The sequence below is a fragment of the Xiphophorus maculatus genome, chromosome 4 (assembly GCF_002775205.1).
Source record: "Xiphophorus maculatus strain JP 163 A chromosome 4, X_maculatus-5.0-male, whole genome shotgun sequence".
NCBI classification, from domain to species: domain Eukaryota; kingdom Metazoa; phylum Chordata; class Actinopteri; order Cyprinodontiformes; family Poeciliidae; genus Xiphophorus; species Xiphophorus maculatus.
The window spans coordinates 2,413,937-2,546,034 of NC_036446.1; the positions used below are offsets into that span (position 1 = coordinate 2,413,937).

At 37.8% G+C, this 132,098-nt stretch overlaps 4 protein-coding genes across 28 annotated transcripts; 1 reads left to right on the forward strand and 3 right to left on the reverse strand.

Annotated features, from left to right (window-relative positions):
* Nucleotides 1–3,991: 3,991 nt before the first annotated feature.
* On the reverse strand, nt 3,992–10,113 carry LOC102226842 (alpha-2Db adrenergic receptor-like). Its single transcript, XM_005808124.2, has 2 exons — nt 9,810–10,113; nt 3,992–5,203 (listed from the first exon to the last, which is right to left on the reverse strand). The coding sequence occupies exons 1-2, from the start codon at nt 10,089–10,091 to the stop codon at nt 4,076–4,078; spliced, it is 1,410 nt and encodes a 469-aa protein (XP_005808181.1). The 5' UTR covers nt 10,092–10,113; the 3' UTR covers nt 3,992–4,075.
* Nucleotides 10,114–13,576: 3,463 nt separating this feature from the next.
* LOC106699890 (zinc finger protein 3-like) lies at nt 13,577–44,322 on the reverse strand. 3 transcript variants are annotated; one of them, XR_002752654.1, is made up of 11 exons: nt 44,202–44,322; nt 41,812–42,061; nt 38,787–38,845; nt 37,556–37,725; nt 31,596–32,170; nt 30,645–30,854; nt 29,981–30,104; nt 28,051–28,284; nt 24,052–24,598; nt 14,526–14,650; nt 13,577–14,454 (listed from the first exon to the last, which is right to left on the reverse strand). XR_002752654.1 is itself a non-coding variant. In XM_023332652.1 (10 exons), the coding sequence occupies exons 2-9, from the start codon at nt 42,055–42,057 to the stop codon at nt 24,084–24,086; spliced, it is 2,133 nt and encodes a 710-aa protein (XP_023188420.1). In that variant the 5' UTR covers nt 42,058–42,061; nt 44,202–44,322; the 3' UTR covers nt 13,577–14,650; nt 24,052–24,083. The 3 variants fall into 3 exon arrangements, 2 of the variants coding, with proteins under 2 accessions (XP_023188420.1, XP_014327642.1); XM_023332652.1 differs by having other exon boundaries at nt 13,577–14,650; XM_014472156.2 differs by lacking the exons at nt 13,577–14,454; nt 14,526–14,650 and having other exon boundaries at nt 23,906–24,598.
* A 2,018-nt stretch (nt 44,323–46,340) lies between these two features.
* Nucleotides 46,341–63,956, reverse strand: LOC102226581 (aggrecan core protein-like). Of its 2 annotated transcripts, XM_023331762.1 has the most exons (20): nt 63,830–63,956; nt 61,379–61,473; nt 61,180–61,271; nt 60,158–60,449; nt 59,589–59,763; nt 59,194–59,321; nt 58,821–59,114; nt 56,452–56,751; nt 55,141–55,315; nt 54,941–55,068; nt 54,573–54,866; nt 54,395–54,448; nt 52,863–54,314; nt 52,319–52,393; nt 51,557–51,670; nt 50,126–50,284; nt 49,967–50,049; nt 48,422–48,566; nt 47,080–47,262; nt 46,341–46,984 (listed from the first exon to the last, which is right to left on the reverse strand). In XM_023331762.1, the coding sequence occupies exons 2-20, from the start codon at nt 61,464–61,466 to the stop codon at nt 46,917–46,919; spliced, it is 4,299 nt and encodes a 1,432-aa protein (XP_023187530.1). In that variant the 5' UTR covers nt 61,467–61,473; nt 63,830–63,956; the 3' UTR covers nt 46,341–46,916. The 2 variants fall into 2 exon arrangements, with proteins under 2 accessions (XP_023187530.1, XP_023187531.1); XM_023331763.1 differs by lacking the exon at nt 52,319–52,393.
* Nucleotides 63,957–68,598: 4,642 nt separating this feature from the next.
* ppip5k1 (diphosphoinositol pentakisphosphate kinase 1) lies at nt 68,599–131,491 on the forward strand. 22 transcript variants are annotated; one of them, XM_023331840.1, is made up of 74 exons: nt 68,599–68,679; nt 74,459–74,917; nt 76,013–76,208; nt 77,731–77,821; nt 77,925–78,010; nt 79,063–79,217; nt 80,013–80,114; nt 81,125–81,286; nt 81,783–81,904; nt 81,987–82,088; nt 83,112–83,198; nt 83,273–83,348; nt 83,433–83,542; nt 84,801–84,886; nt 85,244–85,369; nt 86,586–86,707; nt 87,806–87,988; nt 90,080–90,221; nt 90,306–90,529; nt 91,452–91,579; nt 91,664–91,778; nt 91,872–91,979; nt 92,560–92,688; nt 92,758–92,898; nt 93,104–93,194; nt 95,516–95,641; nt 99,319–99,375; nt 100,751–100,813; nt 101,058–101,120; nt 101,361–101,447; nt 101,712–101,777; nt 102,012–102,068; nt 102,591–102,683; nt 102,761–102,835; nt 103,045–103,095; nt 103,350–103,427; nt 104,624–104,674; nt 104,886–104,936; nt 105,186–105,263; nt 105,474–105,524; nt 105,779–105,856; nt 106,543–106,611; nt 106,861–106,938; nt 107,149–107,214; nt 107,462–107,539; nt 107,744–107,797; nt 108,010–108,087; nt 108,290–108,343; nt 108,599–108,676; nt 109,365–109,433; nt 109,678–109,755; nt 109,966–110,040; nt 110,253–110,330; nt 110,583–110,660; nt 110,863–110,916; nt 111,172–111,249; nt 111,460–111,510; nt 111,767–111,844; nt 112,051–112,104; nt 112,317–112,394; nt 112,647–112,724; nt 112,927–112,980; nt 113,236–113,313; nt 114,002–114,070; nt 114,277–114,345; nt 114,601–114,678; nt 114,925–114,984; nt 115,155–115,220; nt 118,763–118,825; nt 122,391–122,450; nt 124,288–124,470; nt 128,598–128,735; nt 128,820–128,921; nt 129,811–131,491. In XM_023331840.1, exons 2-74 carry the CDS (start codon nt 74,780–74,782, stop codon nt 130,365–130,367), a joined length of 7,128 nt encoding a protein of 2,375 aa, XP_023187608.1. In that variant the 5' UTR covers nt 68,599–68,679; nt 74,459–74,779; the 3' UTR covers nt 130,368–131,491. The 22 variants fall into 22 exon arrangements, with proteins under 22 accessions (XP_023187608.1, XP_023187609.1, XP_023187610.1 ...); XM_023331841.1 differs by lacking the exons at nt 122,391–122,450; nt 124,288–124,470 and having other exon boundaries at nt 111,457–111,510; XM_023331842.1 differs by lacking the exons at nt 118,763–118,825; nt 122,391–122,450; nt 124,288–124,470 and having other exon boundaries at nt 111,457–111,510.
* Nucleotides 131,492–132,098: the final 607 nt, after the last annotated feature.

Genomic DNA, 132,098 nt, shown 5'->3' on the forward strand with positions numbered 1-132,098 from the left:
TGCAGGCGGCGAGGCGTTCAGGTTGCATCCAGTGCTTTTATCTCAGTTCAGTTTAATATCATTTTTAATTTCTTCTGTTTAGTCAATTTTTTAAAACCATACACTTTCACAAAATCTACTGAATAATTAATATTCAAGCTTTCTCTGTGCAGACAGTAGGAAGGTTCTCTCCTCCAGTAATTATTTTAGTTTCACTCACAGCAGAAAGTAATTAAAGGTTTTTCCTACAATCTTTATCAGATTACATGAAGTCTGTGATAAATTCAACTCTTTGTCCTCCAGTTTAACTCAACTTTATATCAGATTGCTCAGAGCAAGTCCAAAGACAGCTGATCAGGACTGTCCAGACTTATTTAGGTCCAAACCAAATATTTAGTTAGGTTGTTAACTAAATATTTAATTTGAAGCTAAATATTTAGCTTCAAACTAACTAAATAAGTCAACTGGTGAAAATACACTAAATAAAGTAAACTAAATATGTAGCTTCAGACTAAATATTTAGTTAGGCTGAAGTTTAATTAGTTAGCTTGCTAACTAAATTTTTAGTTTTAAACTGTAACATTTATAATTGAATGAAGAACATGGTGAAAAATGAACCCTATTTTGTTCAGTTTAAATTACCCAAATTATTACTGTTAAATTTTGACTGCGTGACTTTTCCAGCATAAGTTTGTGTTGTGAAATTTTTTTTGAATGGAGAGGAAAATGCAGAAGGAACAACTGAATTATCTTGGCTAACAGATGAGCGATTCTTTGATGGATGGATGGATGGATGGATGGATGGATGGATGGATGTGGGGCGGGTCACATTGTTTTTCTGCTGCCTGATGGAAGCTAAACACACGTCTGACCTCAGCGCTGCATCATAAAGTCTGAGCTGCCATTTTGAAGAGGATATACGACCAAACAGGCTGATTGGAGTCACTAATGCACTGATGGGTCGCGACCTTTTAACGCTGCATGGGGCGTCAGACTCGTTTTCATTTAGACCCACACTGAGATCATCAGTGTTCTTAAAGGGCCGGTTATTTCAGAATGTATCCATAAAACACATTCATTAATTCACTGTAAACACAACTGGAGTTTATAATGAATTATTAGGGCCTTACAAAGAAAAAACAATACAATTAAGAGAATGAACACATATGAGAATAAAGTTATAATAATCAGAATAAAATTATAACAATGCAAGAATAAAGCTACGACTTTATTCTCATAATTTTATTTTTCAAAAATTTCAGAGTTCGAGAAGTCAAAAATTTGCAAGAAAAAACTTTTGGAAAAGATTTTGAGATTAATCCCAGAAATTTGCTACAAAAAATGCAGAACTGTCTGAATATTATATGTTGAAAATTTTTGACATTTGAAACTCAGAAATTTCTTCATCTTTCAGTAAATTTGTGAGATTAACCAAAAAATTTCAGGGTTTTTTCTCACATATTTTTGACTTCTTTAACTCAGGAGTTTCTTTATAGAAAATTTCTTGTTTTTTTTTGCAAATTTATGATTGTTGAAGCTTAGAATTTATCTTGTTTTTCCTAGTAAATTTCTGAGGTTAATCTAAAAAGGTGTCTGTAAGGATATTTTCACTCTAGAAGATCAGAATTTTCTTTGATTCTACTAGTAAAATTGGGGAATTAATGTAAGACTTTAGATTTATTTATTTTTTCCTCTGAAGAGTTTTTGCGGTTTGAGATTAATCTAAAAATGCATCCGTTTTTTTTTTTTGGTGGAAATATACTCTTTGTTTCTCTCAGTCTTACTCTTCTTATACTTTCTGTGTTTTTTTTCTAAACTGTACATCTGATATTTATGCCTCATGATTTAAACCTGAATAACTTCTGGCGTTCCCTCATATTCCAGCTCGTACTCCAACATCTGAGCGGTAAATTATTCGGTTTGCAGCGGCTGCCTGGCGCTGGTCCAGCCGCCGCTGTGAAGAATTGCATCAGTGGGAGGACAGAGCCCCGGGCCGGGCTGCCTGGTTCCACCTGGCAGCAGAAGAGTCGTGGTTCTCCTCGTTGTGGTCTTTCAACCTGATGAGCTGCCAGCTTTGGAAAACATTTGCCCTCCTGCTGAGACACCAGAGCCTCCATGGCTGAAAACGTCTCCATTTAAAACTCACTGTTAGAAAATAAAAGACCAGAAATGATTTTCCTGTTTATTTAATGGGTTAATTGGTTAAAACAGTCAGAAAATATCAAAGAGGAAAGAATTAAAATATTAAAAAACTTTATATTTATTATTTTATTAACTGGCTGCACAGTGGCACAGTTGGTAGCACTGTTGCCTTGCAGCAAGAAGGTCCTGGGTTCGATTCCTGGCCAGGGTCTTTCTGCATGGAGTTTGCATGTTCTCCCTGTGCATGCGTGGGTTCTCTCCGGGTACTCCGGCTTCCTCCCACAGTCCAAAAACATGACTGTTAGGTTTATTGGTTTCTCTAAATTCTCCCTAGGTGTGAGTGTGTGTGTGCATGGTTGTTTGTCCTGTATGTCTCTGTGTTGCCCTGCGACAGACTGGCAACCTGTCCAGGGTGTACCCCGCCTCTCGCCCGGAACGTAGCTGGAGAGGCACCAGCAACCCTCCCGACCCCATTAGGGACAAGGGTGAACAGAAATGGATGGATTTTATTAACTGTTCTGACGATAAGGTAATGAAAGAGAAATTTTAGAAGTCGTTTTAAATGTTTGTGAGCTGAACTAGAAGGAAAACCTCCAACAGAAAATGCTTCTAATCAGATTTATATTCCGCTGATGCGCTAATAGCAGAGCTAATATCCTGTTTAATGCTTTTGTTTTGAAAGATTTGATGTTTTTGCAGTGTAAAATAGTCTTGATCATATATTGTCCCAGTTCCTTCTGAGTAATAACATGCAATCTTAAAAAATATGGAAAGTTTCAATTAAATAACACTTTAAAAATGAAGTAGAATCCAAAGTAAAGAGGGAGGCACAGTTATTTGTTAAACTTGGCGGTGCTTAGCAACTAGTATATATTTATATTTATCGCTGTCTGTGCAGCTGCAGACTCTTAAAATCTGTTTTAAAAGATCCAAACTCTGGGATCTGTGAACTACCTGATGTGTTTGTGTGTGAACCGATGAACCAATCCGCCGTTTGCTCCCACCTACGTTTCTCTCCAGTGATGCAAACTTTGAGTCATGCGGCTCGGCTTGTTTCATCCTTCAGAAGATAATTATCTCCTGCTTCATTGTATTCACCCAGACCCTCTTTGGGTTTTTTTGTCTTTTCTCGCTGTAACTTTCCATTTTTTTACAGCAGCTGAGCCCGTCTGTTCGCTGCGCATGAATTTTTAATGTTTTTGCCCTCCAGCTGGCAGTGTCCACAGAACATTGTTTCAGCGCGAAAAACCAGAAACTTTCATTGTGGCAGCTCCTCTGGATGAAAGTTTGAGCTGCTGCTCGTGTGTAATCACTTTCAGAAAGTGTTGGTGATTTTATTCACAGAGCCGTATATTTGATCTCCTTGTGTTTTCTCCCTGGATTGAGTCAATATATGGATTACAGATCAGGCTGCAGACATCCAGATAATCTGCTGGGATGGAGTTTACGCCCTGCAGCCGACTCCGTCTGATTACTATTCAGCTTCACAATTCACCAAAAAACACAGGAATGATGCTACATCAGGAAAACAAGAGCTGAAACACCTTTGACTCCGTTACCTTCCTCTGGTAGATTAGATTAGATTAGATTAATAGGTAGATGAATGATGGAGTTACTATAGGTAGATGGATGAATCAGATGAATCGGATGGATGGATGGATGACAGACGGATGGATGGATGGACGATGGATGAATGGAGGGAGGGATGGATGGATAGTTGGATGGATGGATGGAAAACAGATGATGGATGGAGCGATGGATGAAGGACATTAGGATTAAACTTTCGACGGATTCAGGCCTAAAAACTCTGAAATCCCAAACTTTGCCAAACATTTCAAGGAACCCTGGAATAAGGAAGCAGCAGCCAGCCGTGTGACAAGCCCTTTAATGTCGCTTTGATAGCACAGTGCAGAACAGGAACCGAAGCTGTGCACGGATGCACGCGCTCAGACGCTCATGTCCTTTTATGGGTGTGGAACAGGATCTTCTTGAAGGCCCTGCGGAAGTCCCGGTTGAAGATGGTGTAGATGATGGGGTTCAGGCAGCTGTTGCAGTATCCGATCCAGAAGAACAGGTCGAAGAGCGTTTCCGGGATGGTGCAGTTCTCTCGGCAGATCGCGTGCAGACTGTAGGTGAAGAAGAACGGGAACCAGCACAGCACAAAGACGCCCATCACCACCGCCAGGACAAAGGTGAACCGCTTCTCCCTCATCTGCGCCACCTTGTTCTTGGACAGCGACATCTGCCTGCTGCGGATGGGCAGCGGCGACGGCAGCAGGAAGTTCTGGGAGCACTGGTCGGACGAGGCCCAGGAGATGGAGGCGCAGGACGGTAGCGGCGGGGGCAGTTTGAGTCTGTTTGGCGTACCGTCTACATCGTCTGTTTTCACTCTTCCACCGACTCTCCGGGGGAACCTCAGGGATGATGAAAAGGACTCCTTTACTTCTGGGTCCGGGTTCCTCTCCTCCAAGTCGATATCGTCCAGCTCTTGTCTTCTGTGGCTGCTGCTGTTGCTGTCGATGTTGAAAGAGCTGCGTCGGTGTCCAGGTTGGGGACTCTCCAGTTCATACTGGGCCTTGCCCTTCCTTTGGCAGGTACCGCCACCGCCCACGAAGCAGGTCTCGGACTGCGACGGCTGCCTCTCCATCACGTTCTTTGCCACAAACACGGTGGAGGCCCTCTGCTTGGCCACACGGTAGATCTTACAGTAGACGAGGATCATGATGACACCGGGGGCGAAGAAGGACACCATGCAGGAGGAGAGGATGTACCACGTCTGGTTGTTGATGAGGCACTCCTGCCGGCTCACCTCGCTCCTGTCTTCCCCCTCTAAATCGCTGTCTTTCTGCGACATTAGGAGCGGCGGCGAGGAGATCACGATGGATATGAGCCACACGATGCTGATCATCACTTTGATCCGCTTGGGGGTCCGCTTGCGGTTGTAGCTGACGGCTTTGGTGACAGACCAGTAGCGGTCGAGGCTGATGGCGCAAAGGTGGACGATGGAAGAGGTGCAGAAGAGGACGTCCAGAGCCAGGTAAAAGGAGCACCAGGTGGAGCCAAAGTACCAGTACCCCATGACCTAAAAAAGGACAAGAAAGCAGTCAGAGTGGAACTTGTGTGGATTTTTAATGAAATTTAGAGAAACGTTGCAGTGATCTGATTGCATAAGTGTTCACACACTTCAGTTTCAGGATCATCTTTGGTAGATCTTGACATCTTGACTTTGTAATATTCCTCTGCCTTGCTGGCCTAGTCATTGCCTTCCAATGCAATTTCGCTCGATGTTAATCTCTATTCAGTGATCTATCTGGGATTTCTCCCACTTATCGGGTCAGTCAGCGAACATAAGGAGAAGTTGTGAACAATGATGCAAATTTTCTGCAATGCTCTGCTGGTGCCACAGTAAATGCACAGCCATTGTCAATGAAAGCATTTACACAGAAGCGATTCTGTTTTCACCGAACGCGTGTGGAGTCACACCGGTCCAACAGGAAACCGCAACAACATTCATATCCTCAAAGTATTCCAACAAGACACACTATATTTGTTCGAAGTACGACCGATATTAATGAAAATATGGGCGTATTTATGCTTTCAGCACATATTTGTTATGGATTTAATTCTGAAACCTATTAAATCAGGTTTCTGTTAGAGTCACAGCGGGAGCGCCAGTCATGGCAGATGAAGTGGGAGAGCAACAGAGGGAAAATATTAATATCTTCAAAACGTCAGTTAAACCGGAACATTTGGTCGGTTAAAACTGTAATACAGGTGATGATCAGTTCCCAGAACCTGACATTAATGTTTTCAGTTAAATTAGCATAACAGGCTAAATATCATGTGATTGATTTACACCAGCAAACCGCTCCTCTGATCCATCAGCTGCACAACCGACTCACTATGTGAAATCAATCTGGAGATAAACTAAAGATGATTCTATTAATCATTTCATAAATAATTTAGCTACAAAGTGACCCAGGCATTACTGCAGTGAAACCAATTATAGGTCCTCTTAATGTTTAAGATGCAAGCTGTAACTAAATGCTATTCTAAAACATTTTCCTGGGTGTTTTGTTGAAATATTTCATTCAAATATTTTTTTTTCTATAAAATTGGACTCAGTTTAGCTCTAAATGTTACACATGTTGTTGTTTTTGGTTTCAGTATCTTTGCAATCTGTGTTTTTTTCTTCCATTTCCGCTCTCGCTCTTTAAACAATGAGTCGCCTCATTATAATTCCGTCAGTCCATCAACTGGAAAACACTTAATTATAAGATGATTAACAAAGAAGACAAAAAAACCCCAAGAATAATCCAGACAACGAAGCCGACTGTTTTATGAAAAAACCTCAACAATAAAGCTGTTAGCTGCTCCCTGCAGAGACGCTGAAACACAACCGAGGCGTGTGGGAATAAGGGTCAGGCTCCGATTGATCGCAATTATTACGGGCCGGTGAAAAGCAGCCGGCTGACACTGATGGGATGGAGTGGGGGATAAGCAACACCAGCTTCACATAGAGAGAAAAAGGCTCACAAACAGATTCAAATATAATAAAAATATGAATATTTTCAACATGTTTGAGCCCAGTAGGTGAAAAAACTGACCAGAATTTACTCAGATTCCTAGGTTGGCCTAATGTATTTGGGCACATTTCCACTAATGCGCTAATAGCTTAGCGTTTTATCGCTTCAGCTAACTTTGAAAACGTTCAGCGAACTTAGCGTCCCCCTAAAATAATGCCTCAAAATAAATTCCAAAACTCTAATTTACTTTGCTGATTTGTAAACTTTCATCTGTGTTGAAGTTTCATTTATCAACTGTGAAGAATTCTTCAATAGTTAAGATGTTTATATTTCTGCTCTTATTTTGAAAGGGTGCTGTGTTTACGTTCCGTTTCCTCTCCTCACATTCTCTTTATTCTCCCAGAAAATGTTATTTAAATCTAGAAACATACAGGAATGGTTTAAGGATTTAAAGTTAATTTGAATGGTTCTATATATATATATAACTGAAAATAATAAAAAAGTAATTTTAAATTCTTTTGATGAAACTTGGTAGAAGTTAGCAACATGGTGTTTAGCATATTTAGCTTTCACTAAATGCTGCATTAGCAGAACTAACATTTATAATTAATGCTTTAGGATTACCTCAACTAACCTTTTAGTTAGCTGTGCCCATCTCTGCCAACTAAATATTTCCTTTATAATTTATATTAATGATTTATAATATTATTGATATTAATGAATTATAAATAGACTTTTCTAGATCAAAACAGTTATTTATTTTAGCTGGTAGCACAGAAGCTTCCTTGTCCTGTGATAACAGTCATGATTAAGGTTGCAGAGAGTCTCAAAGGGGTCAAAGGTCATCAGGTTGCCAGTCCAATACGACCAGTGAGACGATCATGAGTTGGACCTAAGGGTAATTTGTGGTTGCGAATGAACTAACAAGTTTGCTTTTGAGCTTTGGGAGGAAGTCAAAGTTACTGGAGAAAACCAAGTTTTAGTGTTTTTATGATTTATCATTAAATATGGGCTTATCTGTCTAAAATGTTGTGCCTCAACAAATACTGGTGAGTATTCAGAGGAAGGTTAGGAAACAGGACAGAACAGGCTATTTCTGTCTTCATAGCGGTATTTCCATGTATTTCTTTATCTCTCCAAAACTCCAGGGAGACTCTTAAGCTTCATACATATGCCATCATGTTTTATTCATCAAAATGTGCTTCTTCTGCCCCCTCCCTCATCGATGCACAACCCCATCCACATTCCCCCGGAGCGTCTCCGGCAGCAGAAACTCATGCATGATGAAAACATCCTCCACCTGCTTCCAGGAGAGGCAATGAATACGTACTGCTTCTACTTAACTTATTTTATTCTCGCTGTTTCATGTTCAATTGTTGTCGGATTTTTGTGATTCTCCGTTTTCAGTCGTTTATATTTTCAATTTGGAATCAATTCTTCAAGCAAACGCAGGATAAATTCATGTAAAATAGAACTGCAAAAGATTACAGAGTTGAGTTTACAAACAATATACTCAGCTAGCTAACGGCTAAATATTGAGTTTGGGAGCAAAATGTTTAGTTCTAAGCTAAATATTTAGTTAGCTCTGCTAGCTAAATATTAAGAGTAAGTATTTATTTGACGAGCAAATATGTATAACTCCAAACTAAATATTTTCTTAAGAAGCTAAACATTTAGAGTAGCTCTAAGTATTTAGTTAGCTCTGAGCTAATTAAATACTTAAAATAAACATTTATTTAGGAAGTAAAGTATTTAGCTCCAAATTAAATAGTAAATATTTAGCTAGCCCAGAGCTAACTAAATATAAAGTTTACAAACAAAATATTTAACTAACAAGAGCGTAATATTTAGTTTGGAAGCTAAACTTTTAGCTTGCTGACAAAATATTTACTCTGAAACTGTGGCATTTATAAATGAATAACATGGTGGAAATATGACTTTAAAAAATTAACCCCCTTTTCTTTCTCCCAGCTTTACAAAAGGCATCAAACATAAATAATCATTGTCATCATCAGAGGCATCATGGAAAATAAATTCCCTTTCCTCTTTTTTTCATCCCTTTTCTTTCTTGATGCTTTGTGGTGAAAATTGCAGCTACCACAAACTGCAGCCACTAAATGTTTATATATTTAATGCTTCAATAATCGATCGTGTAGGTCTGATGCTCATAACTGATGGAACCACTACTGCCCTCTGTTGGTCGGTCTGAGCACTGCAGCTCCTTCCAGAATGAGAACCTTCACACGCCCGTCGCTGATCTGCATGAAGCCGCCAAACTGCGTTCAAATCAGGTCGATCCCTCCGGGCACCAGACTGTTTCTGGCAGGGAGCGTGTTTCTTCCCCCACAGGGAAATCCAGAGTTCTCCAAACAGCTTCTGAACCTGTTACTTTTGCTGCTTCTGTTGTGCAGATTTCATGTTTTGAAAGCAGCAGAGATGTCTGTTTCTGAATTACCAGGTCAAAAAGAAATGAAAAAGAATTTTATGCAGAAATCAGAAATCTACCCGATAGTCCAGTAGACTCTGTTCAAACTGGGATCAAAACTGAAACATCTGCTCCATCTCCAGCTGCTCTGGTTCTTTCTCACCTCACTGAGTCAAACCAACCAAACCCTTTGAGCAACCTGTTCCCCTCCTCGCCTGTGGGGGCGCTGCACCAAGATCCACTGAAGGAAACAACACTAAAACCTCTGAAGAAGACACTGAACGCAACTTCCTTCATGAAATGCAGACAAAAGTGGAGTAGGATCGGATTTTAGGATTTCTCTTTTGCCTTTGACTAAAGACCACAAATCATTTCTCTCGCTAGCACTAAGCCAGGACGTTTGTTCTGGTTGTATTTACCCAGAATGCCCTGTGCTGTAGTTCACTTCCTTCTTTTGAATCGGTCTCTGGTCTGCTTGGCGTTTACATGTGAATCCGCACCGAGCCAGAGTTCACTTCAGCCGAACCCAGACAGGTTCGTACAGTTTGATTACACATTGACACAAGCGAAGCTATGTTTTACTTTCTTCTACTGAAAGTTTCCTGGAAGAAAACAAGCTCTGAAACGGAAACGTTCGCATTTTTAAATGTAAAAAAATGAAAACCATCCTTCCCCATAAAACACATTCATAGGTTTATTGTTATATTTTCAATTTAAAGCCTTAGTAAGCCCGTCACCTCATTGGCCAGCGAGAAGGGGATGACCAGCGTGGCCACCAAGATGTCCGCCGACGCCAGCGACACCAGGAAGAGGTTCTGCGGGGCCCTCAGGGCTCGACTGGTGAACACGGCCACCACCACCAGAACGTTCCCCACCACCGTCCCCAGGATGATGACCGCCACCACCAGCACGATGCACACCGACGCCGCCTGCGAGTGAGGAGGAAGAGGAGGCGACTTCGCCAGGGAGGAGGACGACGTCTGGTTGACGGACGAGTTCGAGTCGTCTGCGAAGTCCATCCTTCAGCCTCCAGTTCATTTGACAGAGAAAAAAATTAAAGATTCTGACAGAAAAGGAAATAAAAACCAAAATCCTGCAGGTTTTGGTGGCGCCTCATCGGTGGCGGTCGAAATGCGGCTGCTTGATGCCAATCTTCAGGTCGAGCATCATCAAACTCTTTTTAAAAACTGTCACATCCATGGAAGCTGACAGAAACGGTGGCCCAGTTATTTCCAACGAGAAGCAAAAAGAAGCAGAGCATGCGTCCGCAAGCTGGAGCCGCAAGGACAGGAACCGTCATGCTGCTGCAGCTGCTGAGGAAAATCAACACAACTGGAGAAAAGTGGATCAGAAATGACTGAAAATGTGATTTAAAAAGAAGAAGAAGAAGAAGAAGAGGTCCCCACTTTGGTTGTTGCAGAGCGAAGTGACTCTGCTGCTGCTGCACTGATTCTGTTCTGCCGGAGGAAGAGGAGGAGGAGGAGGAGGAGAGACTAACAGGAGAGATGAAAGGAAAGAGCGAGGGATCCGTGAAGAGGAGCTCGAGAGAGCAGCAGATCTTTGAAGGAGAAAACGAGAGGGATTTGAGAGAGGAGGAAGAGGAGGAAGAGGAGTGGGAGGACGGAAATGATGAGAGGATTGGAATTTGGGGAAAGAGAAAGGATGAGATGGACGGATGAATGAAAACAAAAGAATGAAATTCAGAGAACAGGAGGATGAGAGAAATAAATCACTTTGACTTTCGATTTGATCCTCAATCAATTTATCTAACCGAGGTGAGTGCACTGCAAAAACACAAAATCTTACAAAGTTTCTACCTCAAATATCTTATTATGCTTTAAATAGGACAAAACTAACTTACAGTTATAAATACAGATCAAAATTAACTGCAGGCTTTAGCAGTTTTTCAGTGTTTTAATGGCATAATTGTGTTTAATTCACTGGTAATATATTTCCATTAGGTTGAAAAGATGCTTTGCAACAAATTTCCTGTAGTAGACATTTTTCAAAATGTTATGTAATGTTTGTGACTCAAAGTTTTAGATTTTAGCTGGACTGAAGGCAAAATCGGGTCCTGATTGTCAGGATTGTTGTTCCACACTGCAAAAACACAAAACCATACCAAGTATTTTTATCTAGTTCCTACTACAAACATCATAGTGCACTTGAAATGAGAAAACAACTTACAAGTAACTTTTCAGCAACATATAGGAGCTTCTTTTAAGTAAATAATTTCTTAGTATCAATGATTGTTCAGATTATTTTACTTATAACAAGGGAAAAATGTTTTAAGTGAAATAATCTGCCCATCTAACTGGCACCTTTTCATCAATATTAAGGATTTATTTACTTTAACTTCCATATCTTCCTGAAACGTTACATGTAAGTTATGTTTTCTCATTTCAGGTGTACTAAGAGATTTCCACTAGAAACTGGACCAAACGTACTTTATTTGGTTTTGTGTTTTTTCAGTGTGTATTTGTATTTAATCTCTCTCTGCTGCTCTTAATTCAGCCAGCAGGCGGCCAGCGCTCACACGTCCTCAGATCGGTTTCTCCTGGATCTGAAGGCCAACCGCCACCGTTGCAACCGGGCTTCGGGTTCCAGGTGGACGACTCCACGAATCGGCACCAAAGAGCCGCAGGTCTCTGGGAATTACGGCTCCCGCTGCTGGAAGGTTAATCTGGTATTCCCAAAGGAAATGGAGGAATTTAAATGAATGAACACGAAGTGGCATCAATGTGTACTAATGAGTTTGGGGAAAATTTTCCATCCATGCAGGCAATTTATGCTGGGATTTCTTTGTTCCAACAGGACTTCTCGTCGGAGCGGACAGATACGGAGTACCACAAGGTTCAACACCAGGACCGCTCCTATTTAGCATCTATATACTCCTGATAGCTCAGATTACCAGAAAAGAAGGATTAATTACAATAACAACGCAGGTGATACGCAGCTCTACATTACAGGGTCACCCATAAATAGATGAATGTGTGGAGTTAGAAAAAAAAAAGTTAGACTAAAAGTGTAAATACGGTAACGTGAGACGGACAGATGTGGAAACAATAAACTCCCCTGGAGGCCGTCTGCTCCAGTTTCCATCAAAACTCAGTAAAATCCTTAGAAAGAGGCGTATTTTTAGCTCCAGCATGCTGTTCAGTACTGACCCGCCTCTCGTCTCTGTGTAAAACAGAAGAGGCTGTTTTTCCAGCTGCAGACTTTTTTCAGATCTGTGTGTTTTGGAGAGGCGTGTCTCACTCATCTGCTCCTAATCGCCTCTGGACGACGCGCAGGAATATGATCGATCTCGCTTCAAAACACACACTCGCCGTCATGAATAATTTATCCCAGGTTTTTGATGTTCTAATGAGATTTGTTTAGCATTTTCAGTTTTTTTCTTTTGTGCAGTGTGTTTACTGTTGCTGAATGACACGACGCTCTGATTTATTACCCATAATTGCCTCGTTAAGGTGAACCTGTGAGCAAGTTATTGCCTACTTACGACTGAGGCATTGGTTTGGAGGTGTTTATTTAGACGGTTGATCAATTCTAATCAAATTCATGTTCCTATTTTTGCTCTTTTTTCTTCCTTTTGTTGCTGAAAAACTGTCATCATCGGAGCTTGAATGTCCTAAAATACACCTAATAGCAATCTGGATCATTTTTAGAGCAAAACGTTGGGAATTGAGAAGGTTTTTGTTTGTGTCAAACGGCAAACAAACCTGAGTCTGGATTTTCAGTTTTTCTTCATGCTTGTATTATTAACTGTGCAGAAAAGTGGATATTCTCAGAGAATCTGATATTGGAGGATGGGGCCCCGGGGTGCCGATGAATCAGACCGTCTAAGGAGAAAGAAAAGAAGTGATGCAACTTTTTCTGCAGCCTGTGAAGCCCAAAGGACTCAGGAAACGTAGAAAGTTCCCTGCGAACATTTGGAGTTGCTGGACTTTTTATATGCAGTGGTAAATAATAAAAACGCCTCGCTATACAGTGTAGTGGCACAATGTTGTTAAAAAGCCTTGGCGCAGCATGCAGTCAAGATTCAGTACATTTACATTCCAATCAGTCAAAATTACTTTTCAAAATGATCTTCATGGATCTTAATGCAGAGAACTGGAAGGTTTTTCAACGTTTTTTTCACCCATTTTTAGTCGAGTTCCTGAACATTTCAGATGTTTTAAATCAAACTGTGGCCCCAACAATCGGAACCAAACCAAATTTTGAGATTCCTAACCTCACTGTTATAAACAGTAAACAGAAACACAAATGACGAGATTTTTAAAACAGAACAGAAATGAAACAAAGGTCCAAACGGATCTAATCTACTGAGGTGGTGGACAAACAAAATATTGTTAAAATGAGTTCAGCTTCTGTTTAACAACCTAAACTAGTGATATCCAAACTTTTCTGTTACAGGTTCTGTCATGTTCTGTGTTTTTCTGTGTATTTATTTAGAGTTTTCTGTGTCCCTGAGTCTCCGTGTTGTCCTGTCCTCCCTTTGATAACTCCCAGGTGTTTCTCATTCCCTGATTACCTCCTGTGTATTTAGTGTCACCTGTGTGTCTGTGTCTTTGTCGGGCCCTAGTCTAACGTGCTCTTAGTCCTTCGTGTGTCCATTAGTTAAACCAGCTGCTGCCGGCGTTGAGCCCTGGCTTCCGCTCAGTCGTGCTGCCTGTGTTTTTGGACTGTTTTTGACGTTTATTTATTATTAAAACAACTATCTATCGTCTCCCCTGGTTCATCTGCGTCTACCTCACCACCTACACCGTACATGACAGGGCCAAAATCTTTGAATAAAAAATATTTGTGTGCCAAAGTAAATTATTTTTAAGCATCCACAGAAAGTGAAGGTTTTAAAAGTCTCATATCTGAGTTAGCAAAACCTGCAGAAATCCCACGTATTTTGCAATATTCCTTTGTACAATTTTGTTGTGACACAGGTCTTAAATTCCATAAATAATTGTCTTAAAAAGTCTTAAAGTTGAGTTGGTGGAACCTGGTCTTAAAACATTAAAATTCTGCAATAATTTGAAGTTTATTTTGCAGAAAATGCTAAATTTATTACGACTTAATGCAAAAGAAAATTAGAATATCACCCATATTCCCTATGAATATGTAACTTCCACTACTGTCGGGCCAGATTTGTGTTTTTCCTAAATTGCACTTGGGACCACACAAAATCAGTCCAGGGGCCACAAATGGCCCCTCAGCCGCACTCTGAACACCCCTGGTGGCCTCCGGTCAGAAAGTGAAGGCATTGATGTTTACGTGTATTTCCAGCAGTGAGACTCTGAACCCAGGATGTCCTGTTGGACATATTTTCTGAAGTTGCAGTAATTCGGAGGCATGAATGAATTATTGTGTGGCGCCAGGCTGTTCCTCCTGATCGGGAGAAGAGCGGATTAGGAGCAGAAACTGCTGAGGTGAGAATTAAAGAGGCCATTTGGCTTCACCTCTGCAGGGAAGTGTTCAGCAGCGGTAATGAAACCCTCCGTCTGCGGCGAAGCATCGTGGATCGTCTGCGTCTAAATCCCCCCGAAGCTGCAGGCTGAATCCTGGTCGACCTGAAAAAGAGAACCTGCAAAACAGATGTTTATTTTATCCAGTTAACAAGCTGGAAAGATGCAGTTCGGATCCATGGTTGAGTCATTTCTCCAACTCTGATGGAGGAGGAGGGGAAGCAGGGTAACAAGTTGACAGAAGAGAGGAAGTATTAAGGAGAGAGAAACAGAAAAACAGCCATGAACGTTTCTCTGCAGCTGTCAGTTCAGAAAATGAGCGCTGAAAACGCACATATACATACGCATGTGCTCAGTATGTGCCCAGTATGTGTCCAGTATGTGCCCAGTAGGTGCGTCTGCACCTGAGGCCACATACTGGGCAGAGACTGAAACAAAAAGCAACATGTTGCTGATGTAAACGTGTGAGAATATTAAGTTTTAGCAGAGCGCAAAGACTTTTGGCTTCCAGTCATAAATGATAAATTAGACTAATTATGTTGGGAAGTTATGCTGCTGTTCAAAGCAGCATCAGGATCCAGGCTAATGCCAAACATTCAAAGCTTTTCTATGTTTTTAACAACATTTCAGGGTCGTTAACCACGAACTGTTACAGCTTTAAATGTCTGAAAATGATTAAACAGAATTGTGACTATAATGTAACCCACATTTAGTCAAGGACTTTTATTTTTGCGGGCCCACTTCCTGTGTTGCCCCAAACTCTGCTAGCTTATTTAAAGCCCCGCCTACAGTTTGAACATCCTCACCTGTTTCCACTATGACTTGCTGCTGGCGTCTTCCAAACAAACTGATCCAAATCTTTGAACCTACTGGTTTGATTGCCTGAACTGTTGGTGGTGTTACCTGGAAGGTCGGTTTGTTCCCTACTGGATCAGATCCTCATCTGGATCTGAAGATGGCGAGCTAGAAAAAGGACTATGAACTTTATGATTTTGGAATTCATTTATTCTGAGTCAATTATTTTGTCTCTCATCGTGCTGCTGTAATTGTCTGTTTTTAATTCAAATCACTTATACATATATATATATATATATATATATATATATATATATATATATATATATATATATATATATATATATATATATATTTTACTATGGTCCTCTCAAAGAGAGGACCATAATAACCTCCCTGAGCAACCCTTGGTAACCATCACTGTGACAGATGTCCAAGAAAGAGTCTCAGGTATGAAAAACTGGACAGCACCAGGGCCTGACATGATCCATGCCTACTGGCTAAAGAAACTCACTGCCCTCCATGAGCGACTGGCAGGCCAAATGAACCAGCTGCTACAAAGTGGGACTCACCCTGAATGGTTAACTGAAGGGCGGACAATCCTAATCCAGAAGGATCCATCAAAGGGTCCAGTCCCACCCAACTACCGACCAATAACCTGCCTCTCCACAACATGGAAGCGCATGTCAGGCATCATAGCGGCCAAGATAAGCAAACACATGGATAAACACATGAGCACGGCACAGAAAGGTATCGGTGTAAATAGCAGAGGAGCTAAACACCAACTCCTCATAGACCGCACAGTTGCCCGAGACTGCAAAACCCGACACACCAACCTGTGCATGGCTTGGATTGATTACAAGAAAGCCTATGACTCAATGCCGCATACTTGGATCATTGAATGCTTAGAGATGTATAACATCAACAGGACTCTGAGAGCCTTCATTGCAAACTCGATGAGGCTGTGGAAAACCACCCTTGAAGCCAACTGCAAACCACTTGCACAAGTGTCCATCAAATGTGGCATATACCAAGGAGATGCTCTGTCCCCGCTACTGTTCTGCATAGGCCTGAACCCCCTCAGCCAAATTATCAACAAGACTGGCTACGGATACCGACTCAAAAATGGGGCCAACATCAGTCACCTTCTCTACATGGATGACATCAAGCTGTATGCCAAGAGTGAGCGAGACATCGACTCACTGATCCACACCACCAGGATCTACAGCACGGACATTGGGATGTCATTCGGACTAGAGAAGTGTGGTCGGCTGATCACCAAGAGGGGGAAGGTCATCCGCACAGAAGGGGTCTCACTCCCAGAAGGAACAATAGCAGACATAGAGGACAGTTACAAGTACCTAGGTATACCACAAGCCTCGATGAGGTCGCAAGGAGAGGAGCCACAGCTAAATACCTCCAACGAATAAGGCAAGTCCTGAGAAGCCAGCTCAATGGCAAGAACAAAATCCGTGCGATAAACAGCTATGCCCTGCCAGTAATCAGATACCCTGCTGGAATAATTAGCTGGCCAAAGGAGGAGATAAAAGCCACGGATATTAAGACTAGAAAACTACTAACAATGCATGGAGGATTCCATCCCAAATCCAGTACCCTGAGACTGTACACGAGCCGCAAGGAAGGAGGCAGAGGACTAGTGAGTGTGAGAACCACAGTCCAGGACGAAACAACAAAGATCCATAAATACATCAGGGACAAAGCCTCAACAGACAATGTGCTCAGTGAATATCTCAGACAACAGGGAACAGAGGTTGAGGTGCCAGAGATACCATCATGGCAGGACAAGCCCCTACATGGGATGTACCACCAGCAAATAACCCAAGTGGCTGATATCAGTAAATCCTACCAATGGCTGGAAAAAGCTGGACTCAAGGACAGCACAGAGGCCCTCATCCTGGCCGCCCAGGAACAGGCCCTAAGCACCAGAGCAATAGAGGCCCAGATCTACCACACCAGACAAGACCCAAGGTGTAGGTTGTGCAAGGAGGCCCCTGAGACAGTCCAGCACATAACAGCAGGGTGCAAGATACTGGCAGGGAAAGCGTACATGGAACGACATAACCAAGTTGCAGGCATAGTGTACAGAAACATCTGTGCAGAATATGGACTGGAAACCCCGAGATCAAAGTGGGAAACACCCCCAAAGGTGGCGGAGAACGCCAGAGCTAAGATCCTGTGGGACTTCCAGATCCAGACAGACAAAATGGTAATGGCGAACCAACCAGACATTGTCGTAGTGGATAAACAACAGAGGAAAGCCGTTGTGGTAGATGTAGCAATACCAAGCGACTGCAACATCAGGAAAAAGGAGCACGAGAAACTAGAGAAATACCAGGGCCTCAGGGAGGAACTGGAGAGGGCCTGGAAGGTGAAGACCACAGTGGTGCCTGTGGTCATCGGGGCCCTCGGGGCAGTCACCCCCAAACTGGACCAATGGCTACAACAGATCCCAGGAACAACATCAGACATCTCAGTCCAGAAATGTGCAGTCCTTGGCACAGCCAAGATACTGCGCAGAACCCTCAAGCTCCCAGGCCTCTGGTAGAGGACCCGAGCTCAGAGGATAAGAACCACCCGCGGTGGGTGAGAAGGGAATTTTTTTTAAATATATACGTATATATATATACGTCTGTATATGCATATATGTCTGTATATATATATATATATATATATATATATATATATATATATATATATATATATATATATATATATATATATACGTATATATATATATACGTATATATATACACTCAGTTGGGTTTTTCTGATAGTAATCAACAGAAAACATGATAAATACACTCAAAGAATAGAAAAATGTTCAAAAACCTGCAGTATAAATGTGTTTAAAAGTGAAGGTAAAACCTTTAATTTTCTGAAACGTAACAGTGTTACGAACTGTGGTGCCCCTTTATGAACCCTGAATCAAATTTCCTCTGAGAAAAGGAGGATTCATCCCATTCTGACGATGTTTCTGCTGGGAAACTGAGTACGAGGCGTAAATCCTGTCATCTCTTGACTCTTTTGCACTTTTGTTCCATAAAGCTGTTACAGGTGGTTACAAATGCATAAAGTGACGGCCGCAGCCTTGTCTCTCTCACCTGCACAAACTGACCCTGCGCTTTGTGAAGAGGACGTGATTGTGTGGTTATTGGAGGAAAATAACCGAAACTCTCCAACTATTTGAGGCTCTGCAGCTTTTAGTTTGCAGCTTTAACAGCCTCCACTCCCACACAAGGCTTTCAGCTGCAGGAGGTTTTTACAGTGCAACTCTGGAGGTAAAACTTCGCTTTCTGTGCAAAGGTTCATTTTATTTAAATAAGATGTTAGATAAATATGTTAAAAACTTTGGAAGTCAAAGAAAATGTAATCAATTAACCATCAAAAATCTGTTCACTGAATTATTCTTATTATTAAATCTAAACTCCTCTGCTCGTTTGCTCATTAGATTTTAAAGCTAAGCATCAGCTGTTCAAAATTGATTTTATTCTCTTTTATCTTCAATAATTTAAGGAGGAAGAATAAGAAGGAAGACTTTGTTCAATGCTTCATACAGTATTTCCAGTATTTTATTTTAAATTTGAAAGTATTACCTTGAATAAAACATTTGTTAGTTGGTTCAGTCAGTCAAATTTTATTTGTGCTTTACATCAGATCCCACTTTATTAATAAACCTAATATCTTTATTTTGTAATTTAATTACTCTCTCAGTTGTTTTATTGGTTTGTAGAGGATAACAAACGATGATTATGTAATTTTCCTTTTACATTTATTAAATCTTTTCTTTTAAGCAATATTCCAATTGTTTTGCAACATTTTTAATATATTCAATGTGAAAGTTATGCCTAAAATTTTTGTTTAATAAACTTTTTGTTTTCAACTCCATTTATATGCAACTTCACATTATTGTAGATCCAATTAGCAGAAAATATCTTCATTGAAGGATAACTTATCATAATCAAACTGCTTTTTTCTACTGTTTACATTCGTTCATCCACATTAAAAACATTTTGACATCAGCAAACAATATAAATGCCAAAAATACTGATTACTGTAAAAATATAAATGTTTAGAAATTTGTGAAAAAAGCCCATTTTTGTTGATCACAATTAATTTGTGAAACAAATTAAATGTGTAAATCAGCCAATCAGGGTGATAATTATGATATATTTAGCATTTTATTTCCTTTTGTTGAGGTAAATCATGAGCTAATCAGACTAAAAACCTCCTGCATCGATGAAAAGCTTCTTCCTTTAGACAAACACAACAACATTGAATCTTCTGCTCTCTCTGTGCGTCAGACACCCATTAGCCGGTGAAACCTGCTTGTTTTGATCCGACACTCTCAGGCTGTCCAATGGTTTGACCTACAGCCTCGGAAAATCTACAATTTTCGGTGGTTTTTGTCAGGCTAGGTCTGCTGCTCTTTGAGTCGATGATGCAGAACCGGTTCCGTGTTTTTATTCAGCTGTTAACCTCACAGCTGGAGAACAATCGGAGATGTTACCGCTGTAAAAGCAAGGCAGTTTTGTAGAATAGCTTTTCTAGATGAGAGTTGTACTAGATTATTGCTGTTGACATACAACTTTTTCCATACATCCTTTAAAGGCTGAAATATTATTGCATGGCTGGAAAGTCTGAGACGCTTGTGATGCCAGGATGGAAAGACGGCGGCAAATGTTTCTGATCAGTCTGGGAGGGATTATGAAGGAGGGTGAAAAGGTGAACGATTGTTCACAACTGTGAGAAAAAAATCATCTTAGATCAGAGTACTTGCAAAAAACCCAAGAGCTCCATCTCAGGCACAGTTGGAAAGAGAAATTTCTACTTAAAATGCTTTTTTAAAAACAAATAAACACACAAATTTTGCATTTCCAGCTCCTTTCCTCAGGCAGACGTTTGTTTCTTTTTCCCCTGAGAGATCTTGGCGTTGTTGGCAGGATTTGACACACGTGGTGGTCGTACATGAATCGCTGCTAAAAGGCCAGATCCAAACTAGGTGAAGTGAATTATTCAACACAGAGACAAAGAAATGTCTCAACATGTACGACAGCTGCCAGTTTTCACAGTGAATGTCCCAGAAAATTCACCAAGTTCAGAGTTTAGATTGATAAGACGAATGATGATACAGTAGAAATACAACAAACAGGATTAAATATTCCTGCTGAATCAAAATGTAAGACCTGCGATTAGCGTTTTAAACTTAGATTTTTTAAAACAAATTTAAACATTTTTATGCCTTAATTTTAGACACATGAATTTAAGATTTTTTAAGGACCCTATTTACTAATCAATCAATAAAATTTATTTGTACAGTGCTTTATATCATAAATACAGCATGTAGTCAAGAACTGTGAAAACCAATATCAGACATTACACTGCAAAAACACAAAATCCTACCAAGTATTTTTGTCTAGTTTCTAGTGCAAATATCTTAGTTCACTTGAAATAAGACAAAACTAACTTAAAAATAACTTCAGCAGGAAATAGGAGTTTGTTTTAACTCAGTAATTCCCTAATATTGATGAAAAACGTCTTGTTCCAATTGGAAGATTATTTCACTTATAGCAAGATGTTTTCCTCATGTTATTAGTGCCAATAAAACTGGAACTTTTCCATTAATACTCAGAAATTATTGGATTGAAACAAGCACTTATATCTTGCTGAAGTCATTTTTGTCTTATTTCAATTGTACAAAGAAATTTGGTAAGATTTTAGGGTTTTGCAGTGTACATTTTTGTCAAGTGTCATCATTAAACTCATCAACGTGGATCAAATATGTTGATCAATTTTCCATGTATTACTATCTAAAAGCAATTCTAAACATGTGGGTTTTTAGTGTTGATTTAAAGAAACTCAGTGTTTCGGTTGTTTTTCAGTTTTCTAGTAGTTGGTTCCAGAATGGCTTGAATTTAAATGATCCTTCTTTTAATAATTTTATGTTCTGCCTGGCTGCTTCTTAGTTTTACTGACGATATTTCCCGTGAGAGCCTGACTCTGGAGAGATGAACTGCAGCTTCAGTCTCCAAACAGAGAAACAATTACATGGCGAATGCCTTAAAACCCAACAGGGACCCAATGTGTGCAGCTTCTTTTGATTTCCATTTCTTATTTTATTTTCAAAGAACAATATCTTTGAGCGATCCTTTTTTCAACTTCTACTCACACATTTTGGTGCAACAGAAATAACACTCGCTGGACTCTTTATTATGCAACACATGAAATCCATTGCAGTTCGAAACAAGGTCCTCCTGAACAAGACTGGCATTTAATTACAGGTTTCTCCCTGCAGTCAGAGTCCTTCAGGGTGGAGAGCTTTCTCTGAGTGTTTGTCATCGTGCAGCAGGAAGAGGATTCAACGCTGCAGATCACGACGAGCTATTTTCACATTTACATAAACGGCTTTGATGCAGAAGTTGTGTAATGTACGATCTACATCTGATAAAAGATTTCCATCTGCTTGGCTTTTCTGAGGCGAGGAGATGTGAACTTTACATTTATTTTAAGCCCGTTTATTTTTGACAGCAAGTTTCTGACGGCTAAATAAAGCAATCAAAGGTTTATTTAAAAATAAACCAAACTAACAGCCTTGAAACTATTCATTGCCAAGTTTTTACATTGAAACCACAAATGTCTTGTTTTTGTTTGCATTTTATTTCATACAAATATTTATGTTCAGCCCAGTTGAACTTTGTCTCCACCTCCTTCAAACATCTACAGACTGAAGTTTTTAGTCCTTTCCTCTTTGCAAAATAGATCAAACTCAATCTGATTGGATGGAAAACGTCTATGAACAAAAATGTAAAAGTGTTGCCACTCAATCTTAGAGTAAAATACTCTGAAATGAAAAATGTTATAAACAACAAAAAGCTTTTATCTATTAGAAATCATGCTTTTTGCTCTCTTTTTGACAAATTTTCATAATCCTTGCACTCAAATCTGCATTTTATTAGTAAAATAATAAAAACCACAACAAAACACAACTAATGTTTTAAAAAGAAATAGTGACCCAAATCCTGGTTTTGTTGTAAAAAATAGACATAAGTATTATTAAAAAGTAACAAAAAATTTCTCTTCTTATTATTTGGCACATATGACAAAATGTTTGGACATCTGACCGGAACCACGGTGAGAAATAAATTACATAAAATACTTGAGTTTTAAAACTCAGACCTGAACTTCCAGAAACACATAAATGAATCTACAAAGTCGGCCTTCTATCACCTGAAGAACATTTCCAGGATTGAAAGACTCCCAGAAATATCTAGACAATTTTATGCTCCATTAATCTGGAACAAACTTCTATAAAACTGCAAAACAGTCGAAACACGGGCTAAACTGAAGGCTAAAACCCCACCTGTTAGAGTTCCTTTGATTCATAATAACTGGAACACTGATCAATATATTTGATGTATATTGATAAATTTGATGACAGTACTTGACAACATGTGAAGCTTTTTGATGTTTTTATGGTATAAAACACTTTGCAACCTTTACAAACATAAAGATTCGTTTTCGCCCTCAGTCCAGCAAAGCAAATTCATTTTCATTGGTTTCATTGGTGGCCATGCTAACTAGCCTTAGCATTTATGGCAATCTATGCTGTGGTTAGCTTTAGCTTAGCAGAGAGCAAGTGTGAGGGGTGAACATGAGAGGGAATGACAGCGTCAAAACCCTCCTAGCTCTGGGCGTGCTGTGGTGGCGTAGTGGTTAGCGCGACCCACATTTGGAGGCCTTGAGTCCTCAACGCAGCTGTCCCAGGTTCGATTCCCGGACCTGGCGACATTTGCCGCATGTCTTCCCCCCTCTCCTGTTAGCCTACTTTCATATAAGGAACACTAGAGTCCCTCTAGTCCCTCAAAAAAAAACACCCTCCTAGCTTTGACTGATTATTTCTGAACAAATATTTTGTTAAATTTTATACTGATATAATAATAATTTAAATAAATTTATTTAAAAATGTGGGTTTTTTTTTTATAAAAGTCATATACTGCAGCTTTAAGCCCTTGAAAATGTGTTAAAGGGGTGACATTATATACTTTCCAGGCACACAGAATCATTATATAGCATAATCAACTAACTATGTTACCTTCAGTTGTTATAAAATGCTAAATATATCAAATATGATGTAAAATAAATTTCACTTCCTGATTTATCATCTTGAAATTGGACCAGCAGCTCTTTGTGAAGCTCCGCCTCCAGGAAATCATCAACATGGCTCCTCTATTAAACCATCAACAACATTTTTACCAGCCTGGCTCTGAGCAGCAGCTCCTATGATGAGCTCAGCAGCTCCACCAGGTGTTTGCTAATTGCTGCTGGCTAGTCTGAAGGAGCTGAGTGGGGAGAAGCTGCAACTCGAAGGCGGAGCTAAGTCCACTCAGGAGTTTTGGACAGCTGAATGGTTGCCATGGAAATTAAAGGACTTCTCAAACATGCATGGAAGAACCATGTCAACACTCCAGGTGTTTCTGATGAGGGATTAACATCAAAAACGTCAGTTTAACATAACACTGCCCCTTTGAACGCAAAAACGGCACAAAGTTAATGAAACTGAATATTTTTCAGAATTATCAGCAGTTGATCAGCTTTAATTCATTCACATCTGTTGTATGAAAGTTGCTCAAAGATAATTTTCCCTAATAAACGAGTTTAAATACAGACGAGGTCGGCTGATGGAAGGTTGATCTCATTAATCAATCACCTGACTGATCGTCGGCGTCCTCCGGCTTCGGGTTACACCGTGTCTATCTCAACAGTCTCCGCCACGCTGCAGAGTCCGTCCGGCTCCTCCTGCAGGATCAGCAGCTCTCCTAGCTGCTGCTGCCCCTGGACCAGAATGCATTGCTCCGCGCCGTCGGGCAGCACCACCTCCACCAGCTCCGGCTGCGCTCCTGCAGGCGGCTCGTCTGTGTGGACGTAAATGACGGTGTGCTGGATGTCGCCTGCAGCCTCTGATGTTTTCATAGTTTTCTCGTCTTTTTCCCGTGCTTCATCCTTTCCTCTGGTCTCCAGATGAAGCCCAGTCTTCCTTGGTCTTCCTCGGGTCGGTTTCAGGTGGCTGCAGCCCGAAGCCACCGGTTCCTCTGCGCCTGCTTTGCTCAGTTCCTCTGTCTTGGGCCGGTGCTGAGCCTCGTGCCGAAGCAGACTCTGCTTCAAGGTGTACGAGGCGCCGCAGGAGCAACTGTAGGGTTTCTCCTTCAGGTGGGAAGACCTCATGTGTCTCCTCAGTTTGGTCGCCATCGTGTAGCCTGAGGAGGAAACAAATACAGTGGGGTGAAAAGGTTCTTGCTTTATAGGACTCCAACTAATGATTATTTTAATATCTGGTTAACTGACTAATTGGTTAGTCTAAACCAGGGGTGGCCAACCAGACAAAGACCAAGAGCCACATTTTTTACCAAGTTACCGCAAAGAGCCACATCATATGCATGGGCACACATGAACATTAACCCATCCCTTCCTCATACTCATACTTTTGCTCAGCCAGATTTATTGTAAATTTGTCTGATATTCTGTGCTCAACAGTGTGGTGGGACAGTTGGACGTCTGATACCATTCGTTTTAGTTTATCGTTTTCAGGAGACAAGATTTCAACAATGTCACAGAGGCATTTTTTAATTAACTCACCTTCATTGTATGGCTTTTTGGCCCGTGCAATGTTCCAAGCCAGTTGATATGATGCAATCAGTCTCTGAGTGCTTTGTAAATTTTTGGAAAAACTTTTCCTGCTTTTCTGTCTGACTTTTCAAGGTAACCAACTTGTGCTTGCGAAGTTCAGTCCCTTTTGGAAATTCCTGGTCGATGTTAGCATGGAGTGAGCTGAAGGTTTGAAGCCTTAAAATGTGACAAGGACACCTGACATATAAGGCAGAATGGCTTTCCACTACGTTCAACAAAAAAATATAAATTCTGCCACTCTGTCAAAAACGTCCTGTGTTCATCTTCATATTTTCGTTTTCCTGTGCATTTTTTCCCTGCCATTTTGAGCGCGAAAGGTTTACTCAAATGATTTTACTCTTACTGAAAAACTGCGCACATGCGCATTTGACTAAAATACCGTATTGAACTCACGTGAAACTTGGATATTATAGCGACCCTACAGTATGTGCTAAATGTTACTGGATGTTACGCTGTTTAGAGATTAAAATTAGAGTGTATGATTTCCCATTGTCCGCGAATGCATCAGGATGGATGAGAGAGCGAGGGGGAGTGAGAGTGAGCGGAGGTTTGTGTGAGAGCAGATGGCGAACGACTGGAAAGAGTAAGGCTGCAAGAGAAACAAAGACTGTTTTTTGTTTGTGTTGTTTTTGCGTGGTTACGGCCAACAGTAATGGCGTGCTGCTGTTGTCAATAATTGACAGTTCATTTGACTACTTTTCGTCATTATTGCACGTCTGGCAGAATGCGACTATATGAACGTAAGAGCCGCATGGAACCGGTCAAGGAGCCACATGCGGCTTCCGAGCCGCGGGTTGGGCATCCCTGGTCTAAACTAATCTTACTTAATTTAGTTTAATATAAAAGACAGTGTTTACTAATACCTCAATGTAGGTTTGCTTTTTAATTTTTAAAAGTTAAATATGTTATCTCTCATGTTTTCTGCACTTGAAAAGTTTTTTCAAACCTCAAGCTTGAGACTAAAATTGCTGTTTTATCATTTAAGTATTAAAATCTTATTTAAAAAGGAATTGATTTGTTCTCTACAAGCATTTTCTCATTCAGATATTTCTTTTAGTTGTAACAGCTAATACAGAACAGGACAATATTCTATTTGATTGCTTGATATCATCATTGACAAAAACGCATGTATAAGAGAAAGCAAAAACAAAATGTATATATTTCTTAACGAACACATAAAAGCAAAAATATATATTTCTCCATTGTCAACTGTCTCTATGACCAGAAAAATCTGTTTTCTCCAGATTTTTCTGCACGTTGGGCAGAAAATATCTCGTTTGCTTCCGACTTTACTGCTAATGAAACCAGTGAAGTCAGCAGACAAGTTTTTCTTTTACTGATGAACGTTTGATGAACAGAATCTGTGAACATGTGCGGAGTCATCAGCAGCTTGTGCTTTCCAATCATGCATGCAGGACAGAGCGTCTGCAGCCTGCTGGGCGAGATAAACGGCGGCGTTTGCTTGGAGGAGGAAGAGGTCGGGGAATTGTGCCGGTTTGTGCTTCACGCCCCCCAACTGGCTTTATCATCAACTCATGTATCGCTGCTTCGCCTCAGCTGCAGTTTTTCCGCCCTGAAACTCCTCTAACTCCATGATGAAAGGACAAAACTGAGGCATAAAATGTATGTAAATGTCTCTCAAAGCTTTAAAATATAAGCTACATAACATCTTTACAATAAATAACGGTGAGGAAGTTTCAAGTTGCATCTAATTTCTTTATATTTTATGCTAAAGCAGTGCTGATCAGCAGTGCTTCAAATTTTCTGAAGGTCGTTCACATTTTCTCTTTTCACATTTTTTATAAGCCCAATACTCTTCTGTATATAAATCTAGTTGTCTGTGTGGAGACGTCAATCTGAGGACTGCAGTCATGAAAACCAGAAACTGATGGTTTGGCAATAAAACTAGTCTAAATGACACAGAACAACCTGCAGAGGGCGCCACTGAATACATTTTGTCATGTTTCAACCACAGACTTCAATCGTATTTTATTGGGATTTTATGTGATACAACGACAGTGTTATCTTAAAAATGATTCATGGTTTTCACATTGTTTTACAAAGAAAAATCTGGAAAGTGTGGCATGCATTTGGAAAATAAAGAGACCACAGGGAAAGGAAATGGAACTGCTGCGTAAACAATCACTTCAAAATAAGAGTATGAACATAAATGCCGATAACCAAAACTTCAAGACAGACGTTGAACTTCGTTCAACTGAAAGTTTACAAAACAATCAAGTCAATTAGTGTTTTAGAATTGATCTGGAAAAAAATGTATTTGGAGAAGCTAAGTGCACTTTTTCAAAGTTAGCAAACGCGCTACATAAAAATGAGCTGCTTTAGTGGGTTAGCAGAAGTGTGCTCACAACTGTCTGGAACGATGTAATGATGTAAATTAGCTTTTAGAGTTTTAAAAATATTGCAGGGAAGTTAAGTGCAACAATTGTTTTCAAAGTTGGCAAAAGTGCTAAACGATAAATTTGTTTTGCTATTAATGGATTAGCAGATTAGCAGAAGTGTGTAAATCCACTGTTAAAGCCTCAGTATTAAATCTGAAATGCAGTTCAGCTCAAAACTATTCATACCCCTGGCTGCTATGTTTCAGGCTGGGTGGAAACTGATGATGGGATGTAGGCTGAACGGTAACTGAAGATTTAAATACATCAGAGGAGTCTGATTAGGGTGATACATCTAAACGTTCTTTTGCTGGATTCATGTCATCTTAAACTCCTCGATCTTCAAAGTTTCCTGCTAATAATCATCCTTCACCTCAACAATGAAGCTACAGCAACAATGTGGATCGTTTTTTAGCTTTTGTTAGAAATTTCTTATTTTTTCAAAAGCCTGAATCTCTCTTTACTTTTAGTTTGGAGTCATGACAACCATAATAAAAAATTAAAAAACAGTTTTTCTGAAAGAGGAAGGAAAATCAATCTGGGCTCAGAAAAACAAGGAAGAAGATATGAGATGATTTTCTTTACATGCAGAACTTGTTTGATTGTGTTCAGAGTGACATCTTCACCTTTGCCACAGATTGAGCAGCGATGGGGTCTCTCTCCGGTGTGCAGCCGCTCATGGTATCTCAGACTGTGGGGGTCCCTCAGAGATTTCCCACAGTAGCTACAAAGAAATCCTCCCTCAGTGTGGGTGAACATGTGCCGCTGGAGATCCGACTTCTGAGTGAAAGTCTGCAGGCACTCAGGGCAGTGAAATGGTTTCTCCCCGCTGTGAACCCTCAGATGGCTCTCCAGGTTCCCTGAGGCCGACAGACAGGAAGGCATGAATGAAGATGCATCTGTCCGACAATGTGAAACAAAATAAACCAGTAATCAGTGCTGTCTCTCTGATGGATGGGAGACAGAAGGAACTGATCAAAGAAGTTTCCTGTGAAACTAAAAAGAGGAAAAAACTGTTTGGTCCAAGTCTCCACTTGATGATAACTGAATCCACATAAATCCCAAAAGCAGCAAACTTCTTTTAACATGAGCCAAACTTATCAACAACAGAGTTCTTGTAGGCAAAGAAATATATAAAAATTAAAAACTAAATTAAAGTTTAATTGAAAATTTTCTCAGAAAATTCTTAGAATTTCAGAAATTTTAGGAATTTTCACCAGCAGTAACTTTTGGCTAGGAGTCTTTGTAAATTTGGCCCTGAAATGCTCTCAATTCAACCACAATTTTTTATCTTGATTCCCCTGGAATTAGCATAATTAACACTGAATATGAGTAAATAAGGGAAAGGTCTAAAATATCTACATGGAGTTCATAAAATGAGTTACCTTTGTCGGTGCCTTGTGGATAGGAAAATAAATAAAAGACGACGACTAAATTTCAGAGAAAAAATAATAATAAATTCAGAGATTAATCTCAAAAATCTTCAAGAAGAACTCAGAAATCTTTGAGTTTAAAAATTCAAAAACTTCAGAGAAAAAAAGTCTGAAATTTTCTAGTAAAAGCCCAGGAAAATTCAACGTTTTCAACGGCATTGTGTTGAAGTCTCCCATATTTATGGTAGTTAAGTTTGGCTGCCTAATTTAACAGGTCACCAAGAAATCTTGAAAATGACCAGAGGAAGCAATAAAGTTGCCAATTTGGCACCAAAACACATCTTCACTAAACTATCTCCAAGCAACAAATCAGATTTCACACTAAATGCATTTCTTTTCCAGAGTCCTTCGGTTTCCATGGCAACGTCACAGGGTAACCTCAGTCATGTTCTCCTTTTGCTTCTTTTGTTTAATATAATAAGAAAAAAGGAGTGAAAATCAAACAATAATTCAAGCAAAGAAAAGTCAGGAGGTGAACAAATGTCTGTACTGAAGGTAAAAAATATCTGCCAAGTTGTTAATTTTTAAAAACCAATTTCTGTGAGTTAAGAGCTGAGAACAAAAATTATCACGCCTTTGTGAGGTTTTTAAAACGGAGCTGACTGTCTAGACTTATCAGTTCAGTTGTTCTGATCTGACAGAAAATGAACTGGGATGATTCATCACACGTTACAATGAGGTGCATCTGGAGGTCAGCAGCTAATTACAGTCACATTATTCCAGGAAAGTCTCAGCGCTGCTTTCTGCTCATCAAAAAACAAACATTTACAGTCTTCAACAAAAAGCTGTTTGATCGGTGGAAAGTAGATTTTAATTAAAGAAATATCCTATTGTACAAAACTACTTTAAGACGGACGGACGGACGGATGGATGCTGTTTGTAGTTAATCTGGTTTCTTTCCATACTTTTCCAGACCTGGAACATTATTAATCAGAAACATTTCCTGACTGTGCAGAAATCTTGTATGTAAATCAAACATTAACTATTGGAATATTTTTCAGTGTTTTTCATCAAATCGTTGGTTTCTCCTCGTTCAGAGCCTTTGACCGGCCATCTATCAGAGACACAGAGGCGATCAGAGCCGACCGCAGCTGCAGCATCACACCTGCGGAGCCGGCATTACCTTTCTGACTGAAGCGCTTCCCGCAGTGCTGGCAGATGTGTGGCTTCTCTCCGGTGTGCAGCTTCATGTGGTTCCTCAGGGAATTGGGGTTGGCCAGCTGCTTGGAGCAGACGGAGCACTGCACCTGGGAGACAGGGGAGAAAATGGGTCAGAAGGCTGGTTGGGTTGGGAATAAACAAGCTGGGATTCAAATTAATTTGAACAGAACAGGAGAGGCGTCAGTAGCTGCATTTAAATGTATCCGTAGGATAGCACAAATTGAAATTACAAAAATAAATTATCTTAAATGAAACACACCAATTTGGAAAAAAAGTTATTTTTCTAGGATGGGATGGTTTTTCTACCAAATTGAACTAGACACTGAGCTGCAATGGAAACATTTCTTTTTGCATCAGACGAGTCGCATGACCAACAGCCAGATGTTTCTGGTGGAAACGATGAAGAAGGCAGGAAGCAGTAGAGGGATTATGTCTTTTTTTTAGACAATGTGCAGCTGTCATGATGTTTAATTATCTTAATTCACGTGATTTTAATCTAATTTCTTATTTAATTGAAACATAGCAATCATTAAATTGTGTTTTTGGACTTTAGCAGAATAAAGACAAAGATTTGTGCATATTTGTAATGGAAATGCAGCAAGTGAAACCATCCTGATTGTTGCTACCTTTGGCGACAGCATGTAGACCTTCCTGCTGCAGTGCAGCAGGCGGTGGACGCGCAGCGAGGGGCGTCGTGCGAAGGATTTCCCACAGTTCTCACAGGTGTAGGGTTTCTCTCCGGTGTGCAGGACCAGGTGCTCCTTCAGATCCCGCTTCAGGCCGTACGTCTTTTCACAGTGAGGACAGGAAAATGGCCGCTCGCCTTTGTGACTCAACTAAAAACAAATCATTTGTCTTAGCACCTCTTCTTTTCTCCGACACGACAAAAAAGAATCATCCAGAGGAAAACTATTTTAGAGGAAACCTACAGATTGTTTGCTTTCAGAATCATATATTTCATCTAGTGTTTTATTACTGGTAGAGCTGCCTTGTATTCATACCCTTTTTCTTTTTGTTAACTACAAACTTAAATGTATCTAATTGTGATTTTATGATATAGATGTTTGCATCATATTTTCTCTGAATATTTTCTCCAGAAAGTAGAGGAAACACTTCCGCTAATGTGCTAGTAGCAGAGCTAATTTCAAACTCTAATTTATTTAGCTGTTTTGTAAACTTCCACTGAATAAAGTTCAATATTTGTGTCCAAGGTTTAATTATTTTTCATGTCATTAGACATTTTTATGCATGTTCTAATTTTGAAGTCTGTTTACGCAGCTGTTCCATTTCCACTCCTCACATTCTTGTCTGACTTTGTTTAAAGAAACTTTTTTAAGCAAATGGCAAGTGCACAACAAACAAGTATAGGTATACAGAGGTATACAGAAAAATAGAACATTTGTGTAAACAAATGTCCAGGGTGTTCATTTAACAAACACATGCAACAACTCACAGCAGAGTGATACCAGTTTTGTTTTCTTTTGCTTCAAAGCAGCAGCAGACTAAATCAAAAAATTCTTTCCTTAAGTTTCATTTAAACTTACAAATAAAACAAACATAATTTCTGTATCTGTTACCTGATGGGCTCTGAAACTTTCCGATGAGGTATAGTTTTTCCCACAGTCTCGACAGCGGAAGGGTTTCTCATCTGTGTGGCTGAACTGGTGTTTCCGGAGGTGACCGAGCTGATAGAACCTTTTCCCGCAGCTGGAGCACCGGTACCGTCTCTCTCTGACCTCTGGCTGCCACCCGGCGGCCGGGGAAACCTCGGGCGCCTTGGCCGAGTCTTTGCTTTGTCCCTCGGTCAGTTTGGACGAGTCGGACGCAGGATGGCGCCTCGATCCGGTGGACATGCAGTGAAACAGCCGCGGTTTAGCAGCCAGACGGGAGCTGGAGCGAATAGGCGGAGGAGCAGGAAGGTTTGGTTTGTCTGTCAACCTGTCCTGCTCTTTCTCACGGTCTGAGTTCGGCTCACATGAGACGGTTTTCCTCCTCCTGGTCTTCCTCTGAGGGGAAGGACGAGGCTTGATGACACTGGGGTTCTGTCTGCGATGATCTTCCTCATCCTGTAGAGTTTTCTTCTTCTCTTTGAGCTTTTCCTCTCCCAGCGTGTTTATTTTGTTGCTCTCTGGCTCCTGCTTCATGTTCGTATCTGTCCAACAAAACAAGACAGTAGTTATTTACCAAAAACTTTTACAGAGAATAGATTTAAAAATACTTCTGTTCACTCAATGTCTTAGCAACAAAATAAATTAAAGATCTGCTGTTGTTGAATCAACCTTCCAGACCTCTCAGGTCTTCAGGTTCTGGTTCTGGTTCTGCTCTGCATCCAGAACCAGAGCTAAACACAGAGAAGCTGCATTCAGCTTCTACGCACCACAAATCTGGAACACATTTCTAGAAAACTGCAAAACAGATGAAATACCGAGTTCCTTTAAATCAAGACTAAAAACCCACCTGGTTGCAGTTGCTTTTGATTAATAATAATTGAAAGATTGATCAGCATATATGATACGTATTGATGATTTTGATGAAGGCTCTCGACAAAATGTACTGGTTGTTAATGGTTTCACAACTGGTGACTATGATGAGTTTCTGATGCTTTTTTATATTTTAGTGATGTAAAGCACTTTGATCTGCCTTGTTGCTGAAATGTGCAATAAAAATAAACTTCCTTGAACTTGTTTGATCCAAGGAAAATACGCAGAAAAATGCAAAGCAGATTTTTTTCAGATTGTTTTGAATTCAAACCAACACATTTTTTAACCGTTAAATTTTTCTAACAGGACTAATATAAATGCCATATATTCAAAACTTGACTAAAGGCCTCAACATGGAACATCTTAAGACTCCAAAGTTTTTTCTTAGCTCAGTTAAAGAACAATTTAAACTCACATGGATACGTCACCAGACGTGCAGTTGAAGGACGTTTTCAAATTCCTCAAGCAAAAACTTTCTCTAATGAACTTTTACTTACAAAGCAATGAAAGAAATAAAACTCTTTATAATTAACCCTCATAAAAGCTGAACAGAAGTCAAGTTTTAAAAGGAGAAGCCATTTAGGAGCAACATACTTACAACTGAAATGGTTAACTATTGTACATTTTATAAATCAATCAACATTTTGTATGAGCTGTAATTATTTTTTTAATATTTCTGTAAGATCTATTTAATATTTCACTGATTTCCACTGTAAAATATTTTTCATTTTGAAGACCAGCTTCCTGGCTGTCAGGCCCAGCTAATAGGGATCCATTGTTATAATTTCCTGACTTAGAGACACCTAACAAATTAGTACAAATCAAAAATGAATGAAAGTCTCAAGGACAAATTTTCCTCCACATAAAAATGTGCAGAAAGGCCTTTAAGTCATGTGCTGATTTTCAAGGACGCTCCACTCTTTGCAGCTTCAGGCTGTTTTCTTTGTTGTTCTACGTCTGATTTTCTGCTACAACATCAGTGAAGATGGAGCAGCGAATCCAGTGTATTGTAGAGAGAAAGGTGCAAAAGTTTCGTTGCAGCATAACGCTGTGTAGTAACTGTGTTTTTGGCACTTTTACTGACATTTTTGAAACAAGTGAATCCACTGAAAGATGAGAAACAGAGACACCAGAAATGTCAAAATGTATGGAAGAGAATCAGGGCCAAACAAAAAAAAATCTGACTTTTGATCTCAGAAGATTAAAGTCTGAACTTTCTGAAAAAAGTCACAATTCAGAGAAAATAGTTTGAATTCTGAGTAAAAAGTTACTTGTTCAGTGACTCTAATCCTCTTCCATACACATGTGAGGTCTGGAGTGTGTTTTTATTTCCTTGCATTTAAATGATACTATTATTATGTTATATCCAGAACTGGTTCCACTATTTTGCTAAAAATGATGTGAGTGATGTGCAAGTTTCAAACAACTAATTTGTATTTCCTTCAGTCTGATGTGGATAATTATTTCTGAATGAAAATATGCAACATTATAGCATATTTCTCCCTTTTTGTCATAGTTTGGTCTGGTCCTGCCACACACAGCCTGGAGTGATTATATGTGTTTTTTCCTCTTCATGATGTCAGGATGTGATTTATACTCCAGAGCGACTTATAGTCCAGAAAATATGGTAATTCGCTTTGTGAACTGTTTTTGATATTAAATTTGTATTCAGAGATTCCACTGCAGGTTAAAAAGTAAGTTTTTGTAAAAAAAACCCATCTTCCACATGTTTGCTTCATCAAAGACATTCCTTTCCATAAAGATCAAATTTGTGGAGTTCAAAACTAAAAGTTATTTTACTGAAGTTCCTTCATCTCACCTCTTTGTGTTGTCTGCAATATAATAACACGATAAAACAGATTAATGTTTATGGTTGTAAACATTAATCTGTTTATAACAAAATGATTTCAACTTGAATACTTTTGAAGGACATTTTATTAGATTCTTCCTGATGATTTTCCTGCCACTGGATGTTTCTGTGCTCATGAAGCAAAACAAGAAACTGTTTAATAATTGGTTAATTAAAAAAACTTATTGCTTCTGTGAATTGAATTATGTTTCAACCCTCTCATCAAATAAAATGTTTATTTTGTATGCAGATGTATTAAGAAAGGATGTTTAATGTTTGCATTCAGTTTCATTTCTTCTTTTCATTCTTTCATCATTTCAAAGCTCATTTCATCACCACGTTATTATTATTATTCCCGTCTGCTTCTCTTCAAATCCAACATGACTTCCCTGCAGCCATCCGCCGCCTATCTTATTATCTTTAATTTAGTATTTCTAATTGTTTTTAAAGACGCATTTCAGATCTACACTCCCAATCTGTCTGAATCAGCGCGCTAAGAGAGGGAAGCTAGTTTAATAATACATCCACAGCGCGCTGCTGCAGGGCTTTTCTTCCTCATCGTCGCATCAATCGCAGCACTTAAAAGCTCTGCCAAGCAGAAACAATGAAGGATTAGCAGAGCTGGAGAGCGTCCAATTCTAACATGACATACGCGCTCCTACAAATACCTCGGGCTGTGGCTGGACAGTAAACTGGATTGGTCAAAACACACTAGCCACCTGTATGGGAAAGTGCAGAGCAGGATGTACTTCCTGAGGAGACTGCGGTCCTTTAACATCTGCAGCAAACTGCTCTGGATGTTCTACCAGTCTGTGATTGCCAGTGTCCTCTTCTACACCGTGGTGTGCTGGGGAGGCAGCATATCCAAGAAGGACACGTCCAGACTGGACAAACTGACCAGGCGTGCCGGCTCTGTGGTCGGCATGAAGCTGGACTCTCTGGTGACGGTGGCAGAGGCGAGGACACTGAACAAACTGCTGGACATCATCAACGATAGCAGCCACCCTCTACACGCCGTCATCAGCAGCCAGAGGAGCCGGTTCAGTGACAGACTGCTGCTTCCCAAGTGCCGGACCAATAGATTTAAGAACTCTTTTGTCCCCCATGCCTTCAGACTGTACAATTCCTCATTGGGGGGGGGAGGTGACACAGGACAGAGGGTAGAAGGAGTAGTGACCCCTTGTATTTTTCTCCATACTTATCAGGTCAAACCACATAGTGCAATACGATATCACTGGTCAATCTATCTGCCAAATTCTTATATTTTTTTGTGTTGTATTTATATTTACTTATATTCTATATTCTTGTTTCTTATTTCTTGTTTCTTGCATAATTTAAGGTTTTTCTTGCATAATTTAAGGTTTTGGTTACTCACATTTGGTGTGTACCTTAGTATTTAATTTGTATTCTTTTGCACTTTTGCTTACTGTGTGTTATCTCTGTTTTTTGCCTGGGAGCTGCTGGTAACTTCAATTTCCTGAGGGAGTCTTCCCAAGGGATCAATAAAGTACAAGTCTAAGTCTAAGTCTAAGTCTAATGGTTTTGTTTTCTTGCTTAGTTTTCATTTATCTCAGCAGTGTCAAACTCCAGTCCTCCAGTCGCTGTCCTGCAGTTTTAGATGTGCCACAGATACAAAACACTGGAATGAAATGCCTTAATGACCCCCTCCTTGTGTAGATCAGTTCTCCAGAGCCTTAATGACCTAATTATTCTGTTCAGGTGCTGCAGCAGAGGCACATCTAAAAGTTGCAGGACAGCGGCCCTCGAGGACTGGAGTCTGACACCTGTGATTTATCTGATAATGAAATTATTCCTCTTGACTTTTGTTTATCACCAGATTTCATCTTCATTTTGGGTTTAATCCTGCTGACAAGCAAACTGATTTTAAATGTTAATGTTTCTATCATTGAGCAGCCAGTTGTGTTGAAATTTTCTCTCTGAATTGAATTTTTTTCAGGGTATTAAAGGTTGAAAATGCACTAAACACTTTACTGAAACAATTTCAGAAGCAAAGCAACCAGATGGTCGTCTGACATCAACTTTAAAGGTTTTTATTTAGAGTCTCACTGACACGATAAAACCAAATACATCATTTAAAAATATAAAGTACAGCTCACTCTGCGTACACAAAAAACAAATCATAAATATTTCTCACATTGAATATTTATCTGTTATGATAAAAACGTTTTTTTTCGACAATAAATGATAATTTTCTGGTAATACAATACAAGAACAGATTGTCAAAGATCAATAAACTTTAAATTCTAATAAACATTTAACACTGGAACATTTTAAATATCCAAAATAAATAAACAACAAACAGAACCAACAAACAATGAATTATGAAGTCTTTGTAAACAAAATTGCCCTTCAAAATAAGGTTTATTTGAGACCAAAGCAGCAGACTGAAGACTTTAGTCATGTAGTTTTTGGTAGAAAAAGAGAGAAAAAAGAAAAACAACAATGCAAACAACAATCACAGACTACTTTAATATATTTCATGTGTTTACATTCGTCGCTGCCATTATTTTTAATGACTTACCGTGTGAACAAAGTTATTCACGCATGTTTTTAATTTCATGTCTTATTTGATGGAAATAATTTTTTTTTTGACATTAACAGAAAGATTTGTACATTTTTATAACGGAAACGGAGCAACTTTCTGGCACTTTGATATAAACGCAGAGCCGTAATGTGAAGGAATAAAAAACTTTTACTCATCTCATGATCAATGAGTCCATGACAAACTGAATCTATGGTTTTGGCTGAAACTAGTCAATGTTAGCCCAGTCACAATAAAACAACTAAATTAAAAACAATTATTTCCATGTGCATGATTTATTGTTTAACTGCAAGGTAAAACTCTTCAGTCTGGTGCTTTGGTCTCAACTATCCTTTTTTTGAACGACAGTTTTTTTACAAAGACTTCATAATTAATTTTATTTATTGTTTCTGTAGTTTTGCTTATTTATTATGGATATTTAAAGTGTCTTCCAGTTCCAGTGTTAAATGTTCATTAGAATGTAAAGTTTATTTTTTGAGAATGTGTTACTCTGCAATCAGCATTAGCGTTCTTAAAAATGGTCTCAAAACAACAATATTGTTTTTCATCACAATAAATTCTGGAACAATTTATCGTCCAGCAGAATTTGTAGCTGTGACAGGCCCAGTCAGGGTTACAAATCAGCTGTGAAATCGCTGGACTCACCTGGCTGACCTTTTCCCACCGCCTCATCGAACACCAGCAGCTCCGTTCCCGGATGGATATCCTGACACGAGCGCACACACACACCCACACACGCGTCGTCACACACCCCTCTGCAGGCGCACCGCACCGCCACGTTCTGCTGGGCCCTGCACTGCGCCTGACAGGCAAAGCTGAGGGAAAAACAAACGGTGACAAACTGAATGTAGCTCAGATTGCATTAAAGCATCCGTGGAATGAAACGCAGCAGGAGGCCGCTGATGGCATGGGAATAAAAGCTGTATGGATATCAGGATAAATATTTATTTTATGTCTCTAAGTGGCTCATCAAAGGAACATGGTGCATTATATTTTTCTCTGTTTGACTCTGTGGGGAAGAAAACTGGGGCAGTTTTTAATCAGGACGCCTCAGCGGAGCAGATGATATGCAGACTGCAGCGGTGAGACACTATGTCATTCTTAGAAATTAAAATCTGGAGTTTGAAGTTAACAGAAGCATCAAAAAAGCTCAAGCTGAAACGCTGAGCCAAAGTGTTGAGTCGGCACTATTCTGGGGTTCAAGAGAAACAAATTAGGGCCAAAATGTATCATATTAACATCCGAGGGAAACACAAAGTTTGAAATTTAGACAGGAGTAACAGTTAGGGATGAACCGATCCACTTTTTTTTCCACTTTCAATACCGATATCTGAGGTTAACTTTCAGCCGATACCAACCCGATTCAGAAAAACAGATGAATTCACTTAAAATGTTTTTTTAACACAGAAATTGGTAACTCTGCACCAGTACAGCTCACTTAAATGCACCAGTAGCTTCACAAGCTTGATCAAACATGTAAAACAACTAACCTTTAATTTGTCCACTCAGTGCAATAATTAACACAATAGACTGACTGAAACCTTTCAAATGGTTCAGAAATGCAGTTATGAAATCTAAATATAATGTAAAATAAATAATAAAGCATTATGTCGCTCAGAGCACAAAGCATAGAACTAGACTGATTAGATCTGCCCTTGTTGCCACATTGTCACTAATACCAGATCTACATTTTTGTTTTATATACAGACAGATATTGATATTGAATCGGTGCATCACTGGTAACAATCAACAAATATGACACCAAAAAGGTAGAAAAAGAGAATAAAAATGTCTTACATTAATCATTTGCTCTCAGTAGAATCTGCATCACTTTGACTTGAAGTTGAGTTGAAACTGTATTATTGTGTAGACTTACTTGAACCATGTGGCTCTTTGTACAGGAGCTTCCTGAGTGGTTGATCCCCCCATCAGTGCCTATAAACACAACACAGATGATTATTTATTATTATTTATGCTCCAACCAGTTCGTTTTACATGCTTTCCCCTTGCCAACTATTAGGTAAAACTGAATAAAATTACTCAATATGCTGATGATACTCCGCTGTATTTAACCCAGAAGTTATTCAGATTATAAAGATCTCTTAGGTTACTGGCCTGCTGGCTTTGTGTGTATGAGGAAACGGGTGATCGGGCCGGTCAGTCCTTGCAAAGTTTGGAGCATGATAATCAAAATGGAATAAATTGATAATTGTGACAGAACAAAGAAATGGTTTGGAGTTGATTGATACTCGGACAGATGAGATTCCTGGGTTAATGAGTAAACCCAGTGCGGCCCTTTAGCACCACTAGTTTGCTGTGTTTCATAATAATAAAGCGTGTTTTTTATCATTAAGGCCAGTAACCTTCCCATTCATACTTGATGACAGCCACGCCCACATCGACACGCCCACCACCCAGGTGTCAAAGCCGCTGCTCCTGTCCAATCAATAATTGCTTATTTCATTCATATGGCTCTTATAGAGCCTCAGTGAAAACGTGTTTATTATCATTAACTATTTGGTGCAAAACACAGATTGAAAATCGATTTATTTACTGCATGTTTATGTCTGTTAAGGTTGAGATGGAACTGAACATGAGAACGGCTCTTTTAACCATCCAGACAACCAGCACAACAGAAACACAATCAAATCTGTTAGATGACTGATTACTCCGCGATAATAACTCAGAAATAGTCCAAATAGTTTGGATGTATTTTTATTTCCTTCCTACTTACGGAAAGTTTCTGTTTATATCATAGGTTTCTGGTGCATTAACTAAAGAAAAATATATAAAACTTCAGATATTTCACAAGGAGATATTAACATTCATGGAAAAACCTTACATAACCTTGTATTAAAGCAGAAAGTATGGCGGCCACCGTAAGAAAGGCTTACAGTATTCAATTATGCTGCATGAACTGATCAGTGGATTATTGCGAGGGAACGCAGAAGAAAAAAAATTCCCATGACCCCTGGAGGGCTCCGTACGGTTCAATTGGGGACACGAGTGAAAACATTTCTTACATTTTCATCTGCTGTCATTCTCTTTCTCACTGCACTGAGTCAAACCCTTTGAAAAACCTGCTCCCCTCCTCACCTGTGGGGGCGCTGTATCCAGAACCGCTGAAAGAAACGACACTCTGAAGACGACTCCAACACAACTTACTCCAAACAAAAATGGAGCACTGTTACATTTTAGTGATTGTAGGATTTGACTTTGGCAAAACTCCACCAGTCATTTCTCCTGCTAGCGAAGACTTCCACGTTTGTTGTGGTTGTATTTACCCAGAATGCTCTGCGCCTGCTTCCAGCTTTTGGAGTGATTCCCAGTCCGCTTCGTGTTCACATATGCATTCAACCGGCCTCAGAGTTCACTTCAACCGAATCGAGACCAAGGTTGGTATGTGGTCCAGAGTTTGATTGCACATTCACACCGCCTCAAACAAACCAGACTTTCTAGGCTGTTGGATGAGAGTGGATTAAACACCATAAATCCCATCCGAAACGGGTTTCTAGAACCAATCTTGCCAGAATTAGACATCAGCTGAGAGAGATGCAAAAAAATTAGTCCATGCATTTTACGTCAAACTTCAATTAAAACCAAAATCCACCAGTTTAATCAAACCGAGACTTCCCATGAGAATCATTTATTATTTCCCTTAGAAAGTACGCCTGACCCAAAGATTCTCTCTCTTAATGTTCCTTTTCCTACATTAAATCTGATACTTTTAATCTCTTTAGTCTAATGACTTTTCACACCTAGACTGACTATTAGGCATCAGTATAAATATGACCAGCAGTACTTGCTGTCCACATCGTTTGTGCTTTGAATAGCGCCTGTCAGAGCGTCCTTGAAACCTATCACTGCTGCATCTTTTCATGCCTCTCTGCGTACATTTCTCAGCAGAACATTTGGTGAAAATTACAAGGACCATTTCGTTATCATCCCACGAGGTCAGGGATTAATTGAGCGCAGTGACTCGCAGTTAGTTCGTTCCTTCTGCAAACCAGCACCAGACCGAGACGCCATTATGAAGAACTTCAAGGCTGACAGTAGCTGATGTCTCAAAGTCACTCAGACATGGAGGATTCAGGCCATTTAACAGACAGGCAATAACCAGCATCTTTGATACAGAGTGTTCACTACTTCTCTTATTTATAGGCCTTAAAATATGCTCACTATGAAGAAAATCTGTGAAGGATTGCATCCATGAAAGGAGCTCTGAATGAAACCGAATCTCTTCATGTGATGCAGCTTAATGGGCGTCAGCTGCAGATACAAAGATTTCAGATTTTAGAAACAGAGGCTATTAATTGAAGAATGAGGGAAATTTCAAGGAGAGGGGCAAAAACTCCAGCTTCATCCATCGGAGGAAAGTGGTTCCCTTTCAGCAACTCCTTCACAGAACCACTACTGACATGTCTGGTAATTTTTTATCTATGGACATTTACTGCAGAATCTGTCACACTATCAGGATAAGTGACAGTTTTTGGATCAAGAGACACTTAATGCATACATACAGATAGGACTCTCTGTTCCAGTAGTTAAATGGTTCAAACTTTACCAAATGAACATGAATCTTTTTGTTTTAATAGGTAAATTCTCATCAGAATGGGCAGAAATCACACCCGGGGTACCACAAGGCTCAATCTTCGGACCCCTCCTATTTAATTTCTATATGCTACCACTAGGGGGTGGGCATTTATCTTATTGTTTATCTTTCATTATTATAAATTTCTTATCACTACAAGATTTTGATTTATCAGCGTTAGGCCTGCCAAGATAAAGTTTTCTGGACGATAAATTGTCATAGAAGTTGTTGTGATAAACAATAATGTTGTTTTGAGACAGTTGTCTGAATGACAGAAACTGTTTGAATATATTTGAGGAGGAAGCTTCACCTTCTCATCCTCAGAACAAGCAGCTCCTGATTGGTCGTTTTCAGAGGAATTGCTCAGCAGGTCTGAACCCGTCCTGGCGACCCGCTGTGCGTCGCCCTCCGTCCCCAGCGGGGCTCCGGCCTCCAGCGGGCGACCGACCCACCAAAGCCCCACGCTGCCTTCACGCAGCAGCGAAGGGCCCAATGCAAAGCCGCGGGGGAGAACAGAGGACAGGAAGGAGGCGAGATCAGGCAGAAGACGGGCCATTCACCTGGGGAGGGAAATAAACGTACCAGAGACTTTCATTATTATTCAAACTAAGATTGTGCCTGTCACGTTGGACCAGGATAACAACCGGAGCAGATTATCGCCACCTATCGGGATTTCAGCGGCTTTGAAGCTCAGCTCCTCAGTAAAAACCAAAGCGTGAAATTCCTAATCAGACTTTCCTTCAGAGCAGAGAGAGAAAGACAGGAGGATCAGATCTGAGCTGCCTGGATTATTCTTAGAACGAAGAGCAATAAGTTCACAGCTTCTGAGTTTGTGCATCATGTCCTCATCATATCTGTTTTTGTGATTTGAAAAAAAACAATAAAAACACATATTAAAATTATTAAAACTTTTTCATTAAGTTTAACCCAAGTTTTTTTAAACTCTTTTCAAGATCATTATTAGTTCAAATCCAGATCAAAATGAACAACAAACAAAATCTTGACTTACTAAATTAGATTTAACTTAAATAAACATTGTCAACTTCAGTTGGTTATTTTCAACTCTGGCATGTGGCTCCAGTGCTTTGCTAACTTCAATGCTTTGTCACAGTTTACAGCAAAATGTATTTAACTGTTATTGATGATATACTTTAGTCAACTATGGAAATCCTTTGGTAAATATTTACTTTTCCACAACAAAGGAGCTGGTGGTGAATAACTCAAATTAAATATGTTGACTTTGATTGTCAAAATATAAGATGATGAGAGCCAAAACTGAAGCACATATCTAAATTAAGGGTGAGTAAACATGTAACTGAACCACAAACAGAAAGAAGCCATATAACCATCAATAAAACTCATTCTGTCTATTGTTTTCCATCACTTGTATTTTCATAAACTTCTTTTAACTTCCTAAATACTTTAATCAGACAAACTGAACTGTTAAATATTTCTGCTTTATAGCTAAGTTTGTTTGTAGGGAAATTTTGATCAAAGATTGTGGTTTGTCTGTGGAAAAAAAACATATTCACCCCTACTCTAAAATACAGATAATTTCAAGCATAAGGGGACAGTAAGATGTGCAAATTCCTGTATTAAATTTATTTAACCAATTTTTTTTCACTAGAGATTAGTTTCCAATTTCACCGTATTATACACTGCTCAAAAAAATAAAGGGAACACTCAAATAACACATCCTAGATCTGAATGAAAGAAATATTCTCATTGAATACTTTGTTCTGTACAAAGTTCCATTTGCACAACAGCAGGTGAAATTGATTGTCAATCAGTGTTGCTTCCTAAGTGGACAGTTTGATTTCACAGAAGTTTGATTTACTTGGAGTTATATTGTGTTGTTTAAGTGTTCCCTTTATTCTTTTGAGCAGTGTATTTACAGTATATTACAAAAACAATAAAGCCATATTTTCTCATACGTCCTTGCAAACATTAAAGCAGTGAGGTATCATTGAAAATAAACAACAATTTTTTTTCTGCAATTCTGTTTTAATATCTAAGTGGAGAAATAATTTTTTTTTAAATTGCCAATAATACTTACAGGATAGAAATGAGCAACGCTAATTGCAAAAGCATACAACCATAAAATAATTCTATAAATAGTAAAACAGTTATACATTCATTGTTTTTCTTCAAACAAAATACATATTTCTAGTAACAAGATTTTCCTTAACTTTACTTTGTATTTTAGGAGACCAAAAAAATCCCTATTAGTTATTTATTATTGAACATTTATTCATTAATGGACGCATTTAAGTAATAATTTAATGATTTATTTATTCTTTGAATTGTGGCACATTTGGACCTCCACTGGGTTTAAACAGAACACACAAATAATCCATTATTATTGTGTTGATTGCATTTAGTTTAGCTCATAACTCAGAGAAACTCACAGCTGACCAACACAAATGAACCTGTTAATATGATGCTAAACGTATATCGAATGTGTTTAAACTCGTTTTTATTTTGAAGGGTCCTATGATTTCTAATATTCATAAAATCAATTCAACAAACATCGGAACGTTTTATGAAATGCTAAAGCTGCCGGTGAAACTAAATATTGGAGTTTATAGAAATGAACATAATACTAGTTTAGCATAGGCTAGCTTAGGATAAGCGGCTCATATTCTAGACCGGAAAACGGTTTTAAAAAATCATCTTAGGAACAAATGAGTTTGTACATACACTAGATGTGATCGGTGTTTTGAATCGAGTGGTGTTTGTTTTAAAAGGACACCGTTCACTCCGTTAAAATTAACTCTGGGAAAGCTATCCTTATCCAGTAAAGAAAAACAAATCAGCGGAAGTCCGGTCGGAAACATGGGTTGTTTTATTTAGTTCCGCGCAACCGTTACAAACAAATGTGAGTGTACTTGCTTGATAAAGCTATCGTCCTAAAAAATATAGATATATTAGTATAAACACATTTTATATTTTATTTAGATTCTTTCGCCATAAAAGTTATTTTAAAAAAAAGACAACATTCTGTTAATTTTGACAAAATCATTCACAAAAAATATGTTTCATATACGTGTCAGCACTTTTAGGTCTGCCCAGCTGCATTATTTTGGTCACATTAGTAAATTAAACTAATAAAAACGACCACAGATGCAACAAAGTCGCCATCTAGAGGTAGTTTTTATAGATGGATTCACATTTACTATCATTTTTATGATCATGATAAGTAAATTAGCCCCCCAAAATTCAAACTTTTTAAATCTGAATAAGTAATTTATTCGGTGTATTTCAAACTGACAGGTACTTACTTCTATATCTGAAGGGAAAAATATTTGTAAATTTTTTATTACAATTTTATTTTGTTTTATTTGACTTATTTATTTTATATGTTTGTTGTTGTTGTTTTTTTTTACTTTTCTCTTATCAACATTTAGCAGCAATAAATCAAAGTCAGATTTTAGTTGGAGCTCTTGGATTTTCTGTAATTTCTCTGATCTTTTCAAAATCTCACCTTGCCATGAATCTGCTGCATACCTGTCCTGTCATGACCTTTAACAGCCGGAAATCCTTTTTAAAAAAGCCCATTCAGAGTCAAGGAAACGCTGAATCCAACCCCTCCTGTTAGACAAACAGAAATCCACCATATTTTTATTATTTTTATGAGTCAGGCAGCTGTCTGCTTGTTTCACCTGCTGCTGCAGGAACACGTAACTTTTTGAGGCAAACAGGTGGAAGGTGGTTTAGTCATCCTTTCCAAAAACATCAGGGAGTCTCTGGCGCTGCTGTTCCACTCACACAAAACAGTGATTTAATTCTTACACAGATGATGTTGCACAAGAATGAAGCAAAAATTAAGTTTATTTTCATTTAACAATTTATTGAATCAGTTGTTTTCCTTTCAACACATATTTACATTTTACTATTGGATGAATTTGACGATTCAGACAATTAAATGTCCTTATTGTATGTAATTTAAGGTATATATTGGTATATAAGTTTATGTATATTTTCTTTATTAGTTTTTTACCAATTTAGAGATGCAATATGCATTTTCTTCTTTTATATGGCTCAAAATAATAACTATTCCAGCATATTTCTAATTTCCCATATTTTCCCACTGTTCAGGAAAATATTCAGGTCTTATTTTTATATAAAATGTCAAGTTTATATGTCCAAATTTAGCCATAAGTGGAGAGTTTGAATAGTGCTCAGCAGCATGCTGAATGTCACAAATAAATAAAATGTTTATTTATTTAAAATGGCACAACATTTTTGATTTAACAAAGAAAATATACATAGAGTTGGTATACTTAATGATATTCTAGACCGTTGCTTTAGGGAAGTACATTCAGCAAGTACTACTAGTTTCAATATTTAAAGTATTTTAAAAGGAAGTAAAATGTTAACGTTGTCATTTTTAGTCAGTTTATCTGTACTTTAATATTTTCTTCACAATTTTCAGAAAATCATTTAACAGAAATAAAAAAATATGCTATTTCAAATTTTAAAAAACACAACAAAACAGTAACATATAAGAAAGGTTTAGCATCAAGAGTTTGAGATATTTTTTGCAGAAAAAATATTTTTTCCTAAATAACTGTTAAGTTTCCAAAAAAAACTTTATGTATTTGTTTATGAAAGATGTGAGTTCATGCTCTGAAACAAGGACGTGTCTAAGGCAGAAAAAGAAAACATAATTATATTTTTGTGCTGATAAATGAGGAAAAATCACCGTAAAAAAGCTGCAGATTCTCAAAGACTTGTGATGTTTTGTAGTTTAAATCTGAACCATCTCCTTAAAACTGGTGGAAACTTTGATGCGGGATGAAAACGACAGAAAACAAAGTGACCTTTACAAACAACAGGCACGTTTCCAGCGTCTTTATTTGATTATGCAGCAGGTGACAACATGTTTAACGGAGGCGCAGCCCCCACAAACGGCGACAGTGATGCAACACACGAGCACAAACGACATGAAGTGAAGGAACTGGAGGTTTACAGCAGTGATTTATAAAAATCTGTGCACTGCACAGCATTGGTGATGGTGATCAGATAAAACAGAAAAAATGCTGTTAAAAATCCCACCAACATGATAAGCTGCTGCTTTAAACTCTAAAATCCTCTAAAATCTTCCTGTTTGCTGCAAGTCTCTAAATATAGACTTTTGTCTAAAAATGGTCATTTCTGTCTCTGGAACGACAACCTGGAAGCTAAAGCATTCAGCTGAATCCGCTCTATATTCATATTAGTGGGATCTAAAAGAAATATTGGACATTCATGCGTAAATATTTAAATATATTAGTGAGAAGGGATGAGGGTTTTAAACAAGTGCTACCACAACGTAGCACCCAAAGAATGAAAATTCAAGCATTTTAATTTATATTATAAAAATTAAAAATTATGTGAAAAGATTTTTCTCGCTTTTAAAAACTTTAATTAATTTTATTTGTTTTTTTCGCTCACTGGTGAATTCCTGCTGCTCCTGAGTTTTATTCTGTTCCTGGCTTTTACTGCAGAGAAGGAGAAAAAAATAATAGCAAATGACTGTTTTCAAGAAGAAATACTTCAATAAGTGTGTAAAACACATTACAGGGTTTCTGCTCACCATCTGTGCACTCCACTTTGGGTTTCTCCCAGTTCCCGTCAGCTTGGCACCGGACCACAGGTAGATGGCGCTGTCTAAATCCTGGGTTGCACTGATAACGGATGATGGAGTTGACCGGATACTCCGACCTCCGGTTTCCAAACATGCGTGTGTTTTTCACCACAGGCGGAGCGCCGCAAAACACTGCAGACAACAGAACATACATGGCTTTACAAACAACCACCGGAGTCAATGATTCCTGTCAAAATTAAAACTTTATTGGTTGGACAACGAGGCGATAGGGGGTCCCAGCCACCAGGGGGCGTCAGACCTGCATGTTCAGCATCATCTCAGGAAAATTTACATTTCGTTCTTGTCTTTGTCTGTAGTTTTCTCATATCCACGACGGTTTGCCAAGACAATTATAAACAGAAAAAAACAGAGAGAAGTACATTTCCACCAAAAAATGTGAAAAGTCAGAGATATTTTAGAAAAAACATATACATTTCAGAGTTTAAAATGACAAAAATTTGCTAGAAAAAAATGTAACTGAGATTAAGCTCAGAAGTTTTCTAGAAAAAAAGTTTTTTTCAGGGAAATTTTTTGAAATTTCAAACAAAATTTTGTTGTCAATGTTTAGATTTTTTTTTCAAGAAAATGTATGAGATTAATCTCACATTTTAATATGTTTTCCAGAAATGGTTTGACATTTCAAACTTTGAAATTTCAACATTTTCTAGAAATATTCTGAGATTAATATAAAATGTATAAGTTTTCTCTCATATCTTAAATGTTCAAACTGAGAACTTTTCAAGTTTTCAGAAAATTTTGACATGAATCTAAAAATTGCTAGTTTTTTTTTATTAGCACAATTTTGATCTTTTCAAGTTTTCTACAAAATTCATCAAATTAATCTCGAAAATCAAAATATTTGAGTTTTTCTGGCAAATTTTCAATTTCTCAAACTCAAAGTTTTTTCTAGAAACTTTCTTTGACTAATTTTAAAATTTTGTGGAAATTTACCCTATTTTTTCCTATCTGCAGAATCCCTAACACTCTGTCATCTTCAACAAATCTATATCAGGCCTTACCACTAAATGAAAGTTCTGACTTTTGTCTACTTATTCAAATTTTACATTTATACAAACTGTTTAGAAAGTGATGATGTTTTTTTTATATATAACAAAATTAAATCAGCAGCTGAGTAGTATTTCTCACATGACAGAGACTAAAGCATAAAAAAATGAATTTCCTCTTTGCCTTAGAAAGGAGCAGTGACTTTGTTGTTTTGTGCTTTTTGTGACCCTGGTGGCCAGAGTCAGGTACTGCTTTGAGCTTTGTGCAGCGGCCTGGATGGACTTACCTGGTCCCTTCTTGCAGGTGAACGGCAGGTGGTAGCTGCAGGGAACGTCGTCCCACTTTCCGTTCTCATGCCAGATCAAAACCACGCAGTCCTCTGCTAAGTTGAGGTAATTGTCTGGCTGGTTCAGCTTCCAGTTCTCATATTGCTAAGAAATACAAATAAATAAATAAAAAAAGAGGGGGCGAAATTTGGACAGATATTCGTCTTTGAGATTATGAAGCAAGTAATTTGGAATTAAAAGAATAAAAGAATTTAAACCTGATTTTCCAATAGTTATGTATTTTTAAATCTTTTTATATGTATCTTTTATTTTTATATGTTCAGTTGATTCGTTTTCACTAATTGTTTTTTTGTTGTTGTTGTGTGTGTGGTGGTGGGGTCTTTGTGTTTTATTTTATATATTTTATAAATGTATACATTTTTAGGTCATTCTATTATGTGGATTTTTCTTATTACTTTCTACTTAAGCTTCTCTTGTCACTTTGTAGCAATCTGCATGTCGTTTTGATTATTTCATCACTTTATGAACCTTTTGCAGCCGTTCTGAATTTTATTTTTGATATTTTGTCCCGTTGGTAAAGTAACAGTGAAAAATTAACAGGAATATTTTTGGTTCATTTTTCCTGTGACAGAAATTTTATGAAGGTTTTATTTTCATCATGTTTTTCATACGTTTAGAAATGTCAGAGTTCCAAACTAAATATTGAATTAAAAAGCTTAATATTTGTTCACAAAGAAAAAAAAATTAGTTTGCGAATTTAATACTTTGGAAGCTTAAAAACGAAATGTTTAGACAACAAAATAAATGTTTAACTTTGAGTTCAATATTTAGTTTGTGAACAAAATATTTAGCTAAATAAATATTTACTTTCTTTGCACATTAATAGCTGACATATCTGCCTTTATAGAACTTGTTCTGCCTTGTGGGTTAGTTATTGTTGGAATAATTTTATATGTTTATTATCACCCATTTGTTTACCTTTATCTTACATTATCATTCATTTATGTATCTTTGTATTTACATTTTAATGGTGTGCTTTGAGTGTTTGCAGCACAGGGATCTGTGAGCAGCAGCCTGCTGAGGAGTGAAGAGGAGGGTACCATGGACCAGACGTTCCAGCGGTCTTGACCCAGAATAACTGCAAACTGACATCCTTATCTTATGAAATATGCTTTTGAAGGTTGTATGTTTAAGTTGTGTGCATTTGAGTGTGCAGCAGAACTTTGCACACTGTCTGTAACTAGGCGTTCCTAAATTTTATTAAAAGCAGGGCAAGACTCAGTTGAAGCTTCAGAGCAAAGGCTGAAATCTGTAACTGGGTTTCAACTGTTTTCTCCATGCAGGTAAAAACTAAGTTCTGACTCTTGTCTCTTCTTTATGTCTGTGTTCAGGTAATTTAGACCTAACAGTTATGCAATTCTGTCCAGTAAATTTGAATTATTTTAGTTATTTATTTCCACGTTCATAAAAATTAAAGTAGTTTGTTCCTAACATGAATCGTCTGAAAAGCTAAACTAAGCCCTCAGTGTGATGCCTGTATTCACCAGTGGAGAGCCGTCCGTCCACTGGAAATCGTTCCGCACCGTTTTGTCGTTCAGGCCGATCCACTGGTAGTCCTGCGCATTAGCTGTGAAAAACAAACACATTCGGATCATTTTCATTCCCTCTCACATCTCCAAACAGATTCCAGATGAGTCGCTCACCGCTGACAAACTGCTGCTCCTCTGGTGTGATGATGCTGACCAGGTGAGCGTTCAGGTGCCGACAGCGTTGCTCCGCCTCCAGCCACTCCGCCCTGTCAGAGACGGGCAGGTAGCAGTTTCCCTGAAACTTCGTCCAGCCGTCTTCACATCGCTGCTCCTCTGCAGCCGCGAAACACAGGAAACCATGAAGCAACCCGCAGGACTTAAAGCCTCCGTTTGTCTTTTGCAACTTTAAGCAAGAGTCTTTAAATGTTTTGCTGGTGTCAAATTATTTCACATTTGTGTGAAAATATGTTCTTGTATACTAAGATGCAAAAACACCTTCCAAATAATTTACTGTTCTTGTTGATAAAAACTTTAAATAACCTGTTGCTACATCTGAATTACTTTCTTTCTGTAATTTGTTTTTAAAAAATAAATTAAACTATTTTTGCATTTAATATCTTAAAAGGTTAAACTGTGTAACAGACGTAATTGTGTAGTGTCGGGCGTGCCGTGGTGGCGTAGCGGTTAGCGCGACCCGTATTTGGGGGCCTTCAGTCCTCGACGCGGTTCGACTCCCGACGATATTTGCCCACAAAAGAAAAAAAAAATATTGTGTAGTGTCTCTTTAAGATACTTTAGTATTGCTAATGACGTCACCAGTATGCGCCACGGCTTCTCTGTAGAGAGCGTGGGAGAAACGTGCTAGAGGACATGTTAGCTTTCTTTAATAATGTTACGGGTTGTTTGGACGCTGCTCGCTTTCATGCCTGATAATATAGCAGCCGTTCAACCGGCTTTGTAAGGTTGGTGAAGAGCGCATTTATTAAAGGACAACACTGGGGAATTCCCAGTACCAGCGTGGTTGTGAGTTTTTGATCGCCCTGACGAATCTGCCGCCTCCTCTCCTCCCTTAAACACAACCCAAGCGTTACAACTGTTTGGACAGTATTGGTTTTATTTTCATACAACACACATTTCTCTGAGAAATTAGTAATTAATTTATACTAGCCCGACGCAAAAACCTAAACACAAATGTCAAACTTTATGCAACTGAAAGTTGACCAAACAGACAAGTACATTTCAGAATTTATCTGCAAAAATTATCTCAGGGGAGGATAAATGTGCTAATTTTGTATTATTAGCAAAAGCGCTAAACAAGAACTTAGCTCCACTATTAACACATTGTCAGATGACCAGAAGAATGCCTGGACACCATATCCTATATACTGAATGCAAAACACTCACCTTTACATGAAAACAGATGTGTTCAAAGTTATCAGTTTTTGTAATTTTACTGGAAACAAAGTGAAATCTCAAAGATAAAGTCGACTCCCAAACAGCGTTCACTCTACTCTGGGAACCGCACCACGCAGTTTCCCAGGTTTACCCTCCTGTAGTTGTTTTTGACTGGCTGTTAGTATTTATTAGCTGAAGCTGATCTCGTACCGATCTCACAGCGTTCCCCTCCGTAGCTGGGCAGGCATAAGCATTTGAAAGAGTCTGCACTCTCCACACAGGTGGCTCCGTTGGTACAAGGGTTGGGATGGCACACTTCTGCCTCTGGAAAACACGGTGGGCAGTTGACACTACGGTTTAAGTGGGGGCTGAGGGCAGTAACAGGGTGAAATAATTGGAGATGTGATAAACAACTACCACACCTTCAATAAAGACTGAAACATTGTAGATGCTGCAACTTCAGATCCAAAGTATTGCAAATTCCAGTACTTTAATATTTTTCTCCAAATTAAAGAGGTTGAAATTTGAATATTTATGTTTGAATCCGTTCTTAGTTGCAACAGATTAGTTGTCAAGTCCAGTTGGACGAAAGAAGTTCGAGAATGCCAGCATGAATTTAAAGCGACAGAGCAAAGGCAGTGCAGGCAGGCAGAGCAGACCAAAAAACAACACAGATGTACGTGCCATATTTTACATGGAGGGGGAGCATCGCCAGAGCAGCGCTGATGCATGTTTGACAAACACTCTGCACAAAAACGTAAAAACAACACATGAAAACGCAAATTTGATGCTAATCACACCAGGACAAGACAACAACGATGAGGTTGGTGGGGAGGTGCAATGTCACAGTACCCTTACAGTCAAGCATGCACAAACAATACAAAACATGCTAACAACAAACATACACATTCATTTATGAATAAAGCCAACAAAACGACAGAAAACTGAGAAGAGAATAAATGTAAAGCTTACCAAAGCAGAAAGCAACCCCTTCCTCTACTGTGCATGCAGCATTGCCACAAGGATTTGGTTCACATGGGTTGGAAGCTTTAAAGATAGAAAAAATAAGTTAAGAGTTGTTTTTTGATTAGATGTATCACCGTATGTTAAGGCTGTATTCTCAATCATGCAGGACATTATGGTCTTAAGAGTTAAAATGAAGGAAACTGAACTTCTCTTGTTATATTGAAGACGCATTGTCATCAAAGGCACTTGAAGACGTTTTCTTACTCATCCAAGGGACTTGAAATTGTGTCATCACTCATCTCATAGCTTGTTTTAATCAATCTAAACACCCTTAAACTGGTCTCATGTCACCGCATGTGCTGATAATATAATATATGCATGTTTAAGAAAATCATCATTTGTCAAGCTGAGCCATCTCTGTGGTGGACACGAAATGATTGTTACCAAGTTCCACCCCAAAAAGCCAGGTACAAACTGATGAAAAACAACTGTTCAAAAAGGCAAAATGACAATCATGGAGAGAGAAGCAGAAGAGATCAGGTTAACCTACCTTCTAGGACAGCTGGTGTTTGTACAAAAGCTGGTTTGATTTCTGCAGGAGGAGCTGATAATCCTGCAGGGGCAACTGCTGGACCTGACGAAACATAAACTCTGGAGTTGTGTGTCAGTTCAGTTCCATTAACATCTTCATCTGTTCTTATGGTGGGTTCTGTTAGTGCTGGGTCAACTGATGGAGCAGGTAGGACCACCACCAGTGGATCAGAAGAATCTCCAGAAGAAGAAACCCCTGACATGAAGGTGTTATCCTCAGATAAGTCCTTGTTTCCATCACCGGAGTAGAAACCATTGTTGCCACTTGTTTCTCCACTGTACTCCACTGAGTTTTCTCCCAGCCGAAGAGGCACCTTGTCATCTTCAGGTATTTCTGTCATTAGACCCTGAGTGAAAAATATAGCACTGCCTTCTTCCTCGCCTTTAGTTGTTGATGTTTCAGATTTAGAGAAACCAGATCCAGAACCTCCAGCTCTAGAATCAAAACTGCAACTTGAGATTCTAAATCCAGATATCTGACCCCCACTTTCTGGTCCAGAGCTGTAGAATAAACCCCCAGAAGCCTCCTCTTGTTCTCCAGAAGGTGACCCCATAAGTTTAGTGAAACCTGAACCCATAAAAGTCACACCAGTAAGAGTCTCGGAGTCACTTCCAGAGGTTGACCCACTGAGAATCCCAGATTTATAAAAGTTTCCAGAACCACTGAAATCTAACGGACCTCCATCAAGGTTGTATTCCTTCTTTGCATCAATTAGTTTGTCATCTATTATTAAGATTGGAGCATCTCCACTTCCAGAAATGTCTTCAGATAGTCCACTTCCAGATGAAGATCCAGATAGAAAACCACTAAAACCTGACAACTCTTGGTCCAAGATAAGACCCGTGCCAGTGAGATGTACAGCATCAAATCCAGATCCAGACCCGGACATAACTCCACTTCCACTGAGCTTCCCAGAATCAGCTGCAGACAAAGGGAATATAAGAACGTCTGTGCTTCCTTCTCCAGCCTCTTGAGGTTCTCCTAACGTTGAGCCCTCTACTGCTGCAATGCAGGGTCCAGAGGAAACAACTCTGGGTCCTGACCCAGAACCAGATGCACAGGCCAAACCAGATCCTCCACTGGTCACCACAGTCTCTGTATACCCACCTTGGTCTCCAAAGGGGAGTTTGCCTCCAGAACCAGATATATATCCAGAGGTAACCTGGTCTCCAGAACCAGACTGATCTCCAGAGTTAACCTGGTCTCCAGAACCAGACTGATCTCCAGAACCAGACTGATCTCCAGAGGTAACCTGGTCTCCAGAACCAGACTGATCTCCAGAACCAGACTGATCTCCAGAGTTAAATTGTACTCCAGAATTATCTCCTGCATTGCCTGAATCAAAGTCTGCTGAACCAGAGCCAGAACTTGAAATCTCCATGGGGATGGGAGGAACGATGAAGAAATCATCTAAAAAAAAAAAGATGTGAAGCAAACATGTTAACATTCATGGGTAAAACTCCCAAAATCTACCTATTATTTGAACTTACCAGGCCTTAATAAGTCAGTATCCGATGTCTGGTTAGGTAGAGCCTTCTGGATGTCTGTGATGTTCAGTTCAGTTTCATTTGATTCAGACAGAAAGCCAACAGCAATGATAAATCAGTAAAAGAAAATAACGAATATCCCACTTTAATAAATATTGAGCCAAAACATGTCGATGTCTACCTCTTATACAGTATGCATCAAATCTGGCATCAGGCTCAGGGTAATGTGTTTGGTTTGGAGGAGAGTACAAAGTGTGCACCCCTGATTTCTCTCCTCCACACCCAGGACGGGGGCTGTTGACGGAGTAACGAACGCTGCGGTCCAGTAGCCAGCCTGCTCGGCACTTGTCCAAGCCCAGTTTCCAGGCTGCATAGAGCTCTCCAGTGGAGGCCAGAACCGCACTGTGGTTTTCACAGGCAGAAGCAGCCTCGTCATAGGTGAAACCCTCAGCAGATCCCACATGAAAAACCTCTCCTGTGCAATGAAAACCTTTGGTTATACAACCTACTTGAAATTAGAACTTACCAGGTAAGGCTGACATTAGTCACCTTTGATCTCCTCGGTGTAGCAGTAAACATCGTATCTCTCCTCTGCTGGTCTGAGGCCATACGTCCGAACTCCAGGTTGATCTCCAAGATCTCCAGCACATTTTTTTCGAGGAAACACGATAGGATACCTATACAGAAGCAAATTACATTTTAGAAAGTATTTGCGTCTAGAAATTCAAAAACCTATTTTTAGGATTTACCTCACAGTCTGGTCCAGAAGCCAACCTGCATCACACTGATGGTATCCGTCCTCGTATGCTCGCTGCAGCTGCTGTGGTGTGGCCATGGAGCCTCTGACACCCTGGCAGGCCAACTGAGCCTCGACGAAGGTGAGAGCATAACGGCCAGTGGGTGAGCGGTAATGGAAGACCACGCCTACAGTTTAAAGGAAGGAGAAGCTAGAGCCACCAGTTTCCTCACTACATCTCTAACATATCTCCCAGGCAGCCTGACCTTAGTAATATTTCAAACCATTGGTCTTCTTGACCAAGGGTGAGCAATGATAACTAAAACACTACTAGCACAAACTCCAACGCTTAAATGCTGTACCAACACAGTATTTAGTGGGAGCTAATGTTAAGGCACTAAATTAAATCAGGTTGATATCCATCATGTGACATTGGCACAACATGTAGCTACTATAACACAGTGTATCATCATCATAAGGGTCAAATGTTGTGGGACACCTATCCTATGGCTACATTTCAGGAAGTGGTTCTTTGGAACAGAAGTTTCATTCATGGTTTCAGCTTTGTAATTGTTGAGTATTGCTATCTCTGGTTCTCATTTTGCTAATTTGATAACATCAGTAGATTTTACACTCTTGACTGTAGAACTACAAGCTGTAGTTCAAACTCCGTCTGTGTTTGTCTCTTGTTGTGCCCTTGGGCAAGAAACTTATCTGCTGATAATTGCAAGAGGTCCTGGTGGTGCAGGTGCATGGCACTGTCACTTCTGTCAGACTGCCCCAGGGCAGCTGTGGCTACAATGTAGCTCACCACCATCAGCATGTGAATGGGTGAATGACTGAATGTATGACTGTGGGCTCCTCTCGACTTGATAAAGTGCTATACAAGTAAAGACAATCTACCATTTGCATGTTTTACAATGCTCTTAGATGTTGTATTTATGATTATATCTTGTTCTTTACAGTTTTGTTTTGTTCCTGTATGTTTATTGTTTAGCAGTAAGTGCGCTAAACATTTTTAAAATTAGCAAAAGCACTAAACTAGATATTAGTTTAGCTATTAGTGGCTTAGCGGAAGTGAGCCAACTACTGCTTATAGTTTCTGAAGTTCTTATACATTTGTTTCTTTACACTCTATCTGACTTATCACTCAGTTTGTTTTCTATTGCAGCAGATATTAAACCCTTTAGAGAGAATGTTAATTATTCTTGGACCACTTTAAGGAATTGTTGGAAAGTCTGGGTGCTGGGAAGGAAAGAGCTAGTCTGGATGGTGGTTTTTGAGCTGCAGTTATTATCCAAGAGTCAACAGTTTGATTGCTGACCTGCTGGAGGGATGACAGAGGTTTTGCTGGGCTCCCTTTGTACAGCTGGCTGGTTGGTGACGGCCTCAATAAGGTCAAAGGTGAAATCTGTGAAGTTTGTTGGCGGAGGAAGTGGCAGCTTGTTGGGGTTCTCGCTGTTGGTGTAGCTCAGATCAAATGGCTGCTGGGTCTCCACCTCTCCAACTGCTTCGCTCTCTGTGGTCGTCTTGCTGAAGAACACCTCTGGACTCTTCGTCACTGTGGTAACAGTCACAGCACCACTCCCCTCATCTGTGCCTGAACCCTCATCATCAGGGGAATCTGAAGATAACAGGGGGAAACAAAAAGTAACCAAACAGGAACGAATCAGGCAAGATCTCAGAACAATCTCAGTAAAAATCCTACTAAACACATTGACTGAAAGTTATAAAGCATTTAAAAGCAACCAAACAGCTCCTGCAGCACAGAACAGTCAGTTTTAATATAGTTATCTATTACCCAAATATCTGTCAGCTTCAGTAGAGGCCAAGCATTATTGGCAATAATCCCAGAGGCATGTTGTTGTTACACTACACCAGAGCTCTGTCTGGGTCCATAGCACTTCCAGGGCCTGTCTACTTTAAAATTAGAGCAGCTGAGCTCATATAGTTTTGAATTTGTGTCATGGTGTTGGATTAAAGACACAATCTTCACCACTGCAAACACAGTGCTGATAACTGGTGCTTGTTTTACCCATGTTTGGTAAATCAGCCGGTTTCCATTCCAGGCAGTGACGCATGCGAAGCCAAATAGGTTATTTTAGCCTTTGCTTCCTGACTATATCTCTGTGAGAAACGGTTGCTCTGAAATGGAAATATTCATCAACATAAATCTAGGCTATGATCTAACCAAATGTGCATAAACAAAAAGTGTAACTGTGAGAACTAAGTCTTTGTGTATGATTTCATCAGTTTCTCACCAATGTGGAGACATTATCTTCTTTACAGCATTGATTTAGATTAATGAAGTTTACAGATATTAATTTCTGCAAAGTCTGATTGATGGTTGATGTCTGTACATTGACTAGACTATTGCAACAACTTCAGTGTATTGAAGATTTGAGGCCATGTTTGGACTCATGCTCCTGTTGAGGCTCCAGTCTGTACCAAGTTTTGGCTGTTAGACCAATGGACTCACATTTAACGCTACAATACTTTGGCATGTAGACTAATACATGATCAAGTAGCAATGCTACTTTAGTTTTAGCTGTCCCCAGGATTTTATAGATATAACTTTGCAAACCTAATGCACTCTCCCCTTTTAATTTTTAGAATCCTTTCCAAGCGAAGGTATCCAAAATGTCTCAGGCACAATTTCACCAACTCCCAAAGTGCATGGGTAGGGTCAAAGGATTGGTGAAATGAAGGCTCATCAACACTCGAATGACTAGAAAACAACTATATTAACATACCGGCACAACATTTCCTAAGAGATAAGAAGGATTATGGGAAGTGATTTGTATATCTCTGGTCCAAAGACAGTTATAATTCAGCCACCAAAACTTCCACTACTACTGATGCACACCCAATACAACAGAAGCATTGGTTTAAAGACACAAGTCCAAGACAAACATTCATTGAACCACTCCAATATAGAAAAAGACACAACGTAAGTTTCAACTACCAAAGATGAAGTTTACAAGCTGAAACGTCTTAGTCTTCAAATAAAGTTGTTTCCTAGTCCTTCTAGTGCTATTGGGGTCTTCATTTCACCGTTCCTTCCAAACAAGCCATAATTAACCCAACATTCAACCTGGGGCCTGAAGATTCTTGGAGGCTGTTGTTGGGGATTTGTAATTTATCTTAGCATTGCACAGCCAGACGTTGGAGCAAATCTGTTGGTACATTCACTTGAAGGAAGATCGGTAGCTGCCTTCAATGTTTTCTGTTTGTTAATCTTTCTCATCTTAAACAGAGGGACATCTAATACTCAGGAAATGGCCATAAGCCCTTACTAGACATATGGGCACTAGCAGTTGCTTCTCTAAGGTCTCTAAGGTCATTGCTCCGGACCAGCAATGTCTTTAACCTACTGCTTTATAGGCATGGTATTCAACTGTATCTGATTAGCATTGTCTGGATACGGTTTTCCATCTTGTGAAAACAGAAAGAGCATTCCCTTTTCCCACCAGGAAAAATGAATGCTTTTTCCAAGCATTCCTTGCATATCCAAATTTCACAAATTTGGATATGTTTTGTTACAGAAATGACAATGCCTGTGTTGTGTTTTTGTGCACATGAAGGTATCCCTAAATAATGAGCATTGCTGTATTCTGACCTCTTTCTATAAGAAGTAATATTCCAAAGTAACAATAATTTCAATAGATCCATCTTGTGAGAGTCTTGGTATACCTGTGTAACAGAAGGCATCATAGCGAGAATCAGGAAGTGGGTATCCTGTTTGGTTTGTGTGGAGATAAACTGTTCGCACCCCCAGCAGACCCCCTCCGCATTGTGGCCGTCGAATATTGATGGGGTAGCGGACACTCCCATCTCTCAGCCAGCCGGCATTGCAGATGTCCATACCCCCCTGCCATGCAAGGTACAGCTGACCTGTGGTGGCTAGCCGAGCTCCTTGGTAGGAGCACGCCAGCACAGCCTCAGAGAAGGTGAACTTCCCTGCAGAGGTGCTGTGAAAAACGCTGCCTGTTGCAGAAAAGGAAGTTTTGTTTGAGAAACTGTTGGGGAAAAACGGTAATAAACTACATGGACCAAGTCTATGTACCTGGCATCCTATCTGCAAAGCAGTAAACATCATATGTCTCATTGAGATCTCTCATGCCATACGTCCTGACCCCAGGGAGTTCCTCTTTGTCGCCATAGCAGTTCATGCGAGACTTGTGGATTGGGTACCTGTAGTTGGAGAAAAAAAATGATTTCATACTTGCTGCTCAACATTTCAACATTTATATCTTCAAATGCCACCCTTCTCTTTCAAGAAAAGGTTTATATGTTATGTGCTTTAGATTTTGATAATTAAATAGGCCCCAATTAGTTCACTTTTTTGCAGACGACTGTGTCTATTGAATCTGGCAAATGTGATAAAATACAAACAAAATGTGTCACAGCATCCCAGATTTGGATAAAAAGCAACTGTTGCTAGTTGCTTGACTAACTCACCGCACTGTTTGATCAGACAACCAGCCTGCGTCGCACTGGTGGAAACTATCTTCGAATGCTGCTTGAAGCTGCTCTGGAGTAGCAATAACTGCACTGTTCTGGGCACATGCTGCCTTCGCTTTCTCAAAAGTCAAAGTGTAGCGACCCATAAAGGGCCGGTAGTGGAACACGATACCTAAAACAGTCAAGGCAGGGTAAATATATAATGTACAGCATCATTCATACAAGAAAACTCTAAATACATTAACAGTAAAAACAATGGAAGCTTTTTGTTCTAATTTGAACAACAGTCAACAGTTTCTGCTTATCTCAGGTGTTGTCACAATTGGCTACAGAGATGAAGAACATGGAAACTAAAAACTGCCTCCCTTTGTTTAGGTTTGGCCCTGGGAACACAGAGTAAGCTGTTCTCTGAGAAGCATGTCTGTTAAAAAAAATTTATAAAACAAAACTTCAGGTGTACTCAGTCCAAGACCAACACACAAACAGGAGGCCAGTGGAGGGATTTATTGTTGCTATATACTAATTCTTTAAGGTGAATTATGACTGACTTGATTAAATTTGAGTACCTTGAACAAGGACATGCACAAAGTCATAGGCATCCTCAATGCCAATCTGAACTTCACAGCGATACACTCCTGTGTCACTGGAACGTAGCTCCAATATTTTGATGCTGGCATCTGTTGGAGTCTGGGGGTAGCTCTGCAGCTGAACTCTGTCCAGATAACTTTCGCTGATGCGGACCTGTCCCTCCAAAGCCACAAGGATGGTAGTCGCCTTTTCCTTTGTGACGTAGCTCCATTTGATACGGTGGGAAAGGGGAGTGACGGGGGGAGAACCAGAATCTTCAACAGAGTGGTCCTACAAATGGACAAATAGGGGTTTACTTGATATGAAAAAAGAAAATCCAAGATTGGGCTGCCACAGTGGCGCAGGGGCAGAGTGTGCAGCCCAACGTAGCCATTACAGGTTCAAGTCCTGGCCCCAATGACCTCTTGGGCTACTTTCCTGGCTGACCACTGTCCAAGAGCCAGTACAACTTTTAAAAGAGAAATACAAACAAAGTCTGTACTAATTCGTCATCCGGTGTCTTCTTGTTATCTATGATCGAGTCAAAGCGGCACATTCTCAAAGAAAACTGAGTCATTAAATTTCTTCAGTGATAGTCATTCTGGGGGATCCCAGTCCTCAATTTCCTTTAAACTCTACTCTGGTGACCGGGAATCCCAGTCAATCTGGCGGTCCTCCAGAATGACCAGATAGGATGCATAGTTCCTCTGGCACGTTCTAGTTCTGAACTATAAACAACCATCCTCCAGTGCAAAGAGAGACGAGCCAAGCCAAACAAGATGGCTGCAGATGTTAATTCAACATATGAACGCGTGGCTAACACACTCTGAACAGCTTCGTTCACTTCCTCCACTGCCATTGCTGAAACTACAGGTATGATTCTAAAACAGCGCAGAAAATCGACGTCATATTTCAAAACTCAGAGATGAAATTGCGTATGAAGGCAATAGCCACACTAACATGCACTGAATAGTCTTTAAAGCAGATTAAAATCCAGAAACGAAAAAGATTGAAATGTGACCTGAAAGTAGCACGGCAGTAGCAGAGTTTCTCCCAGCAGAGGGCGCTGTAAGCCCTCCAGAGGAATGCTCACAGTCAGAATGTCCTCTGGATCTGTCCCAGAATCACAAAAAAAGACAGAAAAATGTATGTGAAATGTCTTAAACGTGAAAATAAATATGAAAGTTAAAAACACAGAAATACAAAAATAGATTTCTTACCCATGAAGGATCTCTGCTCATAAAGATAGTCAAATGTTGCAGAGGAGATACTTAAACATAAAGACAGGAGCACGGTCCACTTTAACATATTTTACCTTAAAATGGTGGAAAGAAAAGAATATCTTATTACATATTAACACTAATATTAATATTGTATATAAAATCAGGTACATAGAGATGGAAAGTTAATAAATAAAAATAAAGCCAAACTTTAGACATCTTTTGGGAGTTTGATCACAATATGTTTTGTCAGTACACCCCTGTATAAAACCCCTGATTCAACCGTAGTGACGACACCAGGCCTCTGCAAACAGCAGCATGTATGTTCCACATTCCCCCAGAACATTTCCGTCACTTCACAACACTGCCCACATTCAGGCGGCAGGACAGGGAAAACGTGACACACGAAGGAGGCAGACTCTGATCCTTTTTAAGTGACAAATTTTTCCTGTTGAGAGCAGGATTTGGGACGAGGCGTTTCATTTATGTCACATTAGTTTCCAGTGTAACAGACATAAACAGTGTTAAATCCGTTTGTTTAAACGCTGGAACTATGGAAAAAAAATAATACTGAAAATGACTAAAACCTGCCACTTTTTCTACTAGTCACCATTTTTTGACTCATTTTTAACATGCAAAAGAAAAAAAATTATATGTGTGAGAATACAAAAAAACAAATGTTGGTTGCAAAAGTTTTAAAATTAAATAAGTTGTACAATGGGTTGGTCAATGTATATAGAAAGAAAAAAACAAAGAAGAAAAATTTTCCAGAAAAAAAAAATTTTGAGACTAAAATCAGAAATTTTCTAGAAAAAAGGTGGAAATTTCTGAGTTTCAAAAATCAAAGATTTTTGACATTTGAAACTCAGAAAATTTCCAAAAACTAAAATAAAATATCCAAATATTGTGTAGAACTTTTTTAAGTTTAACCTAAAATTTTCTGAGCTTTTTGGCAGAAATGTGTTTTTTAATCTATTTACAATTCCCCCATGTAGAATTTACAATTTTACTGTTAAAAGGTTTGTTTCTGCAACCTTTACAATAAACATTTCTCTCTTTTTTATTTCTCATACAGATAAATTAATTATGTTTTTCTTTTGTATGTAAGATGAGTCAAGAATTTATAATAGTGTATTAAGTCCATTCATAGAAAAATAAGGACTAAACTTTTATTTTTTGCAAAACATTTTTTAATTTTGGCAACAAAAAAAATTGACTAGTTTCAGACATTGTCTAAAAACAACAAGAACATTTTTGAGTTTCAAAAGTAAAAAACAGCTAAAAGAAAAAACTAGGATATTTTTAGATGAATCTCAGACATTTTCTAGAAAAAACAAGTAAATTTATGACTTTGAAAAGTTGAAGATTTTTGACTTTTTAAACTCAGAAAATTTCCAAAAGTCAAAATAGAACTTTTCAAGTTTTTTTGTAGAACATTTCTATGTTAATATCAAAATTTCTCAGTTTTTGGCAGAAATTTACTCCTTTTCATGATTTTTAAGCCTCTGTCATACAAATTTGTTCAAATATTTATTCATTTATTTAATATTTGCTGCATTTTTTTATGGGGATTTTGGGATTTTTTTCCCCTTTTACATTATTGCCTCTATTGCAGCTCCTGACTTTAAACAGAAGGAAATAGAATCAATGCAGTACAAAATGAGACCAAGATAAAGTGATTTTTACACTTTTTTCCTGTCATCATGTAACATTTATCTTGTGCAAGCCAAAACAAGATCTGAAAGAATAAAAAGATATTTGTGGTGCATTTAGGTAAACTTGTTTTATTTTATTCATTCTGACTTTTTATTTTTCAGTTAAACCACAGATATATTTTTCTTTGGAGTTGGAAAAAGATTTTGAGTTATTTATTTTGGTCTAATTTTGCTCTAATGATCATGTTTTTATGTCCGGTTTGTCTGCAGTAACAAAAGAAAGAGGATCATTTATCAAATCCATCCTGGGTCTGAAGGCTGCAGCTTTTTGAGAATCCCATGTTGGATTTTCTGTCAAACTGAAAGGATTTTCTGTATTTTGGCAATAGCGATGGGAATATCTTGAATTTTTGAATCGTGGCAGAGAGCATAAAGATATATGTATTTTATTTCAATTAGTCAGACATATTTTGGTCTAACAATGATTTGTGTCTAAATGTTTTTTATGTCAAAAGATAGACACTGAAAAAGTTGGAAACTGAACAGAAAATGGGTGAAAAAAGCAGCAAAAATCCACAGAAATACTTTTGACCAGAAGCACAAAATGTTAAAAATAATGTTAATTATATTAAAGTATGGATTATAACCATTGCAGACTACAAACAATTTTTTTTATTTCCAAACATAATGTTATTACTCTTACCTTTTTCATGTCTGTGCAGAAGTTTGGTGCAACTCTTGCTTAAAGATATGTTTCGTCCCAATGAATCCAGTGAAAGAAGTTTTACCTGCTTACCTGTTCAAAGATCTCCTGAAGTCGAATGTTTTGACTCCGATGTGTTTTTGCTCGGCTGGTCCGTTGGTTGTTGGTTCTGAGTTTAAACAAGAGAACCAGCAGCAGCAGCTCTGGATGCTTGGCTGAACACAGAGGAAAGTCCTGGACCGGGTCCGGTTCTCAAACCTCAGAGAGGAGAAACCATAAAGCTGCTCAAGCTGAGGCGCTGAAATCAACTTTCACAATAAAAGTTCACAGCCACTGAAATGATTCTAATAACAATGACAAATAATGAAAATTATAATCATAACAATAAAAGTTGAAGACATACATTAAGAAATAAATTATTGCACAATATGCCATTGAAATAAATTATACAAGCAATAAAAAATTTTGTATTTTATTTTGGAAGTGTCTCTACTATCAACAACAGCAACAACAACAATAATAATAATAATAATAACAATAATAATAAAATGATAACCATAATAAAATATTGTTATTACTATAATAAAAACATAAAACAATTAAATTCATACAAGTATGAATGAAATATAATTATAAATAATAACAGGTAGAAGAAGAATATTAATAACAAAACATACAACTAATCAAGGAATGTCATACAAAATGCCAATGAAGAAATATTATAAAAACAAATGGTAAAAATGATTTCATTTTATTTCAAAATTGTTTCTACTAAAAAAGAGCATAAATAATAAGATTAATAATAGAGGTTAAAAACAAGTAAATTCATATAAAAATACTAATGAAATATAAATAGAAAAGTAAACAATAAAATGGTTGTAATAATAATAATAGTAATAAAGTAAAACCAAAATTAATTTTGAACTGAATCATTAACCATATCTGCACCTTTAGGGTTTTTATTTTCATAATTTCCTCCCTGAAACTCTGTTGTTTGATTTTTGTTAAATTTATTCTTTATTTTTATCTGTAATGTTATTTAGCATCTTATTTTCACCTCTTTGCTGGCAGCTGCTTTTGTGTCATTTCATGACTGTTCACCACAACATGACACAGAGGAAACAGATTATCTTTGGAAGTGTTGGAAATCCATGTTGTTTTATTTTGAAAGGGTTGGAGGATATTTGCCTTATTTTTAGTTTTTTGTGTGCAGAAAAATGGTAAAAGGTTGCAGTGATGAGGTTTCGATGGGGAGTTAGTCTGTGTTACATAATCATCTCTTTTCATTTCCAGCTGTTTCTTCTAATTTATAGTTGCTGTTTATTGACAGATTCTGCAGAAATGATGGATGATGATTTGGCCAAAACTCAACCTTTTCAAATATTTAACTATCATTTCTCTCTTTTTTAACTTACTTTCTATCTTCAAATAGAGAAAAAAGTTCCCAAAAGAGGACACAAAGCTGCTCTTTCAGTCCAGTAGCATTGAGCAATGGCAGGACAGGAAATGGTAATTACGGCGAGTTCATGGGCTTTAAAACTGCGTCGCCGCGGAAACAAATGAACCCTAATTACCCAAAGACTGGAGTTTGTTCAGTTTAAGTGGCATTAAGCGGAGCCAGAGCTTATTTTATCAACAGGAGCACACACTGGACGTCTGTTGTTTCTATAAAACGCTGCTTCTACCTTCATAAGGTGTGAGGATGCTGGGACTCACGTATGGAGCTACATTGGGGCCATAAAGTTTGTTAAATAGAAGAAAAAAGTTTGAAAGAAAAAAAAATTTGAAACTGAAAAGAAGATTTCAGACTAACTGTAAAACGTTTTGAAACTAAACAATTATTTGAAACTGAAAAAAGTTTTAAACGTTCAAAAATACTTTTTTGAACCTTGATTTTTGTTAAATTTATTCTTTATTTTTATCTGTAATGTTATTTAGCATCTTATTTTCGCATCTTATTTAGCATCTTATTTTCTCAGTTAAAAATTTTTTTGTGAACAAACTTTATGGCCTTAATTTAGCTCCATATTCAGGAGTCAGGGGAATGATGCATTTTAAAAACTGATCAGTGAATTTAAGCCAAACTGAGCGACCCGTTTGTGGAGTCAGTGTACAGTTACATTATGTCTCCATCTGTTCAAAGTTGTTCAAAGTTTCCTCGCCGTATTTAGAACCCCCCACCCCTCTTTTTGGCAATATTTTGGAATGAGGTGTGTCCCCCAGCCACGGTGTTTACACTGGAGTCGAGGTCGGCTGAAATGACTGAACCGTTTGACAAACTGGAGGAATTTTCTGTCAACAAAGCCAAACTGTTTGAAAGGCTGAATACAGAGAAACAGGAAGGTTAACGAGGGTTTGACTGTTTGTGTTTCAGCAGCTGAGGATCACTCTCACTAGCTTCATTAGCCGTATTTACAGACCCTTGGAAAACTATTCATTACCATCATCACCTTTACTAAAGACACAAGTACATTCATACAAAAAATACAAGTAAAGAAGACAAAAATAGAGATTGAGATTTAAAGGTGACATATTATGCTTTGTTGAACAGGTTAGAATAATTCTATGGGAGATACAAAAGATATTCATAACTCATTTTTTACAAAAAATCATTCTTAGATGATGAGATTTTACTTGGTTCCTTTCAGAGTGATTTGTTTTAAGACCTCCTGTTACTTTAAATTCAAATAATCTGCTTCTGGCGACGCCCCCCTTACTCAACGCATACCATCAAAGGTGAAAATGGCTGCCAACAGATCTGCAATTATACAACAACACATCTTTGAAAAGCAGAATTGGAGCCTCCTGCACAACTAACAAGAATGTAGCAAGTGGTTTCTGGATGGCAAGTCAACTAAAAAGTACTTTTCCAGCAGTTTTCCAGCAGCCATTGTACAGCACAAACCAAATTGCACTTGGGTTATTCAGTAATGGGCTGGGGTTGCTAGGTAACGGCACTGTGCTCATACAATGTGACTAAAAAATCAGGAGGTTTTTGAAATAGCTCATCTTCCAGGCACCAAAAAACACATTAACTTCTTGACAAAAAAACGGCTGGACGTTTTTTTTTTTTTTTCAGAAGCAGTTGAAATCCAAATAGAAGAATAAAACATACAAAATGGGAATTTTAAGGGTTACAAACAATGCATAATTATGAAGTTCAGGGAAAGTATTACATGGGCTTTCAACATTTTTCCCAAATTAAAAATAAAAGCCTACCATGAATTTCCATCTGTTGAACCACCGTTCACTGCAGTTACAGAAGCAAATGCTTTAAGGTCTCTTTCTATCAGCTTTGCATACAAACACTGAAATTTCACACATTATTCTTCGCCAAACAAGTTCAGCCCATCTCTGCCAGTTGGGACTTTTATACTACATAAAAGTGCAAACTAATTACTTTGTAATGTTTGTCAAATGTATATGTTTTCAAAATGGCAGTTTCTCAATATTAAGTGATTGAGCAAACTACACAAATATAAATGCAAATGGTATTTGGTTCTTCAGGTTTGTGGTGTCAATGTGACAAAATATGAAAATGTTCAGAAAGTGTGAATATATTTTTATATTCCATTAAGTTTTAAATTAAAACAAAGTTTAAAATGAAATGTTTTGAAAATAATGCAGTGTTTTTCATGAATATATGCATTTAATTGTGGACTGCAGCATCAGGCTGTAGGAATATTTCTGTCAGCAGGGGGGGGGACGGTGGTAGAACATGGTCATCCGAGCCAAAAGCAATAGAAACTGGAGATCTGAAGACTCCTGAAGATACGGCAGCCGAGTCCAAAAGCAAAGGCCAGAACTGTTTTCAAAACAATAACTCCTGTCCTGCTCTGACCTGCAGCTGAAAGTCAATAACTTTAATAAAAAAAGAAAGCAGAGAAGTTTCCTCTTCACTGCAGACAGTGCAGTTTGTCCTCTGAAGAGGTAAACTGCACATTCTGCTGTTTTTATTTTCACAGTTATGGTATTTGTGTGAGCGGTCCCGCCCAGCGCCTCCACCCCTCATGTTCAGCTTATTCACAGAAGTGCCTTGTAAACCAGAATGCCCCTTTCATAGCCCCATTAACAGCCTCCTGCAGACACGCATCATCACGGCGAAGACGTCAGTTTTGGCACTTCATGCAGCAGCAGCAGATCGTCCTGCTGTATGGAGACAAGATCACACCGCATATTTGGATTTTAGGATCAGTAACTGTCACTACTACCCAGTATTTTTGGTCTATAGTATCTAGAGCAAATACCCTTTTACACTTGAAATAAGACAAAACTAAATTATAAGTAACTTTTCAGGAAGACAGAGGAGCTTGTTTTAAGTCAATAATTCATTAACACTGATAAAAAAACAAAGTTTTAGTTCCAGTGGTAGAAATGTTATAAATGAAATAATCTGCCAGTAGAACTAATAATTTATCATCAATATTAAGGGATTATTTACTTAAACAAGTAAAACATTACTTTTAAGTTAGTTTTGTCTTATATCAAGTGTGATACAATATTTAGAAACTTGACAACAATACTTGGTGAAATTTGATGTTTATTCAGTGAAACTGAACATTTTATGCAATAATAAAAGTTATTTAGTTCTGTTATAATAAATAACAGAACTAAACTGTTATTTTAGTTCTTAACGTTAAATAATAATTTATCCTTTTTTAGCTGCTATACTGTATGTGCACGTTTTCATTGAAAAGAAGGTGTAGTCCTCATTTTCACCTATAGGCGGTGCCAACGTTCTCCTGCCGGCCTTAGTAATTTGTTATTGGCCCACACTGGGTTTAAGCCACGCCTTCTCAAACAAAACGTCTTCCTAATTGGCTGCTTCACACGTCAATCGTCCATCTGTCAAATTGGCTTCATGCAAACTGTCAACAACAGCGAGTCGAGCGTTCCAAAGCAGCAGCAGCAGCAGTAGCAGCAGAAGACCTTTTTATGGCGCCGTAAGTTTAATATTTTACCTCCTGTTGCTGATAAATGGTAATAAATGGGAAGTGATAAGTGTTGATATCCGTGGTATTATGTAGTGTCAGTGTTAAATTCTGACGTAAAGGCAGGAGAAGACTTCTTTACGTTGCCAAATTAGCGGTTAGTCGAATGCTAACGCAAGCTAACAGCAGCTAAAATATGTCGTCAACATTAACGTTAACTCAGGACAACTGCTTCCAAAACGAGAAACAATGAAGATGGCATTTAAATTCACAATAACAGTTTTAAATCATGTTTTAATTTTCTTTTATTTACAACAGTGTAAACTCAACTTGCGTTCAGATGTTCCTTGCGTAAATTAATGTGTTTCTGTAATAATAATATCGACTGCATTGTATTAACTTTCCCGTGCTAAAAACTGTAATTTTATATTTCATTTAATCCGTCACCTTGACCTAATTTCTTACACAGGTAAAGGTGTCAGGCCCATTGAAGCGTTATGTAGAGCCAGATGAATGGCGCTTCCCCTTTAACTCATTGAAATTCCGTTCTTTACGTGACTAAAGTCCTTTTTAATTACTTTAACTCTCATAAACAGTCTATTATCAATTAACAGCTTATGATAAGTAACATAAATTTGGTAGTTATTAACTAATTTCAATGTGTCATGTCACACAGGATTTTTTAAATGCAGTATTTGATAGGAGACATATTCAAACACTGCATGCAAATGCAGGTTGACAAGGAAATCATGATTAAAAACGAAAAAGATTGAAAAGAGTGATAGAAAACTGAAATGAGTTTGGGTGAATTAAAACTGTCATTGCAATATTCAGTAATATTACAAAATGCTTGTTTTCCTAATATGGTGCAGCTATTATTTATTTGTAAATTATGACCAGAGTTTAATAAAATATAAAGAAAACTCTGAGGACTTTCTTGCTGGCGTTGGAGACACATAAACACATTAATTGTATAATAGACTATTAATAGATTATGGAAAATTACTTCAAATATACAACACATCTTGTTCAATTCTGCTTCAACTTCAAATAACTTACTTCAAATACTGTTTATTAGGTTGTTAATTAATTTTTTACAAATCATTATTTCCTTAATAGACAGTGATTAAAAAAACAACAACTTTGCACCTGGTCAACTTGTTCGACTAGCTGCCAGTTGCACTGGTGCAACCAGTGCTGTGTTAACCATGTAATAATATTATATCAAAGTAATAAAATCAAATTGTTTCAGTTTATTTACAAGCCACAAATTCACATTAAAGGTTATCTCAAAAACAATCTAGTTTATGTTCAGGTATAAAAATGAATGCAGTCAAGCAGACATGAAATCCAGGAGTCAAGGTCAGGTTAAATATCCGTGACTGAAGCCGGATCTTTAAAGGCAAGGCAGCGAAAAAGGTAATTAGTAACTGACTTTAGATGGGTCAAGGAGAAACCACTGACAAGTCACTTACATTTTTTTTCCTACTAACATTATTTACAGTTTTATCATGCATTTACGCTAACCAACCTGCAACTGACATACTCAAGTAATAATCAGTTCATTGCAAAATAAAGTACCTAATGTTTATTTTTACTGTTTACATATTTTACTTATCCAGAATATTTTGAATGTAGTTTATTTATTTATTTATTTTTACCCCTCTAGGGGGTCTTTTGTGGGCTCTAGTGTCCCTTATATGATAGTAGGCTGACAGGAAACGGGGAAGGAGAGGGGGGAAGACATGCGGCAAATGTCGCAGGGTCCGGGAATCGAACCCGCGACGGCTGCGTCGAAGACTCAAGGCCTCCCAACGTGAGTCGCACTATCCACTACGCCACCACGGCACGCCCAGAATGTAGTTGATTTAAATTTAAAAAAAGATATCTGGACTCCATTTTTTGTCTTAAACGTTATGACACGTTGGGGTATTTGAGGTGTAGTTTTGTTCACTTGGGGTAAAATAATTTTAGATTATGGATTACAGTGAACCCTCACTATAATGCGGTTCACCTTTCACGACCTCGCTGCTTCGCGGAGTTTATTGTGTAGTTTTTTTTCACAGTGCATTATCTTCTGCGTCCTGATTGGCTAAACAGTCTCCGCACTTTTTCTCTACCTGTGTGCCAATAACGTTACGGTATTTAAAGATGTGTAATACACCTTGGCAAATTTTGGCAAATATTTTTGCCCAGAAGAAAAAAGAGCGACAACAACTACCGATAACTACGTTCTTCTCCCGAAAAAACACACCTGCACCTCAGGCTTCAGAAGAAAAAGACACTAGAGGGGCGTGATGTGGTGGCGTAGTGGTTAGTGCGACCCACGTTGGGAGGCCTTGAGTCCTCGACGCGGCCGTCGCGGGTTCGATTCCCGGACCCCAGACCCTGCGACATTTGCCGCATGTCTTCTCCCCTTTTGTCCCCCCTTTCCTGTCAGCCTACTTTCGTATAAGGGACACTAGAGCCCACAAAAGAAAAAAACAAAAAGGCACCAGAGAGCGGAGTCAGGCCGCAGCGTCTCAGTCAGAGGAACAGTGAAATACGCCAGTCACAATTTGTCCTACTGTACTTCGTATTGATGATTAAAATGATTATTTTACTGTAGTTATTTGTAAGAAAGCGTTATATTTGGTAAACAAATGCTTAGACCTGAAAACAGGCTTTGTTCTTTGGTTTCAATGTAGAGTATTTAATTATGCTGTATAATAATTGTAAAAAATAAAGGTAACTACTTCACGGGTTCTTTTCGGAATGCAACCCCCGCGAAAAACGAGTATACCAGATTATTTAAAACTTTTTTTTATAGTTGCTGAATGTGGCAGAAAAATCAATGCAAGGAAGTAAAAATGTGACCCAACGTTCATCAGCATCATGGCAACCTAAATCACAATAAACGCTGTTAAACAGCTGTTCTTTATTTTAGGTAATAGTTTATTTTTTAAAATTTCAATTAACAGTCGTTCAGCTCCGGGTTTATGAAACCAAACTAAAATAACCCGGAGAGACTTCCTGCTGGGTGAGAGCCACATTTTAATACAATAGGCTCCTTAGAAAATTACTGTTTTATAATTAGCTGTTGTTAAAGGCCCCCTGGCTCCTTTTCATAGCAAAAATAAAAGTTATGCAAAAAAAACTTGATTGACTATGTTTGAATATGAAGTCAGTAATGAATCCTTCTGGGTTGTCTAGTTTAAAAATAAACCAAGATCAGAGTGAAATGTAACTTCAAATTACATTCAGTTAGAACCGGACAATAAATCAATTACAATATGTATCGCGATAGACACATGATCAATATTAGCAGATGATAGAATATTATATAAATTCACTGAATGTTGGTGGCATTGACTAACTCTCTCACTCTTTGGTTACATAGCAACAACCTGCTGCTTAACAAGCAGTTTCAAGTTCCCCCAACTTTGGTTGCCTAGCAACAACCTGCTGAGTAACTGGCGTAGCAGCAGTTTCAAGTTTCTCCACCATGCCTCGTAACTGCTTAAAAATAAAAAAATAATGGCAGGGAGTGAAAACTGGATAAAACAGTAAAGATCATGCCACCTATTTGGCAGTAAAGTCCTAATTACTTAATTATCGATATCAACAATTATTTATATTGACAGATATGAAACACAAAGATTTTTAGGCATTCAGATTCAAAAATCAATTAAAACATACTTTATTGATCGCAAAGGGAAAATAAATGTTGTAACGTGTGTTAATTCAAATTCTTAAGAGTTATTGCAGATAGTGATGACTGTTGGCAGGAAAGATCTTTTGTAGTGGTCTATATTAAAGGTCTAATGTGCAAAAGCTGTGAAATGGTGGTTTACCACATTAACATGGTATGTGTGTGTGAAAGAAACAAACCACAACCACATGAAATAGGGTGGGGTTTCTTGGATATATTTACCAGATTTCACCAGTTAAAATGTTATTTAACAGCAGTGTTTTTTTCTGTGTTAATAGGAAATGGTTGATGATCTGCTTGAATTGCTTCAATTTTCTTGTTTTCTTGGTTTGAGGGATACAGCAGGTCTGTTTTTCGTGTTAAACTGCTTTTCAAGGCCAACAAATGCACACCTTTTACTCTTAACTGAGAAAACGTTTGGTACAACGCAACATATTTTTATTTTTTTACCATGTTTGTTTGTTTCCCATGTGTCCATTGAGCTTGGTTAAAGGGTTTTAAACCAAACTTGTCCTTGTTGGTGGGAATAAACATTTCTACACCAAGAAAATAGAAAACATTTCATTCAAAAGGAAACTTTATTTTGGTAAATTGGGACTTTTTAATAACCTAAAACACTATATTTTCTACTTCTTCATTGAAATATTGCATGTTTAGTGAGACATAAAGAAAATAATTAATAATTTTTAATTGAAAAAAACAAAATTACGACCCACAATGCAAAAAGTTTAGTTCAGGAGCCGAGGCTGCAAAGGCACCTTGTACTGTGTTTGTGTTTATGGCTTAACATGCAAGAACATCTGATCACTTTTAGAGGTCAAGACAAAAGTAACAGAGTAAAACTTGATGGTAACAAATGTTAGTAAAATAGCCTTGAATAAAAATTATAAGCAGTTCTAAGTTGCATTGTTAAATGTTGGACATTTTGTTTAATTGGAAATGAGACGTGATTGATATTAAATCGATGTGGTTTCAGATAAACAACTAAATTCTTCAAGGGGATCTTGGTCTTTTTTGGCAGCCATGTTTGTTTTCCTTAGCATTGACATCCCAGAAGGGTTGTTTATTATCTCAGCTGTGTTGAGCTGCGTTCAGTAACGGTAATGTTCACTGCTGCAAAGCCAGTCTGTAGTCCTAGTGTTGTAACATGTCACAAAGCAGTAATCAGGTCTGTCTGCTGACTCTCCTGTCTTTAAGCAGCTAATCATCAGTTCGTTAAAATCTGAAGACTCTGGGCTCTTTATTAGTCTTTCCTTCATGTTTACATGTCTACAGAACAGCAGCAGCATTATTATAACTCCAAACATCTCATTATGAGTCTGATATCTCCAGATTTTTACGTGTTTAAATTCATGTTGCCAATAACCAAAAAGGGCAGCAACTAATGATTTTTAGTTTTCTTTTTGATTAATTAGGGCTGGACAATAAATCAATAACAATATATATTGTGATAGACGTGATCAATATCAATAGATAATAAATCTGATAGAATACTCAATATTTATTATGTAGATACAGTAGTTCTCATGTGATGTCACACTTCTGGAAACTTTGTAGGTGACAGCCATCTTGGTAAGCATCCGTAACTAGCCATCATGACAGTTGCTATGACAACAATAAACTAGCCACAAGCTTAGAAGTAGGTCTTGTTTTGCTAATGTCTAATTTATAAACAATATAAATACATTGCAACTATTACTCAATTATAATTTTTGAGTACTCTGCTTTCTTATTGTTGGTTGGGAAGCCATGGTTCATCTGTGCTTGCCTACCAAGATGAAGGGTTGTTACTTGCTGGGTAAAGAGCAGTTTCAAGCTCCTCTCCAACTTCAGTTCCCTAGCAACAATCTCCTTAGTAACTGGCGCAGCAGCAGTTTCAGGTTTTTCCTCCGTGACTCATAACTGCTTAAGAGAAAAACGATAAACCGTGCAGATGGAAATTATTGAGCTTGTTTTAACTTATAATATGATTGATTATGACGGTATTGGTTACCACGGTAAAAAAAAAAGATTATTGCGACTGGCTTAGTTACCACAATAAAAAAACATGATGTATGATTATATTTATAATGTTTTTCATTGTTTTTGGCGTTAATGCAGGACTGCCCATCGTTTCTGCAAATGGAAGAAAGAACTACAATCGTATAACTGGAGCTTTTGCTGAATATTCAGCCAAACAAAATAACAATCAGCTGAACCAATACTAGAAAATAAAAGACGGAGCAACGCTGCAGCCCCTCTCTTCCTTCAGTCCCGTCCTTTCTGTCTCGCCACCTTGACCTGCCTCTGCTGTGCAGTCGAAGCAGCGGGGTCCTCGTCCCTCGCCGCAGGCCTCGGGCCCTCCCATCGGCGGCCCGCTCCGGCCGTTTGCTGGTGTCTGATGGCGCGGTGGGATGCTAAGGGCAGCCGCGGGAGACTGTGATGTCAGAGCCCAACAGCCCGGGCGAGAGCCAGCGTGGCGCTCCCAGATTCTACGTGGGCTGCGAGGACGATGAGAGCGAGGTGCAGGAGGACAGCATGAGGACAGACATGGACCTGTATGAGGATGACGAAGACACGGTGAGCGTCTCGCCTCTGATCATTAGTGTATCTTTATTTAAAATCGCTACATTTGGTTAGCTTTATTTGTCCCCAAGGGGCAATTTCAAGGTACAGACACAAAACTGAATTCATAAAATTCACACATGCTAATAAACATATAAATGTAAGTAGATACTAATAAGGTCAGTAATTATGCAGCCTAAGTGCTGCAATGGGCACCAAAAACACCAAATCCTACAAAGTTTTTTTTTTCTATTTTCTAATGCAAACATCTCAATACAGTTGAAATGAGACAAAACTAAATCAAAAGTAAATTTTCTGCAAGACAGATTATTATTTTAGTACATAATTTCTTTATATTGATGGAAAATGACTAGTTCCATTTAGAGGTTATTTCACTTGTAATATGGAAAAAAAATTTAGTTTTATAAATGAAATAATCTGCCAATGGAACTATCAATTATTATTCAATACAAAGAAATTATTGACTTAAAACAAGCTCCTGCAGGAAGGTTTGTTCAAAAATAAACTTGAGCATAAAGAAAACTAATCTAAAAAGGAAATTTTGAGCTGTTTTTTTCTTTCAGTTTAATTTTTTTTCATATTTTGTTGTTTTTTCCCCAGTTTCAGATAATCTTTTTTTATTTCTTGGCTCCAGTTTAGCTCCATTCAAAGATGCTGTAAAAGGCTATGCATTTTGTTCAAAGACTGTGAAACTGAAAAAAAGTTCAAAACTTATTTCAGGGATTTTAACTAGAACCATATGCTTGGGCTGGAGGAGATTTAGATTTTATTTTCAGCTGCAGACGCCCGACTAGGAGATGACTGCAGCGTAAAACAAAAGATCATCATGTGGAAAAGCCTCATGTCTGTTTTTCTTCCGGAAGCCTGTTAACTGAATAATGTCATTGCTTCTGCCAGAAAACTGAAAATAGGTCACTGCTTTTTATCGTTTTCTGCACTGAATAAATGTCTTCTATTTGCAGGTTTGATATTTCTAATTATTTTGTTTTAAGAACAGTATGCTACTGCAATAATAAAATAAATACACTGAAGCTGAGGCCTTTAAGTTCTGAGTGATTTGTCCGGTTGACCTGTTTCCGTCCCGTTCAGCCCCCGGAGCGACAGATCGTGGTGGGGATCTGCTGCATGATGAAGAAGTCCAAGTCCAAGCCAATGACCCAGATTCTGGAGAGGCTGTGCCGGTTCGAGTACATCACCGTGGTCATCTTCCCAGAGGACACCATCCTCAACGAGCCTGTGGACAAATGGCCGCTGTGTGACTGCCTCATCTCCTTCCACTCCAAAGGTGCCACCCCTCCCACCACAGTGCATGCACACTGACAAAATGGCCCACATGCAAATCATGCATATTTAATCTGCATTGTCTTTGCAATCATTTTCTGCTGATATTTCTCTGTGTTTCCTCTACGGACGCAAGCAACTAATCAACTTAGGATTTACTATTGATTTAAAATTAGTTCCAGTCGATTAACTAATAACGTCTTTTTAGTCCTTCTTTTAGTGTTGTAGTTTGGTTGCTGCTGGTCATCCTTAGAGGAGTCATTTGATACAGGAATAAAGATGGCGGCCATATTGGAACGTAATAGAGAAACGATCCAAATGGAATCCAACGTGGGATGAAACATTTGCTTTATGCAGCTCCTTTTAGAAATATAAACACTCGACAAGTTCATTAAGTTAAGTTTTCATTTTAATAACGCTTTATTCAGCTGGGCTAAATGACGGCAAAGCGTCAACTTCTTGATCAAAAATGGCTTACCTGCTACTAAGGTGAGGATGAGATGACGGAAAAGCAGAAAGAAGCATGGTAAAAAAAAACACATGACGTTAATTAGCACTGTTCATTTTGAGGGCTGCTGTGAGTTAATGCACTTCATGGAGCGAAGTTTTTACTTTCCTTCAAGAGCAACCACAGACAATACTGTGTGAATATCTCTCTGTTTATGGGGAATGAAGTGTTTCTCATATTTATTTCTTTTAGCTTCTATTTTTCTATTTAACAACCTAAAAGCTTCCTTTTTTGTTACATGTGTAAGTTTAATAATGTGAGAAAACCACAATTTGTTTGATTATTCAGGCAGTGTTCAATGCAGCTCACACAAAATAATATTAATATTACTTAATTCAGCAGATCGTGAAAAATGTAGCCTTTCATGTTATCAATTAATCATTAGTCGATCAATAAGATCAATCGACTTTAGACTATGTCTTTAAAACTGCAGTATGTAACTTTTATTAAAAGTTTTTTTTTTTTTTTACAAATTTGTAATATTTGTAAAAAAATATCAGACAGATGAACTGTGAAGCGATGGATTTCCTCCACCTCCTCCCTGAGCCGCAGAAATGTACCAAAAACAACCAATCAGAACCAGGATTGGTTCTGATTGGCGCTGTCAATCATCAGTGAGAGAACTTACAGTGACAGGAAAACTGATTTTACAATATCATCAGTAGCTATGCTAACTACAAACAACCAATCAGAGTGAGGAGGCGGGTCTTAGTCAATGTGGCGTTGTGTGGCGTTGCTTGTTGCCTCTCCATTCCCCCGTCAGCAGATCTTATGTTAATGCTAACACCAGTTAGTACTGGGAGAAGGCAGAGGAGCTAAATTGTTTTAGAGATTATTTGTCTCATACCATACTGACAGTTTCTACAAATATGTAAAAAAAATAAATTTTCTATATCAAAGTTTCTACAAATATGTAAAAGAATATATTTTTTTACATAAGTTATACTGCAGCTTTAATCAATAAGTTCCCCCATCTTAAAGGTTTAAAAATGTTTTTTTTTGTGTCTCCTTTTTGTAGGATTCCCTCTGGACAATGCGGTGAGCTACGCCAAACTGAGGAGCCCTCTATTCATCAACGACCTGAACATGCAGTACTATATTCAGGACAGGTGCATCTGCCCCACCCTAACCCTAACCCTCACCCTCCAACAAAACAAACATCTATTGGTGTCTTTTATTTATCATCAGGGTTTGTTTGTGTGTGTTTTCCAGGAGAGAAGTGTATCGGATCCTGCAGGAGGAGGGGATCGAGCTGCCGCGTTACGCTGTGCTGAACCGCGACCCAGCTAAACCAAATGGTCAGCCTCATATTCCTGTTTGTGCTTTGAACTTATTGTATCAGGCATTATTTATTCAGCCGGGTTCTGGTTCTGTGGCAGCTATGGGATAAATATAGCGCTGGATGTTCTGCAGGGACGAGTTTCCCTCATTAGGTTCTGTGACATAAAGGTTCTGGCACTCGGATCAGATGTTTTACGTGTTTAGGAGAGCTTCTTCTCAGGCCTCAGCAGTGAACGCCGCAGGGTCAACGTTTCCTGTGTGTGTTCGGCTGGACAATAAATCAATAATGATATAGATCACTATAGATCAATATTGGTAGAATATTCTCTCACTGCTAGCTAAGCTAGGTTGTTGGAATCAACTAACTCACTCACTCTTTGGTTACCTAGCAACAACCTGCTGGTTTCAAGTTCCCCCAACTTCGGTTACCTAGCAACAGCCTGCTGCGTAGCTTGCGCAAGTCTCCCCCCCCCCGTGCCTCATGAAAATAAAAATAAAAGTAGCTGCTTAAAAATAAAAAAACAACACCGTGGGGAGTAAACTGGATGAAACAGGAAGGATCATGCCACCTACTAGACAGGATTTCAGATATTTAAAACATAAACTAATCAAGAATTATGACTGATGTGAAGTGCTTATTTTATGATTATAGGCCTGTCGCAAAAAATCAATAAATTATATCATAAATTAATTCCATTTGCAAGATTTATCTTTTTTTTCTCTCTCTCTGTTTCTACCAAAAACTGGAAACTGGACACTTTTTTAATTAAAGGTTATTAAAGGACAATTTTGTTTAGAGAGACTTCATAATTCATTTTGTTTGTCTATTTTGGATATTTAAAATGTCTCCCTGTTCCGAGTGTTAATTGCTCTTTGCGAATGTGTTCTTACATTTTTTATGTTATTGCCATTATATGCATGTAAATGGTCTCAAAACAATATTATCATTTATCACAATAACTTCTGGGACAATTTATTGTCCAGCAACATTTGTTTTCATGACGGGCCTAATGGTTTTTCAGCCATATTGTCCAGCCCAATGTGTGTGTGTGTGTGTGTGTGTATTCAGAGTGTAACCTGGTGGAAGGGGAGGACCATGTGGAGGTGAACGGGGAAATCTTCCAGAAACCTTTTGTGGAGAAGCCCGTTTGTGCTGAGGACCACAACGTCTACATCTACTACCCCACATCAGCAGGCGGCGGCAGCCAGAGACTCTTCAGAAAGGTCGTGACCTCCACATTCATGACTCGTGTAGTAATTCAGATTGGTCCGACCAAACTACGGGCAGCAAACATTTATGTGTCCTTATTATACACAGGCTTCCAGTGTGACTTTAATTAAGTGTTTTCAAGGTCAAGATTATAAAATACTTTTTATTATTATTATTGTTTTATATGTATTTATTAAATTATGTTTTAACAAAATAAAACTTTTAGCTTTATTAATATTTTATAATGAATAACTAAATATATAGTTATTTTAAACATATATTTTAAAAAAAATAAAAATATATATTTATTTTTTTGAAAAATAAATAAAATAATAAATAAATAATACAGAAGAGAAATAAAAAATTTAGAGCTGGAACGATTAATTAGATTTTTTGCGATTAGTTGGTTAGTGTACAGAGTAAAAAAAACAACATATTAAGATCAGTAACTGAGCCAAACTGTACAAAAAAAGTTCCTTTAATTGAAATGCGTCCAACGTTGAGGAGAGATGAAAGAAAACACTCTTAAAAACGCAACAAGCTGATCAGAATTCAGAAAAGATTTCTTCGACTTTGTTTCCACACATTTTTCCAGTCAGAAAATTAAAAAATATTTCAAAATAAGAGCACACTTAATGCTTCTACGTTGTATTTTATGGCTTTCTGTCATCCTCTGGGACATTTGCTGTATTTATAGCTTGCAGCTTATGCAAGTTTTTACATTTTAGTTAAACCAGCGTCTCAGTTTCTAAAAGAAGTTGTGTGAAAAGAGAAGAAGAAGAACTGAACTTGGTCTCTGCTTTGTGCAGATCGGGAGCCGGAGCAGCGTCTACTCTCCAGAGAGCAGCGTGAGGAAGACTGGCTCCTACATTTACGAAGAGTTCATGCCGACTGATGGCACGGATGTTAAGGTTTGGGCAAAACATGCTGAGATACCTCAGTGGGGTGCAGTTATTGTGTTTTCATTTCATATAAACATAGATTACTCGCACTCACACCCAGTCCATTTAACCATTTAGAAACAAACAAAAGGCCTTAAAATGAGTAAAATGGAGCCAGTCCAAAGAAGCTGTCAGGAGTGGAGCTGCAGCAGAGCAGAGGCTGGCTCTGCAGTGCGTGTTTCACATGGAACGTCACTTATGATGGCTGACATGTTTCTCTGTGTGAATAACCAGACTTCTGCAGTCCAGGCCAGAAGTTTGCATTCACTCATCAGATTCAGAAAAATCAGATAAACTAAAGGTTTTTAATAATTTAATGGATTATTCAGGTTGGCCTCTGGAAGTCTGAGAATTTTTCAGATATGGACTTTGAGATCCAAAATGGCCGCTCCTCGCATCAGCAATACCAAACTAAGGTGGAAACTGGGGCTGAAGCAATTAATCGTGATTAATCGACTATTGAAGTATTCATCAACTAATTTAGTAATTAACAGGCGTATCCAAACTAAATCAGAGCCAAATCTACACAAAAAATATGTATGCATATGTAGAGAGCTGTTTGTCTTTGTCTGTCCTACTCAGAACTTCATAAGTGGTCGTTTTAGCTTCACCTGGTTAAATTCTGTAAGAAAAACAAATCTCTCTTATATTTTGTATTCAGTTATTAATTGTTTGTGCATGTAGATTTCTCTTCACATACGTGTTTAAATCACAGATTGCAGCTAATTTGTAATGTTTTTATGTATTCACATGAAACTTGTGAGGTGGGACTTGAGGATTTCTAATCGTAGGCCCTGTTGCTACCTGCCAGTAACATATCAACTACTCTCAAACTCACAACAGAACCCCTGCTTCTGCACATGTAAACGTTTTGATTTTCATGAGTTTTGCAGCAGATAAACAGGTCGTAGTTTACTGGTTGAGACTTGGAGCTCTGATGTAACAGAACTGCTGGTTCTGGGGTTTGTGTCGGACTGCAGGTGTACACCGTCGGGCCGGACTACGCCCACGCCGAGGCCCGGAAGTCTCCTGCGCTGGACGGGAAGGTGGAGCGCGACAGCGAGGGGAAGGAGGTCCGTTACCCCGTCATACTCTCGGCCATGGAGAAACTGGTGGCCCGGAAAGTCTGCTTGGCTTTCAAGGTACGCCGGCTTCCACCGCGGTGTTTACTCCATCATATTTCAGTGTGTTAGCACAGTGTGTTGTAATTAATCAATTCTTGAAATAATTGTCCACTAATTTAGTAGAACAACATAATCAGAACAGTGATTAAGCTCAAACTGTAGAACAATACATTTAAGATATTTAAATCAGAAGAGATTTGCATTTAAGATAAAACAAACCTTTGCCTGTAAATGCGTCCTGCAGATGCATCCTTTCCTACAGATAATTGAGCGTAAACTAAAGTAATGTTGTATTGCATTTACGCAATAGGACGTTTATTTTGATGTTTAAAAAATTATTTAATTTGTTTATTTGTATTTTCTTAATGTATTTTTATATTGTAGAGAAAAACTTAATTGTTTAAATAAAAAATCTACAAAGTTTGCCAATTTATTTTCAATCAAAGTAATTGATTACTAAGATAATCATTAGTTTCATCCATAATCTGTGTTTACTCTTGTTCTTCCACCGCAGCAAACGGTGTGCGGCTTCGACCTGCTCCGAGCCAACGGACACTCCTATGTTTGTGACGTGAACGGTTTCAGCTTCGTCAAGAACTCGATGAAATACTATGACGACTGCGCCAAGATCCTCGGGTACCGGCTTTTCTTTCTCACCTGCTTTTTTCAACATTTCTGAGTGTTTATTTGACCTTTTGCTGTTGATGAAATGTCTCAGGAACATCGTGATGCGAGAGCTGGCGCCTCAGTTCCAGATTCCCTGGTCGATCCCAACGGAGGCAGAGGACATCCCGATTGTTCCCACCACTTCAGGGACCATGTAAAACCCGATTAATGGACTCACCTCATCACTGACTGTGTTTCCAGTTGTCTTAAAACTGTGCAAATCGAAATTACAAAAATAAATTTTCTTAATGGAAACATGTCAGTTTTGAAAAAGCAAAATGTTTTTGTGTAGAATAAGATGGTTTTTTAGTGCATTTTGCAAAACTGCAACGAAAAGACTTATTTCGCATTATGTCAGTTTGCTTTCCAGCAGCTTATTTGTTGGCACTGGCTTCCTTGAACATCAGAGGCCTGACAGCATAGCAAAGTTCATCAAAGTTGAGTTTCTCATTGGAAAGTGTTGAATCCATGGCTGTAAAAAAATACAAAATTGCAGACTAAAATTTTCCCAAAAGGCTGCAAACAAAAGTAACTTCTCCCGCTGACATCTCGTCTGATGGCTACAACAGCATAGTAGACAGAAGAAAAGAATTCTCCCAAAAAATTTAGGAATTTTGAAATTGACGAGAAATTTTATAGAAAAAACATGGAAATTTCTGAAATCCAAAAGTTGAAAATTCGCAAGAAAAAATCTCTGAAATTTTAAGATGCGATAAATCTTCTAGAACAATATCTGAAATTTTCTGAGCTCATAAAGTCGAAAATGTTTTACTTTTGCAAATTCTCTGAGTTTTAAAATTGGGAAACTTTCCAGAAAAATAATTTGCAAATTTAAAATTTTTGGATTCAGGAAATTCCTGCGTTTTTCTTTTTTCTTTTTTTTTTTAGAAATTTCTTAATTTATTATAAAAATTTCTGAGTTTTGTTTTCTATCTACAATGGCCATAATATGTCATCATAGATTGTTTATGATGAACGCCAGTATTATAAGTGTTCACATTCGTTGGCAACATAAATTTTAATGACCTATCATGTGAACAAGTTTATTTATGTCTTTAATGGTAACGCCACAAATGCGAAATTGTGCATTTTTGAAAAAAGTTTTGCACACGTTTGTAATGGAAACGTAGCTACTGTGGCTTAAACATTTTCATTAATTTACTCTGAACCTGTCCAGGATGGAGCTACGCAGTGTCATCGCCGTCATCCGTCATGGAGACAGAACGCCCAAACAGAAGATGAAGATGGAAGTTCGCAACCCCATGTGAGTTTTTCCCTCTGCAGACCAATCACTAAACGCCACATTGAAAGACCAACTGTTCATTTGTTTCCCTTCAGGTTCTTTGATCTGTTTGAAAAATATGACGGATACAAAACAGGAAAGTTGAAACTCAAGAAGCCGAAACAGCTGCAGGTGAAACAGTCGATCTTGACGTCTGAGGTGCAGAAATGTCAGCACTGGACGCTCTGACGGTTTCTCCTTCTGACCGTCTCACAGGAGGTCCTGGACATCACCCGGCAGCTGCTGATTGATCTGGGGCAGCGCAACGACTGTGAGATCGAAGAAAAGAAGTCCAAACTGGAGCAGCTGAAGACGGTTTTAGAAATGTAGGTGAAGAAAGTCTGATGATTAACCTCGTTTCCCTGGGAGCTCCTAAAAATGGCAACTTCTTACCAGGTTATTAAAAGCACAAGCATGGCCGCAGCCTGTGATAAATTAGCTTTTGTTGGACGATTTTGTCCTTGTTCTCCTCCAACTTCCTTAAAAGCTCGCTGCTCAGTTTTCTCACTGTTTATAAAATAAACGTCTGCTGAGAAAAGAGTGGAAGCAGACCTATGAGGTCATAGCAGAATGCTTTGGGCCTTTTTTATGATTGAAACCAGTCCGTCTTTACAAGGTTGCAGTTCTTCTGATAAGCCTGCAGTGAGTTCAGTAACAGACGATGCATGCTTTCCTGAAACACAGGTTAAAATTAGCTTATTATACTTCCTTTAACAGGTTAGAATAGATATATGGCCTATACAAAATATGTTCATTACATTTTTTAAACAAAATCATCCTCAGGTGATCTGATTTTTGAGCTGTTTTAGGGCATCTTGTCACTTTAAATCCAAATAACTTGCTGCTGGCCACGCCCCCCACCTCAACGTTTACACTCGCACCTGAAAATGGCTCCAAGCAGATGCGTAATTATACAACCGTACATTTTTGAAAAGCATTAGCAGAGCCTCCTGCACAACCATCAGGAATGCAACAAGTTGTTTCTGGATGGTGAGTCAACAACAAAAGCTGGCCAATCCGGCTGGAGTTCCGCTTCGGTTGCTAGGTAACAGAGATTTGCTCAGCTAGGGTTGCTAGGTAACGGCGCAGTGGCCGTGAAATGTGACATAACAATGAACTCAATTTAAAAGTAATTTATTGATCCCGAAAGGGAAATTAGATAGGAAAGTTTTTAAACGGCTTGTTTTCCAGCCACGGAAAAACATGAACTTATTGCCAAATGCTTGTAGTCAAAACCAAGCTTATAAAGAGGGGAAAAATGCATTCGTCACAGAACCAGCCAAATTATGAAAAGAACTTGAGATTTATAGTTCAGAAAATGTGGTATGTTAAAGGAAATTGGAAGGAAAATCTGCAGTAGAAAAAGGTGCATAAACCACAAACGACAGGGTTAACACCAGCAAGTTGACCTCTACTGGTGGAAACAGAGCCCCAAAAGTTAAAGTTTCAATATTTCTGCTCTTAAAATAACTTTTATAAGCCCAATTTCCAGTTTTAATGTTGATTAGTTATGATAATCAAATCAAAAATGCTTGAGAAACTTTGGAAGTATTTTTATTTTTTGATATTTTTCTGGTTCTAAAGGTACGGCCACTTCTCTGGGATCAACAGGAAAGTGCAGCTGACTTACCTGCCCCATGGGCAGCCGAAAACCTCCAGCGAAGACGAAGGTTCACACATTTATTTGGTCGTTTATTTAAACCTGCAGTTTGCAACTTTCATAAGGAATATGTTTTTACATATTTGGTGAAACTGTTAGAATGTCGTGACAGGATGGGTTGAGACAGGTGATCTGTGAACAAATCGAGCTTCTCGATGATGTTGATGATGTTGACTGCAACCATAGCTCATGATGGAGGTGAAGGAGATTTTGTTTTTTCACAGGTTATCCGTCTCATATTAAACTGCCACAACATGGTGACAGTTTTAACAAATAAACTTTTTTTTTTAAAATAAAAGTTACATCCTTCAGATTTAAGATTTATGTTCATATCAGTTTTTAATTTTACTGGTTCGGTCCGTTTCAGACACACGTAAGGAAGGCCAGTCCCTGCTGCTGGTGCTGAAGTGGGGAGGAGAGCTGACACCTGCTGGCCGGGTGCAGGCGGAGGAGCTGGGCAGAGCCTTTCGCTGCATATACCCTGGAGGTCAAGGTGAGAATTACTTAAAATCACATAAATTAGAATTACAAACATAAACTTGCTTAATGGAGTACCTCTGGTGGCGCTGCACCGAGAACCACAGAAGGAAATAACACAAAAACCTCTGTAGAAGGCGCTGAGCGCAACTTCCTTCTATATGAAATGTAAACAAAAACGGAGTGACATCAGATTTTAGCGGTTTGAGGATTTCTGTTTTGTTTTTGGCTGAAATCCAGGAGCCATTTCTCCTGCTGGCGTTGGACTCCCACATGGACCAGACACCATAACTAATCTTGCTGAGCGATAAATTGCGGCAATAGTTATTGCAATAAGTGATAATATTGTTGTTTTGATGCCATCAAGTAATATATTGATAATGGCATTATAATGCAAGTTGTCTCACTTAAATATCAATAAACTTTAATTTTCTACAGAAAATGGTGGTGTGTTAGAGCCATTCTAGATGAATATAAAGGAGTACATTTCCTCCAAAATCCTCAAAAGAAATTTCCTAGAAAAAAAGAAAAATATCTCAAATTAATCTAAAAATGTTTGAGTTTTTTCCTTGCAAATTTTTGACTTTTGAAACTCAAATTTTAAAGATATTTTTATAGAAAATTTTCTTGATCAATTTCAAAATTTCAGATATATTTTTTTTTTACCAATTTTTTTTACTTTTGGAGCTCAAAAATTTTCTCTTTTTTTTAAGTGTTTGTGATTAATCTAAAAATTTATGTATTTTTTAGCTGAAATTTACTCTTTTATTTCTTTACTTTCTATGACGACACGTATTACGCCATTGTACTTAACTTCCCAGTTCCAGTCAATACTTGGACTAGAAGATATTTTAAATATCCAAAGTAAAGCACAACATCCAAAAACAATAAATAAAACAGAAATACAAAGCCAAAATTCTAAAAACAAGAAATTATTACAATCTCTGAAAACAAAATATTAATCATCAGAATAGAACATATCAGAATCCCTTTAATCGATCATATGATTCATTGATTAATTGCTTGCTGCGGCAGGTTTACACGTTTGTTTTGGTTTCCACACCATTCAGATTTTTATTTCAGTGGAATTTCTTTCCACCTCTTTGTTTTCTGTTGCTTCATCTCAGAAGATCCCAATAAAATCCTCGGAAGAAACAAAATGTGAAAAAGCTCATTGTGTTTAGAAAGCAGCATCCAAGTTTGTTGACGCCATTCTTGCTGGTTTGATGTAGGAGACTATGCTGGATTTCCGGGCTGCGGGTTGCTACGGTTACACAGCACCTACAGACACGACCTGAAGATCTACGCGTCGGATGAAGGCCGGGTGCAGATGACGGCGGCTTCCTTCGCAAAGGTATTCTGTAATATTCAGCATATGATCACGTTAATGATGAACCAGCAATAAGCGGAAAGTTATCAAGTTTTATTTACTGTGTGTTTTTCTGGGTCTGGAAAAATATTTGAGTTTCCGCCATTTTACAAATTGAATTTAACGCTTTAACCTCTAGTTGTTCAGTTGGTGCCTGAGAACCATCTAAAGCTAAATGTTCACTCTGATTTCACAGCTTCTTTTGGATTCAGGATGATTGGAAATTGGGGGACAGAGAAGCAGGATTAATATTTTTACTGTACACAAAAAAAATCACAAAGCTTCTTTTTCCATGCAGCTATTCACTACGGAACAGCAAAGTCTGTTAATCTAAGATAATTAACTGGACGTGGAAAAGATCTGCAGATTTCCAGATCTTTTCTGGTTTTAATAAACTCCTGATTAATTTTCCTTAGGAAAATAAAACATGTCATGTTTATGAGTCAGTTCCCTTTGTAAAGCCAGAAACTTGTTGATTTTATTCTAGTTCTGTATTGTTACATATAATTGATTTGGGTCATTTCAGTCAGTTCTACGGAAGAGGATTAGGGCCAATGAAAAAAAAATAAAACAATTTTGAGATTAATTTCAGAAGTCTGACACTTGGTAATTAAAGTCACAATTCTGAGTATAATGTCAGAATTTTGAGAAAAAATTTCTAAATTCTGAGAAAAAAGTCAAAATTTAGAGAAAGAAAGTTAGGTTTCTGAATTTAAAGTCAGATTCTTTTTTTTTTTTTCCAAATCTCCTGCGTTAGTGAACCTGAAATTTCCTCCACCAAATATAGAGAAATGCTCTGAAAAACACAGAATCGTTGATCATTCCTGTTCTGGGAGTTGGCCGGAGTAGAGTGTGGGTCCAACTCCAAGCATTTGTGTTTAGCAATGGCCCTGCATGTGGCACCATTTACATTTTTTATTTGTATTTTTTAGAAGCAGAATGAAGTTTTGCAGATCCCAAACAGTTTAAGCTGCACAGGTTCTGAGATCCAAAATGAGATGTTTTCCACTCATTTTAAAAACATTGTCAGAAATAAAGACAGATTTGGTGTGTGTGTGTCGGTGTGTGTGTGTGTGTGAGCAGGGCCTGCTGGCTCTGGAGGGGGAGCTGACGCCCATCCTGGTGCAGATGGTGAAGAGCGCCAACATGAACGGGCTGCTAGACAACGACAGCGACTCGCTGAGCAGCTGCCAGCACCGCGTCAAGGCCCGGCTGCACGAGATCCTGCAGCGGGACCGCGAGTTCAACGACGAGGACTACGACCGGGTAACGAGTCAGACAACAAACTTCATCACACTAACAAGTAGGAACCCCTGACAGGCTGCATTCACGCTGGCTCTTTTGCCTTAAAGCGACCTGCATCAAGCCAGTCTGAACAACACAGATCGGACTTTTCCGAATACGACCCACGCCACCTGGATAAACGATAAGTAGCTGATCTTTTCAAATTAGACCTGTGTCTGTACGGCCAGGTCGCATTCATCCGACCTGAACGTCATTGATACTCAACAAACGTCACTATTCTGCGTCCTGATGAGAGCAAGCGGGAAGAAAAGCAACAATCATAGCGCACTATAATGAAGATTAAGTTGTTAATGAGCTAGCTCCGGTCATTAGCATCCATGTTTACTTCCGCAAACACGGAGCACTTCTTCTTCTTCTTTATGGCGGTTGGCAAAACGCTGAGCATGCTCTCTGTGTGTGACGTTACTACGCCATCTACTGTGCATGCAGGACACTTTCAGGTCTTCTGCAGCGCGTACAGGAGATCACATATATGTAAGTTGTATATAGAAATGTGAACAACCATACTGGGAAAAAAAAAGTCGTTTTGTTTCACCTCTTTAAAACGAAGCATGTGCTTCTAAAGCAGACTACAGGTTCCAGCCACAACTCTGGGAAGAAAAGCAGGATTCAACACAGACACCCATTACAGTAAAGTTATTGTGTTTCCATGTAGATACATATTTTTCTTTTATTTATTTAACTTTGATTTAACCAGGGAGATTATGCTGCTGCCTGTCATTGCCCTTAAAGTTAGATTATTTAAGGAAAACCTGGTAATGACAAGCAGCAGCATAAAACAAACACTTACATGCAAATAACATCCACAAAATAACCTAAAATAAGTTTGAACACATAAATATATCTATTCAACTCAATTAGTATGTGATTTTTTTTTATTTCTATAAAAACATATTGCGATATTTATCATTACTGCAACCCATCACAATAGATAATGTGATATGAGTTTTATGCCATATTGTACATCCCTACTAATAAATGCGTTAAAGTTTCCAGCACTGGCTGAGGCTGTTTCTGTGGTTGCTGGTTAAAGAAAACACATTTTGTTTCCATGTTTCAAATCTAAACCGCGACAGCTCCTCCACCTCAGCTCGTTATTTTTAACTCGCCATGACTCCCACAAACATCATGGTTAAACCGAAGCTGAAACATTTCAACAGGGAAATGGTCAGAGTGTGAAAAGAAGCCAGGAAGAACAACCATCACCAGAAAACGGATGCTTTCAGAGCAGAAACTATTCGAATACGGTTGACATGAAGTAGGCTGAACGAGATCAAAATCTAAAGAAAACGTTAAAAAAACTGACATTTACATTGTCCAGCTGCATGAAAAAAACACAAATATAAACTATTCAAGTTTATTTTTTGGCTAAAGATACAATATATATATATATTTGTCTTCCTACATCCTTCCTTCCCCTTTTTCCTTCCTTCTTTTTTCCCTTCTTGTTGTTCATTGTTTCCTTTTCATCCTTCTTTATTTATATATCTTTCTTCCTTCCTACTTTCTTATTTTTCCTTCCTACCTTTTTATTCTTTCTTTCTTTCTTTGTATCCTTTCTGCCATTCTTCCTTTCTTCTTTTCCTTTTTCCTTCCTTCTTATCCATTGTTCCTTTTTATTCGGCCCTTTTACCTACTTTTTTTTCTCTCCTTTCCTTTTATCTTTCATTTCTTCCTACATTTTTATCCGTCTTCCTTATCCTTCCTTGTTTCATTTTTATCCTTCCTTTGTCTCCTTCCTTCCTGCCTTCCTTACTTCCTTCTTACTCTTCACTCCCTCTTTGTGTCCTTCCTTCTTTGTGACTTCTATCCTTTCTGTAGTTCAGTTTGGGTTTAATTTTTTTCATATTTATAACTAAATGACATTGAACTCTGGAGAGTCCAGGAAATTCACATGAATCCTGTAAAAGAGGCCGTTTGGACGAAGTCGGACCTGAGCGTCTGTTGCTTTAAAAAACAGCAAACATGTCTGTTTAGTGAAGCGACATGTTTTGTTTTGTTTGTTTAGTGATACTCGTTGGTGACCCTGGTCTGTGTTTTGTTTTGTTACAGCTGGCCCCGACCTGCGCTACGTCTCTTTTGAATTCAATGAAAACAGTGAAGAACCCGGTGGCCACATGTGATGAGGTCTACACGCTCATTCAGAGCCTCACCTCTCAGATCCGCACCAGAATGGAGAACCCAAACTCTTCCAGTACAGAAACATGAAATTGACCCTTTCTGACGTGTTTGGCTGCGTTTCTTCAGCTAGCAGGATGTTTTTCTCCTCTCCCTCCAGACCTGCAGCTCTACCACAGCGAGACTCTGGAGCTGATGCTGCAGCGCTGGAGCAAGCTGGAGAAGGATTTCCGCATGAAGAACGGCCGCTACGACATCAGCAAGATCCCCGACATCTACGACTGCGTGAAGTATGACGTCATTCACAACGCCACGCTCGGCCTGAAGGACACGCAGGAGCTGTTCCGGCTGTCGCGAGCGCTAGCCGACATCGTCATCCCGCAGGTTGGAGGACGACGAAGGAGCCTAGAGTTGCTTTTCTTATTAAATTATTTTATAATAATAAATAATTAGTAGTAAATGATGGACCCATCTGCGAATAGGTGGGGTCTATTTGCCGATGGGTTCAAAATGTGACAAATATTACAAAATGTTGTTTACTTTAAAGTTTTTCCACATTTTTACCAGTATTGTCAGTTGCTTATGTTCATTATGCTTTTGATTAACAATATTTGAAATATTGGGCACACTTATGCTGACACACTAATAGCAGGGCTGATTCTTTGTTTAACATCTTTGCTAACTTTGAAAATATTTAGACCTCTTAGCTTCCCTTAAATTACTTTTTCTGAATAAATTCTAAAGCACTAATTTGTTTAGTAAAGTTTCGGTTGAATAAACTTTGTGGTTGAAGGTTTGTTTATCAACTGTTCACATTTGTCCAGCAGTTTGACATTTATATTTATGCTTTTAAATTGAAGTCTGCTTGTGTGCAGCAGTTCGGATCCTTTCTATATTTTCTAATAACTTTATTTCAAACAAGATATGTAAAAAGGTACAAAATAAACAAAAGAAGACAAGATATAATAAAACTATTTATTAGCATCATAAAACATTTAAATTGATGTATTTTGATAGAAATATATCAAGCACTAGCTTCTGCTGGCGTTGGTCTAGCGCTTTAGCGTTAGCAGAACTAATGTTTATGTTCAGTGCTTCAGGGTTAGTGCAGCTAACGTTTCAGCTAGCGGTTCCCACCACTGGTTATTTGTATATTTAATTAGGTTTTCTTTTGTTTGGATATGGTTTTAATTGGTGAGGGAGTGTAAATATTTACTAATGTGACCCATCACATTCTGGATGTGAAGCCCAGAAACGTTAATGAATTGAGCCACCTGAGTAATTTATTTTTTGTGTGTTTTTGCAGGAGTACGGCATAAATAGAGCTGAGAAGCTGGACATAGCTTACGCTTACTGCCTCCCTCTGGTCAGGAAGATCCAGCTTGACCTGCAGAGGACGCACGGAGACGAGTTTGTCAACAAGCTTCATCCTCTGTAAGTTAAATTTTAATACAGAACAAATGTTTAACGGAGAGTAAACATAGGTAGCCATGTTTTATTTTTACTTCCTGTTTGCAGGTATTCTCGTGGCGTTTTGTCACCCGGCCGTCATGTCAGGACTCGGTTATATTTCACCAGTGAGAGCCACGTCCACTCCCTGCTCAGCATCTTCCGATACGGAAGCCTGCTCGACGTAAGCAAACAGTGATTCCTGCAGATTCTGGAGTGTTTTTATGAAAAGACGTGAAGATCAGGGTGATATTTTCTCCGTTTGCGTCTGAGACAGGAGGAGAAGGACCAGCAGTGGAAACGCGCCATGGATTACCTCAATGAGGTCGCCGAACTCAACTACATGACGCAGATTGTCATCATGCTCTACGAAGACAACAATAAGGTGGGTTACTGATGCTTCATGAGATAGATCATTGTAGAGCAAGGGTTTAAATGAGCTAATAAACAAACTACCGCTGTGTTAGATTAGCTAGCAGTGACAGCTAATCTACCACAGCGATCACTTATTAATTATCACAAAATAAACATCAAGCCTGAAAACAGAAAACTGTAATGGACTGAATGTGTGGAAAATATTTGTAGGGATTTTTTTTGGCTTTGAATCCTGATACACTAGTGGACCTGTTGTTAGTCAGTTGCTATGGCAACGGATCTGCATGCAGCATAGCCGACAGAGAGCGGGAAAAGTGAAGGTTACAAGTGGTTTTGAGTTTTTCCTCAAAGGTTTTTCCCTTTGCTGCACTGCACTAAGTTAATGATACCTTCAGCTGCAGGTTTCATTTTGTTCATGAAATTGCTCTCCTGTATCAGCAGCAAGAGTTAGAAACGTCTTTTTGCCCTCCAGCGTTGTGCGGGTGCGTGACATTTCCAGATGTAAACAATAACATGCAGCGTGTCTGTAACAAACAGATTAAAAACTTAATAATCAAGCATTAATTGTCTTAAACATGGTCTGCCTGAAGGACATTTCCTCTGAGGAGCGGTTCCACGTGGAGCTCCACTTCAGCCCCGGCGTTAAGGGCGTGGACGAGGACGAGCACGTGCCGCATGGATTCGGCTTCAGACCCGCCTCATCAGAGGTGACGCGACAGGTAAACACCGTGAAGTTTAAAAACGTCCCGATGTGGAGGACATCCAGGCTCCAGCTGTGTGTTCCTCAGAACGGGCAGAAGAAGGAGGAGCGCAGCAGTCTGGAGGACCTGACGCGAGACGAAACGGACCGCGCCGTTCCCGCATCGGAGCCGATCACCATTCAGAAGCGGTCGCCGCTCATTCGCAATCACAAAACCGGATCAATGGAGGTGAGACTGAACCCAGGAAGGCGTGGAACCACCATTTTTAGTTCTAACCATTTTTAGTTTTATTTTTTAGTCCGTAAACATAAAATCACATCTCATTCATTTGCTTTTGAGCAAAATTGGTTTATTCTGTGCAGTTGCAGCTTTTCCTCTATGGTTTGATGCCACTCCATCTCCCTAAGTCATCCTGCCCTCTGACCCCATCCAGGTCCTCTCAGAAACCTCCTCCTCTAAAGTCGGCAACTACCGTCTCTTCTCCATCTCACGTCAGTCTCCAGAGATGAAACAAAGCGGCTTAGGTAGGTGAAGGAAAAAACATCAAGCAAAAACAAGGCAACAAAAACCCCCACCTTGTTGCTACGGTAACCTCATTAACCGGTCCCCTGTGGATTATGGTTTATGGTTGGAGGAGATGTAATAACATGGAGTGCAGGCTGTGCATTTCCTTAACATGACCTTTGAACTTTGACTGCAAGTTTAGAAAACGAAAATGAAGAAAGTAGAACTTCAAGCTGTTTCCTCTGTGGTTCAGATTTAACCTGAAATCAACAGGTACATCTTGATAAATTAGATTAACTTAAAAAAGTTTCAAATTCAGCAAAAATTTTATTATATTTTCTAGATTAATTATAGTTATATTTTAAATGTTTGTTTAAATACTGAAATGAACACAGAATTCACTTCAATAAGTTGCAAAACGTTAATACTAGTGAAGCTTTGCTGCATCCAAGCGATTAAATTAAGGCTGGGGGATGTTACGTAAAAATATTTTTTCTTTTCATACCAGTTCCAATTTTAAGGTTGTTCTTTCTTGTGACAAAGTATTTTCAAAAAGTGGCTTTTATTTCAATTTTCCCTCCTGCTAGTTGTATGGTGCAGTATAAGGGTCATGCTATGAGTATTTTTGTTTAATTATGAGAATATTGCTCCATTACCCGACTAAAGGTGCAATTTTACCAGAAGGTCATCTGAAAATTACAAGGAAAAAGTTGTTTTATGAAAAAAGCTTCTAGTTGTTGAGATCTAACATGTCCAGCTAATTTCTTCAAATTATTCAGTTGTTTGCTCAGCCACCCCAGCCTTAATATAAGTAGAAAGTTGAGTGGAAGGAAAAGCTGTGATAGAAAAATCCAGGTTGCTTTATGTTTGTGATGATTTGGGTTTCCATCCAGGAATTGGCACCAACCTGACAGAACTTTTCATCGGTACTCTAATTTTTTGAGATGCACCTGTTCAGAACTTTGATTTGTCTTTTTGGGAGGAAATGCCACAGTTTGAGTTTACAGTTCTTTCGAATCACTTCTTAATGTTTATCTGTACTTTTGTGGATCATTTTGGTGTCTTTCTAATCAGAACCATCAGAACTTTTCTGCCCTCCCCCCACTGCAGTCTGAGCTGCCTGAAGCATCGCAGATAAATATTCACAGATAAATATCCTTCATACTGGCTCTTTCCACTGTAGTTTTTTCCTTCTCTGCCCTCTGTTTGCATGGTGATGCTAATTCTGACACATTCAAATGATAAGGGGAAAATATGAAAATAGCAATTTTTTAAATTGAAGGTTTTTACAAAGGGAAGGTTTGGTAAATTAAAACTTGAACTGGTCCTTAGAGGTTTAAAAATGAAGTGAATACAAGGTGAGAAGATTATGTTGCAAATAAATCAGAAACGCTTTTGATAAACACTCGTTATTCTTCTGAGTCAGGCGTGTCTGAGTGAGCCGAACGGCCGGCTATCGGATGCAGACACCAACCAAGCCACACTGCTTTAGCCTATGGGAGAATCCAACTGCAGTAACCACCGCTCAACCCAAAGAGGGCAGCACTGAGACGGTTTTAAACAAAATATTGCAGAATTAAGAAAAATTTACAGGAAAATTTTACAATTTGCAGAAATGGCACCCTTAGGAATGATTTAGACAGTTTATCCTCTCAAACTGAACCGGACTTTGTAGTCAAACGGACTGGAATTAGATTAAAGCGGCTTAAACAGGGCTGCTGGGAATGAACCTCTCTGATCTACCAAAGCTTTCTGGAAACAAATGTAGGTAAAACCAGCTGACCAAATGTGCAGGTGCTCCACTTGGGCTGTAGGGGACAGGCAGGGCTTTGCTGGGGTTGCTAGGTAACAGGCTGGGGTTGCTAGGTAACGGGACATTGCCTGGCAATTCATGGTGTTACATTAAGAAAGATTTTGAGACTGCTAATTTTCCAGAAACCAAAAAAACATTAAATTATCATTAAAGAAATGTCTGGGTGGGTTTTTTAAGCGCTTGTATTGTTTTTACAAACAGTGGAAACCAAAATGGAAGTAAAAAGACGTCCAAAATGTTAATTTTGCAGAATAGATTCTTTTTAATTTAATTCAAAAGGGCATAAAAAGTCTTAAATTTGACTTGAAACATGCAGATACTGTGGTTCTGAAAGTTTTTGTATTAATATCTAAGGTTCTTCTGTTGTATTTGCTTCATTTGAAGATCTAATGAGGACCAAATTCATCCTAGACAGTTTAAAAGCCTCCAGTCTTTGTTTCTGCTTGTCAGTTTGTGTCTCTGTCTGTCTCCTGCTGATGAGCTGTTTGAGTAACAGCATGTTTATGTTCCGGTCACTAACCCTCGCAGGCTCTCAGTGCGCCGGACTCTTCAGCACCACCGTCCTCGGTGGCTCCTCTAGCGCCCCTAACCTGCAGGACTACGCACGTGCACACCGCAAAAAATACTCCACCACCAGTCTGTCCTACAAAGACGGTATGTGTCTGAGACCGCCGTGCTTCCTCACCAACCTGCACAGAGGCCAGCAGTAGATCAGACACACAAGGCCCGGCTCGCAAAAATACGCCACACAGTTCATCATTAGAGCAGGAAGTAACCATCCACTGGGTCACGTGTGATGGACTCCCATACATGTTCATCACTTTCATTCATTTTTTGTTTTGTGGTAGAAAGTTTCAATTCATTTTCATTCTCGTCACCATTTTGCCCTCATCACCTTTTTTTCCCCCTCGCTGGCTGAGTTAGAAATCGAGTAATGCTTTACAGGATGATGTGTGAAAAAGACTGACATGACATTTTCATAAACGTGACATAACCTCTGTCATCAACATGGAGGAGTCTTCATGAATGTTGTCATGAAGTGTCATTCGGTAATTAATGACACCTGATTGTCATTATTACCCAAATTTAAGAAAAGATTATGGCACCACAAACAAAAATAATGACACCTCAGTGTAATAATGACACAAAATAATGACAAATGTTTGTGCAGCAAAAATGTTGCTTTGTCCTGCTTTTGCTTTGAAGATATTAGGTGAAAGGGTCAACCAGCCTCCCACATAGTCCAAATTTTGTTTGTGCTACATTTGTGCAGTAAAAATTTTAATTTGTTCTGCTATCTTTTTAAATATATCAATAAAAAAGTTTCCAGAGGTCATCAGAGGTCAACCACTCCCCCAACTCATGTTTACAAAGTCTAACAAAACTGGTATCAAACCTTTTGACCTTTAAACTTTCTTTAATATCTTCAAGCTGCACAAATATAGCACAAACGTTCAATACCAATTTTGTTAGGTTTGAGGAAGGTGAGGGTTGGTTGACCTATCATGACCTCTGGAAACGTTTATTAATCTCTTTAAAATGATAGTGGCGCAAACAAAAACTTTTGCTGCACAAACCATCACAAGTGTCTGACACCAACTTTATTTGATTTGTGTAAAGTGGGGGGCATGGTTGACCTTTCATGACCTCTGGAAGCATTAATATATTTAAATGATAGTGGCACAAACAAAATATTTTACTGCACAAACATTTGACACTAATTTTGTTAGATTTGGGTGACAAGGGGGGCCCGGTTAACTTCTTCAAACTTTTATTAATATCTTCAGAGCAAAAGCAACACAAGTAAGAATTTCTGCTGTACAAATGTAGTTGAGTCGATTGACGGCGATTTTGTTTGATTTTGTAATTATGAATGAGCAGAGGATTGGCTGACCTCTGCTGACCTCTGAAAACTTTTCCATTAATAAACTTAAGATGATGGCGGCACAAGCAAAAACTAATGACACTTCTAAGGCAAAGTTGCAGTAAAAATGCGCATTAAAATGGGATTATTTACCAAATGACACTTCATGACAACCGTCATTAACATTCATGAAAGCTCCTTCATGCTCATGACTGGTGAAGCCACAGTTTTTATGTTTTATGCACACTCCTTCAAATAAAGTGCTGCCCAGTAAATGTGAGGCTGGTTGATAGGTTTGACGTTTTCCTTGTAGTTGCACAGTAATATTTACAGCTGAGTCCACATTTTTTTGTCAAAATGTAGGCTAATTTATTTATCCTCCTGGAGCTGCATGAAGCTGCATCGGTGAGCTTTCATTCGTCATTTCATCCTCATGTTGTCTCTCAGGTCTCTGCAGTCAGGCTGGGCGATATGGCAGGAACATTACAGCTGCACAATATTCACAGCGTCTCTAAAAAGTATTCACACCCTTGCATGTTTTTTCCTTTTTTATAGCTCATAAAAATCCTGATCAATAAAATATTGAAAAAATACAAAACAAAAAGCACATTTAATCTCAAAGTGAAATCGGATTAATACAAAATAATGACAATTAAGTAAAAATATGTATTAAAAATAATAAATTCCATAAGGTCTGTAGGAAATCAGTCGGTCTCATCTGTACTCTGCAGTTTTCCTCCATTCTTCCTGCTAAGCTCTGACAGGTCTGGGCTTTGACTAGACCACTCCAGAACCTCCATTTTGCTGTGTTCAAAAATCTCTGTGTAGCTTTAGCTGGAAAATAAATGTCCTCGGAATCCGTAGTTCTCAGTATTCTAGGATTTTCCTTGATTCTGCGGCTGAGAAGCTTCCCCACAGCATGATGCTACCCCCACCGTGCTTCACGGTCTTGCCTGATGGCCAGAAAGCTCAATTTTGATGTCATCAGACCAAATAACTTTATTCCTCTTAACCACAGTCTTCTCATGTGCCTTTTGGCAATCTCTAATCAATCCATGATCTGAGTTTTCTTCAACAGTGGATTCTAATTGCCACTTCGTCGATATTTTGTAGAAATCAACCTTAGATGATTTTTTCTAACCTTTTACTATCAGAAAAGTCAAATCTTGTTGATCATAAGTGACTTTAACAGCAATAGAAGGGTAAAACATTCAAAAAGGTGAATACTCTTTATAGACACTGTATTTATTGCCACCATGAAAGTTCAAATTTTAAAAACAACCAGCAGTCATAAAACCAAAATTCCCGTTTCTTCTGTTCTGCATACTCTGCATGCACTTTGGAAGCATATTTGCATGACTTCAGATTCAGACTCTGCAGCTTTTTACCCTCTTTTTACGGGTGATGATGAAAATATTTAATTCATTGGCTTAGATGGGACTATGGCATTGAAAATAAATTGGATTATTTGAGGGTTGTGTTTTTTTTTTTTATCTTCTGGAGGAGTTAAAGTTTGGCACAACTGATATTTAGCAGATTCAGGAATACCTCCGTACTTTGCAGCAGGAGCTGCGTTTCCATTGAACTACAAATTGGGATTATGAAAATAAATTTGCCTAATGGAAACGCAATAAAGTCAAAAAAATACAAATAAAAATTGCACTGAGATGTGTTTTTAGTATCCAAGCTAGTTTATTTTGCACAACTGCAATGGAGACACTTTTTTCCACATGATCAACAACCGGAAGTTACTACTGGCAGAAATAACAAAGACGACGACAGGAAGTGGTTGGATACAGCCTGTTTTTTATTGTCTTATTGCGTGAACAAAATTTTTTACAGGTGATTTTAATTGTGTCTCTTATTTAATGGAAACACTGGATTTCGAAATTGTATTTTTTTGACGTCAGCAGAATATTGACAAATTTTTGCACACCTTTCTAATGGAAACGCAGCTATTGAAGCATCGTTTGTGATTAGGGACTTTCCATTTAACTTGAGGGTGTGTGTGTGCGTGTGTGTGTGTGTGTGTGTGTGTGTGGGTGTGTGTGTGTGTGTGTGTGTGTGTGTGTGTGTGTGTGTGTGTGTGTGTGTGCAGATATCCAACCAGGTAGCTTTGGAAAACTGGTTGTTTTTTTCAAGCTAAAATATCCAAATTCAGGTGCAAGTCAAACTAATGTGAATTTATTGTCCACAGTGGGTTGATAAGGTCTCAGATGTCAGTTATTTTGAATCTTCATCTGTTCTGCTATTCATTTTAAATGTCTTTAAAATATTCAACATTTGAGTCTCATTTGATGTTGTGAAATTGACATTAGGCATTTATCTGTTGTGATTAGCCTTGATTTTCATTCACTCATTCCTATGTAAATATGTCAATATTTACTGAGCTATATATTGATATTTTGTGCAGATTTATATACACGATATACAGCATTTTAATATCTCTTTGTTTTTTAACTAATAGAGCAAATTAGAAGAGATGAGGCCAGGAGAATTGAGAGGGGAAGGAAGCAGGGAGCAGGTGAGAAAGTTGCCAGGTTGAGCTTGATTTTCATTCGTTCCTGTGTACTCATCTCAATATTTACTGAGAGTGATGAGGTCCGAGCAGCGAAAGCGCTGCAAAGGCCTGGTGGATCTTATTTATTATTCTTTTCAGCCAGAGTTTGCAGATTTGGTGCCTAAACATTTTCAAAATATTGTTGAAATTGTCCCATTAAAGGTTTTTAATGGAGTCCATGCTGAGCTGAGATAGGCCAAGCCATACATCGCAGATATCTGAGGCCTGGTACGTAGGTAGATCCTCCCAGAATAGGAAAAAACTCGCTTGGATGTCTGTCCTAAAATGTACAGGGAGGTGGCCATTTTGGGTCAAAGGGCAAATTTAGCCATTTTTCACATTTATACACCTCAAGCTTTAACGAACTCCTCCAGATTTTAAGCTATCTGGTTCATTTTCACTCAGCATGCAGTTTAGTCATGGGGGATTAAAAGTTATCAAAATGTTGAGTTTTTTAGCATGCTTAGGGGGGGTGGCTAAGTGGCAAAATCAAAGAAAATGCTATAACTTTCATATAGAAATACTGATTTGCACCAAACTTGGTATGAGGCATCCATGTTGGATGACCGACAATAATATGTGGTCATATGGTGACATCATCAAAGCCAAGCCCCCTCAAAACAGGAAGTCTTTTTTTTTTCTTGGAAAGCTTCATCTCTGACCCTCTTGACCTAATCAGGATGTTCTTGTGTCAAAAGACAGATAACAAGTTGGTCTCACTTTTTTAAAGCACAAAGAGTTTTTGCTGTAAGGTATGGCTGTGGCGAAGTCAGAGGGCACGCCATTGCCGTACTTTTGGCTCTAACTTTCACCGATATGAGCTGAGCTGCACCAAACTGACTACGATTGGTCCTAATCCAGTCCAGTATTTGGTGGCCGGGGCCTAATCTCGCCACAGCGCCCCCTAGAAACCTATAAAGCCAAGCTTTGACTGACAATCATGAAATTTGTTGCATATGTGTGTCATGGCAGGACCAACCAAAAAGTCTCCTGGAGGCATGTCCCAAACCAAACAGGAAGTCGGCCATTTTGAATCAAAGCTGCCATTTGTCTCTTTCACACGTATCTGAGCGAACTCCTACAGCTTTTGATATGCAGACTTCTGAATCACTCAGATCAATCTTTAGATGTGTTCTGTGTGTAAAGTTGAAAACGTCTGCTCATTTGCACAGAGTAGTGCAGGCATAAATTACAATCTGTCAAAATGATAGATTATCTGACGGCTTTCAGATTTTTCCATAATTTAAAATCAAAACGGTCAAACAAGCAAAATAATCTATTAATGTAACCCCTGAGATTTATATATATACACTTTATTTTAATATTTTTTGTTTTTAAGCAATAGAACAAAAGAGAAGAGATCAGGTCAGGAGGATTGACAGAGGAAAGAAACTTGACTCAGGTGAGAAAGCTGTCAGGTGATTTAATACCACAAAATGATTATCAAGTCAGGAGATTTTTTAGTCTGATTTTAAATTAACTTTAATTCATGCAACTTGTCACACTCAGCTCAATTTTTTTAACTTGATTTTCACTCATTATGTATTCATCTCAATATTTGCTGAGAATAATTCTATCTATTGATGTTATGCATAGATTTATATATGCACACTTTATTTTGATAGGTTTTTTGTTTGTTTTTTAAGTATCAGAACTCAGTAAAAGAGAGGCGGCCAAGAAAAGAGAGAAGGATAAAAAAGAGGAATTAGGTGAGGAAGTTGCCAGGTGATTTAAGGTCACAAAGTTATTATCAATTCAGGACATTTCCATAATGTGACTTTAAATTAACTTTAATTCTACTTGTCACTTTGAGCTTAAGTTTTTGAGCTTGATTTTCACTCATTCCTATGTAATATTCTTATTATTTGCTGAGAATAATTTTATTTATTGATATTATGCATAATTTATAAATAAACACTGTATTTTGATATTTTTTGTTTTCTAACTAGTAGAACTCAGTAAAAGAGAGGTGGCCAAAAAAAGTGAGAAACGAGAGAAACGTTGGAAAAGTGAGACAGATAAAACAGAGGAATCAGGTGAGAAAGCTGCCAGATGGTTTGAGTTGAGGTCACAAAATGATTTTCATGTCAGGCGATTTCCTTAATGTGATTTTAAATAAAATCTAATTCATGTAACGTCTCACATTCAGCTCAATTTGTTTAGCTTGATTTTTAATTATTCTTGCGTAATAATCTCAATATTTATTGTGAATAAGGCTATATGTATTGTGCATTGATTTATATATATTTATATACATATATATGTACTTTATTTTCATATTTTTGTTTTCTAACTAATAGAATACAGTGGAAAAGAGGAGGCCAAGAAACGTGAGAAAAGAGAGAGGGATAAAAAAGAGGAACCAGGTGAGAAAGTTGTCAGGTGATTTAAGGAAACAAAGTGATTATCAGTTCAGAATGTTTCTTTAGTATGATTTCAAATGAACTTTTCATAAGCTTGTCACAATCAGCTCAATTTTTTAAACTTAATTTTCACTCATTTGGATGTAATAATCTCAATATTTATTGAGAATAAGGCTATATAGTTATATTATTTATAGATTTATATATAAACACTTTGTTTTTTTGTTTAACTAACAGAACTCAGTAAAAGAGAGGTCGTCAAGAAACGTGACAGAAGTAAAACAGAGGAATCGGGTGAGAAAGATGCCGGGTGGTTTCAGTTGAGGACACAAAATGAATATTGAATCAGGAGATTTCCTTAATGTGATTTTAAATTAATTTTAATTAATGTAACTTGTTACACTCAATTTCTTTGAGCTTTATTTTTATTTATTATGTAAAAATCTCCATGTTTATTAGGAATAAGACTATTCTTATGCACAATATGTATATGTTCATATTGTGCATAGTTTTTCACATATAGATTAGAATAGAATAGAATAGAATAGAATAGAATATAATATAATAGAATAGAATAGAATAGAATAGAATAGAATAGAATAGAATAGAAGTACTTTATTTATCCCAGCAGGGAAATTACTTCGCACTTACAGCATAGAGACAAGACACAATAACAACTAGCACTGAGTAGTAGTTGTAGATAAAATAAAAATAAAATATAAAATGCTGTTAATATAAAAAGCAACTTAGAGCAGTCCTTGCAAAGATTCAAAAAAATATGCACCTTATTTTGTATTTTTGTTTTTTAACTACTAGAACAGAGTGGAAAAGAGGAGAGTAAGAAAAGTGAGAAACGTGAAAAACGTGAGAAAAGAGAGAAAAGTGAGGAGGAAAAAAAAGAGGGATCAGGTGAGATATATTTATATTATTTATAGATTTATATAAATGCAGTTTATTTTGATATTTTTTCGTTTTCTAACTAATAGAACTCAGTAAAAGAGAGGAGGCCAAGAAAAGTGAGAAACATGAGAAAAGTGAGACAGATAAAACAGAGGAACCAGGTGAGAAAGTTGCAGGTTGTTTCAGTTGAGAGAACAAAATGATTATTGAATCATGAGATTTCCTAATGTGATTTTAAATTAAATCTAATTCAACTTGTCACATTCAGCTCGATTTTTTTAACTTGATTTTATCTCACTCCGATACATTGATTTCAATATTTACTCAGTATAAGGCTTAGTGTTGATATTTTTTGTTTTCTAACTAATAGAACAGAGTGGAAAAGAGGAAACTAAGAAAAGTGAGAAAACAGAGAAACCAGGTGAGAAAGTTGCCAGGTTGTTTCAGTTGAGGCAACAAAATGATTATCGAATCATGAGATTTCCTGATGTGATTTTAAATTAATTTTAATTCATGTAACTTATCACACTCAACTCAATTTCAATTTTTTGAGCTTGATTTTCACTCATTAATATGTAATCATCTTAATATTTGCTGAGAATAATTCTTTCTATTGCTGTTATTCATAGATTTATAAATACACTGTATTTTGGTATATTTTTGTTTTCTAACTAGTACAACTAGGGAAAAGAGAGGTGGCCAGGAAAAGTGAGAAACGTCAGAAAATTGAGGAGGATAAAAAAGAGGAACCAGGTGAGAAAGTTGCCAGGTTGTTTGTTTTGAGGTCACAAAATGATTTTCCTGTCAGGAGATTTCCTTAATGTGATTTTAAAAGAACTTTAATTCATGTAACTTGTCACATTCAGCCAGCCCGGCTCCAGACGAGGTTAGCAGGGGTGCATCGGCTTATTTTGGTGGGGCAGGGTAAACAAGATTTTACTATAATATAAATACATAAACAAACCTGTATGTAACCTTTAAAATAACATCACCATGTTTATTAGTACATAATAAATTATAAGGATGTAAACATTGACATGTATAAAATGTTGAGTATTTATGTTCACATTTGCATAAACATTAGCTCATGTGATGCAAAAATCTATGGATCTAATGTTTCCAATCTCAGAAGTTTATTTCTTTAAATGCAAAATCAATCTACTTAGCAATAATAATAATAATCAAGTAAAAGACAATAGTACAGAGCAGTAAAACTACTCATGTAAGTACCTGTTTCCCCCTAAAAGTCACTCAAGTCAATGTAACCTGTACTACCCACTTTGAACATGGACAACATCAGAAGCCTGTACTTGTTAACAAGCTTAATGTGACATATTGGCTTTAGCTAGACATCATTAAGCTAACATTACCTGCTGCATCCAACAGCTTTAATCAACTCACTCAGTTAGTTTGGGGAAAAAACTGCAAAGTTCTTTGCGTTTTGCTGGTTTGCTGACATGATTGAAGCACACAGCTGTGCATCTCTGCACAGCAGCAGAAGGTCTCCTTCGCTGCTGCCCGGGTCTAAACCCGTGCAATCTTCTCAGCGCTCATGTTGCATTGAAAGGCGGGTCGGAAAAACAGCTTACGACGTGTTAACAACGATTAAACAGTTGTAATGGCAGAAAAAGTGACAGAGGAGGAAGTGCAGAAGCCTCTAGTGCATCAAATCAAGATAGGAATAATATAAAGTTGGCCACTCTGAGGTAAAAATAAGAAAACATCCTCCGGTCCGGGGGGATACGCTGACTCTGTGGGTGGGCAATGCCCCCCCAATGCCCACCCATGTCGCTGGGCCTGCATTCAGCACAATTTTTTTAACTTGATTTTCCCTCAGTCTTATACAATAATCTCAATATTTATTGAGAGTAAGACTATAAATTCATATTGTGTAGATTTATTTATATATTTACATTTTATTTTGATATTTTTTATTTTCTAACTAATAGAACAGAGTGGAAAAGAGGAGGCCAAGAAAAGTGAGAAAACAAAGGAACCAGGTGAGAAAGTTGCCAGGTTGTTTCAGTTGAGGCAACAAAATGATTTTCATGTCAGGAAATTTCCTTAATGTGATTTTAAATTAAATCTAATTCAACTTGTCACATTCAGCTCGATTGTTTTAACTTGATTTTATCTCACTCCGATACATTGATTTCAATATTTGCTCAGTATAAGGCTTAGTGTTGATATTTTTTGTTTTCTAACTAATAGAACAGAGTGGAAAAGAGGAAACTAAGAAAAGTGAGAAAACAGAGAAACCAGGTGAGAAAGTTGCCAGGTTGTTTCAGTTGAGGCAACAAAACGAATCATGAGATTTCCTGATGTGATTTTAAATTAATTTTAATTCATGTAACTTATCACACTCAACTCAATTTCAATTTTTTGAGCTTGATTTTCACTCATTAGTATGTAATCATCTTAATATTTATTGAGAATAAGACTCTATATTTATATCATATATAGATTTATGTAAATGCAGTTTATTTGAATATTTTTTTGTTTTCTAACTAGTAGAACTCAGTAAAAGAGAGGAGGCCAAGAAAAGTGAGAAACATGAGAAAAGTGAGACAGATAAAACAGAGGAACCAGGTGAGAAGGTTGCAGGTTGTTTCAGTTGAGACAACAAAATGATTTTCATGTCAGGAGATTTCCTTAATGTGATTTTAAATTAAATCTAATTCAACTTGTCACATTCAGCTCGATTGTTTTAACTTGATTTTATCTCACTCCGATACATTGATTTCAATATTTACTCAGTATAAGGCTTTATGTTGATATTTTTTGTTTTCTAACTAATAGAACAGAGTGGAAAAGAGGAAACTAAGAAAAGTGAGAAAACAAAGGAACCAGGTGAGAAAGTTGCCAGGTTGTTTCAGTTGAGGCAACAAAATGATTATCGAATCATGAGATTTCGTGATGTGATTTTAAATTAATTTTAATTCATGTAACTTATCACACTCAACTCAATTTCAATTTTTTGAGCTTGATTTTCACTCATTAGTATGTAATCATCTTAATATTTGCTGAGAATAATTCTTTCTATTGCTGTTATTCATAGATTTATAAATACACTGTATTTTGGTATATTTTTGTTTTCTAACTAGTACAACTAGGGAAAAGAGAGGTGGCCAGGAAAAGTGAGAAACGTCAGAAAATTGAGGAGGATAAAAAAGAGGAACCAGGTGAGAAAGTTGCCAGGTTGTTTCAGTTGAGGCAACAAAATGATTTTCATGTCAGGAAATTTCTTTGTGATTTTAAATTAAATCTAATTCAACTTGTCACATTCAGCTCGATTGTTTTAACTTGATTTTAACTCACTCCGATACATTGATTTCAATTTTTATTCAGTATAAGGCTTATTCAATCTGGAGAGACTCAGACGGAGATAAGAAGACAATTAGAAGAGTTTATTGACAAACAGAATTTAAAGTCTTTGGCGCTCGGGCCCCGGCTGGGGATAACGGTTATCGCAGCGTTAGCGACAGGCTTCAGATGAGCATCCCCGATGCTGTTAGGAACGTCATCCCCCCAGGGCCCGGCACTGGTGGTGGAGGTTGAAGAAGATTGCGGGCCTCAGGACCGGGCAAATGGAGGAGAAGGGGTGGTGGTGGGTTGACCTCGGCTGGAGAGCGAAGGACACGATGAATGAAGGTCCTTATCAGCTGGGACTTGGTCGATGATTGGACGTGACGTGGCTTGGTCCGGCGTTGATAGGTCGACGATTGTGGGCAGGTCGCTTCAATTAACGGGTCCCGGTGGGATAAAAAAGTCTTCCAGTTTGAATTTGCGCCTAGGCTTCATATGTTGATATTGCGCATAGATTTATGTGTATACACTCTTTATGTTGATATTTTTATTTTCTATGTAGTAGAACAGAGTGGAAAAGAGGAAACTAAGAAAAGTGAGAAAACTGAGGAGGATAACAAAGAGGAACCAGGTGAGAAAGTTGCCAGGTTGTTTCAGTTGAGGCAACAAAACGAATCATGAGATTTCGTGATGTGATTTTAAATTAATTTTAATTCATGTAACTTATCACACTCAACTCAATTTCAATTTTTTGAGCTTGATTTTCACTCATTAGTATGTAATCATCTTAATATTTATTGAGAATAAGACTCTATATTTATATCATATATAGATTTACATAAATGCAGTTTATTTGAATATTTTTTTGTTTTCTAACTAGTAGAACTCAGTAAAAGAGAGGAGGCCAAGAAAAGTGAGAAACATGAGAAAAGTGAGACAGATAAAACAGAGGAACCAGGTGAGAAAGTTGCAGGTTGTTTCAGTTGAGACAACAAAATGATTTTCATGTCAGGAAATTTCCTTAATGTGATTTTAAATTAAATTTGATTCAACTTGTCACATTCAGCTCGATTGTTTTAACTTGATTTTAACTCATTCCGATACATTGATTTCAATATTTACTCAGTATAAGGCTTAGTGTTGATATTTTTTGTTTTCTAACTAATAGAACAGAGTGGAAAAGAGGAAACTAAGAAAAGTGAGAAAAGTGAGACAGATAAAACAGAGGAACCAGGTGAGAAAGTTGCCAGGTTGTTTCAGTTGAGGCAACAAAACGAATCATGAGATTTCGTGATGTGATTTTAAATTAATTTTAATTCATGTAACTTATCACACTCAACTCAATTTCAATTTTTTGAGCTTGATTTTCACTCATTAATATGTAATCATCTTAATATTTGCTGAGAATAATTCTTTCTATTGCTGTTATTCATAGATTTATAAATACACTGTATTTTGGTATATTTTTGTTTTCTAACTAGTACAACTAGGGAAAAGAGAGGTGGCCAGGAAAAGTGAGAAACGTCAGAAAATTGAGGAGGATAAAAAAGAGGAACCAGGTGAGAAAGTTGCCAGGTTGTTTCAGTTGAGGCAACAAAATGATTTTCATGTCAGGAAATTTCTTTGTGATTTTAAATTAAATCTAATTCAACTTGTCACATTCAGCTCGATTGTTTTAACTTGATTTTATCTCAATCCGATACATTGATTTCAATATTTACTCAGTATAAGGCTTAGTGTTGATATTTTTATTTTCTATGTAGTAGAACAGAGTGGAAAAGAGGAAACTAAGAAAAGTGAGAAAACAAAGGAACCAGGTGAGAAAGTTGTCAGGTTCAGAATATTTGTTTAATATGATTTTAAATTAACTTTTATTAAACTTGACACTTTCAGCTCAATTTTTTGATCTCAATTTTCACTCATGCCTATGTAATCATCTCAATATTTATTGAGAATAAGACTATATTTATATCATATATAGATTTATGTAAATGCAGTTTATTTGAATATTTTTTTGTTTTCTAACTAGTAGAACTCAGTAAAAGAGAGGAGGCCAAGAAAAGTGAGAAACATGAGAAAAGTGAGACAGATAAAACAGAGGAACCAGGTGAGAAAGTTGCAGGTTGTTTCAGTTGAGGCAACAAAATGATTTTCATGTCAGGAAATTTCTTTGTGATTTAAATTAAATCTAATTCAACTTGTCACATTCAGCTCGATTGTTTTAACTTGATTTTATCTCACTCCGATACATTGATTTCAATATTTACTCAGTATAAGGCTTAGTGTTGATATTTTTATTTTCTATGTAGTAGAACAGAGTGGAAAAGAGGAAACTAAGAAAAGTGAGAAAACAGAGGAACCAGGTGAGAAAGTTGCCAGGTTGTTTCAGTTGAGGCAACAAAATGATTATCGAATCATGAGATTTCCTGATGTGATTTTAAATTAATTATAATTCATGTAACTTATCACACTCAACTCAATTTCAATTTTTTGAGCTTGATTTTCACTCATTAGTATGTAATCATCTTAATATTTGCTGAGAATAAGACTCTATATTTATATCATATATAGATTTTTATAAATGCAGTTTATTTTGATATTTTTTGTTTTCTAACTAGTAGAACTCAGTAAAAGAGAGGAGGCCAAGAAAAGTGAGAAACATGAGAAAAGTGAGACAGATAAAACAGAGGAACCAGGTGAGAAAGTTGCAGGTTGTTTCAGTTGAGACAACAAAATGATTTTCATGTCAGGAAATTTCCTTAATGTGATTTTAAATTAAATCTAATTCAACTTGTCACATTCAGCTCGATTGTTTTAACTTGATTTTAACTCACTCCGATACATTGATTTCAATATTTACTCAGTATAAGGCTTATTCAATCTGGAGAGACTCAGACGGAGATAAGAAGACAATTAGAAGAGTTTATTGACAAACAGAATTTAAAGTCTTTGGCGCTCGGGCCCCGGCTGGGGATAACGGTTATCGCAGCGTTAGCGACAGGCTTCAGATGAGCATCCCCGATGCTGTTAGGAACGTCATCCCCCCAGGGCCCGGCACTGGTGGTGGAGGTTGAAGAAGGGTGCGGGCCTCAGGACCGGGCAAATGGAGGAGAAGGGGTGGTGGTGGGTTGACCTCGGCTGGAGAGCGAAGGACACGATGAATGAAGGTCCTTATCAGCTGGGACTTGGTCGATGATTGGACGTGACGTGGCTTGGTCCGGCGTTGATAGGTCGACGATTGTGGGCAGGTCGCTTCAATTAACGGGTCCCGGTGGGATAAAAAAGTCTTCCAGTTTGAATTTGCGCCTAGGCTTCATATGTTGATATTGCGCATAGATTTATGTGTATACACTCTTTATGTTGATATTTTTATTTTCTATGTAGTAGAACAGAGTGGAAAAGAGGAAACTAAGAAAAATGAGAAAACTGAGGAGGGTAACAAAGAGGAACCAGGTGAGAAAGTTGCCAGGTTGTTTCAGTTGAGGCAACAAAACGAATCATGAGATTTCGTGATGTGATTTTAAATTAATTTTAATTCATGTAACTTATCACACTCAACTCAATTTCAATTTTTTGAGCTTGATTTTCACTCATTAGTATGTAATCATGTCAATATTTATTGGGAATAAGACTCTATATATCTTTTATAGATTTTTATAAATGCAGTTTATTTTGATATTTTTTGTTTTCTAACTAGTAGAACTCAGTAAAAGAGAGGAGGCCAAGAAAAGTGAGAAACATGAGAAAAGTGAGACAGATAAAACAGAGGAACCAGGTGAGAAAGTTGCAGGTTGTTTCAGTTGAAACAACAAAATGATTTTCATGTCAGGAAATTTCCTTAATGTGATTTTAAATTAAATTTGATTCAACTTGTCACATTCAGCTCGATTGTTTTAACTTGATTTTAACTCATTCCGATACATTGATTTCAATATTTACTCAGTATAAGGCTTAGTGTTGATATTTTTTGTTTTCTAACTAATAGAACAGAGTGGAAAAGAGGAAACTAAGAAAAGTGAGAAACATGAGAAAAGTGAGACAGATAAAACAGAGGAACCAGGTGAGAAAGTTGTCAGGTTCAGAATATTTGTTTAATATGATTTTAAATTAACTTTTATTAAACTTGACACTTTCAGCTCAATTTTTTGATCTCAATTTTCACTCATGCCTATGTAATCATCTCAATATTTATTGAGAATAAGACTATATTTATATCATATATAGATTTATGTAAATGCAGTTTATTTGAATATTTTTTTGTTTTCTAACTAGTAGAACTCAGTAAAAGAGAGGAGGCCAAGAAAAGTGAGAAACATGAGAAAAGTGAGACAGATAAAACAGAGGAACCAGGTGAGAAGGTTGCAGGTTGTTTCAGTTGAGGCAACAAAATGATTATCGAATCATGAGATTTCGTGATGTGATTTTAAATTAATTTTAATTCATGTAACTTATCACACTCAACTCAATTTCAATTTTTGAGCTTGATTTTCACTCATTAATATGTAATCATCTTAATATTTGCTGAGAATAATTCTTTCTATTGCTGTTATTCATAGATTTATAAATACACTGTATTTTGGTATATTTTTGTTTTCTAACTAGTACAACTAGGGAAAAGAGAGGTGGCCAGGAAAAGTGAGAAACGTCATAAAATTGAGGAGGATAAAAAAGAGGAACCAGGTGAGAAAGTTGCAGGTTGTTTCAGTTGAGGCAACAAAATGATTTTCATGTCAGGAAATTTCTTTGTGATTTAAATTAAATCTAATTCAACTTGTCACATTCAGCTCGATTGTTTTAACTTGATTTTATCTCAATCCGATACATTGATTTCAATATTTACTCAGTATAAGGCTTAGTGTTGATATTTTTATTTTCTATGTAGTAGAACAGAGTGGAAAAGAGGAAACTAAGAAAAGTGAGAAAACAGAGAAACCAGGTGAGAAAGTTGCCAGGTTGTTTCAGTTGAGGCAACAAAATGATTATCGAATCATGAGATTTCCTGATGTGATTTTAAATTAATTATAATTCATGTAACTTATCACACTCAACTCAATTTCAATTTTTTGAGCTTGATTTTCACTCATTAGTATGTAATCATCTTAATATTTATTGAGAATAAGACTCTATATTTATATCATATATAGATTTTTATAAATGCAGTTTATTTTGATATTTTTTGTTTTCTAACTAGTAGAACTCAGTAAAAGAGAGGAGGCCAAGAAAAGTGAGAAACATGAGAAAAGTGAGACAGATAAAACAGAGGAACCAGGTGAGAAAGTTGCAGGTTGTTTCAGTTGAGGCAACAAAATGATTTTCATGTCAGGAAATTTCCTTAATGTGATTTTAAATTAAATCTAATTCAACTTGTCACATTCAGCTCGATTGTTTTAACTTGATTTTATCTCACTCCGATACATTGATTTCAATATTTACTCAGTATAAGGCTTAGTGTTGATATTTTTTGTTTTCTAACTAATAGAACAGAGTGGAAAAGAGGAAACTAAGAAAAGTGAGAAAACAGAGGAACCAGGTGAGAAAGTTGCCAGGTTGTTTCAGTTGAGGCAACAAAATGATTATCGAATCATGAGATTTCCTGATGTGATTTTAAATTAATTTTAATTCATGTAACTTATCACACTCAACTCAATTTCAATTTTTTGAGCTTGATTTTCACTCATTAATATGTAATCATCTTAATATTTATTGAGAATAAGACTCTATATTTATATCATATATAGATTTATGTAAATGCAGTTTATTTGAATATTTTTTTGTTTTCTAACTAGTAGAACTCAGTAAAAGAGAGGAGGCCAAGAAAAGTGAGAAACATGAGAAAAGTGAGACAGATAAAACAGAGGAACCAGGTGAGAAAGTTGCAGGTTGTTTCAGTTGAGACAACAAAATGATTTTCATGTCAGGAAATTTCCTTAATGTGATTTTAAATTAAATCTAATTCAACTTGTCACATTCAGCTCGATTGTTTTAACTTGATTTTATCTCACTCCGATACATTGATTTCAATATTTACTCAGTATAAGGCTTAGTGTTGATATTTTTATTTTCTATGTAGTAGAACAGAGTGGAAAAGAGGAAACTAAGAAAAGTGAGAAAACAAAGGAACCAGGTGAGAAAGTTGTCAGGTTCAGAATATTTGTTTAATATGATTTTAAATGAACTTTTATTAAACTTGACACTTTCAGCTCAATTTTTTGATCTCAATTTTCACTCATGCCTATGTAATCATCTCAATATTTATTGAGAATAAGACTATATTTATATCATATATAGATTTATGTAAATGCAGTTTATTTGAATATTTTTTTGTTTTCTAACTAGTAGAACTCAGTAAAAGAGAGGAGGCCAAGAAAAGTGAGAAACATGAGAAAAGTGAGACAGATAAAACAGAGGAACCAGGTGAGAAAGTTGCAGGTTGTTTCAGTTGAGGCAACAAAATGATTATCGAATCATGAGATTTTGTGATGTGATTTTAAATTAATTTTAATTCATGTAACTTATCACACTCAACTCAATTTCAATTTTTGAGCTTGATTTTCACTCATTAGTATGTAATCATCTTAATATTTGCTGAGAATAATTCTTTCTATTGCTGTTATTCATAGATTTATAAATACACTGTATTTTGGTATATTTTTGTTTTCTAACTAGTACAACTAGGGAAAAGAGAGGTGGCCAGGAAAAGTGAGAAACGTCATAAAATTGAGGAGGATAAAAAAGAGGAACCAGGTGAGAAAGTTGCAGGTTGTTTCAGTTGAGGCAACAAAATGATTTTCATGTCAGGAAATTTCTTTGTGATTTAAATTAAATCTAATTCAACTTGTCACATTCAGCTCGATTGTTTTAACTTGATTTTATCTCAATCCGATACATTGATTTCAATATTTACTCAGTATAAGGCTTAGTGTTGATATTTTTATTTTCTATGTAGTAGAACAGAGTGGAAAAGAGGAAACTAAGAAAAGTGAGAAAACAGAGGAACCAGGTGAGAAAGTTGCCAGGTTGTTTCAGTTGAGGCAACAAAATGATTATCGAATCATGAGATTTCCTGATGTGATTTTAAATTAATTATAATTCATGTAACTTATCACACTCAACTCAATTTCAATTTTTTGAGCTTGATTTTCACTCATTAGTATGTAATCATCTTAATATTTGCTGAGAATAAGACTCTATATTTATATCATATATAGATTTTTATAAATGCAGTTTATTTTGATATTTTTTGTTTTCTAACTAGTAGAACTCAGTAAAAGAGAGGAGGCCAAGAAAAGTGAGAAACATGAGAAAAGTGAGACAGATAAAACAGAGGAACCAGGTGAGAAAGTTGCAGGTTGTTTCAGTTGAGACAACAAAATGATTTTCATGTCAGGAAATTTCCTTAATGTGATTTTAAATTAAATCTAATTCAACTTGTCACATTCAGCTCGATTGTTTTAACTTGATTTTAACTCACTCCGATACATTGATTTCAATATTTACTCAGTATAAGGCTTATTCAATCTGGAGAGACTCAGACGGAGATAAGAAGACAATTAGAAGAGTTTATTGACAAACAGAATTTAAAGTCTTTGGCGCTCGGGCCCCGGCTGGGGATAACGGTTATCGCAGCGTTAGCGACAGGCTTCAGATGAGCATCCCCGATGCTGTTAGGAACGTCATCCCCCCAGGGCCCGGCACTGGTGGTGGAGGTTGAAGAAGGGTGCGGGCCTCAGGACCGGGCAAATGGAGGAGAAGGGGTGGTGGTGGGTTGACCTCGGCTGGAGAGCGAAGGACACGATGAATGAAGGTCCTTATCAGCTGGGACTTGGTCGATGATTGGACGTGACGTGGCTTGGTCCGGCGTTGATAGGTCGACGATTGTGGGCAGGTCGCTTCAATTAACGGGTCCCGGTGGGATAAAAAAGTCTTCCAGTTTGAATTTGCGCCTAGGCTTCATATGTTGATATTGCGCATAGATTTATGTGTATACACTCTTTATGTTGATATTTTTATTTTCTATGTAGTAGAACAGAGTGGAAAAGAGGAAACTAAGAAAAGTGAGAAAACTGAGGAGGGTAACAAAGAGGAACCAGGTGAGAAAGTTGCAGGTTGTTTCAGTTGAGACAACAAAATGATTTTCATGTCAGGAAATTTCCTTAATGTGATTTTAAATTAAATCTAATTCAACTTGTCACATTCAGCTCGATTGTTTTAACTTGATTTTATCTCACTCCGATACATTGATTTCAATATTTACTCAGTATAAGGCTTAGTGTTGATATTTTTATTTTCTATGTAGTAGAACAGAGTGGAAAAGAGGAAACTAAGAAAAGTGAGAAAATTGAGGAGGATAAAACAAAGGATCCAGGTGAGAAAGTTGCCAGGTTGTTTCAGTTGAGGCAACAAAATGATTATTGAATCATGAGATTTCGTGATGTGATTTTAAATTAATTTTAATTCATGTAACTTATCACACTCAACTCAATTTCAATTTTTTGAGCTTGATTTTCACTCATTAGTATGTAATCATCTTAATATTTATTGAGAATAAGACTCTATATTTATATCAGTTATAGATTTATATAAATAGACTGTATTTTGATATTTTTTGTTTTCTAACTAGTAGAACTCAGTAAAAGAGAGGAGGCCAAGAAAAGTGAGAAACATGAGAAAAGTGAGACAGATAAAACAGAGGAACCAGGTGAGAAAGTTGCAGGTTGTTTCAGTTGAGGCAACAAAATGATTTTCATGTCAGGAAATTTCCTTAATGTGATTTTAAATTAAATCTAATTCAACTTGTCACATTCAGCTCGATTGTTTTAACTTGATTTTAACTCATTCCGATACATTGATTTCAATATTTACTCAGTATAAGGCTTAGTGTTGATATTTTGCATGGATTTATGTGTATACACTCTCTCTGTTGATATTTTTATTTTGTATCAAGTAGAACAGAGTGGAAAAGAGGAAACTAAGAAAAGTGAGACAGATAAAACAGAGGACTCAGGTGAGAAAGTTTCCAAATGAATAATTTTTATATCAGGAGAGTTTCATTGTTTTAACTTCAGTTTTTATTGTGAAATCCAGATTTAAAATGTATTGGTTGTTTATTAGCTTGTTTTCTTATGCTTTTTATGAAATCCAGTTATTAATTGCAGCATATTTTCTGATAATCAGAAGATGGTGGAAATGCTGAAGATGAAAATAGAAAGAAAGACAGTGCACCAGAAGATGAAGATCCTGGTGAGAAATAGAACAGTGACGACATTCTTGCCTGTCTGTATGTGGAGTTATTGTAGACATCATAGGAGATTATCAGTGTCCATATTGGAAGGATTTCTGAAATATTTGGGAGAGTGGAGGGCAGCAGAATATCCAGATGAGTCGTACATACACCACAGGTGAGAGACGGGTAAGAACAGGTAAATTAAATCATTCTTCTGCAAAGCAGTTACATGAATCCTACGCCACCAGGTGGCACTGTGGGCAAACCGGTTCAGTTTTTATTGTAAAGGCACTAAAATTACTTGGTTATTTTATATTTTCTGGGGTTTTTGTGCCTCTTATCATAACTTAAAATGCACTTGAAAGTTGTAGATTTTTTTTGACCTACCAAATGGAGTTAATTACTGCCAAGTGATGCCTATTAAGTTGTTCTTGTATGTTATTATCACCCTTATTGTAAGTAGTTGTAATACTTGTTATCTCTACAATTCATTTTTTAAATTAATGATGCGTCATTTGAAAGTTCAGGGTTCATACAGTTGTTTGAAAGCCTTGAAAATGCAATCAGGTGTTTTCAAGGTTTGGAAAGTGCTGGAAAAGTCTTTGGAGAGACTTCTCTATGAAGTCCTTGTTCCAGCTGTGCAGTTTTGTAAAAATCTAATGTTTGATTAAAACCCTACATTTTTTCAAAACATTATTTACAGTTGAAACCAGATATTTTCATGCACACAATAAATAGACACATTTTTTCTTGCTGTCTGAAGTTAAATCAGACTAAACCAAAATTTTCCATGCCTTTGTGACTCCCTATGCAAACTTACATCAACTTTTAAAATGTTTTTTATTCACTAGTCCATAAAATATTACATTCTTTTAGCATAAATGCTGTCAAGTAGCTTCTGATTTTAGAAAAACAGGAGTTTGGATAATATATTATGACTTTATTACAAGATAATACAATATTTTCATTTTTGATGATCGGAAAATATATAATTTCTTCTTTCTCATCTTATTCCCAAAGTTCTTACGATTTTTTGCAGCTTTGTCCAGTTCTTTTGGTCTTTTTCTTGTCAGAAATGTTTCCATCTCTTGTTAGAGGATCAAAGCAGTTTGATGAATCAGAAAATGAGCATCAGAAATAACATTTAGACCAACTAGAACATTTCTGAAGAAATTTAAACGAGGCCTGCCAAAGTGTGCCCGTCAGTTGGAACCCAATGTTCTGATGCTAAAGATTAGCATCAATTCTAAAGAAAGCTACAATGTAGTCAATAGCATGTGGAGAATCACAAGCATGTTGATTAACATGGACTTACTCCGTTTGGTATGCAAACCTTAGTGCAAAGCTAAAATTAGCCAAACTGCTAGTGTTAGCCTAAATGCTAGCAGTGGCATGTGGGACATCACTAGCATGCTGTCTTACTTGGAGACAGTAAGACTCCAAGTAAGACTGAATGGAGCTTACTTGCTCCATTCAGTATGCTAAACATAGCTAATAAATTAAAGAAATAGCTAAAATGCTTCTTTTGGACAAAGGCTAATATACCTCAATCACAGTAATAGCACAGATGAGTGAGGAGTGGTGTGTACTGAGCTCTGAAATGTTTGACTATGGGATGAAAATGAATGAATGGGAGCCTGGGGCTTTTATTTTGAAATCTTCTGTAAGCTTCATTTCAAAAAGCCATACAAATACTATGTGTACTATGTGGGTTATACCAGTCATATAAAATTCAAAACAGTAATTACATCCAGTTTAACATATTAAGGCTTTTATTTTGAAGGGTATCTGTGGGTTTTATTTTGAAAGTACATTGAGGCTGTCAATTTAAGGACATATTACTTCCTTTGGTCTTCTGCCATTTTGCCTGTTCTAAGTGTTCCGCTAAGATGGCGGCTCTGTAGTTCTGACCTTCAGCTCCGCCCTCCCCAGTGTTCTGTTGCTATGGTAACCAATCCTCTGAAAACTGTCATGTGTGAGTGAGACACAGAGGGACAGACAGGATTCAGTTAATCTCTCTTTCTGACACAAAACAGTTAGAATTTGTTTTGATTTGAATTTGGCTCGTTTTTCGCTAATTACGTCGCCATGGTTACTCGAAATGTGGGACTGTGCCGAGTCACTAACGTTTGCCCGTTTGCTTGATCTTCTTCATCCCTGAACAAACATCTCTGATGTTGTTCCTCTGCACTTTTTTCTCTAGATTCTTCTCTTTGCTGTCGCTAATCTTAACTTTGATTAAGATTAGGATTCTGTATAATCCTGAATAACTAATTTCTTTTATTTGGCAGTTCCTTTAGCTCACTGGTGACCCAGGTTTTATTATTATCTCAGTGTTTTGGTGGGGATGTTGTCACAGAAGTTTATAGGGTCCGTCACACACTCGGTTGTATTATTAAACTTTATTCTCATAAATTTGGCTTCTTTTATACGATAATAATTTCGTATTATTATGATTTTCTTTCACGGTGGTGCGACTTTCCGTAATATTGTGACTTTAATTATGTTTCTTTTTTTTTCATATTATTTCTACAGTATTCTTATAATATGACTTTATGTTGTATGACTTTATTCTTAAATTAATATGATTTTTTTTCTCATAATGTTTTGACTTACTGTCATACAAGTTTATTCAGATATTATAACTTAATTTTCCTGACTTTTTTCTCACAATATTGTGATTATTGTTTCTTATATTTTCTTGCAATATTATAACTTTTCTTGCAATATAACTTTATTTTCATCTTCTTTTTTTTTTTTTTTTACCATGGCTCTAATGCTCTTGTATTCCTTTAAATTTGGTCTTGATCAGTTGTTCTCCAGGCTTTTTGGAGTCTGGATCTTTAGATTTAAACCTGACATATTGCCCAGCCCAACACTTTCCACCATCTTCCTCCACTTACAGACTCCATTTGTGCATGTATTTATCAGACATGCTTCAAAAGAGGAGAAAACGTAAAGATCCAAATAAATTCCCATTAAAACCAACCATTTGCTGAGTTGTGACTGCAGTGCTGCGGTTGTCCAGTAGGTGTCAGCGTGGGACTGTGCCGACTCGCCTCCATCCTCCTGATTGTCTCACCGTTGGTCTTTGTCATCCATCTTGTTGCACCTCGTTTTCAGGAATGGAAGGAATCAAACTAATTCAGCCTGCTCTTCCACATTTTAAAGAGTTAGTGCTTGTTTTTCTGTAGCAACTTGGTCAGAATACCTGAGTGTTGTCGTTTGGCTTTAACTGTGTGAAGGAAAGCCGAGGCTTGAATTTTCTTTACTTTTTCGTTATTTATTCTTTGAGTTTTAATGGTTTCATGTCACTTCCTCATCTGAAGATGTTCCACTGACAGCCATGAGCAAAACATCTTCAAACATTTTGCATGTTTTACCTGAAACCAGGACATCCTTCTGATTCTCGAACCACTCATTCGTTTAGGTTCATTTACTTTTCCCCAAGCACATTAGGAAAGCCCAGGGAATTGCACAACATGATACATGTGAGCTGTTTTGGTTCATGGTGACTCTAGTGATTTTTTTATTTATTTTATTTTTTTTATTTCCTCAGAGTTGTTGTCTATGCCGGCAGTAAAACGATTTTCTGTGTCGTTTGCAAAGCATCCGACTAATGGTACGTCTGCTTCTTTCAAGTATTTCTCCACTGCACCTCCCTTTGTCTCGCATGCTTTCAAACTTTTAGTTTTTTTCTACTTTGGATAATTCTTTTTTTTATTCCACATGGGCCTCCAGCATTTTCAGGTTTCCGTTAGTTTGTTGTTTTTCTACCAAATTTTTCTTTAATTCATCCGCTTTGGACTCTTATTTTTCTAACACTGACATTCTCTGTCTAACCAGGGTTCCCACTAATCCTTCATTTTAAGCCTTATGAACAAACGTTGGGAATGTCAACATATTTTCCAAAGATTGTTACAGAAGAATTTTAATATAACTGGTAACATTTTCCTAACCGTCTATTCCATGCCATGCAGAAATCATCCTGTTGCTCATTCTTGCTCTAACTGGGAATGTTTTTCCCGCCTAGTTGTTGTTAGTTCCTTGTTATGGTTTCCCATGGTTCCTGAGGCATGAACCAGGATTATTTAAGGTGTTGTCACACCTGATAATCAATCAACTCAGTTTTATTAGGAACCAGCGTTGCAACATTTATTATATTTCCAGCTGCTGTGGTTCTCTTTCTCTCTGCTCTGAGCCAAAACAATCAAACTACTTGAGCAACCTGTTCCTTTCCTGGCCTGTGGGGGCGCTGCACCAAGAACCATTGAAGGAAACGACACAAAAACCTCTGAAGAAGACACTGAATCCAACTTCCTTCTTCAGGAAATGTAAACAAAAATGGAGTGGTGTCAGATTTTAGCAGTTGGATGATTTCTATTTTGTCTTTGGCTTAATATCACGAGTCATTTCTCCCACTAGCGGTAGCGTAGTGCATTTGTTTTGGTTGTATTTACCCAGAATGCCCTGCGCTGTAGTCTGCCTCCTACTTTTGAAACAGTCTCCGGACCGCTTGGTGTTCACATTTGCACCAGAGTTCACTTCAATCAAACCTAGTCCGAGGTTTGAATTTGAATGCGCATCAGAGTTCGCATTCAAACAAATTGGACTTTCTAATCAAACAAACCGGGGTTTGATTAAAGTTACTGAACTGGGCTGGTGTGAATGCACTCTTAATGTGTTTTCTGTTGGACTAAAGCAAATAAATAATGGAATAAGGTATGCTTTTTAAGGGGGAGGCCAATTAATTAAAGCAGAATTAGGTTTTCTATATGATGGAAATAAGCCGTTTGTTTTATAAAGTTTGGAGGTGACGTTTGCTGTGAACAGGTGCTGAAATACATTTAATCCCCCTGAAATGTAACATATTTTGACTTCAAACTAAACACTAATAGTTTTTACAGAACTCTACTTTACAGAAGATTGTTATATCGCCACAAAAATGTATAAATATAGAAAAACTAACACGCATGCTTTGCAAGACACAGAGTTTTGTGCTACTTTTGCCGCTTTGCTTTCCAAAGTGTTGATTTTTGACTACAGTAATAATCGTTATTTGAAGATGCCTTTCAAGTTCATTTTTGACTGATGCAAAATTTGAACTGCAAACTCTAGCAGTTTGTTGTGCATCCATGTGAAAACAGGAAATCTCATGGGTGAACATGTGCAAGGTTAGGATGAACAGCGACCAAGATGTTGTCATTTTTGGAGATTTTTAGCCTAGCATTGCTTTAGCCATGCTCAGGATGCTTTTTTTTTTAAATTTTATGTTATTACAACAGTATCACCCCTAGTGGTGCAGCTTCGATGTTGCATGCATGTCAAGGCATTTAGTAGAGCATATAATAGGCTGCTCAGCTAAAAATCAGCTAACATTATCATTAGTTTATTAAAAATTTAACTCAACCTCTGAAAAGGGCAAAATACTTAAATATTTAGCCACTTCTTGTTATTGGCAAGTGAATTTGCATATTAGTTAAATATCTAGCTCTGAACTAAATATTAGCTTCAAACTAAATGTTTAGTTAATTAGAAAAATATTTAGTTTAGAGCTAAATGTTTAGCTTCAGATCTAAATATTTAGTTGACATAGAAAGTCACTTGCCAATAACTGGAAGTTGACTGCCACCATAAAAGGCGGTTTTATTTTGGTAGTCCACTTTCGGTTATTGGCAAGTAAATTGGGATATTAGCTAAACATTAGGTTGAAGCCAAATATTTAGCTTGCTAATTAAATATTTAGTTTGATATTTATTCAATTCAAAAATACTTTATTGATCCCAAAGGGAAATTACATGTTGTTGTAACTCATATTAATTTAAACAAATTCTTCAACTAAATATGTAAATAACTAAATGAATAGCAAGCTTAAAATATGACTTTCCAAAATTAACCCCCATTTTTTTCCTCTTATGACGGGCTAAATAGACCGAGACGTTGCTGTCATGTCATTTTGTACAGCAAATTTTGGCATTTGAAGAAAATTATAATTTTTCTTACAGCTTTAGTGTGACTTTTTCTTCACTTTCTGTCTTTTGAAAACACATTTCATAACATTTTTATTTAGTCTTGACACAGAATAAAATATGCAGTAACTTTAATGTATTGGTGTGAATGGAAATAAAAGCCAGTTTAAGAATTTTAAGCATGACTATCTTCTCCATTTTAGCTCTGGTAAAATCTTATAAAAATATGTAAAACAAATACAATTTGAATATTTTTTCACAGTTTCCATGATTTTAAATCACAGTTGTTACTCATGACCCTCAGGTGGGAACCCTGTTTTTCATCCTGCATACACCTGATCTGTTACCATCGCCTGATCAGTCATTGTTCAGCAGCGTGCGTCTGTGTGTGTTTGCATGTAATTACATTGAACACACACTTGTCTCCATTAGGCCTGTCGCAATAAGCAATAAGTCAATTAATTGCATGATCTATTAAAATGAACTCAATAATTTCCATTGACATAATTTATTGTATTTCTCTATCTGTCAAAAACTGGATGATAAAAGTTTTCAGTCTGCTGCTTTGGCCTCAACTAAACCTTTTTAAAAGATTAGTTTTGTATACAGAGATATTATAAGTCATTTAATTTGATGTTTTTGTTTATTTATGTTGGACATTTAAAGAGTTTTTCAGTTTCAGTGAGTTTATTGATCTTTAAGAATATGTTCTTACATTTTTATTATGCCACTAACATTATATTACTTGAAAATGGACTCAGAACTACGATATTATCGTTTATTGCAATAACTTGTGGGACAATTTATCGTCCAGCAGAATTTATTGTGACAGGCCTAGTTGCCATGACGATTTAAAGCAACATGCCATTATTTAACCCTTCTCCTCTGCTCTCTGTCCTTTTTCTCTGCCCAGACCGGTTGAATCTGTAATCCTCAGACAGGGGAAGGGTTAAAGGTCAACCCGTTTGCTCTTCTCATGCTTCTCTGTGTCGTTGCTTTGGGAAAATCCAGATTTAGAGCAGAGTGCAACTATGCCCTCTTATTCATGCTCCACTTGGTAATTTCTTGGTTCCGCTCGACGGGTTGGGGACTGTTGTTCGTTATTAGACAAAGTAATTGCTGTATTTTGTTTTTGGTGGTTTTGTCAGTTGTTTAGTCCCTCTGCAGCTGATAAACCCTGAAATTGTCCTGTTGTCACTGACGTGTCATTCACTGCAGGGACACAAGACGACTCGTCCACCGTCGCATCGTCTGCGTCCCCCTTGTGCAGTTGGACAGGTACAGCCCTGACCGGTTCTGCTGCTGGTTTGTTCTGGTATTAACACGTTCACGGGTCGTGTGTCATTAACCGGGTGGCGTCAGGCAATCTGTTGATGTTTTAACAACCCTGGGGGAAGTTTGGGCTTCACTGGTTCCCGTAGCTGCTGCTGCGTCTCTTGCTCCTTCGCGGTTCTCGTTGTCCGTCGTCGGGTCGCTCGGTTCTGTCCAGAGGCTGCAGAGGAGCAACGTGTCGTTTGTGTGCCTTGCCTTCAGCTTCACTGACACGCTGGGGACTTCCCGGATGATTTGCTGCTTCTTCTGATTGTTGGCTGTTGCTGCCGTTGATGAGAGCACATCCCTCACACACATGGTGCACCACACTAAGGTTGGGCGATGTGCAACGCTTTTCCAACCGATACCCGTCCGTACAACAAATGACAATGGCCGATATGTTCACACAAAAGACATTTGGACTTTTTATTTGTTTATTTGGATGGAACAATTTAAATGGACACAAAAGTCCAAAAATTTGTCAAATAGTTGCCAAAAACTACAACAGTTTCATCTGGATAAAAGATGAGAGCCATAAGTTGCAACCAAAGTGGTTCGGCGCTTACGCATTTTCAGCAAAGGACTCAAATAGGGATGCACCGAGCCACTTTTTTCACTTCTGATTCCAATACGTTTCTGATTTGATCTTTGGACTTTTTTATTTGGGTGGAACACTTTAAACATACAAAAGTGTATCAAGGTATAAACAACATAAGCAAGGCTTCTCTTCTCCAATACTGATTTGGAAGTGAAAAGTGAATACTGATTTAAAAAGTTTTGTGCTGAATTATAAATTTATGTGATAACTGAACCAGTGCAGCAGTTTTAAACACACCAACAGCTTCACAAGGCTGGTCAAACAGGTAAAAGCAACTTTAATTTGTTCAGTCAGTGCAATTAAGAGTAGAACAGCCAATGTAAAATAAAAACAAAGAATGGCGCTACTCAGAGCACGGAGCATAGAATTAGACTGCATAGATCCACCCTCATGGATCAGGCACATTGTCACAATTCCCAATCTAGATTTTTTTTTTTTCAATATTGAGACATAATCACCAGATGCTGCAGCTCCATCGACCAGCTCTGAAAAGCTTTTTACCAGCAGAAATACGACTAAATGCTGTTAAACAGGGTTACAAACTGTTTAACATAATTAAAAATGGTCAAAAACGATTAAATACCATCAAACACTGTTAAATGGAAAATGCATTAAAATTGTTTGATTTTACAAATAAGCGCATTTTCTGAACTCGTCTTCAGCACCGCCTGGTAAAATTAACCACCTGCACGTCGGTAAATCCAAGAGACGTAAACATGATTGTTTTTCTTATTAAAGCATTTCTGAGCTTTCTCCAGAAGAAATAGTTTTTTCCTTTTTTCTTTTTCTAATTCTGTCTAACCGATTCAGACCAAAAACAACCAATCACAGCGAGGAGGTGGGTCCTAGTGATGTCAATCACAATCTTTTGTTGCGCTGCTCATTCTCCCAACCCTTCGCCCCGTTGCTCTCTGCTACGCTGCAGCTAGCACGGACGCTGACGGCGGATAAATGGTTCTTTAACGGTGAGTTGTTTCCTGCCAGTAGCACATTTAGCAGCGCGTACATGCAATCGGCGCATCCCTAAAAACATGCAGTGTATTCACGGCTGCTTCCCGTGGATAAATTCGCCCAACCTTACGCACGCCTCCTTCCTCCTGTCTCATCTGTCGTACCTCAGACCTTCTCTCCCCCTCAGCATCAAACCTTGTGTGTCCTCTGTTCCCCCCACTGCTCTGTCCACTCGCTCTCCCTCTTCTTCCTCAGAGTCCGTGGAGGAACACCATGTGGCCCAGTTGTTGAGGTTTTTATCCACCGACCTCAGCTCGGGCCGCCGCCAGCTCTCTCTGGACCACGCTCTGGCCCACCACCTCCACCAGTGCTCCTACCACCTGCGCCTCTTCCGAAACTGGCTCATCTCCGGCCAGGACCCCCTAGAGTGCCTCCACGGTCAGCCCCAGGCCCCGCCCTCCTCCTGCTCCCCCAGCCTCTGATTAACCTCTGGTTTCGTTGGGACTGTGCTTGCTCTGTGGTTGACCCCTGTTGCTTCGCCTCCTGGTGTTTCTGCATGCCTGCCTGTTTCTGCTGCTGGCTGCGGCGGCCTGAGCCGCAAGTCTCAGCAACTTCAACTCTGCTGCCATGTTACCACACAAATTACTGATTTTACTATAATCGCCTTGAAAATACGGACGTATGAATTATTTCTCAAAATAAGGAAACTTTACAACCATCTTATGCTTCATAAATATCAAATATGCAGAAATTTCCATCGGAGGATTAAAAATTCCTTAAATATTTTCACTCAAACATGACTATAAAAATATATATTATTTTATATTAAAAAGTTATACTTTGTTATATTGACATTATATCAAATTATGTAATATTAAACTGTTAAATTATGTTGAATGATATTATATTTAATAAAATTATCTTTTAAAAAATAGTTTGATCCAAACATGACTATAAACATATATATTATGTTAAATTATATGATATTAAACTGTTATATTAGGTTATATTTTATTATTTTATCTTTTATTATAGGAATTTATATCAAATTATGTTATATTAAAATGTTCAATTATATTATTACATTGTTATATGACATTATTTTATATACATTTTTTATATTATATTAAATTATATTATATCAAATTATTTTATATTAAAATGTTAAATTACATTATGTGAAATTATAAATTATGTTCAGTTATATTAGGTTGAATTGTGATATTAATTTGTACTTTATAAAGTTATTATATTAAATTATACTGCTATATATTATATTTTTATTACATTTTGTAAAACTGAGATTATATATTTGTTATATTTTGTTGTTATATGACAACTGAGTAGACAGTTGTTACATACTTCAAATTATATTAATATATAAAGTTTTGTTATATTAAATTATTAAATTTTATTATATTAAATTGTTATATTAAATTATATTTACAAAATGTTATATTATGTTAAAATATATTGAATTTTACATTTATTCTACATGATATTAAATTATGTTAAATTGCATTATAGTATATAATATAAAATTATTTTATATTTTAAAAGATACTTTTATATTATTAACATACTGTTTTAAGCCATGTTCTATTAAATTGTTATGCCAGATTATATTTTTTTAGCTTATATAAATTCCAAATATGCAAATTTTTCCTCCGGTGGTTACAATTACCTTAAATATTATTAGAATTATAGTTTTTATCAAAATATGACCATTAAGAATAATATATAATTTAACATTAAATAAAGTAGAAAAAGCACAAACAAGCTAATTTAATAGAAATAAATGTTTAATCAATTGTTGTACTTGGATTTATTTAGATTTAATCCGCTACATTCAGGTTGATTTATTTATAAAATGTAATTTAACAAGGATTAAATTACGTGGATTATGTTTGCAGTGCAACCAAACCGTGACAAACTCATTGTCTAAAATATTAACCATTTGACTGGAATATTCAAATGTTCCTCAAATTGCATCTAAAACCATCTTTAAAAACAGAAAAAATATTTATTCCTCCAGATTTCCATGATTGTTTTCAGGTTTTTAAAGGTTTTCTTTGTACTTTATTTACTTATTTCTGTTGAAGCACCAGACAGATTTTTTTAATCTGTGTAACTGAAACCAAAGAATCGTTCAAGGATGCAGAAACTTGTAAAAGTATTCACACCCTTTGATTATTTTTCACATTGTGTGACCTTTCAGCCAGACATTTGGGTGGATTTTGTAGAAAGTGGAAGATTTTCTTTCTAAATAAAAACCTTAGAAGTTTGATGTGCATTTATACGTAGCCCCCATTATTCTGATACGCATAAATAAAACCCAGAGAAGCCTGTGAGTCTCTGTATAAAACCAGAGATGTTCACTGTGGTTTATTGTCCTTCCTTATTCTGGGTTTTTATGTTGACTGCGGATCCAAACAAATTCTGGAGCGGTTTCATTTATGGTGTGCTAGCTGTACGCTGAGTTTGAGCCAAATGGCTTTCCGTATGTGTTGCATTGTGGGATGCAGTAAAATAAACTTTGTAAAATAAAATAAGTTTAAAGCAGGGTTTGGACAACAAGATCCCCTTTTTCTTTTTAATTCACTTAATTAGTATTATGCATTGCTTTGTTTTGATTTGTTTCCTTGTTGCAACGTGACAAAATGCGAAAATCTTCAATGGGAATGAATACTTTTATGACCATCTGTAAGGAGCCTCCTAACCTCCAGGATTAGTCCAGGTTTCTCCTGACTCATGCAGGAAGGCGTGTGATTCTCACAAATAGCCATTTCTTCATCTCAACATTTCGCCATCTGGGCTTTTCTCTGATATAATTTCTTCCAAATATTGTTGATTTTGATTGATGTGTTGGCTTTACAGAAATTACTTGTTTTACCCAAAACCAGTAATGGGCGCCGCTAACTAACATAATAGAGCTAAACTCTAAAGCATTTTTCATAGATGTTCGCTCTGCTAATGCTGAAGCACTACACCAACACTGTATTTGACTTAAACTAACACTATAGCACAATATATACACAGTATCAAAAGCTAATGCTGAAGCGCTACACCAATTTAGCAGAAGCTAACGTTAAAGCACTATATATTGTATTTAAGCTAATGCTAAAGCACTATAGCAACACACTAGTGGATGCTAAACCTAAAGAGCTACACCAACATGGTATTTACTAGATGCTATTGCCAAAATTACACCAATATTGTATTTAGTGGTAGCTAATGCTACTGCGTTAACTTCAGTTCCTTATATACTGTATTTATGTTTCTCTATCGTCTCTGTTTTGTTTTTATTCTTGTGTAGTACTATTTTTCCCCAAATCACTTTTTAACTAAAGTGATTTGGGGAAAAGAGGAAACGGAAATGATGTGTAAACAGTATACACCCACTTCAAAATAAGAGCATGGATATAAACATCTGACTATTTGGTCAATAACCAAAACTTCAACACAAACGTCAAACATTATTCAACTGAAAGTTTACAAAACATCCAAGTAAATTAGCGCTTGAGAATTTATTTATGCACAGGAAGAAAAGCGCACTAAACGTTTTCAAAGTGAACTAAAGCGCAAATCAAATAATTAGTTCAGCTATTAGCGCATTAGTAGAAGATAGCTGAATAGCAGACAGCAGGAATACCGATCTAACATTGGAACTAACATAACAAAATGACCAACATTCAGGTCTAAACAAGCTTAATAAATGAACAGAAACTGTGTCTTTATATCAAAGCAGCCTGATGAACTAAAACAATCAACTTGCAGATTCGAATTGGACCCAAACCTGGAGTATTTGTTCCTAATTTCAGTTTTATTTGGAGCATTTTGGTACTTTTTCACTAAAACTTTTATTTACTGAGTTTATTTTCCTCATAATGTTGAATTTTAAGCAACATAAAGAGAAGGTGGAGCGTAAAAATCGTCTATTGTGAGCATGTTGGTACACAGTGCGCAGCGTCATACTGCAGCGGGTTGTGCTTTACGGATGTAAACATGCCTGAATGACGGCGCACGAGTCTGCAAGTTTCCGGTCCGGATTCGGTCAGGAACCGGACCTACAGCTCGGCGCGTTGGTTCCTCTGTCCTGTCCCTAACCAGCATGCGACTCCTGCTTGTTTGCTGTCTCTGTGGCGAACACCGGCCTAGTTAAAGCACCGTCCTCTCAGGTTGTTCCAGCTGCGGTTTGATGAACGGCTCTGGTTGTGAACTAACCAGCTTGGGGAGCGTGTTGTCGCAGGAACAGGGACTCATACAAACGGTGGATGTTTATGTTTTTTTGGTTGGGGCGGTTTCTGCTTGCTTTTGCAAACATATGGAGACCTGTTAGCTGTGTCCCGTTTTCTGGGCGTTCAGCATGGTTTTTTTGCAACTTGCCTGTGTGGAAACAAACGGAACGGGACGGCTGGAGGTCGCAGACCGCTAGACAGGTTCCCGCAGCACCGTGTTGGGGGGTTTTGGGTGGGAGCCTTTTGGTGATGGACGTCACCGTTTTCCTGCGGTGTCGGGGTTTAAGCTGATGCGCCCGCGGGTGCCATGTGTCTCCTGTGCCGCAGGCTTCGAAGGATGCTCCATGGTGCCCTCCATCTACCCGCTGGAGACGCTGCACAACTCGCTGTCACTCAGGCAGGTCAACGAGTTCCTCACCAGAGTCTGCGAGAGCGCCGGGGATACGCACACCAGGACCTCCAGAGGTCAGGAAACCTCGCTGTTCTTTTCCAAAACGGTAGCAGTAACTTCCTTAAGTTTAATTTGCTCCCTGTGTTTCCGCCCCGCAGCTCTGTCGGCCATGTTGGGCGCTCACAATCAGCCAGACATCCCTCAGAGGATCCTGACGACCTCCATGTCGCTCAAATCTCGCTCCGACAGACCTCCGTGGTGTGAGTATCACCGCCTCCTTCAGAACCATTTTCAATGTGTTTATTTTGTATCACATAAAATGATCTTTTACAACAAACACTTCAGTCTCCACCAATCAGACTGTTCTGGCCGGTTTCTGATACCAGTTTTAGCTTATTACAAATTCTCTTAAAGGTGATCTACTGTGCTTCATTGAACAGGTTATACAAAACATGTTCATTACATTTTTTTGACAAAATCATTCTTAGATAATGAGATTTTAGTCTGCTCAGTCCTGCCTATTTTGAGCTTTTTTAGGGCTTCTGCCACTTTAAATCCTAATAAGCTGCTTCTGGCCACGCCCCCAAACGGTTTGGTTGGTTTGACGCAGCGCAAAATAAACAGCACATGTGTTTCCAAAGAGAGAAGTAAACCTTTTAGTTTGAGTATGACTCAGGTGTTTTGCTTAAAGGGGCGGTATCATGTAAAATGTACCTTTTTTAAAAATCTTTTCATCATGTCTTAATGTTATTCCCTCATCAAAAACAGACTTGGAATGTTGCTTTGATTCTTTTATGCATGTTTGATAAATCCTTTAATCTCCATGGCAACAATGTGTAAAACGCCTGGATGGACCTAGCCCCGCCTTCGAGGACAAAGTTCCTCCCCCACTCAGCTCCTTCAGACTAGCCAGCAGCAACTGGCAAACACTGAGGAGCTACTTCTCTGGTAAAAATGTTAAAGGTTTAATAGAGGAGCCATGTTGTAATGACCAGAAACAGCAGGAGTTTTTTAAAGAGACAGAGACTCAACATTTTTTTACCAACTGATCATAGCTTCTTGATTATGTTATAAAATGGAAACTATGTGCCTGGTGAACAGATGATGCCGCCCCTTTAAACAGGTTTTCTGTCATTTCCGTCCCCGCAGACAGCAGCGGTCCGTCCAGCACGGTTTCCAGCGCCGGCCCGTCCTCCCCCACCACGGCCGACACTTCACCGCGGTTCAGCTTCAGCGACAAGGTTTCGCTCACCCCGCAGAGCAGCGAGGAAACCCACTCCTCCCAAAACGCCTCCGCCCAGCCGCTGCCCGCCGAAGTCCCGCTGACTCCAAACAACTCCCCAGAGGAAGAACCCGAACCCGACAAGCAGCCCGACGACCCAGAACCGGCGGCGGACAGACAGGAGGCGTCCTGCGACGCTCTAGAGCCAGTCCCGGAGCAGGGGCCGGCCTGCGTGGCGCTGGCGGAGCTGAGTCTGGGCCGCATGGAGAGCTACTGCCTGCCCGGGTCGCTGCCGGTGCTGCTGGAGCTGAGGGAGAGCAGCAGCGAGGCCGGGTCCAGCTCGCAGACGCCCCAGTCCCCTGAGGGGCCCGACGAGTTCTTCGACACGCAGGAGTCCGTGGAGCTGTGGACGGACAGTCCCGAAAACGCCCCGCAGCCCGACACCGCCCAGGACCCAGAGCCAGCTCAGCCGGTGGAGCAGTGAACTGGCCGGTCCAGTCCGACCGGGTTTTTAATCTAAGCTCATCTGTTACTTACTGACAGCAGCCATTAGGTGAAAAACCGAGCAGAGAGTCTTAATAGCTGGGAGAATATAATAAATACTACATTTTAATTTGGTTTGGAAGTAGAAACACTTGTATGTGACCAGCTGAGCAGATCTCTGGCGTTTAAGCATTTTACTGCCGCTGTCTGTCCTACACTGCAAAAACACAAAATACTAAGCATTTTTGGTTGAGTTTCTAATGCAAACATCGTAATACTTGAAATAGGAAAAAACTAATTTACAAACAACTTTTCAGCAAGAAATAAGATGTTTTAGGTAAACATTTTTTTATATTGATCTTAAAAAGTATTACTACGATTGGCAAATTATTTCACTTATAACAAAACATTTTCCCATGTCAAAAGTTAAATAATCTGCCAGAGGAACAAGTACCTTTTTGTCAATATTAAGGAATTATTGACTTAAACCAACTGCTATATTTTGCTGAAAATGTGTTTGTAAGTTAGTTTTATATTAAGATTTTTGGTCTAGAAAGTAAACCACAAGTTCTTGGTAATATTCTGTGTTTTTGCAGTGAATTCTCACTGAGTTTTGTTTTTCGTCAGAGTTGCTGAGAATGTTTGTAATCTGTAAGAAAACTGAACCATCCTCAGTGCTAATGGGGTTTTTTCAGTGTGCACCGCTGATCGCCAAAGTCCTTAACCCTCAGTGAAGATTTAATTTAGAGAAAAACACAGATTTATTTTAAAAAAGAAATAAAATATTTTTAAGAACCTGCACATTAGATATTTAACTGTATAACATATTCATGGCTTTGGGTGTGTGTGTATTTTTGTTAAAAACACATTCAAGCCTCATTTTATCACTGAACAAAAAGGAGGGCATTTTACATTCATTGTGCTTTTTATTGTGAGCAGCGATGTAGCACAAAGAGGCATGCTAGCTTCCGCAGCGCTGTGTGCTGTCCTGGTACATTTCAATGAACTGTAGAAAATTAAACTGTGAGTCTGCGATCTTACTGTGTGTACAGATAAAACACGACATCAATGTGATTGGTGTCAAATTTCTGGTCAGTTGACTCAAATAAACATTTTGGACTTATCTCCAGTTGCAAACATTCTGTTATTTTAAAATTGTGTTCTTTTTATTGCTAAATAATTTAAACAATCCTCTTTCCTGGTTAACTTATTCCAAACCTGTTCACTGGTTAAGAAAAACACATTTACAAAATAGTAATTTACAAATACTGGAGGCAATTTCACTTAAAATTAAAAGATGTCAAATTAAAAGAGGCTGTCTACCAATTATGCTATTTAATTAATTTTTCAGCCAAAACTAAATAAATGGTTCTCCATAAAGTTGGGCGGGTTTTACACTGGAAACTCAGTTACTGTTGCAGTGAGTAACTTGGCGCAACTTTGGTTAATTTATGCGTCATCCTGGATTATAGAAAATGGCGTCGTTTCAACGTGAGGTGAGCAGAATTCTGACATTCATCCTCTCTGGAGCCCAGATTAATGATCAGTATTTTCTGATCTCCCAAGACGGCCAGACTAAATGATTGATAACTTGTTAATCTGCCTGAAATCATCTCTGTTGACTGCAGTGACACAGAAAGGCAAGAAGGGGGAGACATTCATTTCAGTAAATGACATTTTTATTTGTCTTCAACACACTTTTATCCCTCCCAACAATAAATCTGACTTCTAT

Bases quoted from the DNA above. Each gene is read 5' to 3' on its own strand.
- LOC102226842 (XM_005808124.2), bottom strand. From the start codon at position 10,091: ATGGACTTCGCAGACGACTCGAACTCGTCCGTCAACCAGACGTCGTCC. The intron at 5,204-9,809 runs GTGACGGGCTTA...GTCCTTTTTTAG, and splicing joins CCTTCTCGCTGGCCAATGAG to GTCATGGGGTACTGGTACTT.
- LOC106699890 (XM_023332652.1), bottom strand. From the start codon at position 42,057: ATGGCCCGTCTTCTGCCTGATCTCGCCTCCTTCCTGTCCTCTGTTCTC. The intron at 30,105-30,644 runs GTAGCAACAATC...CCTGTCTCCCAG, and splicing joins TCTACATGCTGTCGCCAAAG to GTGCAGTGCTCCGTCTGCTC. The intron at 28,285-29,980 runs GTAATGCCGGCT...TGTCGGCCTCAG, and splicing joins GAAGCGCTTCAGTCAGAAAG to GGAACCTGGAGAGCCATCTG.
- LOC102226581 (XM_023331762.1), bottom strand. From the start codon at position 61,466: ATGTTAAAGTGGACCGTGCTCCTGTCTTTATGTTTAAGTATCTCCTCT. The intron at 59,115-59,193 runs GTACATAGACTT...TTTCTGCAACAG, and splicing joins CTTTGCAGATAGGATGCCAG to GCAGCGTTTTTCACAGCACC. The intron at 52,394-52,862 runs GTAGGTTAACCT...CTATCTTTAAAG, and splicing joins AACACCAGCTGTCCTAGAAG to CTTCCAACCCATGTGAACCA.
- ppip5k1 (XM_023331840.1), top strand. From the start codon at position 74,780: ATGTCAGAGCCCAACAGCCCGGGCGAGAGCCAGCGTGGCGCTCCCAGA. The intron at 83,199-83,272 runs GTGAGTTTTTCC...GTTTCCCTTCAG, and splicing joins ATGGAAGTTCGCAACCCCAT to GTTCTTTGATCTGTTTGAAA. The intron at 128,736-128,819 runs GTCAGGAAACCT...TCCGCCCCGCAG, and splicing joins GCACACCAGGACCTCCAGAG to CTCTGTCGGCCATGTTGGGC.